The sequence below is a fragment of the Halichoerus grypus genome, chromosome 4 (genome assembly GCF_964656455.1).
Source record: "Halichoerus grypus chromosome 4, mHalGry1.hap1.1, whole genome shotgun sequence".
NCBI lineage: Eukaryota > Metazoa > Chordata > Mammalia > Carnivora > Phocidae > Halichoerus > Halichoerus grypus.
In genome coordinates, this window is record NC_135715.1 from 133,609,651 (window position 1) to 133,753,829 (window position 144,179).

At 42.2% G+C, this 144,179-nt stretch overlaps 2 protein-coding genes, 1 long non-coding RNA gene, 1 other non-coding gene and 1 pseudogene across 11 annotated transcripts; 3 read left to right on the forward strand and 2 right to left on the reverse strand.

Moving 5' to 3' along the window:
- Nucleotides 1–2,943: 2,943 nt before the first annotated feature.
- Nucleotides 2,944–61,985, reverse strand: LOC144381623 (uncharacterized). Its single transcript, XR_013447206.1, has 4 exons — nucleotides 61,753–61,985; nucleotides 25,188–25,374; nucleotides 4,585–4,732; nucleotides 2,944–3,282 (listed from the first exon to the last, which is right to left on the reverse strand). It is a non-coding gene; the product is annotated as an uncharacterized LOC144381623 (long non-coding RNA).
- ERICH2 (glutamate rich 2) lies at nucleotides 20,566–48,765 on the forward strand. Of its 7 annotated transcripts, XM_036067345.2 has the most exons (10): nucleotides 20,625–20,659; nucleotides 20,785–20,830; nucleotides 28,837–28,885; nucleotides 29,115–29,151; nucleotides 31,452–31,547; nucleotides 33,572–33,720; nucleotides 36,544–36,731; nucleotides 41,768–41,825; nucleotides 47,839–47,910; nucleotides 48,561–48,765. In XM_036067345.2, the coding sequence occupies exons 4-10, from the start codon at nucleotides 29,123–29,125 to the stop codon at nucleotides 48,680–48,682; spliced, it is 714 nt and encodes a 237-aa protein (XP_035923238.2). In that variant the 5' UTR covers nucleotides 20,625–20,659; nucleotides 20,785–20,830; nucleotides 28,837–28,885; nucleotides 29,115–29,122; the 3' UTR covers nucleotides 48,683–48,765. The 7 variants fall into 7 exon arrangements, with proteins under 7 accessions (XP_077927099.1, XP_077927101.1, XP_077927100.1 ...); XM_078070973.1 differs by lacking the exon at nucleotides 28,837–28,885 and having other exon boundaries at nucleotides 20,566–20,659; XM_078070976.1 differs by lacking the exon at nucleotides 31,452–31,547.
- Nucleotides 61,986–64,372: 2,387 nt separating the features above from the next.
- On the forward strand, nucleotides 64,373–106,230 carry GAD1 (glutamate decarboxylase 1). 2 transcript variants are annotated; one of them, XM_078070980.1, is made up of 18 exons: nucleotides 64,373–64,574; nucleotides 64,803–64,928; nucleotides 66,009–66,153; nucleotides 69,510–69,572; nucleotides 75,081–75,239; nucleotides 76,620–76,862; nucleotides 82,492–82,582; nucleotides 90,006–90,118; nucleotides 91,220–91,335; nucleotides 91,420–91,499; nucleotides 91,723–91,777; nucleotides 93,074–93,190; nucleotides 94,353–94,417; nucleotides 97,987–98,065; nucleotides 99,174–99,323; nucleotides 101,633–101,740; nucleotides 103,870–103,959; nucleotides 104,750–106,230. In XM_078070980.1, exons 3-18 carry the CDS (start codon nucleotides 66,072–66,074, stop codon nucleotides 104,921–104,923), a joined length of 1,785 nt encoding a protein of 594 aa, XP_077927106.1. In that variant the 5' UTR covers nucleotides 64,373–64,574; nucleotides 64,803–64,928; nucleotides 66,009–66,071; the 3' UTR covers nucleotides 104,924–106,230. The 2 variants fall into 2 exon arrangements, with proteins under 2 accessions (XP_077927106.1, XP_077927105.1); XM_078070979.1 differs by lacking the exon at nucleotides 64,803–64,928.
- A 5,167-nt stretch (nucleotides 106,231–111,397) lies between these two features.
- LOC118519705 (U1 small nuclear ribonucleoprotein C pseudogene) lies at nucleotides 111,398–112,107 on the reverse strand (annotated as a pseudogene).
- A 23,865-nt stretch (nucleotides 112,108–135,972) lies between these two features.
- Nucleotides 135,973–136,076, forward strand: LOC118519709 (U6 spliceosomal RNA). The gene has a single exon (XR_004909294.1). It is a non-coding gene; the product is annotated as a U6 spliceosomal RNA (small nuclear RNA).
- Nucleotides 136,077–144,179: the final 8,103 nt, after the last annotated feature.

The following is a 144,179-nucleotide window of genomic DNA, read 5'->3' on the forward strand; positions in this document are numbered from 1 at the left end:
GGCAAGTGTTGGGGCGGGGTGCGTCTGGGTGGCTCAGTCGGTTAAGCGTCCAACTCTTGATTTCGGCTCAGGTCAGGATCTCAGGGTTGTGAGATGGAGCCCCACATTGGACTCCATGCTGGGTGTGGAGTCTGCTTAAGATCCTCAATCTCCCTCTCCCTCTGCCCCCCGTTCCCCCCCACCCCCCACACAAAGACACACTCTCTCTAAAACAAAAGAAAACAAAACAAAAAACAGCATGGCAAGTGGGTTCCCAGAGGGAATGTCTTGAGCTTGAGCATCCCAATAGTGAACACTGCAAAACAGGCAGAAGCTACACGGTCTTTTCAGACCTAGCCATAGAAGTCACTTCGTGAAACTTCTACCATATTTTATTGGTTGCAAGCAAATCACTAAGGCTAGCCTAGATTCAAGGAAAGGGAAAGTAGACTCCAGATCTCTTGTTGGAGTTAACAAGTTCACACTGCAAAAGAGCCATCATTGCTACCATCTTTGGAAAACTACAGTCTCGCACAGTTTGCACTCTGGCATTAACAGTTCATCTCCCTCCTGCATACAAAATACCCCATCTCTCCCTCAAAATCCCCAGAGGTGGGGCACCTGGGTGGCTCAGTCATTAAGCGTCTGCCTTCGGCTCAGGTCATGATCCCGGGGTCCTGGGATCGAGTCTCACATCGGGCTCCCTGCTTGGAGGGAAGCCTGCTTCTCCCTCTCCCGCTCCCCTTGTTTGTGTTCCCTCTCTCACTGTGTCTCTCTCTGTCAAATAAATAAATAAAATCTTAAAAAAAACATCTCCAGAAGCTCGTCCTCAAGATCTTTATAGTCTGCATCAATCCAAAGTCGGAGATCTTGGATCTAGTCAAGACTTCATGCTGGTGAGGGCTCTCAGGTACAGCCCCTTCCATACAGTTCCTTGCCATCTGAAGACCTGAACCAAAGAGACAAGTGGTCTTACGATCCTTAAAAGGCCAGTTATCTGTCTGAAATGGTTCACGAGGCACTGTCTTAAATCTTTCTAAGATCTTAAGAAGGTAATTAAGTCACATCAGTGGCTTCATTTCAACCCTGGCACTGTGTCTTCCTGATAGCACCTCAGACCTTTGCACTGAAGATCTTACTCTGAGGATGCTTTACTGACTGGAAGACTGGATTGAGCCCCCTGTACTTCCTCTAAATTTTGCTGGAAAATTGAACGGTTCCTCTTTCTTCCACCATATTTTATCTTCAGTAACTAAAAGAAACCAGTTGACACTTTCAGCTTTCCGCCAGGAAATCTCCTTAGCTAGATCCACCAGTTCGTTCAGTATATTTTCTATTTTTCATGTTACTTCCGGTGTCAGTGTTGCTAAACCTTTTGCTGCAAGGTAGCAAGGTCACCTTTTTCCACCTTTCAACAATAGTTTCCTCCTTGTCCCTCTTGCCTTCACTGGCAGTCTTCTCAAGGTCCATCCACATTTCACTAACAAACTTCCCAAGGCCATTCGACCTTGAGAGATTGAATATACAGATAATGGCCAGATAATACATAGAAATGGAACTCTGACACACGATCTGTAGCGACCTGGCTAAGAAACCTACCCATAATCTACAGTAACCAGCCCAGGCAGCCAGCCTACTAGAAGTCAGACTGGCCGGAAGTCAGAATGCAAATCACTAGGAAAATTCCAGAAAAGCAGACAGTAGCCCTTATAACGATCAGCCTAAAGTGACCAGGACTTGATTAATAACTGATAGCTCCCCTAATTTTTGTCACTGCTTCCAACTTAGGACCAACCAGAAAAAGCTAGATGTGTACTCTAACCAATCACACAGGATGCCCTGCTTCTAGGTCGCCCACCTACAGCATCCCATGCCAACAGCCTCTAATCAGAACAAACTCAATGTTTTCCCTTTTCTCCACTAAGACTATCCCACTCCTCTGCCTGCCTTTGACTTTCTGCCAAAATGCAAATGATGGTGGGTGACTCCTTTGCTGTAGCAAGTTCTAAATAAGAGCTTTTACCTCTTCTCAAGTAAAGTTGGTCTTACTTTACTTCCACAAGCTTCTTTCTGCTGCTCAGTAAAAAGCCAATGGCTTCTGCTTTTGTTTTTGTTGTTGTTGTTATGGAATAACCCCACTTCCAGGTACCAAACTCTGTTCTGGTTATCTATTACTGCATAAAAACCACCCCTACCTGGTGACACAGTTGGTTAAGTGTCCAACTCCTGATCTCAACTCAGGTCTTGATCTCAGGGTCATAATTTCAAGCCCAGCATGGAGCTTACTTAAAAACAAAAACAAACAAACAAACAAACAAAAAAATTTAGTGGCATAAAATAACCATCCCAAAACTTAGTGGAATAAAACACGTCGCCTTATGCTCACAGATTCTGTGGGTCAGGAATTTATACAGGGCAAATAAGGATGGCTTATCTCTGCTCCACAATGTCTGGGCCCTCAGCTGGGAAAATTCCAGTGGCTGGGGGCAGGAATCACCTGGAGGCTGCCTCATTCACATGTCCAACGCTTGGGCTGGGGCAACTAGAAACCCGGGCTCCCCTAGGGCTGGCGACCACTGGCTTGAACACTTGTCAGTGTGGTGGCTGGGCTCCGCGAGGGGGTGTCCTGAGAGGTGCTACCAGACTGTGTTCTAAGAGAGAAAGGCAGAAGCTGCATAGCCTTTCCTGACTTAGTCTTGGAAGTCACCTTTGTTGGCTTTAGTGAAGCAAGTCACTAAAGCTAACGTAGATTCAAAAGGAGGGAATTAGACTCACTTCTTCATGGGAAAGTGACAAAGACCCTCTGCACAATTACACCTGGGATGGGAGATGCTATTGCAGCCATTTTTGGTAATTATGATTTGCCACTCCAGGTCACCCTCTTCCTGACATCTGTCTACTCATTCCTACATTACTTATTTTTATCCCGTTTCCTCTCAAAAAGAATTTGAGGACACTTGGTCATACTTAGAAAGACAGGCTGGTGGGCATGGAGACAAAACAGATAAAGTTGGTTGATCGCTGGTGAAAATCTCATACAGGTATTCATTTATTCATTCCATAAGTATTTTTTAAGCATTAACAGTAGGTTGCACACTGTGATCACCTCAGGAGATGTGAGATGAGCAAAAGTAACACAATTCCTGTTCTCATGACACGCAAGCCCCACTGGGGAGGCAGACATTTAAAAATCACCCTACAAATGTATAACTACAAGTTCTATAATCTCATGAGTGTTATGAAGCAATGGTAACAAGTGGGCAACACAAGAGGCTGGTCCAGTCCAAATAATGAGCGATTTCCCTGAAAAAAAAAAAAATGACATTTAGGCTAATAACTCAAAGATGAATCAAAAGGCAGGTAACTAAATTAAGACATTGCCAAGTGTGTCACATGAACCACCGGTAGCACAGAGATGTATTCTTACTGTCATTATTATACACTTATTTGACAGTTTTGTGCGATTTGCGACAAGTGATCTTGGTTTTCCATATTTGTTAGCAGGTAAGGTTTTCTTGTAAAGATAAATATTTTTAAGTCTAACAAAGTTGTCAATTTAAAGATAGATGGTAAGTTAAATACTAGGCTAGGCCTTACACAAGAAAGACAAACATCACATAGGTGACGTGTAGCTACCGGAAGCTTAGAATACACTGAACTTGATATGTTGGGGGATTGGGGTAGGAAGGGGAGTCATGGGCAGTTCAGGGAGCATCCCGGTGCCAAAGCCCTGAGGTAGAAGTTGGGGGGAGGGCAGTCTGAGAAACAGAAATGTAGCCAATATGGCTTGAGCAGAAATCAAGAGGGAATAGCTTCTCGTGAGTTAGGAGAGGCCAGCGGAGCCCTGGGGTTCAGGGACTTCAGTTCAGAATTGAAACCTCCAAAACTAAAAATGGGCAATTGTACTTTTTTCCCTTAAATATTGTCCCTGCAGCAGGTTAGCACAAAATCATGGGTATTTGAATAGTACCCTTATAACAACAAATTTAGACTATATAGATAGCAACAATATTGACATTTCAGAATCTGAGAGCTAATATTCAGTTGGAAATGGTGTTGTTTAACATGTTTTAATTATTCTAATAGCAACGGGACATCACTGAAGAATTTTGGAGAGTGATAAAATCTAGTTTGCAAGGTCTTAAAAAAAGAATTTTTATCAATATAATTCATGCATTTGAAAAAAATTGTACAGAAGAGTTAATAGTACAGGCAGCTGGGTGGCTCAGTCGGTTAAGCGTCTGCCTTCGGCTCAGGTCATAATTGCAGGGTTCTGGAATCGAGCCCCACATCGGGCTCCCTGCTCAGCGGGGAGTCTGCTTCTCCCTCTCCCTCTGTGCTCTCACCCTCTCGCTCTCTCTCAAATAAATAAATTTAAAAATATTTTTTTAAAAAGAAGAGCTAATAGTAATAATAATATTTTTGCTCTCCAACCTCTTTCCCACCCCCAGAAGCAACCACTCTAACTTCCACTTTTATTCTTCAGACAGTTTTCTTATCTCTATATTTGAATGTATATGCTTACATCTCTGTTTCTTGATTTATGGAGTTCGGACAGTGTACAAGACATATCATGTATGCTTGTTTAGATTTCTTCAGGCTCACCTTTCTCCCAGTCTCGCAACTTGCCTTGCCCAGGCCAGCCCAGCGGTGACAACTAAGTCTGAGCTTCTGGTTCTACTGCAGGAGGCCATCAGGCCACATGCCCAGATCTGGCTTCCCCAGTGGGACCAAAGGGGTCTTGTGATACAACCTGCAAGGGGGTGGGGGTGGTTAACTCTCCAGGCAGCACATTTTGACCAATGGAAGACAGAAAACAAAGGGAGATTACAGTTATGCTTTCTCTTCTCCCTCTGATGGATTGTTCCAGGCACAATATTTCCATACATTCTGTCCAGAGAGGTCCTTTGTGACTGAGTGGTCATCTGCTGAGGAACCAGCTACATTTGTTCGAGGCCCTTTATGAAGCAATGGCCAGCGCAGTAATTCAACACCTCTAATTTGCTGCCAGTACTTTCCTGATTCTCTTCCTGTTTCCTTAAGTCTTGCAGAGCTGGGAGGGCACATCCTAATAAAGCATTAGCCCTTAAACTTTGCCTCAGGCTATTTTCTAGGAAAATTAGGCTAAGACAGATATTGCCAATCTTATCTATTGATTTACAGCTATGACTTAACACTATCACTCATGTCTTTCTCCCATGTTCCTGTAGTTAACTCATTGTTCTTAGTTCTATGAGCTATGCTTGTAACTTTCAGCTTTGTGCTTATAACTTTACTTCTTTTTGCAACCACCAGAGATAGGATCTCTTGTCTCTGGTGTTTTGTAGGATGAAGACACTGGTATCCCTTTCCTTCCTTCACTTCCCACCCCTTTCATCCCACACTTCTGCATCATACACTCACGTGCTTAAACTCGACAGCATTTACATCCTGTTCTCTATCATGATTGTTGTCATGAGCACGCTATAAAGGCACACACTCTCGTTATGTCTTTCCACAATGTCAGCTTTATTCAATCATAAAGCAAAGTTAAATCACAATTATAAAGTAGGTTCAGGATTCCAAACTCAATGACAATTTGCTATGTGATTAAATTTGACTTCTTACACAGCACACAAAGCAGGACAGGAGACAAGCCACACAACAAACAAGATAACAGAAGGGTGCAGAAAGTGAACGAACCAAACGCAAAGTCAGTCTGTGGGAGAGCGGTTGAGATGAGGCCTTGGTCTGGTCCAGGTCGCTCTCCGCACTCACTGCTTCTGATGTCCAAGCAGTGGAGGATCTTGGCTCTGTTCGGAGATCCATCGGGCAGAGCCTTCGGGGCAGTTGCCTTTTTCAAGTGGTCAGACATAGAGGGGTTGTGTCTGAAAAGTCTGACAGTCTGTTGCCAAAATCCTTCCCTTTTTAGGGGCTCCTCGGTCAGTTAAGCATCTGCCTTCGGCTCAGGTCATGATCCCAGGGTCCTGGGATCAAGCCCCGCATTGGGCTCCCTGCTCACAGGGGAGTCCGCTTGTCCCTCTCCCTCTGTGATCTCTCTTGCTTTCACTCTCTCTCAAATAAATAAATAAATAAATAAATAAATAAAATCTTTAAAAAAATAAATTAATTCATTAAATTTTAAAAATCCTTCCCTTTTTAAAGGGATTTAATCAGTTTGGGGTCTCTGTGGACCTCCTCTGGTTCTGCTCGTTATCAGCTCTGGGGTGTCAACTGACGTTGGTCCTGGCGGTATCTCCTAGCTGCAATACCTTAACTGGTTATGTCATTGCTTGACACAGGCTCCTGCTTGCCATGAGAGACTCCATTTTGCTCTCTACAATTGTCTTCCGTTATTTTCCTAAGTGCTGCGTCTAAATCTGAAGCTCAACGTGCAGTGCATATACTATGATGACTATCCGTTGACCAATAAATGTTCGATGAGGGTTTGCTGTATTCCAGGCACTGTTCTCTAGGCTGTAGGGATAAAACCATGAACAAAACAGAAAGATCCTTGCCCTTGTGGAGCGCTCACTTCGGTGGAGAGACAAAGAATAAACAAGATAAATCTGTAAAGTATATAGTTAATGGGTAAGAACTAAGAAGAAAATAAGGCAAGGAAGGAGAACAGGAAGAGTCAGGCTAAAAGGCTGAAATTTTAGGTAGTCTGGGCAGGGAAAGCTGCACTCAGAAAGCAACCTTACAGAAGTGAGGGAGAAAGACAAATGGCCATCTGGGCATAGGGAACAGCATTCAAAGCAAAAGGAACAGCAAATACAAGACCCTAAGGCAGGAGTGTGCTTATCATGTTGGAATGACAGCAAGGAAGCTCATGTGGCTAGAGCAGATTGATCATGGGGGAGATGTAGAGGGGAATAAAGAAAAGAAATAGGGAACAGATTGTATAGGGCCAGTGAGGACGCTGGATTTTTCTGTAGGAGAGATGGGACACCTTGAGAGGGTTTTGAGCAGCAGAGTGACAGGATCTAATATACATTTTGCCAGGATCACTCTGGATATTGTGTTGAGAAGAGACTGAAGGGAAACAATGAGGAAGCAGGAAAACTGGTTAAGAAACATTAAAATAATTTAAGCAAGAGATGATGGTGGCTTGAAATACAGTGGTAGCAGTGGAAAAGATGAGAAGTGGTCAGAATCTGAATATACATTGAAGGTAGAACCAACATAATCGGTGAATGGTTGGATACGGGAGAAAAAAATGGAGTTAAGAATGACTGTATGGTTTTTGAGCCGAGCAACCGGAAGAGGGGAGGTGTCCCCTAATGAGATGAGGAAGATGGTGAGAGCAGGCCTCGAGGGAAAAGATGAGGGACCCAGCTGCCGGTGGATTGGGCTGTTGTTTTTTTATCTATTACTCATAACAAATCACCCCCAAACTTAGTGGCTGAAAACAACAATAATTAATCGCCATGGCTCATGGTTTCTGTGGGTCAGGATTCAGATAGGGTTCAGCTGAACAGTTCTTATTTAAGTTTTCTCATTGAAACTATCCTCATTTTAGCACTGAAAGTCCTGGTTCCTGGGGCACCCCACAAAATCGTGAGTTTCCGTGATGGGTGCCAAATTTGGGCGGGGGGAGTACAAAACCCATACATACAGTGGCCAAAGAAATAGGGATTGAAGGCAGCACTGTTTTTAGTGCCAAATGAATATTGTATAAACTCTCTGCCCCAAGTAGTCGCCACCACTGATTTTTCCCCTGACCACTGATGTTGGCAACCATGATTTTCAGTTCACAATAATGGATCACCTGTAGTTACCTCCTTTCAAGTGATACGAGTTAAGTTTACAACTCAAGTGCATTATGATCCTGTCATTAACAGTCTGTGTTTGACTTGGCCTGTGGATTAACTGTTGTGCCTCGTATTAAGATTATTGTGGCCACCTTGGATAATCAGGATAGATTCCCCACCCAGAAATTTGGTTCAGACGTTGAGATTGATGCACACACCAAGAGGCTATGGAAAAGTTCATTTATTTACATCATTGAAGTCTCTGGGGGAGAGCAGGGCAGCCATCTCCTTTAGGCCCGGGGGGTGGGGGGAGCGGGGAAAGGAGACAGACTGGCTTGGGGTTTCTGTGGTGAGGGGGTGGGCGTGGGATGAGGGTTCCCAGTGTGGGTATGGGTTGTGTGGTTTCAACCTCCCACCAGCACCAAAAGAGAGAACAGGCTTTCGTAGCAGCTTGCCCAGATGGAGGGTGGAGGGGGGGACAGGGAAGGGATGAGGCTTAAAGCCATTGGTAGCCCATTATAAAAAATGGAGTCAGCCTCCTATTACAGAGATAGCGCTAGGTTAATTTTTAACACTGTGAATATTGTGACAATGTTTTTTAAAAGTTCAGATCATGAAAATGGGAACACCTGCAATATCACAAGCATGATCCAGATAACACTGAAAAAAGGAGGCTAAATGTGTTGCTTTATGACAGAAGGAAAGACACATACAGCTGGGTCAGGGGAATAAGTAGCCCCACCAGAGCATGTGGTACAGTGTGCAGAAAATAATTGTAGGATGGGCATGGCAGACGAGACGGTGGAAACACATATGGAGAGTGAATCTCACGAGTCTGGTATTAGACAAGGAAGCACTAAGTTAATCAAACATTTGTCTCCCCAAGGTAGCAATGCTCAGTTGAAAATAGTGACCACAGAGTTGGTGTGGGAATACCACATGAATGAACACACATTATTTTATCATTCCTTTTATGGCTCAAGGAGCTGAGTAAAGTCACATTTATTGATTCACGGGCTGAAACTAAAATGTCCTGTGGGGAAATCTGAGAACAGATATGTTGGTCTATTAGGTTGCTAGGGCCACCGTAACGAAGTACCACACACCAGGTGGCTTCAAAAACAAAAAAAATGTTAGTCCCTCACGGTTCTGGAGACCAGAGGTCTGAAATCAAGGGGTCAGCAGGGCCGTGCTCCCTCTGCGGTTCTAGGGAAGAATCTGTTCCAGGCCTGTGTACCAGTTTCTGGTGGCTCCAGCAGTCCTCGGCATTCCTTGACTTATAGCTTCATCAGTCCAGTTCTGCCTTCATCTTCCCATGGCCATTTTCCTCCTGTGTCCAAATTTCCCTCTCCTTAAAGGACACCTATCATATTAGATTTAGGGCACGCTAATCCAGTATGACTTCATCTTAACTTGATTACATCTGCAAAGACCCTATTTTCAAATAAGGTCACATTCACAGGTTTCAGCTGGACATGACTTTTTTTGGGGGGGGGGACACTATTACAGTGTCCTTATAGTATAGAGCTCATTCTGTTGCATCTTACAAAGTGATTGCACTTTCTATAATATATTAAATAATGCATCGGATTACAGCAACAAAAAAATGTTCACCCCTTCTTAGGTGTTTTAATTTGAAAAGTGGAGTCTCAAATCATTTTCTTGGTTTCTCTGAAGATTTTAATAAAACTGTAGAAAACAGAAAACAAAAGATTGTTGATATCTTGCTCAAATAAAAACTAGACTTTGGGGGCGCCTGGGTGGCTCAGTCGTTAGGCGTCTGCCTTCGGCTCGGGTCGTGATCCCAGGGTCCTGGGATCGAGCCCCGCATCGGGCTCCCTGCTCCACGGGAAGCCTGCTTCTCCCTCTCCCACTCCCCCTGCTTGTGTTCCCTCTCTCGTTGTGTCTCTCTCTGTCAAATAAATAAATAAAATCTTAAAAAAAAAAAAAAACTAGACTTTGCTCATCTATCTACATATTCAGCAGAGAGTGCAAATGTAAATCTTGGCAAATTCTATTCAGTCTATAAACTTCTATAATGTAGGCTTGATAATAGCAGTCAATATGAATTTACATTTGACCATATTCAGTTTAACCACTACATAAAAGAAAAAAACGATGTCTTAAAGGCTGCAGGCAGTTCAGAGAAATATTATTGGGAAAGGAAACAAAGATTTAAAATAACCTACTTATAAGACAGAAAAAAGCATGTCATTGTTATTTTTTAATAAATATATTAAATATTAAATACCTGTTTAATTAATCCTACTGTATTTATGTTCTTTTAAAATATCTTTTGTCTACATATCTTAAGAATACATAACAACATGGCCTATAAAATTTAAATATCCAATACAAAGTTTAAAAAGGGGCACCTGGGTGGCTCAGTCGGTTAAGCGTCTGCCTTCAGCTCAGGTCATGATCCCAGGGTCCTGGGATCGAGTCCCATGTCGGGTTCCCTCCTCAGCGGGGAGTCTGCTTCTCTCTCTCTCTCCCCCTCTACCCTTCCACCCCTGCTCATTCTCTCTCTCTCAAATAAATAAGTAAAATCTTAAAAAAAAATAAAAAATAAAAATAAAATAAAAAGAGATAAAATAGGGGCACCTGGGTGGTTCAATCGTTAAGTGTCTGCCTTCAGCTCAGGTCATGATCCCAGAGTCCTGGAATCGAGCCCTGCATCGGGCTCCCTGCTCCGCGGGAAGCCTGCTTCTCCCTCTCCCGCTCCCCCTGCTTGTGTTCCCTCTCTCACTGTGTCTCTGTCAAATAAATAAATAAAATCTTAAAAAATAAAATAAAAAGAGATAAAATAAATTGCTATATCCAAGGACAACAAGGAAATTATTAAAATATTGTTGCTTTTCTCATACATATTACTTGTTTAATTAGTCCTACTATTAATTACTTCTAAATGCCATTGTTAACTAGTCCAGTTATTGTTTATTTATGTACTTACTGTAGCATTTATGTTTATGACCATATACTGATCTCTAGCCTTCTGCTTTTGAGCATAAGTTTTCAAATAAAAATTAGAAAGAACTCCATTAGTTTTAGACATCATAATCACATTTTTCTATTTATTTAATGAAATTTAAATCTATAGCCAGCTGGAAAAAAAAACTAATTTGAAGCTAGCAACCATTTTTTTTTAATAGGAGGTAGACAATATTTAACATTTATAAGGTAAGGATTAATTGTAACTGAAATAAATATTTCATAATATGATTTAATATAGTGGGTTCTAAGTATGTTATTTAATAATGTACACCCAATCTGAAAGAAATCACATGAAAGCTTTATCTGTGGCTTTTATCTAAAGTGTCTTTTAAAACTCAGTAGTCCCAGGAATCCTGCCATTCACACTGAAAAGAATCGTGTTATTAATTTACTGTGATTTGCTGTTCAAAATTCTTTCCTTCTAGCTAAAGACTTGGCCCTAAGGATGAATATTAAGAATAGCTAAAAAGATTTGCTAATGTTTAAATACTTTTAAAAAGCCACTTTGAGGGGCGCCTGGGTGGCTCAGTCGTTAAGCGGCTGCCTGCGGCTCAGGTCATGATCCCAGGGTCCTGGGATCGAGCCCCGCATCGGGCTCCCTGCTCGGCGGAGAGCCTGCTTCTCCCTCTCCCTCTGTCTGCTGCTCTGCCTACTTGTGCTCTCTCTGTGTTAAACAAATAAATAAAAATCTTAAAAAAAAAAAAAAAGCCACTTTGAGCATTCATTGTTTTTCACTAAGCTTCTGTGGACTCCCCCCAAGAGCGCCCTGTGTTCCTGACTGTAGCCTGGGGGTGGAGGAAGCCAGGTCTTTCCACAAAGACTGTCATCACTCCCACCACCCCACTCCACAATGCTTCACAGCTGAAAACGTTTCAACATTTCAAAATACCCTATACTGGTTCCACCTTAACTGAAATATATGTAGAATAGAGAAAGACAGGAAATCCAAAATGGTGATGGTGTCTCGATCCATCGTGAAAAGGAACTGCCCTTTGGCTTGGCCCAGGAGGTATTTGCACCGTGGGGCCATCTCAGAGCTTTGAGATGGGTGAGAGATATGCCCTTCTTTTGTAAAGTGAGAGGGGAAGCAGAAACATTTTAGGGAAGAGTCCATACAGATGTTGAGGATCCGGTAGGTGATTCCTTTAAACTCTTTTCTTCTTGGAAAGCAACCACAGTTTGAAGACCACTGGTGTAGGAGAGGGAGAGCAGATGGACTAAGGACATGTGGCCTGATGGTGGGGCAGCACTGAGGACCCCCTGGAGGTTAACGGTAATGAATTTAAAATGAAACTAGTCATGTGTTTTCCATTAGCCGCAGTCTGCTGAACTGATACAGGCACGAAGAAGGCAGAAAACTGGATTTAACCAGGGTTGTGGATTTAACCAAGCAAGTAGTTTTAAGAATCTAAAGATATGATACAGTGGCCAACAGGAAAAAAAAAAAAGAGAGAGAGAGAGAAAGAAAAGAAAGGAAATGTAATCACAGTGCACTATTAGATTCTGCAGTAATATATTTTTATATAGATTTTATCTCCTGACACAACATACTGTCTCAGACCAACCAGTCTGTCTAATGGTCATCTCTCCAGCCCATTCTCTTTGTTGTGGATCTAGACCTTTTTTATTTTTATATTATCTTGGTAAAGGTATTGAGGGAAAGAGGTAGGTGATAAACCTGAACATAGTTTGTCATTTTGAACAAAAAGTTCTCAAATTACATTTTAAAAGATCACTCTGGCTCTCATAGAATGTATTTGGTGGAAGAGACAAGACTGGATATAGTAACCTCAGGATAATCTTTGTAGTAATCCAAGTAAAGGGTGCTGGTAACTTGGTCTAAAGTGATAGAAGTGGAAATGAAAAAAAGGATATGGTGTGGAGTTGTTCAGGATGTAAAACTGACATGACTGGATCATGGAATGGAAATGGGGAATAAAAAAGAGGAATTTGCCCAGGCTTCTTGAGAATGGCTATACTCACTAAGATAGGGAACACTGGGAGAGGATGCATTTCTGGAAGAAGACTAGTTCTGTAGTAGAGCTATTGAGCTTGAAGTATCATTGACATATCCAAGTGAAGAGGTCAAGAAGGCACATGCTTTATGAGTTTAGAGGTGTGGTCTGAGGAGGAGACATATATTATGGAGTTATTGATGGTATATTGAAGGACAACAAGCCAAACGAATGGATGAAATCTACTAGGAAATGAACACAGAGTAAGAAGGGAAGGGGGTCGTATGTACTGTAAGAAATGGCCATATGCTCCTCTCATCCTGGTTTGCATTATTCTTTACAATGTGATTTTGTTTCCCATTTGCTTTGACCAATAGAAAATAGTGAAAACAATGTGGGGATCTGAGCCTAGGTATCAAGAGGCCTTGCAGCTTCTGCTCTTGCCTTTGAGACTACCATGTTAAGAAGCCCAGACTAGCCTTCTTGAGGATAACTGACAATGACAGGGAGGCCCAGCCAACAGCCATCACTAACTACCATACATGTGAGTAAGGTCATTTTAGATTATCCGGGCCTCAGCTCACCATCATGACCATAGCTGCATGAGTGACCATAGGTAAGAGCAGGAGAACGACAAGAAGGTCATGATCACTTACCCAAACCAACACCAACTTGCTGACCCATAGAATCATAAGCAAATAAAATATTTGCTGCTTTGTTTTGTTTTTTTAAAAAAAATAGATTCTATTTTTAAGCCAGTAAGTTTTGAGATGGTTTGCTGTGCAGCAATAGACCACCAATGCAGGAGCCCAGGAAAGAGTCTTGAGAAACTCCAATATTTAAATAATGGGCAAAGAAACAAAAGATCCCCCCCCCCAAAAGTGGTAGCCAAAGAGATGGGAAGAAAAATCAGAAACGTATAGTGCCACAGCAATAGGCAATAGACCCACAGAGACCAAGGAGTGTTTCATGAATGAGGGCATGCCAACAGTGTCAAATACGGCTGAAAGGGCAAGTAAGATGAGATGGAAAATGCCTATTGGATTTAATGACATGGAAGTCATGAAAACTCAGTGACATTTGGGGCAGAGGGAAAATTGATAATTTCAGTTTTAGACAGGTGCCTAAGTCTGAGGGATGTCTAAGTATGTAGTTAGATTATATGAGCTTGGAGCTCAGTGGAAGGTTTATGGTTAGTCAGCATATAGGTGAGAGTATGGATGAGATCCTCAGAGAGCCCGTGCAGCCTGGCTTGGGGAGGGGATTTTGGGGGCACACTAAAACTGTAGAGGGCAGGCACAGGCAGAAAACACCACAAAGCGGCCCATGAATTTAGGAGAACTGGGAGAAAGAGGTGTGTGAAAGCTAGAATAACAGTATTTCAAAAACGGGTGAGAAGTAACTTTGTCAGTCAGCTAGAGCAGAGAGCTCTAGTAAGACAAGCACCAGGAAAGCACCCCCATTGAATCTGACACCATTTGCCAGGGCAGGTTCCGTGGCAGCGGGCTGAGCAAAGACTAATGTGCAAAGAGAATCTGAGCAGAGAGAGAAAGAGGACACTTTTAAGTGCCAAGTGTTTGGGGTTTTGACTCATTTTGTTTTAGGCTATTTGACTTAAGCTTGTTTATTAACTGAGGGGGGAAAATGTAATTAAAAAAAAAAAAAGGAAGGTTATACTCTAAAGGGATTTTTTTCCAACATTTACTTTTCTAGCTTTCATGAAAAATCGTATTTGTATTTAGGTTTTACAATGTCAGTCTTCATTTCAGTATATATCGGTTAAAATTCACAGATTTGTTTGCTTTTTCCATTACAATTTTTAGGTTAGCTGATTCCTGATTAAATTCCAGAGGGATAAGGGGTGCCTGGCTGGCTCAGTTGGTAGAGCATGTGACTTGATCTCAGGGTTGTGAGTTCAAGCCTCATGTTTGGCACAGAGTTTACTTAGAAAAAAAAGTTGGGGAGGGACGGGATTTTTCTCACTTGGAGCTATCTTCAAATCACAGAGGAAGTATCTGGTGTTCCAAGAGTTCCCAAATGATGCTAAGAAGTGAAATTCCCCTGTACCTCTGAAACAAATAATGCAATATATGTTAAGAAAGAAAAAAAAGAAGAAGAAGAATGTAGCAGGAGGGGAAGAATGAAGGGGGGGAAATCGGAGGGGGAGAAGAACCATGAGAGACAATGGACTCTGAAAAACAAACTGAGGGTTCTAGAGGGGAGGGGGTTGGGAGGATGGGTTAGCCTGGTGATGGGTATTGAGGAGGGCACGTTCTGCATGGAGCACTGGGTGTTATGCACAAACAATGAATCATGGAACACTACATCTAAAACTAATGATGTAATGTATGGGGATTAACATAACAATAAAAAAATTAAAAAAAAAAAAAAGAAGTGAAATTCCCTAGTCAAGTAAATTTGAGAAAGGCTGCACATTTAAAATCTCCCTCTGAGAGACTGACAAAGTACATTAGCATATTAAAGCCCTGAGACATCCTATGTTAAGCAAAACAAACAAACAAAAAACCTGTTTAACGGTTTAACAAATTAATTTCCCCCAGGGAAATGCTTTTTATTTTGTATGTTATTAGCATGGCAGAAGAATTTCCCCTTAACACCAGTTTAGGAAACCCAGCCATAGCAAATTGATTCTACCTATGTTCTGTGGATGCCTGTTCGGTTTTAGAATACAGAAGTTCTTCTCCATCTTATTTCTATATTTAGGGATTCACATTACCTCAGGGACTTAGAGCCATCCCTAGACTTTCTATAGTGAAGAATAGTGGTGACACCACCAATTACCTTGGGGACCCCTTTATAATACCATGGTGAAGGGAATTAACAAAAGATTGGACAGAGAAGGGCCACCTGGGTGGCTCAGTCGGTTGAGCATCTGACTCTTGATTTTGGCTCAGGTCATGTTCTCAGGGTCCTGAGATCAGGCCCCACATCAAGCTCTGCACTCAGAGCAGAGTCTACTTGTCCCTCTCCCTCTGCTCCCCCCTACACATCCTCCCTTCATGTTCTCTCTCAAATAAATTTTAAAAATCTTAAAAAAAAAAAAAAGATTGGACAGAGGATAAAAGTGGTTGAGGAGAGGTCAGCAAGAGACAATATCTTTAATTAATGTTAATGAAATGTCCTGCTCTGTGAAAGGATTGGTAATTTGTTAGAAACTTTTCTAGAAGGATATGATTGAGGACAGGATCAAAGTGCCTCCTTACGTGTCTGGAGGAAGCGATCAACTAAACTACAATTACTTTAAATTAAGACATACAGCTGGAGATGGTAACATATTTTGAGGTTCCAATGAAATAATCATGATATAATCCTCCCAGAAATGGGTGATCTAATTATGGACTGAAAGGGGAAAATGGTGGAGCAGGTATGTGAGCGTGGCAGTGTGCAGGCTCCAGCATCACGCAGAGAAGAGCAGAAAACAATAGGATTCAGGGTGGTCCCAGTATGAACCCTGATGGGGCTAGCTTGAACTGGCAGCCAACCTTATCCTGCCCATCTTTTAAAGTGATTACTTAAGTACAACTAGTTAAGTACAACTTTTTTTTTTAATTTTTTTATTGTTATGTTAATCCCCATACATTACATCATTAGTTTTAGATATAGTGTTCCATGATTCATTGTTTGTGCATAACACCCAGTGCTCCATGCAGAACGTGCCCTCCTCAATACCCATCACCAGGCTAACCCATCCTCCCACCCCCCTCCCCTCTAGAACCCTCAGTTTGTTTTTCAGAGTCCATTGTCTCTCATGGTTCTTCTCCCCCTCCGATTTCCCCCCCTTCATTCTTCCCCTCCTGCTACATTCTTCTTCTTCTTTTTTTCTTTCTTAACATATATTGCATTATTTGTTTCAGAGGTACAGATCTGAGATTCAACAGTCTTGCACAATTCACAGCGCTTACCAGAACACATACCCTCCCCAGTGTCCATCACCCAGTCACCCCATCCCTCCCACCCCACCCCCCACTCCAGCAACCCTCAGTTTGTTTCCTGAGAAGGTACAACTTTTTTTTTAAGATTGCTATTTCACATATATACTAGTATTTAAATTCATCCACACATCAAGAATTGGAAGACAATCATCATTAACATGAGGCCTAAAATAATGTTTTGGCTCCAGGCTCCCTCTACTGTCTCTGCAATAATAGACAAACATTTTATGGCGCTCTCCTGACTAGATTCCAATATTTGTGGAAGTTGAATAAACACAATACTTGTGCAATGATAAAGGATATCCCCAGTATGATAATCAGTAAGTTCAATATTTGGAGAGAGTTGGAAAATTATAAACTAGTTAATGAAATATTTACATAGATGGAACCATATAAAGTTGTCATTATTTGACTGTGTTTAATCCACAATTGGCTATTTCATATGGTTCAACCTTATATATGAACATTTAATTGTCAAAGATTAGTAAGAGGTGTGTGTGTGTGTGTGTGTGTGTGTGTGTGTGTGTGTTGGGGAGTTGTTACTGCTTTTAATCTCTATTATGAAATTCCCTAAATACATTGGCTAATTTACATGATGCTTTTTTTTTTTTAAATTTACATGATGCCTCTTGACCAAAATTAACTACAGGATATGTTAAATCCTGTGTCTTATATACAATATAGTATATCCTATAACTTGGGTTTAGAAGAAAGAAATCTGCTTTCAGTTTAAAAAGTGTGAAGATACAAAATGTTTCACACGGGAAAGTAAATGAAACAGATGTAAAAAAGCCTTATGTTTACAAGAGGAAAGCTGGAAATAAAATAGTTAACATTTTAACTGTGAAAGGAGGAAGTAGGGCAATTTGCATATACTTCAAACAATCTCACACTATTGTGAAAACCTGCAAATCCTGGAAAGAATTAGAGGTAGAAGCCAAAGTCAATACACTTCAAATACCCTTGATGTTTCACAGTCACTAATGAGAAAGCATCTTCTGAGTAAGTTCACACTTGGCACAAAATAAATATTAATTCTGTTTTTGGTAATTTTCCAAAAAAGTTAATATTTTACAGTTCAGAGTTTTATTTCTTAAGTCTGCCTTTGAAGCTGGGAAAATGCTTTTTGAAGTTCTGTTTTCATCGTCCTAGGAATTTAGTCTAAGAAGGAAAGATGCTATCAAAGATTTATTTACAAAGATGTTAATCCAAACCTTATTTTTATAGTTACTGTCCTCTACTTCAGTTTTATGTCTAGCACAGTGTCTAATATATAGCAAACACTCAATAAATGCTCTTAAAGAATTACTGGAGAAAAGTTGGAAATTTCCACATTGGGGACTGATTAAATTATGAATAAATTGTGGCTTATACGTATTATATAACATCACATGGCCATTAAAAATGTTTTGAAGACTTTTTAAAGGCTTCGGGGAAATGTTAAGACATTGGAGAGAATGTCAAGCAAAGAGAGATGCTAACAATGTGTGCACTAATACAAACTTTATAAATATAGGCACATGAAAAGGCTAGAAGGAAAAAAAGAAATTACTGACTGACGTGGTTTTTATTTTTTTCTTTGTGCTTCTATGTTGCAAATTTTCTATCATGAACATGTATTACTTTTGTAATCAGAAAAACATCAAATGTTGAAAATTTTTTATGATGTTCTGATAACATTCGGATCTGTAATAAAAATTTATCCATTAAAAAACCTGGAGTGTAATAAGAGATAGTTGTTATGAGGTGATTCAGTATTTGGATGGGTGTTTGACTTTGTCCCTTCACTTTGTCAGAACAAATCCTCACTACATAGATACTTTGGGCCTGAATGCAGGAGCCAGAACTAAACTATGCTCTACTTTTGAGTATTACACCAGTGATAACTTCTGCACAAAGGTTATAGAGGGAGGTGAATTATTTCTAAAGTCATGCAAATATGAAATGTGATATTTTTTCATCAGAGAGAAATAAAATAACCATCATGGGTTCAAATAAGCATTTTACCTAAATGATCTTTAATCCTGGAAATAGGCACTTTTATTCATATACATAATATTACAGTATAAGTCATAATAGCGAAGTGTTGTTGATCAATTGTCATGTGCCATGCTCTATCAGAGGCTTATTTTCGCTCATTTCATATTCTAAGCTACCAGGGCAAGTAGTGTTATTATCCCCACTTAGCATTTGAAGACCCTGAGGCCCAAGGTGGAAGCCAGATCTGTCTAACCCCTTCTCCACGCAGAGACAATATTTTTATTCTCCAAGGTCATTAAACCATTTTTGCCCCTTCTTTCAGAAAAAATAAATGAACATTGAAAACACTGCATTCTACAAATGGACTTGAGCTCTTCTGTTGGGGGAAGAGGGGTAGGAAGAGGAAGTTTAATCAGTTAAATATGGGGTTTCTTTACATCTCTGTGGTGTAGGATAATGGGAATAGCCAGTCAGACATTACTCATTTATCAATACTAAGCAAATTCATCAAACTAATGTTTTAAGCCTATTGATAGAAAAATATAATGAATTTCCCTTTGTCTTGATTGAACAAAAAGTCTTCAAACTTAATACATCAGCGATGTAATGGTGTTCCTATAATAGTAGAGATACTGGTTTTCTATGTCCTTATCAAACTGGGTATGTATCTGTCAATAACTCATTGAGTTCTTTCAAAAACTTCCATTCTGGCTTTCTTCCTTTGGCTTCCTCCCTCCATCCAGGAGTCTAAGGAGATTGAGTGAACATGGACAGATGATTAAGATAATTTAAAGATAACTAAATCTCTATATACCCTTGGTTCCTGAAATGGTCCAAGCGGTTCAAATTTGATGAGGATGATGATAAAATTTACCATTTTTAAAGCATCTTCTACATGTCAGAGCTTTATATACTTTGTTATTTGAAGCACACAGTCATCTACCAAAGTACATATTCCCAAAAGGTACCTAACCCCAGAGGTTAAATAGCGATTATACCTCATATCATGTGGCTACTTAGTGAAATTCGAATCCAGATTTGATTCCAACAAATAGGCATCCTTCAAAACCTGTTGCCTAGCAACAAATCGATCCTAGAGACTTCCCAAGTGATGAAAAGCAAGCAATTCCTTCCTAGAAGCCAAGCGTGAGGGACTATTAGAATTTTCTAATAGAAGTGCTCCCCACCCCCTTTTGTGACCCAAAAGTTATTTAGGCCGTAAAACCTCCCATTGGCCGAGGTCAATTTCACATCCTAAGACTTTCCCCCCCGCTGGGGGAATAGGAGGGTCCAAGACTCCCAGGAAATTCATAATTTTCTTGGAGCGACCTCAAGTTAGGGACCAAGTCCTGCAGGCGACATTTGTTCATCCACATCTAGGGATAAACCTCTCTCCCAAACTCAAGACTTCTTTTACTTCACAATTTTAAAACAGGAACGAGGCCACCCCGCCCTTTTCCCTCTCCCTGCCAAGAAAAGGATCAGGTATGGACAACGACATTCCAATTCCCCTCCTTTCTTCATTTCTCAAAGTAACGGGTGCAGGTGCGGACGTGTGTCCGAGATTTTATACACCCAAAGCGCGGCGCGTCGGAGCAGCTGGGCTCTCCCGAACCCGGGTTTCTCGCCCCGCCCCCTTCGTGATTCCCCGAGCTTGCTCCGCCCCCGTCCCGCCCCCGCCCTGCCCCTCAGCCCCGCCCCAGGCTCGCCCCGCCCCGCCCCCTCAGCCCCGTCCTCGCCTTGCACCGCCGCCCCAGGCTTACCTCGCAGGCCAGCGGGAGGCTCGTCTCGCCCGGCCTCTTGCGTCTCGCGCCCTCCAGCGCTACCTGGGCGCGTCGCGCCTCCTCCCCGCCCCTCAGCCGCTCTCCCAGCTTGCCCCGCCCCCGCCCGAGCGTTCCTTCCGCCTCTGCCCTCCACTGCTCCCCGGGCTCCAGCGGCCCGCGGTCTCATCTCCATGGCGACGCTGTGTCTCCGGTTCCTCGCTCCGAACTCCGCGCGAACCGCGAGCTGGGCTGGCCTGCGGTGTCTGCCCTGCGGACCGGCGGTGTGAGAGGACCACGAGCGGGTAAGAGGCGCTGCGGCGACTGCGGGTCGCCCTCTCCCCACCCTCGCGTGCGGACAGACCCAGCCCTGGCCTCCGACTCCCCCGGGCCCCGCGCCTGAACACGCAAACTTCTCTGCCCCCTCCAGGTTCCGGCTCCGGAGCTTCACGGCTGCCGAGGCGGCGCGCGAGAAGGTAGGCTCCGCGCGGCTGCTGGTGCACCTCGGACTTGGCTTCCTCCTTTGGCTGTAGTCAGGCACTCAGGAAAGGATATAGTATTTGTGTCTACATGGGTGTGAGTGATAACTAGGCAGTTCTGACCACCATTCTCTGACCTGCCGATTCGCATGCGCAAACTGCTCCCCATCCCCCCAAACAGTGAACATAGCCTTGTTGCATCTCAGAGCTTCCAGCTACTTCGCTCCATCCTTGACCCCCACTCCCCTCCTTTTTTAAAAAACATTTTTTCTTTTATCTGTTTTTTTTTCTTACTTTTTTGGGGAAACAGCTTAATGACCAGTAGGAGCCAGCATTCACTGATTGTACTTAGGATGCCATTACTTGCTAGACATAACTTGCTCGGCCCCCCAAAAATTCTTGTGGAATTTGGACAAATCATTGAATCTCCCCGGGCCGTGTTTTCATCTTGTGTAAAATGAGGGGCTAACAGTGGATCACTTCTAAGGGCCGGTCTTCAGCCTTCTGTGAGGTGACAAAATTGACTTGAGATTTCCAAAATCAAGATGTGTGGCCTTTGATTACTACTACTACTCTGCTCGGCGCCGCTGTGGCACTTAAATTAACACAGGGCATAATTACAAATTTATCGTTTGACTTCCCAGAGGGCATAGGTGAGTTGGGCCAATTTGTTCTTACCTCAAGAGACCCCTGGAAGTGGCTTTTAAGAAATAAACCTGAAAAAGACACTGAAAATGTCTTTTGATTTGTTTCATTCTCCTAAAAACCAAATGGAATGACCCCCAAATCCACATTTATTTATTTATTTAATCAGTCAATCTCAGGAAAACAAAGTTAAGATTTTTCCAGAGGTGCATTCCCACACCTTTGTAGGGATTCCACTGCACTACTGCAGAATTCCAGAGCTTCCTATCCCTACCCCTCACCGCCACCGTTTGAGCTAAATGCTCAGTGTTTTCTCCCCCTTATTTGCTCTGTCCAGTCTCAAGTGTGCACTTAGAACTGGCTCTCTTAGAGTTCACCTTCAGCACCGTCCTTGCTAGGTGGTAGGTAATAATGTAATAGGAGAAGGAGGAGTTGTAGTAATTATAATTGTAGTAGGAGATAGGTGTTATTATTTGTTATAGCTATTTATATTAATCTTCCCAATAACTCTATGAGGTAGGTAGTATTTTTGTCCCCATTTTACAGTTAAGGAAAGTGAATCATAGGTTAAAGAACTGGCTGAGTTCACAACAATTTGCTGAGATTTGAACATAGACAATCTGACTCTGGAGTCTGAGCTCCTAGCTCTACATTGTACTGTAAAGGAAATATATAAAATTTATATGTTGTCACTTTTAAATATGAATGTAAATGATAGATGATCATTGAAACCATTTTTATACACATTTGAGACTATGCAATGAAGATTGCCCCTGAATCCTTTTGTGTCCACACAAGGCTCCCCAAGGTTGGAGGATGGTGCTTAATCAGCTCTGTCTCCTCATCAGTTGCAGGGCCTGAGCATGTAGCTATCTATTTCTTAATTCATTCTTTGCCTAGTAGAATTCTAGGTGGCTTATAAAAACAAATAGTACAAAAGGATAAATTGCACAAATGGGATGGAGGAACATGTATATATCTTCCAGTATTACAAGAGAAACCTAAAATGAGAATTTTGTGAAATCTGAATTTTGAATGCTGGTAACTCATTTTATGACAGTTTTTCGAAACCTATAGAATCCAAATAAAACCTATTTGGCCCTATTGGCTGCTGGTTAGTGAACATTTACCTAGAGGAGTAAGGGGATGAGATGTGTTATGTTCTTTTTTTAGTACTAAGTCCTTATAATCTGGTGTGCATATCTTAAATTGAACCAATCAGATATCAGGTGTTTAACAGACACATATGTCTAGTGGCTACCATATTGGATAGCAAAGATCCAGTTTAATACTTTATTTTTCTTTCTTGCTTTCTTTCTATTTAACAAATATTTATTGAGCACCAGTTTATGTGGTACTTGAGTTTTTCTGTTCTTTGTAGCCAAAAAAAACCCTAGCTGAACTAATTGGGCCTTTGACTGGGGTTTTTGTTGAGAGAGTCAATTTTTCCAAAAGGCTACAACTATATCACACAAAACTCATGTTTTGTACCATGTGTATAAAATCTGTCTGGAATGAGAGAGAAGAATGAGGCCCACCTGGAGGGAGAAGCTGAGATGAACAAGGGAGACGCCATGCCCCTCCTTGAACACAGCTATATCCACTGTTCTGACTTAACACAACTTGGCTATTTAACTCTTGATTCTTTGAGCCAACCCTTTCTTCTTTTGCCTAAGCTAACTTGAATATGGTTTCTGTAACTTAAAACCAAGAGTCCAGACTAATATAGCTAAGAAGTCAAGAACTAAGCCCTTTCTTTTAGAAATGAGCCCATAATTGGGGCACCTGGGTGGCTCAGTCGGTTAAACATCTGCCTTCAGCTTAGGTCACGAGCCCAGGGTTCTTGATCGAGCCTCACTTTGGGCTCCCTGCTCAGAGGGGAGTCTGCTTCTCCCTTTCTCCCTCTCCCTCTGCCCTTCTGCACACAACTCCTCCCCCCCCCCCACCGCTTGTGTTCTCTCTCTTGCTCTCTCTCAAATAAATAAATAAAATCTTTAAAAAAAAAATGAGCCCATAATGACCCCTACCCTGACCTCCAAAGTACATCTTAATTTACAAAATAAACAGAATATTTTCAAACACATATAATCACATAATTATGCCTTTGTAAATCACTTTGTCATATACAGTTTATATATTTAATGAGATACATTTATCTTCTGATTAATACTACCCATCTTTCTATATTAGTCATTCAGTATATTTTTCTTAATAAAAATAAATTTATATCTGCTTGTCCCCAAGTCTTTTCTCAGAATCATCCTTCCCAATTCTATGGGCCTTTCTTTTTAATTTTAAGAGTATTTTAAGCCAATTAAGTTACTTATATCATTCCAATGGTTTTATTCATTCAGTCAAAATCTGAGTGCCTTTAAAATGGTATGAGACCCACACTCATGAATAAGAACAAGTTTGTGCTCTCCAGAAACTTCTATGCTGGTGATATAATCATTCCACCACCCTGTAGTTATCTGTCTACATATTGCTTATGGGTGTTTCCTGGACTGATTCTTTTACTCCACCTGCTTCTTAATGTTGGTATTTCCCAGGATTCTCTCCTGGGCCTTGTCTCTTATTCTACATGGGCCATGCCATCCATCCATCCATCCATCCATCACAGCCATCCCACACGTGATCTTTTCTCTTGAGTTCTAACTCTCTCTGATAGAATTGAGCACCACTTAATTTCAGATGACCTACAGACATCTCCAACTCAGAATTTCCCCCAAACAAACTCATTATCCACCCCCCAAGAATGTTCCTCCCCTGGTACCCTCATCCTAGTCATCCACACTAGAACCATCAACTTCTTTTCTTCGCCCTCACTTCTATGTCTAGTGATCCTCAGTTTTACCTCTCTTTTGGTTCCAAGTGTACCTTCTTGGCTTTGTACATCATCTTTTTTCCCTGGACTAGGGTTTGGCAATTTTTTTCTGTAAAGGGCCAGATAATATGTATTTTAGGCTTTGTAGGTCATACAGTCTTCGTTGTAGCCATTTAACTCTGCCATTGTAGCCTGAAAGCTGCCATTGACAATGTACAAACAAACAAGCATGTCTGTGTTCCAATAAAATTTCATTTATAAAAGTAGGCAACAAGGGGCACCGGGGTGGCTCAGTCGGTTAAGCATCTGCCTTCGGCCTCAGGTCATGATCCCAGGATCCTGGAATGGAGCCCCACCTCTGGCTCCCTGCTCAGCTGGGGGCCTGCTTCTCCCTCTCCCTCTGCCTGACACTCCCCCTGCTTGTGCTCTCTCTGTCAAATAAATAAAATCTTAAAAAAAAAAAAAGTAGGCAGCGAGTCATATTTGGCTCATGGGCTTTCATTTTCCAGCCCCTGCTCTGGACTATTACAATGGCCTTGTAACTGGTTTCCCCACCTCCCATTCTCTCAGGTTTACCCTCCATAGCATTTCTTTTCTAAGATAGATCTAATCATATGATTGTTTTCAGAGCCTTGGTTTGCTTTCTATTGACTACTGGTTAAAACCCCACATCCTTTGCACATGGTAATTAATGACTTTTCAAGTTTGCTGCCACATACATATCCAACTCCATCTATTGCCATTTTCTAAGACATTGCTGTTCTTCCCCTTCTGTTGACTGTCTACTTGGCTAAATAAATGTCACCTTCATCGTGAATCCTGACTCTTGCTTCCCAAAGCAGGCAGAATAATATCATATTCTAGGGATACTTATAGAAATCATACCTGGAGGAATATAGCAAATGTGGAGGACAGTCCTCAGAACTGGACTCTGGAACTGGAAAGTTGTTCAGTGTCAGCTCTGTTGACTAGATTCTCTCTTCCTTTGTCTTTCCAATTCTGTCTTCACTGCCTGCTGACTCCCCTTGGGTATCCCTAGTCCATGAGCTCAAAAGAAGGGATTTGATTGACCCTGTTTGGGCAGTATGGAAAATTATATTAGAGGGAAGCATTTAGTACAGTACTTTGAAGCTTGGTCTGTCCTGTATATGGGAAGTTGATACTTGTTTCCCCTATAAAATTCTGAGCTTCTCTTATATCCCCAGAGCTTATCACAAACATATCTGTGCTAAGGTACATGGTAGGTGCTCATCAAATATTTGTTGTAAATAGACATTGAATAGTGGGACATGAAGTAGACATGGAAGTCGGGAACTATCATAACTGTGTTTTTCCCATTACCACTGGGACTGTTGAAATACATCAGAAGAGTCTGCCCATGTTCAAAATCCAGAGTCTAGAGACTCAAAGGCTGATTAAATGAACGTTGTGATGTTAACATTAACCATATGCAATGTAATGAATATACAAGATGTGCATCTCTATACCATTCTTTCTGGATACCATGACCCCAACTTGAATAGCGACCACTGGGTGGAGAAGAGAATTAAAGTAGCACAAGGCCAATATACAGCTTAGATACCTGTAAGAGATGGATAAACATAGGGATAAAAATAGTGTTGCAAATTTTAAATGGTATTTTTTTAATAGATAATATATTTATTTTGTTCAAAGATCAAGAGATACAAATGGACATAAAGTAAAAAACTCCCTCCCACCCCAGTCCTGCAGCCATCCCTTTTTCCCACTCAGTCAACCATTATTATGTTTCTTTTCTGAAAGCATTTCCTTTCAGAGATATTTTTTGCATACTGATAGTTATGTGAAAAATACATATTACTTATACAACGGCTGGACCTCGTTCTGCTCAGCTTATCAGTCACTGCTTTTATTCTACCTGTGTTCTCAAATTACTCTGTTTTTTCCCTGGAGTCAGTGATCTTTTTAAGCAAGTATCATTACTTTGGAGCTTATGTGATTTTTTAATTAATTAATTAAAAGTCTTCAGAGCTAGTCTGCTTGTCTCAATCACAGTAAAACCTTTTTGGCTCCCTAAGCAATCTTAACCAGCCCTATAGGACATCTTCCCAGTTTTTCCTTTAGATAAAACATCACATTGTTTCTACAGCATCCCTCCTGTGTGCCAGGTGCTATGCTAAACACTTTACCAGATCATCCTATTTAATTCTTACACTGATCCAATGAAGTTGGCACTATTGTGATTCCTGTTTTACAGATGGAAGAACTGAAACCTAAAGAAGTTAAGTAACCTACTGAAGCTTACTTGGGAAATGGTAGAACTGGGCCATGAATCCAGTCTCTTTCTCTGAAGAGCCCCAACTCTTGAGTATCACCCTGTACTGCCCCCCCCACCCCATAGAATTCAATTTTATGAAAGGAGATTAAATGGACATTTCCTAGGTAATGATAAATCCAGACCTAGCAGAGCCTGGGGTTCCATCAAGGGCTGGGATCTGCCCATCCTAGGTTTTTCTTTTACCAGGTGAAAATGGGAGAATTATATGCCCTGATGTTTCATCCAGGTAAAAGGTAGAATGTAGCAATTCATAAAGATCCTAGAGCTAGAAAGGAGAGAATATAAATATAAAGAGGATGTCTACTCAGACATATGGGCTGCGGAAATCTGTGGAAAGTACCTCTCAGGACAGGTCATCTTGGATTTCTTTTGTTAGGGCCTTATTTGGTTCATTATTGCATTGTTTCAGCCTTTGAGCTCTACTGCCCTAGAGAAGTAGGGCATTTATCCTAGAGTCTGGTCTTCTGCAACTTTTTTTTTTTTTTAAGATTTTATTTATGTATTTATTTAGAGGGAAAGAACGCTCATGTGAGTCGGGGGGCGGGGTGGGGGCAGAGCAGAGGGAGAGGGAGAGAGAATATTAAGCAGACTCTATGCTGAGTACTGAGCTGGACACCACTGGGCTCCACCTCAGGCGACCCTGAAATCCTGACCTGAGCCGAAATAAAGAGTTAGATGCTTCACTGACTGAGCCACCCAGGCACCCCTGGTCTTCTGTAGCTGTTTTTCCCGAAAAGATGCCTCGCTTTTTTGATGGACTTCAGCTCTCTCTGAATTTCTCAGAGGGATAATCAGATTAATAACATATATAATGTCTGGCTTGATCAGGATTTCCCGGAAAACAAAGCCTGGGACAAAAGTTTATGTACCAGTGCTTTATTCCAGAGTACAAATCAGTACAAGGGAGACAGATTTTAAAAGAGAAAAACTTAATACAAAATAGAAGCTTCTCTTTTATTGTCCACAGTTTTGGCCTTGAATTTTGTATTCCAGAAATCCCTAGTATGTACTTCTACTACTAATTTTTGAAGTCTTGCTTGGGATGTGGGGATAGCAAGTGTTGGGGAAGGAGAGGGAAAGTGAATTGTTATTTATGAAAAATTTAAGTGTGGCCTCTCTCATACTTAAAAACCGTTAAAAGTTGATTTTTGTCTTAACAATTAAAATTAAATTTGCCCAAATATGTGAAGAGCTAACTTACAGGAAAATCTGTTTAGGGTAACCTAAGAAAGGTAAACATTCACAAAGAAAACATTGTAATTTATAAGTATTAATAAATACATAGGGGAACTTATAAGGTAAGAATTGTATTTTAAAATGTATCTTTGGATAAAAATCAAAGGTTAACTTCTAAATGTATTTATTGAAATAAAAATATTTTATTTAAAATATCTCTTATCTTGAAATACCATGCAAAAATTTCTTGTTCTGGCTTAACTACGCTGTTTTTCATAACACAGATGAACTGGAATGTGGCACAGATGAACTGGAATGTGGTTTATGTTGTTTTATTTTGTTAAAGTAGGGGAGAAACATGGCTTTGGAAGGATGAGCCAAGCTGAATTTATGATTTCTAGGGTCAGCTCAGTAGGAAAGGGGAGTCCTTAACCTACTGTTGATTGTATTTGGATCTGGATCTAGAGTCCAAGTTATGTAAAACCAAAACAGAAGCAGAGAATTAGAGGCTTATTTAATACCTCACTTTTCTAACATGCAAAATTATTCCTATAGCTCTTTTTACATAAGCTCCAAGGTGAAGTGGGGAGAAGGGAAGGGCTACTTTCTCTAGACTTTTTTTTTTTAACCCAATTTCATAATACAAAAGAATGAGGTTTTTCAGTTAGGATGGCAGTGACACCACTAAATAAAAAAGCCAAAATATTTAATATCCTTCTGACAGAGTTCTGCATTGTTTTATTTATAGTCTAAATTTATACAGTGTTTAAAGACTCAGGAAGTCAATATTTTGGTTTTTGCAAGAATTATCTAGACAAGACAGATGCTGTAAAGACAAGACTATATAAATTGTTTTTAGGATGCTATAGATCTCTTTTACCACCAATTTACATAGTTTCTGAATAATTGGCTTTAGTATAAAATTATATTTTAGCATAAATAATAGAAATGTTTATATAAAGGCTATTTATAAATTATTTCAAGTACCTCAAACTAAAATAATAATGATAATGCTAGTTTTTATTTTTGCTTCTATTTTAGGTACCAAAATATAAACAGAATGGCAGATTGCTAGTGTTTGACCCAAAGGGTAAATGATTCATTACTTAAAAAGAATATGTTTCATCACCATTTTGTCCTAAATATTAAGAAGATAGTCTACTTGAGTGATTGAATGTGCTTGAAGTCTTAGCAGTTAAATCCTTTATTAGATTGCTTGTCATTCAAAAAATGCTGAAGTGTATTTGCCAATCAGGAATTTCTGTTAGGAACATCACTACAGAAAAAATACTGAGTTGATTTTTTTTCTTCTCTTTCAGAAAAAGTGATGATTGAACCAAATGAAGCAATGTCAGAGTAAGAAGATGTCTCTGGTTGTGCAGCTGATCTATCACATGCCTTTTGAGCAATTAGAACTAGATAATGCAGTCATTTGTCACCCAATTAAATTTGAAAGGCCAGAAATGCATGGATTAGCACTTGAGCTTTTGCTTCAGTCAAAGCAGTTGTTACTTAGACAAAAGAACATTTAAAATGAAAAATGAATTTTGATAAAAATTTAGAGGTATAGATAATAGTCATTTCTACTTTTTAAATGCTTAAATACCAAGTAGTCTGTATTTTACTTACATAACTTTCATTGTTCATTCCTATTTCCTTTTGATACTTGCTCATGTCTTTCAGAATATCCCTTTAAATGAATATTTACTTTAAAATTAAAGATTTAGGGGCGCCTGGGTGGCTCAGTCGTTAAGCGTCTGCCTTCGGCTCAGGTCATGATCCCAGGGTCCTGGGATCGAGCCCCGCATCGGGCTCCCTGCTCGGCGGGAGGCCTGCTTCTCCCTCTCCCTCTCCCCCTGCTTGTGTTCCCTCTCTTGCTGTGTCTCTCTCTGTCAAATAAATAAATAAAATCTTTAAAAAAAAAAAAAAATAAAATTAAATTAAAGATTTACTATGAGATGAATCATTATTACTAAATAAGGGAAACTGATCACCCCAATTAGTTGAAGGGACTAGTGTTAAAAAGAATCATGGTCCAGTTTCAGTATAGTAGCTAAATATTAAGTACCTGCTTTGTTCAAGGCACTGATTCTGATAATTCATCAAAACCTTTCCTGATCTGATCATCTCCTACCTCCTGAGAAAAAAATTATATTATTAATTCCATGAAAAATTATACTTTGAAAGTTGATCATAAAACACATTCATAGTGATCAATTATTGGCAGATTGGTAGAATGGTGCCAAACTGATATTACTTTGGTTTATTCTGAATAAAATTGGCTGGGAAATTTTTCACCTCATGCAACATATATTTTAATTTTCATACTGTCAAAGCTAAAAATTAAAATTAGAGTCCACCTTGGCTTTGGTTGTAAATTATATATTAAATACATACTTTTATATTAAAGAGAAAGAATGTATAACAGATCAAAGACAGAGAATCTATGTTTATTTCAGATTGTTACAGCTAATCAGAAAAAAATAAATGCCCCATTAAGTATATTAAGCTATATGTAAATATGTATCTATATCCAGTTACATGGTTTGAAACATATTTAAATTTTAAAAATGTAAGAAAATTTTTATAGTCTTTGAAGGAAGTATGATATAACTTTCAATAATAATAATAGTAGGTCATTAATGAAAATAAATTACTATTGTGTCTGAATACTGATGTTCACATAGATTGTGATAAGCAGTGTTGGAACTGAAGCAAAGGGTAATCCACATCCTGAGTTAAACGCCAGGGATAAATCAAATGCAGCCTGGGCCAAAATAAAAAAGCAGAGTGATTACTTGTTCTCTTGATCTCATTAATAATTGCATCTGCTTATCAAACTAATTTTTGCAAGGACAAAAAGATCATGTTCCCTTCAGTTCACTTGCAGAGAAGAATTTGGGTTTGGTTTGATTGTTGTTTGGAGTGAGGGAGGAGGAGGAATGGTTAGTGTAGCCAATAAGCTTCACAGGTGTGTGACTTTGTCACCTTGAACCTTACCCAGAGTTCAAGGTAAACAGGGCCAGTCCTGGAAAAAAAAAAATGATCAAGTAGGAAAATAGAAAATCAGAGGACCTTTGCTGGAGGAGCAGTGTGACCTGGAAAGTTGATGAATTTTCTCAGTATAGCTTTCATTCTACTCTCTACCTCCCTGCTGGCGGCACCTCCTCCCCCCCCCCCCCCCCCCGCCCCCAACTCCACTTCGTCCTTTGTCAGGTGAAGCAGTGGGAGTGCATTTGCCTTAGTCTTCTGATTGCTTCTTTAGTCTGAGGCATAAGGAGTGTATGGACTGAGAAACAAAGAGTTTCAAATTTTGGGGCATGCAAAGCCCACATTTATTATTTCCTCTTTTCCCCATGGATCCTATGTGTGAAAGATTTTGTCTACCCAACAAATTGCACTTAATTAACAATTTTCAGCAAAGAAGTACAATATATCTTTAATGCTAGATGAAGTTTTATAGATCTTGGACCTTTGATCTCTTGGGTTTGGGGTCAAGCTTTCAAGCATAAAAAGATGTTGAGGGGAATGGCTGAAGTAAATCCACAGCATTCAATTGAAAAAAATGTACCTATAGGTTTTCCATAATCATATGTTTTATCTCTTCTAAGATGAATGACAAGCTATTTTTTTAATTTTTATTTTTATACCTTAAGTAAATGCCTCTTTGGACGTAGAGCAAGATTGGCAAGCAAACTTTGTACCTTACCAACACAAGTCTCTCTAAATGTAGCTAGGACGTTCTCAGAAAAGTAAGTTTTAATCAATTTCAGTTTTAAGCCTATGTTTGACAAGTTTAAATGATTTTTTAAGCAAAGTTTAAAATCTAAACTTGCTGACAAAATTATTAATTCCAATAGAAATTTGGGGCCACTTCATAAATATGCCTAAAGCTCTTAATAGATTTTTAGGAACAGTCCTAAAATCTAGGATATCTGTGCTCTAACATAAATATGTTTCAGTAGGATATCTAACTTGACTGACTCTCTGACCTAAATTAAATATCTTCCATTTCCAAAGGATATTACATAAAGTAAAAATTTGAATCTTTCCTCAACTGTAACTATTTGAATTAAAGAAAACAAATCTTTTAGAGTATACTAGTTACCTATTTTTCTTAAATGGTTAGAGGCATTACCGTAAATAATGTCATTTTCTCAAATGGAAGTCAAAAGATTATAGTTGAAGAGGAGGTTGGACTTGGGACTTTGATTCTTTGAAACTATGTATGAGAAAGACTACAGAAAGTGAGCAGAAAAGGAATTCATATTTTACTGTTAAAATGATGATTTTGTCAATTCTCATATGTATTTTGACGGTATGTTCACTGCTTCCAAATAGTAATATCCCATTTAATATTGGGCATTGGCTTCCTCCATGTTGTGTCATTAAGGTTATTAGAGGCATTTCCCATTATCTAAGTACCCAGAACTATACCAGATAAATTCCCTCTCTTAGGGATATAATTAGTGAATATGTAAGTACCATATCTCATAGATTCTAAAGCACACATACTCTCTTACAATTGATGGCATCTTACACTTAAATTTGGCAGTGCTTTTTCTTTCTTAAATAACAGTATATCTTATAGTAAATACATGGTATCTGAGATTCAACAAAACACTAATTCGTTGTGGGGGGAAGACAGCAAAGTTCTTTAACTTAGATTAGATAGTAGAGCATATAAATTCTAGTAATCACTTGTGGCAAGCTTTGACATAACAGGAATCTCACTAGAAATTAAATACTTAACTGACTTCCCAACTTTTTAGATGTAGAGTTTCATCTTCGATGCTTTTTTTTTTTTTTCATAATTAGAAAATCAAGGAGGGCAGAGGCAGAACAAATGCAAATCAACTTTGCATTTTTCATTACTAGAGAGGGGTTTTGCTTTAGGAGCATATACTGAGGAAGTGAGATTCCGTTCCCTCCCATAATATTAAGAATATAACAAGCTATTCAGCCTGTTTGCTAAATCACTATACAAGATCACTGACTTAACTATACTCATGTTCTGGATTCATATGGCAGTGGGTAAAAGAGCCACCGTAACTGGGGAAAGAAAATACTTCACATCTTTTTATATCTTGACATGCAAAGTAGAAGTTGAATTTTTTTAATTTGGTAAAGGAGACATTTTTTTAAAAGAATCTTAAGACCACAGAAAAGAGACTTGGGATTATTTTTTCACCAGCATGAGTACCTGTCTTTGTAAACAGAGTGCACCACACATGAATCCTCTGTCTTAATGCATTATTATTGACATGAAGTTTCAGGGCTTAAAGGCTAAAAGAGAAAATTAACCCATTTTTATTTCAGCTACTTAATGAAAAAGCAGGCTACTTTATGTTATGACCAAGGTTTGATATTCGTCTTGGACTCTCTCCGTAAGTGTAGCATTTAGCAATGGTGAGAACTGGTCTATAAATCTAGAAAAAACCTCAAGGCTAGTGTTCCTAGTTTTATTCCAACATATTACAATGATATGGCAAAGACATTCATATAATTGATTGCTTGTATGCTCTATGTTAAAGAACCCTGAAAAGATTTTAAGGATCATTACACAATGACAAATGCCAAGTAGAAATAGAATTTTAATCATCAGTAAAAATGATTTTTAATGCTTTTCCACAAAAAAGATATACATTTTAGCTATTCAGTTTATTGTTGATATATTCTGTGTTTATATTAAGTGTGTGTGTATGAATGCATATGAAGCTTTAAAAAGAACTGTGACCTAGGAAAGTATTTTTTCACTATTTACTTTAACATTTAGGAAGGAAGTCTCTTCAAAAACTATTGAAAATACAGCTTCTTTAAGGAACACTGAAAATAGAGTATCTTCAAAGTGTATTGAAAATAAAGATACAGAAATGAATCTACAGTCTAAGCTGTGGTCATCTTCCTTCTTAAAGGAAAACACAGGTGATAACATTTGTTTTGTGCGAGTAAATGTAGCTTCTAAATGAGCCGTCCTGCGTGACCTTTGGGTTCCTGACAACTCTATAGGTCTGGAGCAGGTCATAGGAACCAGTAATTTTTGAAATTCATGTACCACATGATTCTGATATGCAGTCAGGTATGGCATCCATAGTATACATTATATAAAATGATAATGATGAGGTATTAAATTTTAAAATGAACTAAAATACCTATGAAAGCATTAAGTTCCATTCATTCAACAATGGTTTGTTGAGTGCCAGGACTGTTTTAGAAGCTGTGGATACAATAGTTGGCAAATAGACAAGAACCTTACTTTTATGAGGTTCACATTCTAGTGGGAGATAGTCAACTATTAAAAATAAATAATAAAAAATAAAGCAGTGACATGTTGTGGGGGGTGCTATTATAGAAATAAATGGCACCTAGGGGAGGACTGTCTTAGCTCTAGGGATCAGAAAATTTCCCTTGATGTTCAGTGTTTGTGAATTGAAGGAGACAGTTCCTGTGACATCACATGAAGTCCTTAATTCCTTATTATGACCTTCCCCTGATGACATCAGTGTGATGAGTCTGAGCAGGCTGGGTACCCACTGGAAGATCAATCAGGGTGCTGTGAGCTGAATGGAGACTGTAAATGAAACAGAAGCAGGTAGATGGCCTGAAGAGCCCAGCCATTCTAGGAAGGACCAGTATCCCTTTCCAGGGTAGCATTTTTTTTTTGTTTAGTCAGGAGTTTGCTTTAGAGTGGGGAGTTTTTATCAGCTTTTCCTTTTTTTCTTTTTTGGCCTGGGTTTTCTTAACATTGTCCTCTCTTGAGCTCTCCTGGATTTCCTCATTTTCTTTCTAACAAGTGTTTCTACATGATTTGGAGTAGCTAATGGCCAAACTCCCATGTCACAAGACTTCCCAACACTCAAAATCTTACACAAAAGCGAGGTGTCACGCAAGCTCAGTTTGAAACTGTTAAGATGTCGGTAGAGCCAGACCAGTTGACAAGCTCACTCAGTAGTCTTTCGCAAAGAGATAATTTTTGGAAACACACAGTAAACTTTAAAAAAAAAATTAGTTTAATGCTACTGTATTTCCATATGTGTCAGAAAAAAGTAAGACATGGTTACGAATATGGACTTGAGCCACACTGACTCCCAGATCTGCCGCTTAAATTAGTAGTGTGAAGTCGGGTAGGTTATTTAACCTCTCTGTCCCTCAGTTTCATCTATGAACAGGGTGACAACAGTATACACCTCATTGAGATGTTGAGAGAATTAAATGAGTTAACATATGTAATGTTCAGAAGAGTAATGGTATATAATGTTTGTTAAGATTATTGTATGTTACTTTTATTCATACATATATCAGTTTCATGGATAGTAATATTATGATCTGATAAAATCTATATGTTAAAGTAGATTCAAGGAAAAATACTGAGTAAATAGTATAGGTGATACTCATATATCGCAAAATGAATGAAGATAGTGTAAGAATTAAACTATTGGAAAATGTTCCAGTAGATTGTATCATGGAGATTTTACTTCTTAAATATTTCTCTAATCTGTCCTTCCTCTCTATCCCTGTTTTACCAGTGCCCTATCATTAATCATCTCTCTCACCTGGACTTTTTAAAGAGACCTATAGCCTCTCTCCTTGCTCTTTTTTTTTTTTTCAGTCTCCCCTCCGCTATACTGTCACCCTGCTAGCCAAGTGTTCCTTCAGAAATGCAGAATTGATCATACTTGTTTTCCTACTCAAAATCCTTTATTAGTAGCCCCTTTATTCTTAGAATATGGTCCTAACTCCAAGACTTCCGGTCCATAAGATCCAGACACATCTGTCACCATTGCAGTCTCAACCTTGACCCCCAAGCAGCGTCAGAGTGCTTTGTCGCGCCACACACATTCTTGTTTCTGCATTGGCTCATGTTGTCCTCTCTCCTTGGAAAAACTGATCCACTCAGACTGGACAATTCCTGACTACTTTCCAGAGTGGCAGGGGGCCCTCCTTTGTGCGCTCATTTACCTAGCACACGTCTGTCACCGTACTTCCATACTGTTTTATAGCTATCCATTATGTTTCTGACTCCCCACTTAGAGTGTGAATGAGTACCTGAGGACAAGAGCTGTTCATTTTTGTGTTCCTATGACTCCTCATAGTGCTGGGCACTGAATGGGGTAGTCATTAGTGCTTATTTTTACTTTTCAGTCATCTGCGTTTGGTCATAACTCCTGTGTCTTGACATTAAGAAGAATCATTAATAATGTTCTGTAGCCTCTGGTTATATCTAGAATACTTGACATGTCTCTTCCTAAGTTGTCTGTGTGTGTAGAAAAAGAAAGAACTTTATTCTCAAGTATCCAAGCAGTGACCTGACCTGCCTAAGAATTATTTACTGTTCAGCCTCTCCAGTCTTATTTTAGTCTCCAGGCTTTATTTCATATTTACTTTCCTATAAGAACAGTTTAGGAAATGTATTTCTGGAGATAGAATAGCATTAATTTCTTTTTTCTTGAAATCATTACTTTTTTTATAAACAAATTGTTTTCCATATATTAAAATTTTAAGCACCAAACAATTAACACTAACATTAATTCAGTGTTATTGGTTTGGATTTTTTCGTCATGGCAGTTTTATTACTTTTTTTGGAAATGGAAATCACATAAGTTCATTGTGGTGCTATTTAGTCATGAAAAAAATAAACTCTAGGAAACAATAGAGTAAACATGTCATTTGTTAAATTTTAATTTAGGAGTAACCATTTTTAATGTTTGAACTTTTCAATATTTATTGATTAAATTATGTATATTTTAGGTCAAGTGAGCAAAGATGCAGTCCTTGCAGAGCAGGAGAAAAATAACAAACATTGCCTTCAGGATTTTGATGATAAGTTGTCTGAATCAACGGATGATGATGGTGAAGATGATACCAATGATGAAGATAATGATGAAGATAGTAACCCTAATAAGGATACTCATGCCCCATTAGAATTAATGGCAGAAGTAAGTTTAACTTGCGCATTGTAATTTAAGAAACTTAAAAATATTAAAATTACTAAATAGTGTATAGCATTGAAGATTTAAAAAATAGTAAAGAGATCCTTGCCCATATACAGATGCTTACCTAGCTACTCATCTCTCTCACTACTTCATGAGGTTAGAGGTGAGAGAAGATTCTGGAAGTGACTTACAGTATTTTGGTAAAGGCAGAAGCAGGAATCAAAGAAGTCTTGGCATAAAACTCTGCAAGGACTGCTTTAAGGAATGCTTTCTACATAACTGGGCACCATGCTAGTTTTGGGGGATATTTAGAGGTAAATAAGAAAGATAGGTCCTTACCCTTGAGAACTAACAGTTACATATTATGTATATAGTACAATTTATAATAAGGTGAAATGTGTGCTAGCAGAAGGATTTATGAGGTTCTCCGGGAATAAGGATTAAGTGACTAATTGAGAATAGAAGTAGGAGAAACGGGATAAAGGAAGAATTTTTAGAGGAAGAGACATGGAGTCTTAGAATCTTGAAGGAAGAGGGAAGCTCAGGAATTCATCTGGTAAACAAGTGGAGAAGGCATTCCTGGCATAGGAAACAATATATACAAAGGCACTGAAGCCTGAAAGATCACACGCAAAAATTATACATAAACATTTACTGATAATTCTGTGGAGAGCAAAACAGTTTTACCCCACTTGTGTCACAGTTAACATTATACAACTTCACGTATATTGTAAGAACTTCATAACAGTACATTTTAACCTCCCCCTTCTTATCCTTTGTATTATTGTCATACATTTTACTTCCATATATACTGTAAGCCCAATGATATATTATTATTTTTATTTTTAATGGTCAATCTTTTAAAAAGTTTTTTTTAATTGGAAAATATCTTTTTTTGGAATACATTTCTTGTGTTCTCTGTAGCTTTGTGTAGATCCGAATTTTCACCTGATATTATTTCCTTTTACCTGAAAAACTTGCTATAACATTTTTTTTATAATGCAGTTCTGCCAGCAGTGAATACTCTCAGCTTTTGTCTATCTGAAAAAGTCCTAATTTTATCTTCATTTTTAAAGGATGCGTGAGCTAGAGATTTGTAGGTTGCCAGGTATTTTTCAGTACAGACGGTCCCTGACTTACATAGTTCAACTTAGAATTTTTTGACTTTACAGTTATGTGAAAATGATACGCATTCAGTAGAAACTGAATTTTGAATTTTTATTTCTTCCTTGGCTAGCGATGTGTGGTATGATTGCTCTCTCATGATGCTGGGCAGCTGTAACTCCCTGCCAGCCATGCCATCATGAGGATAAACAAGTGATACACTTACAACCATTATGTTTTTCACTTTTAGTACAGTATTCAATAAATTACATGAGATATTCAGTACTTTATTATAAAATAGATGATTTTGCCCTAATGTAAGTGTTCTGAGCATGTTTAAGGTAGGCTAGGCTAAGCTATGATGTTTTGTAGGTTAGGTGTATTAAATGCATATTTCAACTTACGATGTGTTTATTGGGATATAACCCCATCGTAAGTTGAGGAAGATCTGTACTTTGAAAGGTTGCTTCATTGTCAAATAGTTTGCGTAGTTTCAGACAAGATGTCTGCTGTTACTATTTTTGACCACCTGTATATGTCTTTTTCTGACTTTAAAGTTTTTTTCTTTTGTATTTTTATTTTTGGCAATTTGATTATGATATACCTTGATGTGGTATTCTTCATGTTGCTTCTGTTCATTGAGGTTCTTGGATCTATGAGTTTATAGTTTACACCAGATTTGGAAAGTGTTCAGTTATTAAGTCTTCAAATAATTTTTTTTGACCTCTGCTCTCCCTCTCTTCTTCTGGGCTACAAGTTACATGTATGTTAGACCACCCAATGTTGATCCAAAGGTCACTGATGTTCCTTTTTTGTTTGTTTTCTCTATATATTTCATTTTAGAAATTTCTATTGTTCTGTCTTCAAGTTCTGATCTTTTCTTTGTAGTTATAATCTGCTGTTAATCCCATCCTCCCGCCCTTCTTCTCTCCATCTTTTGCTCTCTCCATATGTGTGTATATATATAAAATTTCATATATTTTGTCATCTGTACAGATTTTATTTAAATATTTTTATATCCTCTCCTCATGTTCATATTTTACTTTTGAGCATATGACATATTTATAATAGCTATTTTAACATGCTTGTCTGCTGTGCTATCATTTTTGAAATTCTGGGTCAGTTTCTATTGATTAAGTTTTCTCCAGTGTATGGGTCATATTTTTCTGCATCTTTGCATGCCTGGTAACTTTTTACTGAATCCTAGACATTATAAATTTTATGTTCTTTGATACAAGTTTTGTTGTTTTCCTTTAAATATTTTTGGATTTTCATCTGGGATATAGTTGAGTTTCTTGGAAGCAGGTTTCCCTTTTGGAGTCTTGCTTTTTAAGCTTTGTTGAGAGGGTCCAGAGCAGCCTTTACATTGTAGGGAGACTACTAAGGCAATGCCCTAATGAGGACTCTTCCCAGTGCTCTGTGTATTAAGAGGACCTTCCACTCTGGCTGGAGAAAACATGAGCTCTGTTCAGACCCTGTGTGAGATCCAGTGATTGTTCTACCTGATCATTCCAACAATTCTTTCTCTAGCCTCAGTTAGTTTCTGCATCCTCATGCAGATGAATTCCAGCCAAAGACTCAAAAAGACACCTCTGCAGATTGCTGGAGCTCTCTTGAAAATATAACATTGGCCTCTCTGAACTTCAGACTGTCTTATTTCAACTCAGATCACTGGTCTCTGGATGCTCCCTCTCTGTGCTGGTACCTGGAGACAGCCCACAGCTGTAAACTGAGGCAATCATAGGACCCACCTGTTTCCCTTCTCTCAGATCATTCTCCTATGACACCTGCTGTCAATTACTGAAAACTTGTTTCATATATTTTGTACTTTTCTGGTTGTTTTAGGAAGGAGAGTAGATCTGGTCTCTGTTAACTTCATCATGGCTAGAAGCCTCAATTAGAGTTTTAGCATAAAGAAAATACTAATGTGCTTGCCTTTTTATATAATTTGACCCAAATGCTAGCCATGGAATCATATAAAGAAATCGGACACATTTCACTGTATTTTCCTCCTAGAATAAAGCATATATAGTTTTGAAACTATCTTAATATTATAAGTTGCTTTTACCAAGGGAGAAAAAAATTGATGCCAAGTATTGGAAAGATTTTACTTAACCACATTTCCTTTGACTGAACATCTAAATTATTCATGAATCATAGAGCATTCAAAGACCCTATTTGCCATAACCAAATTCTTTGGAGTTTGTTCATTTTATTTCTTTTCTATTTGTTTTTTGACATTTAATTATAAAAGTAATCCATGACTTCATTTTCAGATAAATATTCAGACAATATGAGATTGCTTATTTTCATATCTTAGCTCTACCTGTGCTTAAGCTCTTCTGTTTTCAGAATGCATCCCTTTTTAATTTCTCAACTTATAATTTTTTTATTTTTTTAAGATTTATTTATTTGAGGGGCCCCTGGGTGGCTTAGTTGTTAAGTGTCTGCCTTCGGCTCAGGTCATGATCCCAGGGTCCTGGGATCGAGCCCCACATCGGGCTCCCTGCTTGGCGGGAAGCCTGCTTCTGCCTCTCCCACCACCCCCGCCCCTGCTTGTGTTACCTCCCCCACTGTCTCGCTCTGTCAAATAAATAAATAAAATCTTAAAAAAAAAAGTTAAAAAAAAAAAGATCTATTTATTTGAGGGGGGTGCTGAGGGAGAGAGAGAGAGAATCTCAAGCAGACTCCCTGCTGATCTTGGAGCCTGGTGCAGGGCTTGATTTCATGACCCATAAGTTCATGACCTGAGCTGAAATCAAGAGATGGACCCTTAACTGACTCAGCCACGCAGGTGCCCCTCAACTTTTTATTTTGAAAATATAAGAATTCTATTTAATGAGTTTAATGTAGCATTTATTAATATGGCAATAAGTGGGGATTGTGGTGAAAGTAATGGCTTATAGAAAAATCTTCAGAAGAATTCTGTTTACTTTAGAAAAATTAAATAATCTAATACTCATGGAAGAAACCGAGAAAACTGGTAGAGAACTTCTTAAAATGGTACCTGGGTATGTATCACATGTCTGGAAACGTGTGGGAAGTGTCTTTTCTAATACTCCATGCCCCTGTCTCTTGCCCAGTAAGCCTAGTGTACCTGCCGTTCAGAATATATCTCACACAAGCAACAACAATCATCCAAGTGTAGGGTTATTTTTTAATGGAAGCAGTCTAAATAAGTTAGAATAGGAGATTAGTAAACTGTAGCCTAAGTAAAAAATACAAGAATATTTAATTCTACGGGGAGAAAAAGATCATGATATGTGGTTTATTTTTAAAAAGTTACTGAGTAATCCTAGTTTTTGGAAATATGTGTTCATTGATGGAAAAACACTAAAACAATACACATGAAGATGCTAAAAATAAACATCCCTGGATGGTAGAAATATAAATGCTTTTTAATTGGGGACAGAATGTGTTTATTTAGCTTTTAAATTTCCTACATACAAAAATATGTACTACTTTGTAACAACAAAAATAGAATAAAATAGTAAAACAAAAACTGGATGGTATAAGAGCTGGAAAATATTAAATATACATCATTGTAAATCTAAATTTTTTAAACTTAATATTGTCATGTAATCATGGATGAAGTTTACAAATAAAAGTGTCTGAACCAAAGGTATACTAAGGTGATTAATGTCTTTACTATCTCTGCCAGTTGAATCAACCTATTTATTCTCAAGTTGTTAAGTGGTAGGTACGTAGTCTGGCTGCAGCAACATGGAGGTGTCCTACTTGTTCTCTGTTGCCTTGCCATGGGAAGTCCTTAAATCATAGATCGATTGATTATAGACTCACTCCTGGAAAAACATGTAAATGTTAAAAGCCAAATAGTTCGACATTAATGGAATATTTTTTAGGGAGTTTATAATTGACATTTAAATTCTCTCTGGGGAAAGTACTTACCTGAAGAATTTCTTAATGTTTTCCAGTTCCTGAGAGCAGAAATGGGCCAAGACTACCATTTGGCAAAAAAATTATGTCAGATGAGTAAGTACAAAATACTTCCCTGTTTTCTAATTTTTTCTTTGTTTCTAAATGCATTCCATAGTATGTAAGATGGTCTGATGATTATAGCCTAGTGAATTCCCTGATACTATCTCAGTTATCAGTTATTCCTTATTAATAAGTTAAGTTGATTGGTATAAAGACTAATTTAGACTTCTAGAATAACTTTGAGTGGGATAAACTAACAAAAACTAATCATCACTGGAAAATAAGTCACAATCTTTACCTTATAGATAATGGGTTAGTAACTTTATGCCTTTAGTTTCAAAGAAGTGTGAGGGAGTGCAGCAAACCTTACTTAACATGCATTTATTTCACAACATTTGAGTGCCTACATGTGCCAGGCACTGTTAGGCACTGGAAATACAGCAGTCAGTAAGACAGATAATCCCACGTTTATATCTAGTATCCAGCAGATAACAAATTCATACATAATTAGCGTGTCATAAATGATAGGTGCTGTGGAGAAAAATAAAGTAGTGAAGAGGGAAGAGAAAGTACTAGAAAGAGGCAAAGCAGTTTTGAATAGGATGGTCCAGGAAGGCAGGGTTCATAGCAAATGTGCCAAGATGTGAGTGTGCCTGAGGAGGAACAGCAAGGAGGACAATGTAACCAGAGTAGAATATGCAAGGGGAAGTGTGACAGGGGATGAGGTCAGAGAGGTTATGGTTTGGGGGTTCTGTAGATTGCATAGTACCTTTTCACAATTTAAGGACTTTGGCTTTTTCTCTGAGCAAGGTGGGAAATCATTGGATGCTTTTGAGTAGAGGAATGATCTGATCTACCTTATTTTTCTTTTTCTTTGATTTTTAGTGATTTGGCTGATGTATCTTATACTCAGCTCTTGTTTTTCCATTTCTTTTTATTTCTATCCTTCATTTTGGAATTTTTCTATTGACCTACCTGTTTTTGAGTTAACCTATCCTATCTTCTGCTGTGTTCAATCTGCTGTTTAAACTATCTAGTGACAGTCGGTTAAGCGTCTGCCTTTGGCTCAGGTCATGAGCCCAGGGTCCTGGGATCGAGCCCCGGCTCAGGCTCCTTGCTCAGCGGAGAGCCTGCTTCTCCCTCTGCTGTTCCCCCTGCTTGTGTTCCCTCTTCCCCCGTCCAATAAATAAATAAAAATCTAATATATATATTACATTATATATGTATATATACATCATATATATATATATAATACATTAGTCATAATTATTTTGAAAGAGAAAATGGCAACTCTACAATTAAACTTTATTGATAATAGGACTCAAAATATTAGCTAGTGTTAGACCTAAGTCTTACAGTGCAAGTCCTTCAGTGAAAATGTAGTATAGGGCTCGTGAGGACCTACTCTCACTTGCCTCACACAGACTCTCCACTGTGGATACAGTACTTCTTAAATCGTTGGCTGATTTTTAAAAGGGGTTTCTTGAATGCTTTTACACTACTTATTTATTATCCAAAATAATTTGCCTTGTGTAATCCTTTCAAGCACTTTGACCTTTAGAGCCATCAAATAAATATTTGGATTAAAACTATTTGGGGGTGGTACACAAACATACAATTTCTGATCAGAAGGAATCCTTCCAGAGCACCGTGTGCAGTTGTCTATTTTTGTAAATAAGGAAGCAGAAGCAGAGAGAGGATAAGCCGCTTGCTCAGCACTCTTCGAGGGGCTAGCGGCACAGCCAGAACCCGGACTCAAGCTGCCGCCTCCCACAGCACCTTTCCTCTTTGCGGACTGCTGTGGAAGGGAGTGAGCCCGCAGCTTTCCCTCTCAGTTCTCAGAGTCTCTTGTGGAGCCTAGTGATGGGAAAATGTATATATTTTATTTCCATATGCATCGGTCATTTTAGAAAGCCTCTGGCTGAAGCTTACAAAATATATGCCCTGACATCACCACATCTGTCATTCAGTTTTGGCTGTTAGCCCTGCAGTATGCTACATAAACAGTAGGTGCTCAATAAAATGCTTATTGATCTGACTCAAACCAGTGAACACACATTAAGTGCCAGGTCAGTGGGGATGAAAAAGTTCAAGCTGATCTATCCTAATGGGGTTATGTCCCTGTAAAACATTTCCCTCCCTCCCTCCCTTCCTTCCTTCCTTCCTTCCTTCCTTCCTTCCTTCCTTCCTTCCAACAACTACATATCAAGCACCAGCTCTGTACCAGACATTATGCTGGGAGCTGGAGAGAAAGCAGGAATCCTAGCACACATGCTCTAAACCATTTTGGGTTTGACATTAACTATGGTTTGGTTTGGTTTTTACCCCTACTGGCTCATCCAGAAATACTAGTCACTCTTTTCTGTCAGTGTCAAATAGCAGTGCCTCAAACTCAGGATGAGACTACAGGAAAGGACGTGTGGAGAGCCCTAAGACAGGCTCCATGATCCAGGGAGCCAGTTGGGAAAGAACGCTGCTCCCGGGAGGAAGGGGAATGACTGGAAACTTGGGCAGAGAGGCTCAGAGATGGGAGTGCGGGCTGGGTGCATGCAAAATAGGATTGGCTACCCCTGAGGCAGATTCCAGCCAACCGTATGAAATTAGGGAGACCCAGGATTAGCAATGTCAAACAAGTTCAAGAAAGAACAGAGAGTTGGAGGCGCTCTGTCTCAGGGAGGAGAAAGTACTAGTTTGATGCTAATAGGAAACACTTGGCTGAGGATTGCCCAAAGTTCCTCTCTGTATTCAGAAGAACAGACAAAATGAATTTTTTTCATCTAGGATGGACCCCAAAATATTTTATATGTAAGTGCTTACAGTATATTGTTTTGTCTTTTTTTTTTCTATCTTCTAGCTCTTCTACAGAACACTTCCCCTTTTCTCTCTATATGTATTTGTATATTTATGTATGTAAACAGATTATTTACATGTTTATATATTTATATATATATGTATTGACCACCTACTAATAATGGGAGCATTCTTGAATACCTTGTTTAATTCTTAAAACAATTCTATGAGGCAGATATTATGAACCCCACTTTACAGATGAGGAAACTGAGTCTTAGCAAGGAATACTAATTCACCAAAGTCACACAACTACTAAGAGGTAGAGTTAGGATTAGATCCTAGGTCTGGCTTGAAAGCCTCTGATATCCTACAATATTTCCATTTCCTCATTTGATTCATAAACTTATATTTCTGGTCAAGGAGGCAGGGAATTGGAAAGGGGGTACTTTTATGGGTCAGTCAGGCTTAAAATGGCTCCTGTGGTCAACTAATATATTTTCTTTGTATCAAAGGCAATTAGTTTATATAAAATAATGCATCCTTGTCCCTTCTAAAATGTTTTATAAACTCATTTTCTGAATAAAGCTGCTGGTTGCTAGTATGTTTCCTTGCTGTCCAATCACAGTAAAGTCATTTATATCTCCATTGGGCTTCAGGGCTTCCCGCCTGGCAGTCCACGTGCCTATGGTTTCTTTTCTCTTTGTCCTGACTTAAAAAAAAATTTGTATTGGGTTCCCCCAAGAAATTTTATTTGTCAGTGAAGGCTTGAATTTTATGTCTTCCACACACAATTTCTGTATGTGCCCAGTATTTCCTCAGCGGTTTTCCTGCTATGTTGTGCAGAACTGAGGTCTCAGCTGTATGCCATTTCTTGCCAGGCATTGGAAGCATCCTGGAAAAGTGGTTTTTATATTAGACAGAGTCAAGAGTTCCGAGTACTTTTCTTAGTTCAGCTCATAATTGACTATGACATTTTATGCCAATCTTTCTGTTTATTGGTCTCTTTACCTGTAAGAAGGGAACCTGCAGCTCACTCTCCTCAGAGCACAGCAGTGCTGCTCACAGGCAGCCCAACATTTTACACCAAAGAAACATTTAGGCCTGGAAGACCTACTTCATCAACTATAATTTTAAGTGTTTAAAAATAATGGTCGCAAAACCAAAATGTTTCTCATCACTTTGGTCTAACAAAATACAGATGGATATATCTTCAGAAAGGATAGTTACAATGAAGTTTCCTTCCTTCCTTCTTTTTTTTTTTTTTTTTAAGATTTTATTTGTTTATTTGTCAGAAAGCGCACAAGCAGAGGGAGTGGCAGGCGGAGGGAGAAGCAGGCTCCCCTCTGAGCAAGGAGCCCGATGTGGGAACCGATCCCAGGACTCTGGGATCATGACCTGAGCTGAAGGCAGACGCTTAACCGACTGAGCCACCCAGGCATCCCATCTTTCTTTTTTTGGGTAAAATAAATCACTTTTTCCTATTAACCTACAGTATAATTTTATCTAGGCATAAAAGGACTGCTTTCTACTATTCACTTATTCCATTTTTTAATGTTTTGAGGGCTCCAGCTCTGTGTCAGGCACTCTCCTAGGCATGCAACAGTGAAAAAGACCAATGTTCTGTCTACCCTAGACTAGCCTCCAGTATGAGGGACTGAGAGCCCTATGGGCAGCAGAATCCCCTGGCTCCTGCCCCAGCTCTTTAGCCAGAAGGAAACATCCACTGAATGTTTGGGAAGGAGCCAAGTCTTTCTCTAGGTCCAAAACTATTTCCGGAAAACTCACCTTGCACCAAGGACTGGATTAAGTGCTTTATCTACATGATCTCATTGATTCATCAGAACAGCCTAATGTGGCCAATAGTTTTATTACAGATAAGGAAACTGAGATACAGAGATATTAAATATTTTCCCCAAGGAGACCCAACTAGATAGTAGCAGAACCAGGATTCACATCTGAGTCTTTCTTCAGGGCCCATACTGGGATCTGCTTATGGGCTCAGGTTGGGAACAACTCCCAGACCCTAACTGAGTGTGCTAGAGACTTTTCTTACCCTTTTACAAACCCTACTAGCCTGTGAAAGAGTAAGGAGAATTTTGTATTCACCTAGAATACATATTTCTGGGCTAAGTTTCAAAGCAGATACCTTTCCCTCACTTTGAAAATTGACATTTGCCAGTGGTTTTTGTTAAACCATAAGAGTAGCGGATTCTATACTCCAGTCCCATGGAATAATCCTAATTCCAACATGAAATTTTCTAAACTGTACTTAAGATTTCTTATTGAGTGTTACATCAAAAAGGATTCCATGGGAATAATAAGTTGGGGAAACCACATTCTCCACTCTATAAGATTCATAATAGTTATGAGCATATTAGTGGTTCTGTAAAATCCTGCAGTTGCTCCTATTGTAAACTTTCCCTGATTAACCTCATTTGACCTAGTTTCCCAAATATGTATTAACATCTTAAGAACCTAGTATCTCAAGGGGCGAGTTAGAGAAACTGCTCTAAGAAGAGGCTTGGAGAAAGATTTAGACTGCTAATGATAAGCATATTTGAGTCCCACTTAAAATGAATTAAAAGATACTTTTATTAGAAACCTTAAAAGGTGTCTAAATACCTATAGGATCCTTAAAAGCAGCTTCTGAGCAGGTGCACAGTCATGCTAACCCAGATCGATAGTAAATTGTTATGTAGGTAGATTAGGAAAGAGAGACACTGGTTTGGTGTGTCAGGAGGAAAGCCATATGGGATGATGTCCTATAAGCCCCAGAGCCTAGTTGAACCATCCACAATTATTTGTCTTACTCTTAGTCAGGTGAACGGCACACTTGATGTTTCAGTGCCCCCTGGGGGCCATCAAGATATTACATGGGAGTCACAACATTAAACGGATAAAGCAGAATTATGAATACTCCTCAAGGTGCACAGTCTTCTCATTAGCGAAGCCTCCACATTTTGCAGGATATGTCCCTTGTTTGGTTTTAGTCAAAAAACACTTTGGCTACAAGGCCTGTGGGGAAAGCCTCATAGTGATGGAGATTGCATTCTTTAGACAGGATGTAGAAAATATAATGAGAATTATTTCTCTTACAGTGCACCTATGATAAGTAGAACATTTTCTCTATTTGCACTTAGGTATTCCTGTGGAATAATTGTTGGTATTTATTGCTTTGTGCATTTTCACTTACTCTGACAACTCCAGTGTCTCATTCTGAGGAACCTGTTTGCTGAAACACTTTGTTAGTAACAAACCTTCTGTTGTCTATTTTCAGTCCTAATCTATGAACCAGAAAATCCTGAAGCCAAGGAGTTTTTCTTACTTATTGAAGAAATGTTGCTGATGGGTAAATTTAAAAATTGAAATTCCTTCTTTCTCATAGAACTATGAGCAGTCACTATTTAAAAACCCATTATCCCAGGAGACTGGTGAAGTACACCCTCAGGAAGTGGTTAAGAAAAGGCTAACTGGTTGTCTTTGGATGGTTTAATGAAACCAGCTTGGGCTTTGTGGGTGGTCAAGGTGACTCCCTTTTCTCCGTGGGGTTGTGGAACTGCCCAAGTGAAGCAGGTTCCTGGACACCAGGCATCGGGCACTGACAGAGTCTTCACAGGGCACAGAACATGCTCATTGCCACACATGTTAGAGGAGCTATCCCACAATTCCAAGGAAAAGCAGTACCCTCTAAATTACCCTGCATCTCACTCCTATTTAACTAAGAATTATGGTAACAATAGTAAAAAATATATATATATATTTTTATAGACCTATGTTTTAAATTTACTCTAAATCCATAAACATCTTTATACCAGTAAGAATATAGTCTTCTTTGTACTACTACTTTGAATCCTACATACAGTTAGCAAAGTTTGGCTCAGTCCTCATGTTCCAAAGATGGGTATTTCTTAGTGGAGGGGGAAGCAAGGAGAGTTACGATTTTTCAAAGAGTAGAAATATCAAGAACATTTTAAGCAATTCTCTTCCTTTCCATGGCAGAGAAATCCCAAAATTTTGAGGAAGATGATGAAGATAGTGAAGAAGATAGTAGCGGTGAGAGTGAAGGAGAAAGCAGTGAGGAGCTAAGTGAAGAAAGCTCTGATGAATGTGAAGACGGGTGATGAAAGTTGCTGCTATGGTTCAATCTTCATGTATTTTCATTACTGTATACCATGGAAATATAAAGAACAACGCTGCATTTTAATCTGATTGTTCTTTATTTGTCACACAGTTCTTATAGTTTATCCATATTGGTTTGAGCTCCTTCTTAAGATTTAGGTCTTACCTCTATGTGAGTTACTCAGAGAGGAAATTAATAATGGAAAATACTTACATAGCACCAACCGTGTGCCAGGTCCTGTTCTGCACATATTAGTTTATTTAATCCAACAAACCCATGAGGTTCAGCTTAAAACAACACAAATTTATTATCTTATAGTTCTGGAGGTCAGAAGACCAAAATGAGTGTCACTCAGCCAAAATCAGGGTGTCAGCAAGGCTGCACTCTTTCTGGAGGCTCTAGGAGAAAATCTCTTTCCTTGCTTTTTCCAACTTCTAGAGCTTATGCCCAGTCCTTGGCTCATGGCCCCTTCCTGCGTCTTCAAAACCAGCAACATCTGGCTGAGACATTCTCATGTTGCCATCTCTCTAATCCTCTCTCCCCTGTGTTGTGATGTTTGTTAAATTAACATTTGTTAAGGAGACCCCTGGTGTGTCAGATGGTAAGTGATGCTTCCACAAATACCACAAGGGAAAGTAAAATAGGGAAGTTTATTACAGGTCCTGGGGGAGGTACATGGCATGCATCAGAGGGGCCATATAGGGAGGTCAAGGCGCAGACAGAAAGTGGAAAGCAGGACCTGGGGCATGCCTTTATTAGGGCCATGAGTGGGTGCTTTTGGGGTTCCCAGGCTAAGGCTGGATTGGCCAATTCAAACCAAAAAGTTCAGGGTTTTGGTAAGCTCAGTGGGGGTCTTATCTAAGGGGTGCACAGGGGAAGCAGTTGGGAGGCAGAAGAGATTGTTTATCACCAGGGGTATTGGGGAAGTTATATCAGTTTACACTTGTGATTCTGTAGGCTATTATCTATGGGTGGTTATCTCATGAGCTTGAGAGAGAGGCTAGTGTGCTTAGGCACACAAAATGGATGCCAAGGCAGCAATAATATGGAATAGTTTAGCTAAACTCTCAACACCCTATCTCCTCCTTCCACTTTTAAAGATTTATTTGGGGGCCCCTGGGTGGCTCGGTTGGTTAGGCATCTGCCTTCAGCTCAGGTCATGGTCTCAGGGTCCTGGGATCGAGCCCCACATCTGGCTCCACACTCAGTGGGGAGACTGCTTGTCCCTCTCCCTCTGCCCTCCTGCTCGTGCTCTCTGTTTCTCTCTCAAATAAATAAATAAAATCTTTAAAAAAAAAAGATTTATGGGGGAGTGGCAGAGGGAGAGAAGCAGACTCACTGCTAAGTGGAAAGCCAGACTAGGGGCTCAACATGGGGCTCGATCTCATGACCCTGAAATCATGACCCTGAGATCATTACCTGAGCTGAAATCATGAGTGAGATGCTAGGCCAACTGAGCCACCCAGGCACCCCATCTTCTTCCATTTTTATTTTGTTTTTTATTTTTTTAAAGATTTTATTTATTTGACAGAGAGCGAGAGAGGGAACACAAGCAGGGGAGTGGGAGAAGGAGAAGCAGGCTTCCCGCAGAGCACGGTAGCCCAATGCGGGGCTCGATCCCAGGACCCTGGGATCATGACCTGAACCGAAGGCAGATGCTTAATGACTGAGCCACCCAGGTGCCCCATCTTCTTCCGTTTTTAAAGACACTTATGTCTGAATAATCCAGGATAATCTATAATCTTCCCTATTTTAGAGTCAGCTGATTAGCAACTTTAATTGAATCTGTAATCTTAATTGCTCTTTGCCATGTAACCTCACACACTTATGGGTTCTGGGGATTAGGACATACATACACATCATTGAGAGTGGGGGGAAATCATTCTTCCTACCATAGGAAGTATTGGGTAAGTATTCATATTTTCGAATTCATGGTATGGAGCTTGGAAGAAACACTTTGGTTGGAAATAGATGCCTTAATTAGGACTCATCAGTTTAGACTCAATTAGATAACACATAACAGAAGTATCTCTTTGATTAGAGATAGTAATCAAAGATAAGGAAGTGATGGCTCACAGAGAAAGTATAGTCTGTATAGAAGAGGACTGAAAATAAAATTATCTTAAATGATAAACATTTAAGTGGTAGTCTAAGAAAGAGAAGTGCACAAAGAGAAGAACAGCCAGCAGGAAAATCAAGGAAGTGAATATAGTGGGTGCTATTGGTTGCCCACTCAGCATCTATCCCTCCCTGCATCTTTGCTAAGAGAGCTCTGATTCTGTTAGGTTATTCACTCCGCACACACATAGCCATGGGACTCAAGAAAGGTACCCTCAGCCAATCAGTACATGGCATTTCTTTGGTGACTGTTACTGTTCCAAAGGAGGTCATGTGACCTACATTGGCCCAACCAGACCAAGGACTTTATTTCATGATTGGAAGGAGAGATTCCTCCATCCTTCTGGTTAAGAACCAGGAAGGATGCTGCCCTTCTTACTGCTGGCAGCCATTTTATGATGATGAGGGGACTGAATCTTAGGATGAAGCTAATGCTGTGGATGGCAGAGCAAAAAGAACCTAGATTTCTGGTGATGTTCAGCCACGCAGTTAACTGCTCTGGAAGCCAGCCCTCTGTTTGTGCTTATTGTTATGTGAGATAGCATTCTTATTATTTAAAATGGTTTGGATTGAGGGTTTTTTTTTTTTATTTGCTGCCAAAAACATCCTACCTAATAATGAATACTACCACAGAAATGCAGGAGAGCTTCTAGGCCCGGAAAGATCTGCTTGGCCAAACATTGTAAAGAGGATAAGTAAGATAAAAACGAAAAAGGTGTTGGGTAGCAACAAAGAGGTGGTTGGAGACATTAGGGAGAGCAGGGTCAGTCGAGTGGGGTGGGGGAGAGCCATATTTCAGTGAGTTTGAGTGCACTGGAGTTGAAAAGGAAAGCAAGGAGTTTGATATAAAGGAGAAGATGAAGTATTGTTGGAAGACATAGGGAAAAGGAATATTTTTTTAAATGTTTAAGGTGAGCAGGTTTAGTAGGAAGGATGATGATTATATGTACTGATTAGCTGTTACGCATTGTGCATATTGTGGGATGTACTAAGCATTCCGTATGTTAATGTTTTTCATCTTTATAACACCTGTACAGGGTGGGCATTATTATCTCCCATTTACATTTGAAGTAACTGAGGCCTAGAGAAATTGAGAGTATCTTTCTAAAGATCACATACCTGGGAATTAGCAGATTCAAATCTAGGTCTCTTTTTTTGGTGTGTGTGTGGTGGTTTCATAACTATTTGACCATCTGGTCATTTCTCATCCACACTGACTGACTAGGTTTTTGAAAGTGGGATAGGTACCTAAGTATCTAACGTATACAGAGTTTATTTGGCAAATCTTCATCCTCATTCCATTTTCTGGATGACTGCACGTAAACACTGTATACTCCTTTATGGGGCATTCCCTATTTTCTTTGGCCCAGACAGCTTTGTTGAGCCTGGTGTCAATGAGCACATCTGGAGTTCCCATCTCCTTTATGGCAAATTTTCAGATCTCTGTGAGTGCCTGAGGAGCATACCTCTTAAAGCCTATTCCATGGATGATGCACTTGTGAATGTTGATGGTGTGTTCTCTGGTCTGGTCACTAGCTCACTGGTGACAGAGTGGCCCTACTCACTGCTCTTCTTTGTGAGAGAGCCATTCTGCTGGGCCCAGGTTGGAAAGGGAGAGTGCCAGGTATTCCAAATCCAGGTTATTTTAATCTAATGCTGCCCTACCCTTCACCCCTGTGCTTTCCTCCCTAAAAGGTCAGTAGAGAGAAACAGATTGAAGAAAGGGAGATGATTTGTCAAGTAAAGCCTATCTAATACCTCAGAAAATGCATGTAACATAACCTTGGTTTGTGGTGGTTGGTTCTGTTTGGACCACTGCCCCAGCAGTCCCAAGCGTGGAATCAGAGATGCCTCTCCTTTGTTCCCCAGTATTGGTCTTTATAAAGCCTTCAGTTATCCTACAGTTCTTTATATATTAAACAAGGTGACAACCTGCATTCCCTTTCATTGCAGTGTGGTTTTTCCCTTTAACTTTACCCTGGTTGACCTGTAAGATATATGTAATTTTGATATTTGCCTAAAATACTGATGTTCAATAAGAGTGAATGCTTGATCATAACTCATAGTGCCAGATGTGAAGGAAAGCCTAGATCTATTGGAAATGTTTTGGGGTTCTGGGCAAGTGTCCACTGTCATGAGGTACTGAGAGTTCACAGTAGGGGTAGGATAAGGCTGCCAAGGCCAGACTAAGAAGGGAAAGGTCTCTCTGATTGGCTTTCCTAATAAACTCACCAGCTGCCATGGGTTAGGAGTTATAATGGGGCTAACTCTGGTTTAATACCTGCCCTATCTCTGAATATCCTATGTAAGACAATATATTTTCTTACCATTCAAGCCTATTTGTTTCAGATTTTCTATTACTTATAGTCAAGAGAGCCCTTCCTAATGTCCATGTCACAGCATAGCAAACATGATGACCGATAACATCCTCTTAAGACTGTAAGCCAAACTGGGCTCTTAAGGTTACCCTCAGGTCTCCAAGGGGTCATGGCCACTCAAAGCCAAGGAAGGGGAATTGGTGGACCCTTGTGCCAGTTCACAGTATGTGTAAAATAGAAATATAGGCATAACTCATTTTATTGTGCTTTGCTTTATTGCACTCTGCAGATACTGCATTTTTTTTACAAATTGTAGGTTTGTGGCAACCCTGCATTGAATAAGTCTCTTGGTGCCATTTTGGTAATTCTCACAATATTAAAACTTTTTCATTATTATTATATTTGTTATGGTGATCTGTTATGGTGATCTGCATGTGATTTGGTGTCACTATTGTAATTATTTTCTGGTGCCATGAACTATGCCCATAGAAGACAGCAAACATAATTGATAAATGTGTGTGTGCTGACTCCTCTACCGACCTACCCTTCTCTCTCTCTCTCTCTCTCTCTCTCTCCCTGTCCTCAGGCCCCCCTATTCCCTGAAACACAATAATGTTGAAACGAAACCAATTAATAACCCTACAGTGGCCTCTAAGTGTTCAAATGAAAAGAAGAGTCACATATCTCTCACTTTAAATCAAAAGCTAGAAATGATTAAGCTTACTGAGGGAGGCATGTTGAAAGCTGAGATAGCCTGAAAGCTAAGCCTCATGCACCAGTTAGGCCAAGTTGTGAATACAAAGGAAAAGTTCTTAAGGAAATTGAAAGTGCTACTCCAGTGAACATAAAAATGATAAGAAAGCGCAACAGCCTTACTGCTGATATGGAGAAGGTTTTAGTGGTCTGGATAGAAAATCAAACCAGCCACAACATTCCCCTGAGTCAAAGCCTCATCCAGAGCAAGGCCCTAACTTTCTTCAATTCTCTGAAGGCTGAGAGAGGTGAGGAGGCTTCAGAAGAAAAGTTGGAAGCTAGCAGAAGTTTGTTCCTGAGGTTTAAGGAAAGAAGCCTTCTCCACAGCATAGAAGTGCAAAATGAAGCAGCAAGTACTGATGTAGAAGCTGCGGTAAGTTAACCGGAAGATCTGGCTAAGGTAATGAATGAAGATGGCTACCCTAAACAATAGATTTTCAATAGACAAAACAGCCTTCTTTAAGAAGAAGATGCCATCTAGGACTTTCATAGCCAGAGAGAAGTCAATGCCTGGCTTCAAAGCTTCAAATAACAGGCTGACTCATTTGTCAGGGGCTAATGAAGCTGGTGGCTTGAAGTTAAAGCCAATGCTCATTTGCCATTCTGAAAACCTAAGGGCCCTCAGTTGGCGAGGATGCAGATAAAGGGGAGCCCTCTTACACTGTTGGTGGGAATGCAAACTGATGTAGCCATTTCTGGAAAACAGTATGGACTTGCCTCAGAAAGTTAAAAATAGAACTACCCTACAACCCAGCAATTACACTATAAATATTTACCAAAGGATACAAAAATAATAACTCAAAGGGATACATGCACACCTATGTTTATAGCAGCATTATCAACAATAGTCAAATTATGGAAAGAATACAAATGTCCATGGCTGATGAGTGGATAAAGATGTATACACACACACACACACACACACACACACACACACACACACACACACACAGGAATATTACTCAGCCATCAAAAAGAATGAAATCTTGCCATTTGCAATGATGTGGGTGGAGCTAGAGAGTATTATGCTATGCAAAATAAGTCAGAGAAAGACAAACACCATATAATTTCACTCATATGTGGAACTTAAGAAACAAAACAAATGAACATAGGGGGAAATAACGAGAGGAAAACCAAGAACAGACTCTTAATGACAGAGAACAAACCGATGGTTATCAAAAGGAAGGTAGGTGGGGGGATGGGTCAAATAGGTGATGGGGATTAAGGAGTGTACTTGTGATGAGCACTGGTGATGTATGTAAGTGTTGAATCACTAATATTACACTGTATGTTAATTAACAGGAATTTAAATAAAAACTTGGAAAAAAAATAAGGGCCTTTAAGAACTATACTAATCTACTCTGCCTATATGCTCTATAAATGGAACAACAAAGCCTGAATGACAGCACGTCTGCTTACAATATGGCATACTGAATATTTTAAGCCTACTGTTGAGACCCACTGCTCAGAAAAAAATCCTTTCAAAATATTACTGTTCATTGACAATGCACCTGGTTACCCAAGAGCTCTGATGGAGCTGTATAATGAGATTAATGTTGTTTTCATGCCTACTAACACATCCATTTTGCAGCCCAAGGATCAAAGAGGAACTTTAACTTTCAAGTCTTTATTGTATAAGAAATACATTTTGTAGACTATAGTTGCCAGTGATAGTGATTCCTCTGATAGATCTAGGCAAAGTAAATTGAAAACCTTCTGGAAAGTATTCACCATTGTAGATGTCATTAAGAATATGGGTGATTCATGAAAAGAAGTAAAAATATCAACATTAACAGGAGTTTGAAAGAAGTTGATTCCAAGCCTCATGGATGACTTTAAGGGTTTCGAGACTCAGTGGAGGAAGTAATTGCAGATGTGGTGGAAATAGCAAGAGGACTAGGAGTGAAGCCTAAAAATGTGACTGTATTGCTGCAATTTCATGATAAAACTTGAACTGATAAGGAGTTGCTTCTTTTTTTTTTTTTTTAAGATTATTTATGTATTTATTTGAGAGAAAAAGATTGAGAGCACAAGCAGGGAGGAAGGCCAGAGGAAGAGGGAGAAGCAGACTGACCACTGAGCAGGAAGCCTGACATGGGGCTTGATCCCAGGACCCTGGGATCATGACCTGAGCGAAAGGCAGACGCTTAACCGACTGAGCCACCCAGGCGCCTCTGAGAAGTTGCTTCTTATGGATGAGCAACGAAAGTGGACTCTTGAGATGGTATCTATTCCTGGTGAAGATGATGTGAAGATTGTTCAAATGACAAACAAGGATTTAGAATATTACATAAACTTAGTTGATAAAGCAGTGGCCGGGCTTGATAGATTGACTCCAATTTTGAAAGAAGTTCTGCTTTGGGTAAAATGCTATTGAACAACATTGCATGCTACAGAGAAGTCGTTCATGAAAGGAAGAGTCAATCAATAAGGCAAACTTCCTTGTTGTTTTATTTTAAGAAATTTATTTTAAGGGCGCCTGGTTGGCTCAGTCGTTGGGTGTCTGCCTTCGTCTTGGGTCATGATCCCAGGGTCCTGGTTTCGCATCAGGCTCCCTGCTCAGCGGGAGGCCTGCTTCTCCCTCTCTCACCCCCCGGCTTGTGTTCCTTCTCTCACTTTGTCTCTCTCTTTCAAATAAATAAATAAAATCTTTAAAAAAAATAAAAAAGAAATAAAAATAAAAATAAATTTATTTTAAGAAATTACAAACCTTCACCAACCACAGCCCTTATTAGTTAGCAGCCATCAACATCTAGGCAGGAAGCTCCACCAGCAAAAAGATCATGACTCACTGAAAGTTCAGATGATGGTTAGTGTTTTTTAACAAAGTATTTTTAAGTTAAAGTATGTACATTAGATTTTTTAGACATAATGCTAACACTTAATAGACTACAGTATAATGTAAACTTAACTTTTATATGTACTGGGAAGCCAAAAAATTCATTTGACTTGCTTTATTGTGACATTTGCTAAATTGCAGTGGTCTGGAACTGAACCCTCAATATCTCCAAGGTATGCCTGCATGAAACTGGTTTGAATGGTTATCCCTGGGTTGTGCAATTGAGGAGGGGAGGTAGGTAAGAAGAGTTTATTTTTTAATTTATAGTTTTTATTTGTTCTCTCTTTTTTTTTTTTTTTGTCATGGGCATGCATCACTTTTATTGTGGTAAAATATTCATAACATACATTTTACCATTTTAATCATTTTTAAGTGTATAGTTGAGTAGCATTTAGTATTTTCATATTGTTGTGATAATATCACCACTATGCATCTTAAGAACTTCATTTTCTCAGACTGAAACTCTATACCCAGTAAACAATAACTTCTATTCCCCCTCCCTCCAGCCCCAGGCAACCATTGTTCTACTTTCTATCGGTATGAATTTGACCATTCTAGGTACCACATATAAGTGGAATCTTAAAATATTTATCCTTTTTTGACTGGTTTATTTCACTTAGCATAATGTCTTCAAGATTCATCAGCATCATAGTATGTATCAATACTTCATTCCTTGTTATAGCTAAATAATATTCCACTGTGTATATATCACATTTTGTTTATCCTTTCATCCATTGTTAAGACACTTGGGTTGGGTCCACATTTTGGCTATTATGAATAATGTTGCTCTGAACATGGGTGTACAAATATCTGTCCAATACGAAAAACTTTTTAATTAAGCCTATACATGAAGTGGGGTGGGGGGGTGGAAATCTGGGAAAAAAATAAAATAAACGTTTAACTATGGTTGAGTTTGGGTGATGAGGTTATTTCAATTCATTATAGAGTCTTATACTTTCTTCAACAATTACATATTATCTTAAAGTAAAAATTATGTATTTTTTAAAATAAACTTTTAAAAAGAGTTAAGGTAAAATTGACCTGAGGTACAGAAAAGTTAACACAAGGCAAAGCAGAAACGAGAGATCAATATTTGTGGAGTGCCTATTATATGTGAGCCATTTTAGCAGGCCTGAGTATTCTTTTTGGTATGCTAGAAGCTTCTAATGAGGATAAATACTGATAAGTAAATAAATAGGCCATTATGTTCAGAAAAGAAATGTCATCTGATATAGAAACTTGCTGATCTTCATAGAACAGTTAATATACTCACAAACTTGCTTACCCTTACATTTAATTGGATAATTTAAGTAGCAAAAATTGCAATCCAACATCAATAGCACCCCCCAAAGTCCCTATTTTCTTAGAACTTATTATTGCTCCTATTGCTGAATAACTGTACAAATATATTTTTAATTATAGGGGTCAAGGGCAGGCCACCCCAAGAGGCCACTTTGGCAGAAAGATTCTTTTGAGTTAGAAAGAAATAATAACAATAAATTTTAAAAACCCCAGCAGATTCAGAAAAAGCTCTTTACCTCCCCATCAACTGCCTAAAAAGAATTTAGATAGAGGACCCAATCTAAGAAGAGAGCTATCACCATACATAACTACAGTATAATATGAACTAGGTGTGGTAGACAAGGAGGAACCTAACAAAGTCTATTTGATCAAATCCTCTATGTCCCATTGTTCCTGAGTGGCTCAGCAAACATTTGTTGGGTTAAACAGTGTTTACTCTTTTTCATCTTCCTGTGAATTGCATTCCTTCCCTTTGAGGTCCCAGACCCCTAATCTCTTCTCCTTAGTTCAGGATGATATATTCCTCATTTTGCCTGCCTAGCTTTGGAATTTCATGTCTGTGTGGATTTCCTATGTACAAAATGAAATTTGATTTTCTCCTGTTAATCTGTCTCATATCAATTTGATTCTTTGTCCAGCTAGGAAGACCTTGAAGAGCAGAGAAAATTATTTCTCCCCGACAAATAGTTGGTTAACTTTCATGAGCTCCTTTCCTCCTTTATTAATACTGTAACTTGCCTCCTCTCCACTCTGAAATGCAGTTTTTTCTGCTTCATGCTCTCAGGTCCTAAGTTTATCTTCACCTCTAATAAAAATTATTTTAAACGCCTTTCCATAAAAAGGATTACTTGAAAATGATCACTCTGTAAAGATGATAAATTTCACAGTACCCTGTCTACCACTGGACAGTGTATTAGGAGGAAAATCTCTTCCTCATCATAACAGGCACCAAGTTCAGTTTCTTCCTACTGGCGTCAAAAGAACTCATCTAAAGGTGAGGCAGAATACACAAATCAGCAGGCAGCAGCATCATCCCAAAGCCTCCTTCTCTTAGTTTGTAACTCACCAATGAAAGAAAATAAGAAGAAAAATATTAAAAATCATGTACTAAACAGAATTAAAAGAATACTTTGAGAAAGTTGTCTCAAAATAAAACTTGCTAAATTGAGCTCTTTTACAACCTGTTAAAGCGATGGCTTAAATACTAATGTAACTGGTGGCTCCTTCGTAGGCTAGTTGAGGTCCTGTAGATGGTTCTGACTTTTTGAGACTTACTTCTTCCTTCTCTACATTTTCTTTTCAACTCATCTGAATCCAGATATAACAAGAAAAAACAACTGGTGCAAAATGACTCTGCACACTCATTCCTCAGTTGCTAGGTGCCTTCCAGATGGCCACCTGAAGATTTTTAGGAATATATTGTCTATTCAGCCGCTTGTCTGTGGCTTGTCCCTGGCTTTGAAGTTGAGATAATGTGCCTATAGCCCCAGTGAGAAGATATTATCATTTAACCCACATATTTAGGCATTGCTTGAGGGGTCCCAGACTTACCCAAAGGCAAAGAAAACAGGACCTCAGTCTTGGAACTGAGGGTAAGATAGAAAGAATGAGCTCCAGGTGACTAAGTGCTTTGGGGAAACCCATGGTACTGTTTGCAGATGATACAGGTGAGAAATTTGGCTGTGAATACATTCCAGTGAGCTCTCACATGTAAGTTCTTGACATAAAAGGGACTGAGCTACAACAGCTCAGATGAATCCCTCCCATTAAATTTCCAGTTTTCTTCCCTGAGTAACTGGCCAGGATTCGGAAAGGAACCCAATCTGAAACAGAAATTTAAATTCTCAGATATTCCATGACTGAGTCAGAACCTTCCAGAGGCTTCTCATAAACAATAGTCCAAGTCACCTACATCTAAAAACAAAGGCTAACTTCCTGTTATTTTAAACAGTAAGAGCTTTTACACTGAAATAAATAGATAAAATATTATTGTAGCCACTCTCCCATTCCATACCATTTCACCAAAGCATCTCATGTGGGAAATCAACTTTGTTGCATCCACTCTTTTGGGAAAAGACTGATTTTGCCTTAGTTTTTGTTGAAAGAAGAGTAGAAAATATAGATACATCTTAAAAGCTCTCAGTCAGAATTGCAGTCCAGATCTGTTATTTCCTTGGTCTCCACTTTTGCAGTGAAATACCTTGCCTCTATCAAAGAGTTCCTTTCCTAAGGCTACCTTTGGGGTAAAGCTCTGTGGGGAAAGAAATGGATATTCACATTCCCGTCTCTTTCACCAAAGGGACAGAGACCCTGGGTGTTTCAGCCCACTTCCGGCAGCATCTCTCAGCATTTTAAACCGCCCTGCTTTGTGAAATATGGCAGGGTATGAATGTGAACGGGGACGGGCCTGCAGTTTTCGTTGAAGAACTGCTCCCTTGTGGGGCTGTTGTTTCCTCTCAGAAATTGTAATCTATCGCCACCTGCTGGTCCCTCGTCTGCGTGTTTGGAATAGCAGGAATTGGGTTTAAGATTTACGCAAGATTTGCCCAAATACAAATCACTGTGTCCTCCTTGATTAATTTCTTTAATATTAGAATATTTTCATCTTTTGAATACCAAGGAGGAAGGACCATTTGACGATTATCTGAGGAACTCAGCTCTCTTCATTAGCAGAAAAGATTGTAATTTCCGGAGTCCTTTCCCTCGTTCTGGCTGAAATTCTGCCTTCCTCACAACCCTTTTAACCCTTTCCTGCCTTTCAGGAGTGACTATGGTGTGATCTGTTGAAGTAGGGGTGTCGATTTAGCGATGGTCCCCAAAGAAAGTCCAGAATAATTTGGGAACTATCTTTAAAGTACTCAAACACACCGAATAGGCTTTAGCCTCGACTTAAGAAAAGCCGAGTGTAAGGTTAACAACGCTTCCCACAGTTCTCGTCTCAGGAGACAGACGTTTAAACGGTGAGCACTGCCATTTTTCCCCCCTCTTTTTTGGTCATAAATTAGATACTTAAAATAGATCTTAAAGAGCCAGCGGAAATGAACCAACACCGTGGCTCCAAATTACCTTTCCTGGAGGCTAAAAATGCTAAATGCGTTTAAAAGAAAAAAAAAAAAAGAGTGACATTTCTCATTTACTCACCTTGACGTGGACCATATTTTACGCATAAAAATCTCTCCCGCAGCCTGTTTGGGGCCCCTTCCACGCCTTACTCTCCTCCCACCCATTCCCTTTTTTCTTTTGCTGAAAGGCTCGGCTCCAAATCCGATTGGAATATCTTTAAACATCCCTGGGAAAGGGCATTGTGGGCGGAGGGTCGTGTTCCCAAGTCCCAGCCGTCGCTGACCTAAAGGAAGGTTGTCCTGGGTGGACAGGATCGAGTAGCCAGGGCTGCAGGCTCGGAAACCCCTAACACCCAGGAGAGACCGGAGGGCTCGCGCTCGCCCACTCCTTCCGCCTCTGGGCTCCGCGTTCCCATTTCTTCAAAGCTCTAAACCTTACATCAAATGCAAACGAAACAGCTGGGCGGACACCACTCCTTTCCGGACCACCCCTCACCACCGGTTCGAGTCCCTGTAGAGGATATCTATTTTCCACCCCCATTGTCCACAGCATCTCCTCCCCACCACCCCGGGAGTAATAAAAGATAAAAAGAATAGTGAAAAACAAACAAAAATAGGGATTCCAAATGTTCTAAAGAGCCAAAAGACAAGCACAACAACCCTCACTACAAATTCTTACCGAGAAGGAGAGGACGAAATACTCTAATCCCCCAGCCCCCACTCCAACAGGGGGAAAACACCGCAGTTACAGCCGGGAGGGGAGGCGGGCAGGGTCTGTGGGGCCGGTTGGCCGAGAGCTGGTGACTGAAGCCGACTAAAGGGAGGCCTAAGGGACAGAACGGCGGGCGCTGTCCGTGGTCCTGAAACAGCCACGCCCTGTCTCCCAATTCACTGGCTGTAATTCCAGGCCCTTGGCTCCTTAACATCTCGCTGAGTCCAAGAGTCTAGGTTGGAAGGGGAGATAATTGGAAATTAAACCAAAACCATAAGTCCCCAAGTCTGTTACTTTCCCTGCCTAACTGGAATGTCAACTCCATGAGTGCAGAGATAATATAAGTTGCTGGAACAGTGTAAAACTCCCTGAGAACAGCGCCTGTCGCATAGTAAGTGATTAATAAATATTCGCTTAATTACCTAATTTTTAAATATTTAGTTAAACATTTTTAAATTAAGGACGAGACTTCATTCCCTCCCCCTCCATAAAGGAGAAAGGGAGGGATGTCCTTGCAGTTGGACGGACTCAACTTTAATTTGTGATACCTGCTTTTTGTAGATTTTTTTTTTGCCAACGGGATCATTTTCTTGGCTAAAACGTTAGGGGTGAACGTTTTGGACACTGGGGTCAGAAGAGGGAGTGGCTGGAAATTTCTCAGTCTCAAGCCACAGGTGAAAGTAAATGAATCTTCCTTTCAGGGGAATCTCGGGTCTTGGGAGAGGGTTGAGAAGCCAGGGCGAGCAGGCATCTTTCTGGGACAACGGCCCCTGAGGGGCATCGGGATTTGTTGCCTCCTCCCGCCGGTCTCCTTGCTCCTTGCGTCTTCCATGATTTAGCACGGGCACTGGGCTCTCTGATTGGTGCAACCATCTCATTTAGGGAGGCCTGAGGAGGGGGCGTGGGTGGAATTCCGAGCCTCATTTCGGAGTCAACCGCACATTTCAAGCGTAGCGGTGCAAGGTTTTGAAGGGACCTTTCCTTCGCTGAGTGGGCACGCCCACCTTGCCCAGCCTGGAGCTTCTGCGCCCAGAGCTGCGGTGACTGCCCTCCCGCCGCCGTTCAGGATGCTTTTGTGTCCTTAAAAAGTGCCCGAGCTTTTATTGTGAGGTAGAGAGAGGACAACAGTATTTTCTTCACTATCAAGGGCAACGCGGTTATTTCAAACCTCAGAGCGCTATCCCTCTTACTAATGGGACTATATCTTCTCAGGGCGGAATCTTCGATCTTATTAGGGAATTTTCGGTTATTAGTAAGATTTTCTGTCGTTCAGAGAGAAGGTACGGGCTTCGGTTGGACCAGCAAGGCCGCAGACGTGTCCATAAATAACCCCTGCCTGCTGCACAGTAACAGGGGGAAAAAAATCACTGTGAAACGAGTAAAGGAATCACTGGTTACACGGTATCACCCAGCCACACACAAAGATCAACTTTTTTTTTTTTTTTTTGCCCTAAAGGAAAAGACACTGAGGTAGACGAAGGAGGAGAACATACATTAGCGACGAGGCTGGCTGAGGGATGGCTTGAAGAGGCGGGAGAGTAATAGAGCCCAGACAGCACTTCCAGGGGTTAGTTAGCTCCCGCGGGGAGGAAAGACCCCGCCCGCACAGGGCCTCGCGGTCTCTGGGCGCCTGGCGCCCCCTGGTGGAAAATTTTCGGCGAACGCCTTCTTATTGTGAGGTGCTTTTCCGAAAGCGGCAATTCATTAAATATGCTTAAATAATGCAAAGGGAGAATCCTTAAAGAGCGCAAAATCGTAGGGGGTGGGGTGAGGGGATGGGCAGAGCAGGGAGCCCACCCCCACCCCGCCCCCTGGGGCCACCTCTGTGCTCGGGTTTCCGTTTGTGTGAAGCCGCGCTCGTGCGTGTTATTAACCTTCAGATGTGATCAATCAGGAGGACTTCTTTCCCCATTACCAAGAGGACCAAAACTAGCAGGGAGTGCACAGTGGGTGGGAAACGGGACCTTTTCTCTGCGGGTGGCCGTGGGTAGCGGTACTCAGGTAAAGTACTTTGGGGAGGCTCTGAGCTGGATGAAGAAACTGAAGTGAAAGGAGACGGGGTCTCCTCCGGGGTCTGTGTGTTCCCCTCCAATCTCTGCCTCCTTTGCTTTTACAACAGTCCTGGCTCAGTAGAGAGCCAGCGAGGACACAACGCCAGAGCTCGCTTTTACTCAGGTAAGAGTCGCGGGGTCGTAGATCTGGGGGAACCGCGAGGAAAGAAATTGAGGCAAAGCCACTGTTCTAGTCTTCCCGAAAATATGGGAGGGGAAGGGAAAGGGGGAGAAGGATGAAGAAGAAGCACTCAACGAGGCAGAACTCTTCATAGGAATTATCTTTTCCCTCGTCTTACCCGACACCCTCTTTCAAAAAATAGAGCATGTTGAGTACGTTCTGGATTACTCATAGGGCCTTTTTTTTTCCGAGCCCCAAACCGTGATCTGGATTTATAATCGCCCTTTAGAGCTCCAGAGGCGATCAGGCACCTGCAAAGGAGCCCCACCGCTCTGCCGACGAGCTGCCCCCGCGAGCAGCGGCCTCGTGATTCCCCCGCCGAGCCGTCCCCGCCTCCCCACTCCGCCCCCGCCTCCCCCGAAGCCTACCAGCTGCCTCTCCCGACCGCTCTCTTCTCCTTCCGGAGCTCGCGTGCGGGACGGTGCTGGCGGGAGCCCGGCGGCAGCTGGAGGTGACGCCGGGAAGATTACGCCTGTGGCAGGGCCGGGGCCGAGCGGATCGCTGCGCGCTGCGCAGAGGAGCGGCAGGAGCGCCCTGCTTGCTGTCGCCTAGCCCAGGTGGGTAAGCGCGCGGCCGCCCGGACTTTCCAGTGCCCGGCTTCAGCTGTTCAGCTGGGTCCTCTTGACCCGCGGTTTCTTGGCCAACCCGCACTCCCAGCGACAGCCATCTACCCTCCCTAGCAGAGCGCGTCCCGCCTGCCCTACTCCCGGCTCTCCCTTGGTGCGCGGCGCAGCGACCCCCGACCTCGCGCTCATCCTACCCCCACCGGCGAAATTCACGCCTAGGGATGCCCAGAGGCTGACACCCGCGCTGAAGTGGAGAGAGGATTTTCCCCATCGCTTCCCGGCGGTGAGCGCCCGTCTCACCAAAGGGCTCCTGAGCAGCAGCTGCCAAAGGCACGACTCCGAGCGGTAACCTGTTACTTCCCCAGAAGCTGCGGTCTACCGTGGCCGGCGTTACAGTATGAATGCGCACGCAGGGCTAGGTGTGGGATCCCAGGGTGCGTGTGAAGGCGGTGGCGAGCAGGTGCTACTCTGCGGGGTCTTAGATCTACCCAGATTGGCCGGCACCTCTGTCCCGGGGCCTTCGGTAGCCATCGCGCCAGCGCCGAGCACAGTACAGGGGCGTCGCGCACCGATCCTGGTCTGCCGCCTTCCGAGCGCAGAGGGCAAGTTCGTTTCCCCAGTAATGTTCCCCTTTCTTGCCACACTCAACCTCTTCGGCTTTGTACAGCGAAAAATCCGGGGACCTCAGAGAGTTGGGTGGAGAGGGAACACAGAAACCCGGACCAAGCCTCGTCCTAGGCTTCCACATGGCTCAAAACGGGGTGGGACAAGAGGGAGACAAGGTTCCGACCCGCTGCTTTCTGGCTGTCTAGAGTGCAAGGTGACTGTAGTTCTTCCCCGCCAAGTCCGAGAGAGAACGTAAAGATATGGACCCTTTTTTTCCTCTCACCGTGTCTCACCAAAGTCCCCGGTCCTCGGAGCAGTTAGCCTCCTTCTTTCCAGGGAATTAACCAGACACAACAACGGGAACCAGACACCGAAGCAGACGTGCCCGCCCCGTGCGCACTCCCCCCCGCCTGCCCGCCCTCCGGCTGCTGAGAGCCCAATGGGGCTTGTCGTGGCTCGGCTGGAAAATCGCGCACTGAGGCTCCCTTGCCCTCCTAGCCCTATCCCCCCCACCCCTGCGTCCTGAACTGGCCTTGGGCTCCCCTAGTCTCTGCGCTGCACTCCAGGTCACCCCGCTCCGCCGCCAGACTGGAGAGCAGCCCTGGGCTACGTTGCCGGCGCCGGAGTCCCAGAGCTCGCGCGCACGTCTCCTCCTCCCCTCGGCGCACCCCGACTCAGCCTGTTAGGTGCCCTTTCTCCCGCCTCTCTGTCCCAAGCCCTGACTTCTGGGGGGGGAGCGTCCGCGCCCCCGACCGCTCAGTCGCCTCCCGCGCAGGACCCCGGAAGCCCTCCCCGCACTGCTCTCGCATCTCTTTGCAGCCTGTTCCTGCGCCCGACTGGCCGAGGACCTCGGACAGCAGAGGCCCCGGGACGACCAAGCTGATGGCGTCTTCGACCCCTTCTTCGTCCGCAACCTCCTCGAATGCGGGAGCGGACCCCAATACTACCAACCTGCGCCCCACAAGTAGGTTCTGCCCCAGTTTCCTATCGAATGGACTGCGGGGAAGATGGGGGCGCTGGGACGTGAGGAGGCTGCGCTGGTGGAAAGGGAAGGGGGAGCGTGGAGACGATGGAGGCTGGAAAGAAATGGGGCTCTGACCTGGGTCTCGGCCAGAGGTCGTTTGACTGCCAGAAATGCTAGGCGATTCTGGGGCGCTGGAAAGTGGGAACCACGCAAGTTTCGAGTAGCGGCGATCGTTGGGGGCTTCGCTTCGAGGGAGGGACGGGCGGCGAGAGTGTTGTTTTTGTTGTGTGCGGTTTCTTTGGCTTGGTGGGACGACGGGGGGTCGGGGCAGAGGGCGGTGTGAGGAGACTCTAGTCTCGGCGGGAATAGAGAGTTTTCTGTCTCCAGCTCTCGTTGAGCTGAGATCTGACCCCCTCCTCCTTTCCCCCTGCGCTGTGCTCAAAGTCTATAATCAGCAGAAATTTCGACGTTAATTGCAGCTTTTAGAAAACTCGGGGTCCCTAATTGCTCCAAATTTTCGTCGAGCTATTGACGAGTGAGGGAGAAGCCAGGGGCGAGAAAGGTGCATAAAACGGTTTGAGACTGAGCCTCGACATTTTAGACAATTAATTACATCTCAGACCAAAAAAAAACAAAAAACAAAAAAACAGCAGCGGGCAGCAACCTGAGTGGAGAGAGGTGGAGAGCCAGGAAGCGGCAAGAAGCTTTACCAGGGCGGGAGGAGAGAGCACCCTTCTCTTTTCTCCAGGGCAGGAGATCTGTCAGCAATTGACAGGTCGGCAAAAGAGAAGAAAAGGGGAACCAGATAAAAGGGGGGACGTGAGTTCTATGCTTTCCCACCTCTAGCTCAGTGTGCTCTTCAGCCCATTTCCAGAATTTGTCTTTAATTCAGATTTATTTCCTACCTTTCTGTAGAAGTCTGGCGATGGAAGAGTTGTTTTTCTTTTTTTGCAGTTTGGGTTGAAATGAGTCCCCCTCCCCCAATCTATCAGCTCCAGTAGTAACAGCCCCAGATTTTCTATATAAGAGCGGTTTAGAAATGGCAGTGTGGTTAGGAGGGCTTATTGCTATGCTTTTATGGCACTTTCTATAGGCTTGAGAAAATGTCGATCGTTCCCATCAACGAAGATGGGGGAATGTTATCCCGGGAGCCCCCTCTCCAATCCCTTGGCGCAGCCACTGGCTCCCGGGCCCGGAGGCCTTGTCCTAAGTCCTGAGGTTGCGTTTCAGTTCCCTTTGCAGCTCCCTCTCCCCGCCCCCCAGGCGAGCTACAATTACCCACACAACAAAGAGGGGCTCGGGAGAGCCGCCAGCCCTGGTGGCACGTGAGCCGGGCACTGGCGGCCGCTGGCCGGATCAGGCCGGGAGGAACGCGAGGCCTGCCCGCCTTTGTCTGTTGCTCTGGCCTTGATGGATTTTTTTTCCAGACCTCTCCACATTTCCCGCCCCTTTTTTGCTGCCTGACAGGGCAGGGCGACCGCAGTGTTCACCCACCTCAGAGTCCTGCCCCATCCCACCTCACCCGGGTTAACGTTACCTCCCGGCGGCAGCCCGCGGTGGAGCGCGTACGCCCAACCTCAGGGCCGAGAACCAGTGGAGGCGCTGACCTGAGTTCGCACATGGCCTGGCGCGCCCGGAAGGCACCGAGGCAGAGGGAAGATAGTCGAGGACCCTGCCTGGGAAGAGCGTGCAGCACCTGTCCTGAGAACGTCGTCGCCCGCCCCCCCGCCCCCCTCCCCCCGGCAGCCCAGCTGCGGGTTGGGCACCCTAGGCTGCGGGCGCACGCCGGGCTCTCTGCCCGCTCTCATCCTCCCTTGCAGACACACCCTCGCCCGCCCAGCGGGCTCCGCTTCTCTCTCTCTTCAAGGCCTCCTGGGAGGTGGCCTTGCTCAATCCGCACAACCTTACTCAGCCTCTTCGCTACACCAAAGGGGATCTCTCACTTCCTCTCCCCCATCCCTCTGTCCCTTTATTACTGTAACCCCCAGCTCTGACAGACAGTGCATTGGGTCTGAACACCAGTGCCCCAGCTGAGTAACCTTGGAAAAATCGCTTAACCTCTCTGAATCCCTATTTTTTATTTGTAAAATGAATCTTAGATAAACACTCTTCTTGTTTCATAGAGTTGTTCTGAGGATTAGCTGAGATGGTGTTTAAAGCGAAAGCACTTTTTGAGTGGAAATAGCTCTTTACCCGCCAGGTATTATTTATTGTAAGGGTTTTGCTTTCGCACCGATTTCCTGTCTGTGGCAGGAACTCCATCTGTGACACGCTGTCTCACTGACGTCGGTCTATTTCTTCTCCCCGCTGGGGCTCTGTTGTGCCTCGGGTTTAATGGATGTCACTCTCCTTATCGCCGCCGACATTCGCGCGGAGCTGAAAGCTCGGACCAGGGTGGGGTGGGGGATGGGAGTGATTGGAAGCGCCTTGCTTTGAGAGATACGAAGGGAATTTCACGCTGGGCCCACCGCACCAGCGCGCGCGGGCTCCACAGGCACCCCCGTGCTCCTTCCTGCTAGCTGAACCCCGAGGGCAGGAGAGACCCTGAGGAGTTTGAGAACAGCCTGGTAAAGAAGGAAAACACAACGGCTCCTAGGTCGGCCATTCGGACCCGGAGGAAAGGCGCCTGATTCCCTTTGCCTTCGCCTGCTCCAGACCTGAGACGTCTGAGGGAAGGGTTAACGAGGGGCAGGTTGGGAAGAGGGGATCCGCGATGAGGACCGGAGGCACACTATTGTTTCCCGACTCTGGGTCCGACTGAAGAGCAGTCATGCGAGCCCGATCATCTAGTCAAATACTATTTTTCACCCAATTAATTCCTGAACTCTTCCGCGACCCCATTTCATGCCAGTTTATTTTAAGCTGCCACTCGGCTGGAGACCCGCCAAGAAATTATGAGACGTTTTGGTCCCAGATGCCTCTGTGTTCCCTTTCCGGGCTGCTGTGGTCGCCCTTCGAGTCTGCAGGGCGGAGACCAAGGGACAGGGCCTGGCGGGTGGGTGCTGGGTAACACGTGCGGCTTAGCCCGCTCTTTTGTACGTGGTCCACTCGGGTCTCGCCTCCCCACCCCCCCGCCGGCGTTGCTTGGAGGCCTGGCGGGCCGCATGGGTGCTCGGCCTCTCAGAGACACCATTCTATACCTGAAAGTGGGAGCAGGAAGGGAGTGTCATGGGCACTCGAAGGGCACGAGTCTGCCCTTCGGCCCACGTATCTGGCCTCTTGCTCCTTTCAGGAAGGAGTTTTTATTGAGGAGCACTGGCGAAAGACCTGCCTTCTCCTCCCCAGAATACCTTTGCCCTCGACCCGGTCCCCCACATGCTCCGAACCTCACTGATCGCACCTCTTTTGCTTTCTAGCGTATGACACCTGGTGCGGCGTGGCCCATGGATGCACCAGAAAACTGGGGCTCAAGATCTGCGGTGAGTGGAAGGGCCCGCTGGGGCCCAGCAGGGCGGCGCAGCTCTCGGGCTTTGAGGGTTTGGGAGAGTGGGGCGCAAGAGGAAGGAGATCCCGGCTCTTGGGTTTGGTTTTCTAAAGTACCTACAGCCCCGACGCCTGGCGAGAAGCCCCTCTACAAGTCTTAAACCTCCTCCGCCTTCCCTTGACCCGGCTGGGGGGTACGTTTTCGGCTGGAGTCCGGGACTCCCAAGAGACAGCGGGGCTTCCCGGGTCTAGGACACAGCGCCCCCGCGCGGCAGCCCCGCTCTTCTTGCCGGCGTCAGGGCCGATCCTAAGCGTGCGCTCTACCTGCGTGGGGAAGGTCTGGTTGAAGAGGTGAACTGGTCTGGTTTTCCCGGAGAGCAGGCCTAGGGCATGGTTTCCGCCTGAGGCGGAGGCTGGCACGTCGTCCCCCCCCCCCCAAGTCCCCGCCAGCGTACGTTGAAAGTGGCCTCCCCAGCTTGAGAATGTGTCCCGAGATGTCATAACGGATTCAGATTTCGTTCTTTCATTCTTTGCCTGCAGCCCTCGGTGGCCTGCCTGGGGGAGGTGCGGACGGCTCGGGCCAGAGGGTTTGCGGAGCTTGCCCTTGAAGGAGAAGGAAGGAAAAGGGGGCAGGCGGGGGCGTGGGGCCTCAAGAGGAGAAAGAGGGTGTCGGGCACGATTTGCCAGAGAGGAAGACAAATAGATCTGGGAGCTGGAGAGGAGAAAGAACCGTTCTCCGGAGACGTGAGGGTCTGAAATGAAAACGCCCAAGGGACGTCATTTTTTTTTTTTAAGGAAAAAAGGAGACTTATTCGAAGGGACACAGCTGAGTGGCTCCGGCTGAACAATGAGGACTTGCTTTCCTTGCTACATTTCACCGTCTAAAATCTCTAGCCTTATCGGGCCAGAAAATACGGACGTTCCCGGGCAGGGGGTGGAGGGGCGGGGGAAGATTAACGAGGGGCTTATTAAAGAGCCATCCGTCAGCGGCTGCGCGCGGGAGATAGCGGCGGAGCGGGCGCGGGGCACGCCCGCCCCAGCCCCGAGCGCCCCAGCGCGAGCCGGCCACTGAGTGTTCCCTGGGCCTGCTCTTCCAGCTTCTCTGCGTCCGGGGGCCCGAGGAAGGCGGCGGCGGGGCCCGGAGAGGACAGGGGCTACTTAGCGGCTCCTGGGAACCACCCTCCCTTCCCCGCTTCGCCGCGAGACGCCCTCCCTACGCTTCTGGGGCTCTGTCCCCTCGATCCACGGTGAGGAAGCGTTGCTCAACGCCTAGACGCGGCCATCTCCCAGGGAAAGCCCAGCCCTGCCGCGGGGCGGCCCCGGGTTTGGCCCTCTCTCCGGCCCGCGAGGCCCGCGGGGCTAGGCCCGGGCGGCGTCGGCGGGCGGGGGAGGCTGGCGGCAGCAGAGCTTTGTTCTATAAATAGCCCCCTCCCCCAGCCGCCATTCCCGGCTTAATGGCCCGTTTCGCGCCCGGTCCCTTCGGCGGCCACGGCGCTCAGCTTCTGCAGCCGTCATTGTCATGCAGGCGGGCAAGCAGAACTGAGCAAGCCCAAGGCGCCCGCCGCGGTCGCCGGCAGGGTGGGGGAGACTTGGGGTGAGGGCTGCCTTCCCCACGGTCCTGGGCCTGCCTGGCCGGCAACCTTCGTCCCTCCTGCACTCCCTGAGCCAGGCGTCGCGCCGCAGGCCGTGTCCCCTGGGGCCCCCTTCCGGAGACACGCCCTGAGTGCCCCTAAAGGGTAAACGGGCAAGAAAGAGTTGAGCTTCGTTGGGTCCGCGAATAGGGGTCCCCGAGTTTGCATCAACTTACTATGAGGGAGAGCTCTTGAGCATTTGGGGGCTACCATCCGCGGAGAGTTTCTTCCCTGTTTTAAACACACACACACACCCCAACACTAATTTCAGGAAAGTTGCAACCCGTTTGACAGGAGGAAAGGGCTGGTAGTCTGTTGAGCGGGAACTTGCCTTCTGCTAAAAAGCAAGCTTTGGGGGCCACAGGTTAGGAGGCTTCACATTAGGCTTGATTCTGAAAGGAAACAAAACACCAGGGGGATTTATTTCCCATACCTTGGACCAACTCTGGCTTTCTGAAGTGCAGTCTTTGGTTTGGACCTGAATCCACAGCCTCCCACCTCCACTCAGGGACACCCCAACTCCCTTCATCCCAGACATTCGTGAGCCTGGAGGATGCCTTCTTCACACTCTCCAGGTTGGTCTGACCTTTCACATTAAGACAGCAGTAGAATTAATTTTCCTCTTCCCACCTCCAAATCCATTGCCCTAGGTGACCCCCATAAACATCTTCAGTGCCTTGCCAAGATTCAACTCCCACCCCCTCTCCTACCTCCCTTCCCTGGAAGCCAGGGAGGAAAGCTGCAAAAAGGCTCTGGGTCTCACCAGTGGTACCCTCTGCTTCAGAGGCAGAATCCCCTGGGAAAATAATCAGGTAGAAGAAACCCAGGGTTTGCCAAGAGGTAGAATGGGGTAGCTACAAGCATGGTGGCATGACTTAAATAGAAGGAGATGCAGGGGCTCTGGGTTCTACTAACTTCCCAATGTGTCCTTGGCCCTCCATCACTTATATATGGAGAGGTCCCAAACTGGCTGCCAGCTACAGCCTATGAGCTCTTTTATTTAGCCCATGCAGTGTGTGTATGTGTGTGTTTGATTTTGTGTCAGTTGCCATACAACTTTCAAACAGAGAAAGACTTCAGATATTATGTATTTCTGGCTTCTGTTGAAGTAAGAAGTTGGGGCGGGGGAGATCTGGCAAGGTATTTTGAGCCCATAAAAATCAGGAAAAAAGTTCCTTCCTCCAGGTAGATGCAATTCCACTCTACAGCTTGCTGAGCAAGAGCAGGGGTTGCGGGGGGTGGAATGGGCTTTAGCCCTCCTTACCCCCTTGGCCCTGTGCCCTTCTGCCATGCACAGCTCATAGACTTGCTCAAACCAAGTGCTCTCTAGTTCCCTACACTCCTCCCCACTCAATGGGCCCCCTAGGCCTTTGAGTTTGGGGGCAGGAGTGAGGAACCAGCCTCAGGATCTCCCCTCTGCCCAAAGGAGGAGTCATGACAGGGTTTGCCTCCTGTTCTCCCCTTAAAGCTAGCAACAAGCTGACCAAAGTCAAGTGCAGCTTTGGTTTGCCTCTGCTTTTCTTTTTTGCCTCTTGGGAATGTTGAGCTGGGTTACCAGTCACTCACTGCTTAAACTAGGTCCTCACAGGTGGTATGCGGAGCAAGAGAGAATCCAATCTGCTTCAGTCTCAGGGACCCCTGCTTCCAGGACCCCTTGCTAGCCAGGGAAGTAGTCAAAGCACTGACTTCAATGTCATCCACCACCTGGTCATCCTTGGAGAAGCATACATTTCTTTCCAGAGCCTCTCAGGGCCTTGAGAGAACTCGGTCATTTATCTTTTTTGAGGCTTCCAATATTTTAAAAAACAGATACCTTCCAAGACATTGTTATTCTGATAACAATATGCATTAAGTGTTTATATTAGCAAATTAATGGGTTTAAACACAATTTATAATGCAATGTAAGTATGCTATTCAAAAGATAAACATAGGATTTATAGGAAATACTGATTCCTAGTGCACTCCAGGGATGAGATGCAGATTTAAAGTTGTGTCATAATTGTCATCTCTCCATCCTATCAGGACACCTCTGGAACTGCCTGTGTCAGATTTGGAGATAATATCCAAAGCCTAAATTGAAGTCGTAGGTCCTGCCGCTGCCCAGAGGAAAGGCATTCCTAAGGGGTTTCGAGGTAGAGACTTAAGGCTTTCCCAAGGAGTGAGTCAGAGCCAACCAGAGGTCAGAGACCTAAAGAGTAGGAGTTCAGAGGGCAGGACCTTACCTCCATTAGGCCACATGGATTTGGTCTTTTCAGGCTGGCAAATTCCATAGCTCACTTTTCCAGGACTAGGGGAGCAGTCTTGGAATTCAGGAACCAGGTGCCTCTGGCAAATGAGTGCTGGCTCCTGGTTTTGGACTCTGGGGTTTGTATGGGAAATGAAGAAAGTAGGAGGAAGGGTGAGGGAAAGGATACAAACCCCCACCTTTACACCCAAGTGTGGAGCTCTATTATGGTGTCTTACCCCCTCCTGATGTCCTTTGGGGCTTTAGTGATAAGTTAACAAGGTGCTGGGAACAATGAAAGGCCTGGGGCCTCTACCTTCCTATTCTTCCCTCCAAAAATAGACCCTGCTCCTGTGTGTGGGAGGATTCCAATCCCTGCAGCCTTTCCCCTGCATCCCTCCTTCCTCCACCCCTTGCCACTGAATTGCAGTCCTGGGGAAGTAAAGCCTAATTCCCCAGATTAACTTGCCTCTCTTTGAACCTCCTGGGACTTTCCTCCAAGCCTGTCTTGTGATGTGCATGACTCCCCAAGGATCTTGGTATCTACAAAGACAGCTTTGGGGTCACTGAGAAGCTTAGAACTTTCTTCTTCTTTTCAGTGTGTTGCATTTTGGGCTAAGATCGAGACATAATGGGAGGAGATGCTGAGAGAAGGAGTGGGTCAGCAGGTCCTGAGCCCCAGAAGGAATGGGTGTGGGTACGAAGGGAAGGAGTGTGCTCCTAGCTGGCAGAGTCCCCAGGCCTTCTGCCTCAGCCTGCTTCTCTGTTTGCCACTGGTGGTGTTTGTGCTGCTCACCGCAGGTACGAGAGATTTCTACTCCTTCTGAGGGGCAGATGTGAGGTGCTTTGTATCTCACCCCAGGCTCGCGAGTTCAGCTCTGTGGGGTTCTGGGGTGGCTTTCTGGCTTTATTACAACATGGGTTCCCATCTGCCAAACTGTCAGTTCCTGGAGGGTAGGAGATCTGTCTCATTTATCTTTATCTGTCCCCTGTCCTAGATGTTTAGCAAAGTGCTTTTCCACAACAGATGCTCAGTCAGTATTTACAGGAAGAAATGTCACCACACATAAGGTTTTATGCTTCCTTGTCTCTTTCCCCAATACCTTTGTTCAAGGAGAGGGGGTGGTATGGAGGCAGCTGCACTTCAGGTTTGGGTCAGAAAAATTGCACCTACTTTCAGTCCTGTGAGCGTTACCTGGTGCCCAAGGAAAGCACCTTCCCTAACCCCCAGTGCTGGTCCTCACCCCCTCCTTCCTCAGGCTGCACAGCCCATAAACCTGGTGCCAGCAGCATCCTCCCCGATAGTGTCCTTCCCCTTAAAGCCCCATCCTGGGGCTGGTTACTGGAGTGGAAGCTGTCCAATTGACTTAATTCTGAGTTCAGAGTCATGTTCAGAGAGGAGAATGGGCTTTGCTTACTGTTTTCCTCTCTTGCATGACCGGGTCTGTACCAGTGATGACACTTGGCACCGTCCCTTCCCCGCCGGAAGGCGAGCCGTGCCACAACCCTTATACATAAGATGCAGTTACTCAGCTTCTTCTCAGGAGAAGCAGGAACCCCGCACGGACAGTGGACCTGGCCTGGAAGCTGACGCTCCGAGGCTGGGAATTTCGTGCATTCCCTCTGACCCAGCGTCTTGTGCTACACAGGCTTCTTGCAGAGGACCAACAGCCTGGAAGAGAAGAGCCGGCTGGTGAGCGCCTTCAAGGAGAGACAGTCCTCCAAGAACCTGCTTTCCTGTGAAAACAGCGACAGGGATGGCCGTTTCCGGCGCACAGAGACCGACTTCTCCAACCTGTTTGCTCGAGGTAGTCCCCGCCCCCCTACCCTCCCCACACCCCCCAACCCTCCCCAGCCCTGTCCAGTACTATCCAGTAGGTTTCTTGTTTAGGTTTCTTAACCTTTTCCTAAAATTTTACTTCTTTGACCAAATTGATCATTACTCCTTCTGAACTGTCATGAAATGATTTTTCCAGTATTTAAATATAATATACTCCCTTCTTCCCTATGGCCTAGGACTTCATCATTTTGGAAGCTGGATGAGGGCAGTCAGTAAAAACAGTCAACTGCAAAGACACTTGCAGGGACAAATACAGTTTCATAGACTCTCAGAATCCAAAGGAATCTTACATATAAGAAAATCCAGTGATTCCCGTAATAGCATTCATCCTCCAAGGTCGGCAACAACGACAAAATCACTCTGTGGGAAGCTGTGTGGTTGGGCCTAATGACCAAGTACTGTCCTGAAACTCATTTTCCTTTTGGAGATCTTTCATTATTACTTCTGTCCCCACAACTCTGGTCTCAGGAGGAGCTTTCCCCATCTCTCCTGAACAGCTTGAAGGTAAACTCCCCTGTCCCCCCTTCCATTAGCTTCCCACAGGCCATAGAGGCCAGACCCAAACAGTCGATAAGACTTCACTAAACCTCAGAGATAATCTTGGGAATCTACACAGAGCATTATGTAAAGCCAATCTGCTCTTGAGCTATGGCTCACCACTTCAGTTGGGGCCCCCCATAGTTTTCCTCCCAGGTTAACCCAGCCTGACTCTGCCTACCAGAGGCTGGAACCCAAAATCACCCCCCAGGCATCCCAAAGCCCAAGCCCAAAGGACGAGGTCGAGAGGGAGAGATGTGGGAGTTTCCTTTCCCACCTTTCTGAGCCCCACCTTCGAGCTCTTGTTTTCTAAGGACACTACAGAGACCGCTCTACTCTGCAGGGGGGACCTCAGCCTCTACCCACAGAACCCTCACCCTCTGCCATCAACGATCAAGTGTATCATAATGGCCAACCAGAAGGCCAGTGTCTGAACCAGATGTAGAGAGACACACACCTGGTCTCAGGGGAGCAGGGCAGAGGCCTCCTCCATCACGTTCCTGACAGGTGCCCAGTCAGCCTACAAGTGGACAACAACAGTGACCAGCTGCTCATGGCTTCTCAGAGCTCTCCATTTATGAGCAGCCTAACTATCGGAAAGTCTGCCAACCTTCAGAAAGTATGCAAAACCTCTGTGTGTAGGCATATGTGCATTTTTCTGGGGAGACGGTACATCAGATTCTCCATGTGTATACATAACCTGGAGTAAATTAGGTCTGTAAAGATATCATGGCTGGTATTTGGGATTTCTGGGCTGAGGAAACCTAGACATGGGCCAGGCGATAATCCTTTGTTGGCTTTCCCCCATCAGATCTGCTTCCGGCAAAGAATGGGGAGGAGCAAACTGTGCAGTTCCTACTGGAAGTGGTAGACATACTGCTCAACTATGTCCGCAAGACGTTTGATCGCTCCACCAAGGTGCTGGACTTCCATCACCCACACCAGCTGCTGGAAGGCATGGAGGGCTTCAACTTGGAGCTGTCAGACCACCCCGAGTCCCTGGAGCAGATCTTGGTTGACTGCAGAGACACCCTGAAGTATGGGGTCCGTACAGGTAAGGGTGAGAGCCAGATGGACATGCAGCAGGAACCTTGCCCTCTCTCACACCCCTGCCAGTTGAGGATGGCAAACCCGTGTGGAAGGTGGTGAGGGAAGGCAGCAGTGTGTTCAGTGACCACAGAACAACCTTGGGCAGTGCCGGGGCTGGAAGGCCCAACCTGGGCAAAAGCTCATCATTTATTGTAAACATAAATTTAAAAATACAAACACACGGTGCTGTGTTAAGTTCTGTATAAAGAGTTTTCATTCTTTGGATTTATTCACAAGCTAAAAAGAGCAGAATGACCTGCTTCCTACTTCTTTTCTCTCCTCCGTTTCATGCCTATTTCATTCTGATAAATCCTACCCTTGCCTGTCCCTAAAACTGGGGAGAATTGGGCCCATTTCCCTCCCTTTCTGTATTAGTTTTCTAGGGCTGCCATAACAAATTACCACAGACTGGGTGACTCAAAACAACAGAAATGTATTCTCTCACAGTTCTGGAGGCTGGAAGTTTGAAATTTCAGTGTGCAGGGCCATGCTGTCTCTGAAGACTCTTGGGGAGGATCTGTCTTTGCCTCTTCCAGCTGCTGCTGGTCGAGGGCTTTCCTTGGCTTGTAGATGCATCGCTCTAATCCCTGCCTTCACCTTCCCTTGGCCTTCTCCCTGTGAATGTGTCCAAAGTTTTCTCTTCTTATAAGGACACCAGTCTTTGGATTAGGCCTACTCCAATCAGTTATGGCCTCATCCTAACTTGATTACATCTGCAAAGGCCCTCTTTCCAAATAAGGTCACACTCACAGTAATCAGGAGTTAGGACTTGATCATATCTTTTTGACAGACACAATTCAACCCACAACACCTTCTGTTGGCAAGGCAAAAACGTCACATACATACACACCATTTGCATCCTACTTCAACTTCTGGAGTTTAGATGCTCTGAGTCACTAAATCCTATCTCTAACAGGGGGCCCTTGAGGAAGCCCTCTTGCCTCCTTTTCATGTTGCAGGAACCCTCTCTAATCAGTGGTCCTGGCCAAAGTCGTTACTTCCCAGGTGCCTCAGGTTCAAGGATTTTTTGGGTTTCTATCTGGCTGTTTCTAAGCCTGGGAGTAAAGCAATTGTTTCTTCTCACTGCTTCTTTCCCCACAGCAGTCTGGCTTGCCTGAGCTCTTGGGCACACAGTTGTGCAGGAACTGGCAATCCGTGGCATAGTTGCCACCACAGGGCAGCCCCTGATAGCCCCTTGTTCTTTTTTCTTCTTTCTCTCTCCCTCTCCTTTATTATCCCTCTCACTCTTCCTAGTCACCTGAAGAGAGATTTAAGGCCAAGACTAGGGAGCTTGGGTGATAGAGCTGAGTAAGACTACTGGGTGTCAAAAACAAAGTGTTATAATGGAATAATGAGGCCGGTCAGAGAGGCATTTTTATTTTTTATTTTTTATTTTTATTTTTTAAAGATTTTATTTATTTATTTGAGAGAGAGAGAGAGAATGAGAGAGAGTGCATGAGGGGGGGAGGGTCAGAGGGAGAAGCAGACTCCCCACCGAGCAGGGAGCCCGATGCGGGACTCGATCCCGGGACTCCAGGATCATGACCTGAGCCGAAGGCAGTCGCCTAACCAACTGAGCCACCCAGGCGCCCTGAGAGAGACATTTTTAAATAAGGAATCCCAAACAGCTTTTGAGGTCTGCCAATGCCACTGAAATAAGTGTAGCTTCCTTGAATAACTGCAGGATGGACAAAGCCTAATTATGTCATAAAGTCTGTGTTTGATTTTTAAAGAAAAGCACACTCATCAATTTAGTTACCGCTCACCTTGGCCTGATGGCTAACCTATTCCTGATGGAGATCAAGTAGTGTTATATAGCTAGATAAAAAAGAGTCTGGATTCTCCATGTATGTCTTAGCTGGACTTGGTTTAGGCCACTGTTGGTCATTTTGTTGGGCCTCTCTGTATGCACTTTCTCAGAGAGATGAAACCATGTACTTCTGTCATTAAAGCTCAGAATAGTGTTGTCCTTCAAAGAAAAATACATGGGTTCCTCCTAACTAGCAGCTTATACTGCCTACAAAACGGAAGCATCACATGGTCATAGGAGCATGGACTCTTCTGAGTGCAGTGTATGACTCCACTTAGTTAGCCCGCAGCCGTTCATCCCTGTTCGTCCGCGTAGCATCTGGGAGCAGGTATTTACATTTACAGAGTTCATGCTCTCTCGGGCCATGTGAAACCTTCAGCTGCCTCTCAGGGTGTTGACCCTGGGAAAGTAAACTGGTGCTGCCATATGAAAACACAGCTCCTGGTTGCTGAGCTGTAATCAGATGTAGATCAGAGCCAGAGGGTAAACCCCACAGGTAGCCACACACAGTGGAAGGTAGTTGTTTTGGTTTTTTTAAGGGTATTAATACTCAGCCAAAATAATGAATTGGGCTTTAATAGTGAAAACATTGTCTCTTATCTCTGACTGAGCTGGCTGCAGTTTGTGAAGAGATGATGGTATTTGGAAATTTCTTTACAAAGTAATAAAATATTTCTGAAAAAAAAAAAGGAACAAGTGCGTGTAGATTCCTCATGAGCCGGTACGGACACTGTTAGTCCGCAACCACAGTAGCTATGCCAACTCCCGCACTTCTTCTTTTTTTAACTCTGTATTAGGGAAAAGTTTAAACTTACACAGAAGTAGAATAGTGTAATGAACCCTACGTAACCAACACTCAGCTTCAACTCTTACCAATTCCTGACAACTTTGTTTCACTTTGTCCGCTCCCCCTTCTCTATTATATGGAAGCAAATCTCAGATATACTATTTCATCCATAAATATTCTTTTGGGGGGGCACGAGGAAGCCACCTTCCCTGTTTATTTATTTTTTTAAAGTTTTATTTATTTATTTGACAGAGAGAGAGAGCACAAGCACAAGCAGGAGGAGCGACAGGCAGAGGGAGAAGCAGGCTCCCCGCTGAGCAGGGAGCCCAATGCGGGGTTCGATCCCAGGACTCCGGGATCATGACCTGAGCTGAAGGCAGACGCTTAACCAACTGAGCCACCCAGACATCCCCATAAATATTCTTCATTCTCAATAACTCCTTTCTTTTAAGAGGGGGGCAGGGGCAGAGGCAGAGGGAGAGAGAATCTCAAGCAGACTCCCTGCTCACTGAGATCATGATCTAAGTTGAAATCAAGAGTCGGCCACTTAACCAACTGAGCCACCCCAATGCCCCCTCAAGAACTCTTTAAAAAATAAATAACCACTCGGGGTGCCTGGGTAGCTCAGTCAGTTAAGCGGCTGACTCTTGATTTCAGCTCAGATCATGATCTCAGGGTCATGAGATCGAGACTGCGGCAGGCTCCACACTCATTGGGCAGTCTGCTTGAGATTCTCTCTCTCCCTCTGCCCCTCCCCCTCCCCCCACATTGGTGCATGTGTGTGCTCTCTCGGTCTCTCTCTAAAGTAAAAAATAAATCTTTAAAATAAATAAAGAACCACAATATCATTGTTAGATCAAAAAAATCCAAAATTCACAGTTCCTTGATATCAAGCATTCAGTCAGTGTTCAAATTCCCAGTGGTCTCATGAATGTTATAATTCATTTGAGTCAGGATCCAAGCAAGTCCTCCACATTGTAATTGTTTAGTATATCTCTTAATAGATTTCCCCCTCCATTTTTTTCCCTTGAAGTTTATTTATTGAAAAAGTTAACTTTGAAAAAATAACTCTTTCTCCCACTACCTGACTTGGTACCACATCTATCATCTGTTATTTCATTGAATAAAGAGATTTGAAATTGACATTTAAAAGAGGTCATTTTGTTACTTGATAGAAATTCTGGTATAAGATTTTGGGGACATAATGTTGTAGTCATAAGATAAAAGTAAGGTTTTAGACAACTTCGTTTCCTTTATATATCCGAAGAACAAAGAGATACTGTTTCATGTTTATTTGAGGGCATTTGTGTCAGTCTGTCTATCTTTGTTCATCTTTTGTCTCTGCCATATTGAGTGGCTTTGATACATGGTCCAATAGTGTAATTCCGTTTATTATATATATATATATATATATATATATATGGTCTTGTCTTGAAATGTTTATTGTTATGGGGTGCCTGGGTGGCTCAGTCGGCTGAGCGTCTGTCTTTGGCTCAGGTCAGGATCCCAGGGTACTGGGATCGAGCCCTATATCGGGCTCCCTGCTCAGCGGGGAGCCTGCTCTCCCTCTCCTCCCCGCTTATGCTCTCTCTTGCTCTCTCATTGCTATCTCTGTCTCTCTCAAATAAATAAATAATATCTTTAAAAAAACATTTATTGTTAAAAGTTTTCAAATGGATATTGCGTATTTTTTTAATGGATAGCAACAAAATTTGTTAGGTTGCAGGAGATCTCGTAGATTCTGTTGGCAGTGAGCAAAGTAGAATAAAGTGGACTGGCTTAAGCTATTTAGAGTAATCTACATGAATGTCTGGAATCTGGCCCCATAATTACACTAAGCTTACTGTCTATGAATCTTTCATTTTTTCCCCTGAGGAGCAGGAATATTTTTTGAGGACTCTGGAGATATGGTGATTAGTATACTCTAAGAAGTCATAGTCTGGATGTTCTAAATGAGTCTCCATTACATCCAAGGAGGAATAGACATTTTCAGAGAGGGGGCTCAGACCAGGAACATTCAAACACCAGCTCTCTGACAGTTATTTCAGAGGCAAAAGCAATTTCTACTGGAAACACAGCAGTCAGCGTATCTCCCTAGCACCAGTCCTCTGTCACACACCCCTAGATAATCTATTGCATTGACACCTTCGCGACAGCCTAGCCAAGCCTGCTGATGTGGGATCGAGATTTCCTGTGCACGCCAAGTTGGCCAAAACTTGGCAACAATCCTGAGTTTGCTGAGAACAAAGCTTGTTAAAGCATCCTCTGTGTTGCAAAGGGTTTCAGAGTTATAAAGTAATAACAGTTATTTTACCAACAACTTGATGAGTAAAGGAGGCTATATTTGCCTCAGTTTCACAGAGGAGATGCCAGGTCATCTATCTCAGCAATAAATTTAGTTTAATGGTCACCTGACTATATATGGGCAAAAGACACCAATGCTTGACATCATATTTGAGTGACACAGAGATCCAGAGACGGCATGCCCTCAACATCAGCCTCAGAGCTGGCACTTTCCCCGGGCTTGGTTTGGTCCACAGAGCCACAGACCCTTTCTGAGGCCTGCAGGCTCTCCTCCATCAGTAAATGTTGATCTACTTGATCTTGAACCCTTGAGATGTTAAATTAAAAGTTAAAATATTTATAAATAAAACTAGGACCACCACATCCTGATTTGTAATTTAAAAAATTATTATGACAGAGAAGTTCATCTGAAAATCAACAAATTAGATACCGGAAAGATTATTAGTGTCATGACATAGGATTTTTTTTTAACTTTAAAAGCATTCTGCTTCAGAAGCATAAGTTTGGGGAACATCACTAATGCTAAAGGTTAGTAGAGCATGGGTCAACCCGCCCTTCCTTCCCCAATATCCTTGGGCAGTCCTGTTAGACTGCTGGGATGGAGGCACCATCAATATGGCCAGCCTTTTGCTTTGGAGACAGCTTAAAAAATTTGGGTTTGCCTTGATGCTTGCCTGTTACTCATCTTCCCAGGTCATCCTCGATTTTTCAACCAGCTCTCTACTGGATTGGATATCATTGGTTTAGCTGGAGAATGGCTGACATCAACTGCCAATACCAATATGTAAGTTCCACATATTATTTTCATATAAGCAACCATGATATGTGATTATGGCTTGTTGCTTTAAAAGTCCACTTCCAATGGTTCTATGATAATTTGTTACAGTTTTCCTAGTTATCTTTTCTCTTAAAATCTTTTAGCTTTATCACAGTTCTGATTTAATAGTAAATATTCGGGCGCCTCGGTGGCTCAGTCGTTAAGCATCTGCCTTCAGCTCAGGTCATGGTCCCCGGGTCCTGGGATCGAGCCCCACATCCAGCTCCCTGCTCGGCGGGAAGCCTGCTTCTACCTCTCCCACTCCCTCTGCTTGTATTCCCTCTCTTGCTGTGTCTCTCTGTCAAATAAATAAATAAAATCTTTTTAAAAAAATAATAGTAAATACTCAATAAGCTATTTTTAATGAATAATGCAATTTAATAAGAACATGGTCGTGAGAAAGAATAATTCTAGCTTTCAGAATTTAGTGTGAAATTTCATGTTAAAAGACTCCATGTCCCTTAATGATGTATCTAAAGTGGTCCATTCCATATTTTGGAATATGATCTTGGTCCGTTTTCCTATCTAAGTAGATTGGTCCTCATCGTTTAGGGCTATATTTCCTTCACAGTTAAAGCTGCCAGAGAGCCACAAACCAGTTTGATCAACCTATTGCTTACCTAAAAATTCTAAAACAAAATTCAACTGATAGTGATATATATTCCTTTCAAAGTAACTCATTGTTTTTCTAAATTTGACATTTTTTTCCATACTTGTTTGGGTCGACAAAGCCTTCATTCATTTCCAATTTCTTATACATTTATATGAAAGTGACTCTAAGGTCCTGGGGTGCAAGTACTTCCTGGGTAGTCTTGCAGTCACCCCAGAATTTCCTCTACATACACATGCCCTCTTTGGAGACAAGACGGGTTACAAGTTGATGGAGGGTCATTATAGCCTACTGAGTACTGTCTTTTCTCTCAACACTGTGATAATATTTTAGGATTATCTATACACCCAGCCCATGGAACCACATTCTACTAAAGTATCCAGGGGAAAATAATAAAACAAGTTTCTAACAATAATTCTTTAAATAGCTACATAAGAATTATATAAGTTTTAGTTACTGTGGAAATACTTAGAAAATAACCATCTACTTTTTAAGTTCATGGTAAAGTAGATTTGAAAAACAAATTTAGGTGAAAGGGACATATTGTTTAAAATGAGAAATTCCATTTGATATCAAGATAAAATGTAAGTTATTGAAGTTCCAGGTATTCTATTTTTCTTAAACAAGCTACTACCAGCCACAAAATCTGAAAAGTCACTTTAAATTATACATTGGGGTGCCTGGGTAACACAGTTGGTTAAGCATCCGACTCTTGGTTTCGGCTCAGGTTGTGATCTCAGGGTTGTGAGATCAAGCCTCAAGTAGGATTCCACACTCAACACAGAGTCTCCTTAAGACTCTCCCTCTCCCTCTACCCTACACCTGCCCCTCCCATGCGCTCTCATTCTCTCTCTCTCTCTCAAATAAATAAATAAATCTTTTTTTAAAATTATACATTGATACATGTGTGTGCCAAAGCTATTTAATGCTGTGACTCAAAATATCTAACTACATTCAGAAAAGTTTCTACTGGGGCACCTGGGTGGCTCAGTTGGTTAAGCATCTGCCTTTGGCTCAGGTCATGATCCCAGGGTCCTGGGATCGAGCCCGCATCTGGCTCCCTGCTCAGTGGGGAGCTTGCCTCTCCCTCTCCCTCTGTTCCCCAGCTTGTGCTCTCTCTCTCTATCTCAAATAAATAAAGAAAATCTTTAAAAAAAAAAAAAAGAAAGAAAAGTTTCTATTAATTAAGGATTCCTGCTTTGTTTGCTAACTTAAAACAACAGTGACAAATTTTTTAAAAGCAAATGTGACAAGTGAAGCCTTTAGTGCTAAAAGGCACAAAAGACTAAATTAATTGGAAACAAAAATGATTTTCATGCTCCCTGTTTGCAAGTCATGGTTAACTTCATGGAGTGTCTGTGTTGGAGCACTGAGGCTATGAAGAGCCAAGAGGAATTGGGGTCAAAGATACAAGTGCTTATATGGCCTCCTCTAACAAAAAACTTGCCTTTGCAACCTTTACTGTGGTATGATTTGTGAGATAAAATATATCAGCAAGCCCAGACATCATAATGTACTAATTATAACTTGAAAAAAGACACTAATGCTTAATTGGAGCATCTCACACTAAGGAACTTTGAAAAAAGACACTAATGCTTAATTGGAGCATCTCACACTGTTTAATAAATTACTACTAGGATGAGTAGTAATTTGATGAATTCCCATCTGAAAGACCCACTAAGTCTTTCAGAAATTGGGAAGTACAACTTTTTAATGAGAAAAATAGAGTGAAAGGTATATATCCATTAAAGCCCAAGTACTCATATTAACATAGGCTCTGAATTCACCCAGCATCTTTAAGTGCATATATCCCAATCTCAAGGTAAATAAAAGGAACTCACTCTTTTGAACCGTTCATGACCAGATATTCTCCTAACAGGCTTTTCTTCAATCAGAGAGATCTCACAAATTCTCCTTTTTGTGTGTGTTCATAAAATCAAGACCCTTACTCTTTCCTTACCTCAGCTCAGCCATGAAACACTAAAATATGTCCCAGCCATCTGAGGTCAAGGCCAGTCCAACTAAATGGCACATAGTAATTGCAGCTGTACTGAACACAGTGGATATTTATAAAATATGACCCAATTCCAGCAGATCGATAGAGAAGGTTATTTAAAATAGTGAAATAGTTTCTGTCAGTTCTAGAGACAAGGCATTGTCTGAAGAAGTAATAACTATTATCTAGAAATTGTTCTAAGTCCGTTCCCCTGGAAGATCATGAAATGTGGCAGCACTGTCAGAAGCTGATGCAGAAATTTGCTCCCTCGGGACAGTTTCTTCTCCAACTGCGGACAGTGTTCAGAATAAACCTGGGAAAGAATGACAAAAGGATTTGTCTTTGGCAGAGTAGGATTTAATTAGTGACATACTCATGTTGATGACCTGCACTATCATTGCATTTGGGTGGCACTGGAAATAGTAACAACTATATTCCTCAGTATAGTCTTTCAGAAAGAACTATCCAGTCTCCCAATTCAAGTAGCAAAGTTTAAGGGATCTGACTGCTCACAGAAAGTAGAAAGAATGTTGATGTTCATGCTTTTACACCTGCCTGTGCATATAGCTTTGAGATCTATTCTTCCAAGCAAGGACCCAGTGAAGACCCAAAGAAGACTTCACAAATATGTAGTTGTTCATGGCATGTCGAGCTCTTTTCTTCCAAAACAGGGCTCCTGAGCACAACTGTGCAGGCTGAGCAGTGCCCAAGTGCAAACAACAGCCTTCCCTCAAGCACCTAATGACAATACATGATCTCAGTGGCAAGATCTATCACAGCCCTTTGTTATGAGGTTATGGTTTCAAGTATCCCGTGCTTTATTTTCATAGAAATTACACAGGAGAAATTTTCTGTGGGAGTTATCAGTCATTTTGTACTGCTAGGCAGGTTGTTAGAGAGGAACCTGCAGTAAGCAGATCTCGTTTGTCATAGGAAAGCAGCTGGGAGGTAAAAAGCCTGGGAATTCTGACTCTGAAACATACTGAGATCTTAAAGCAAATCACTGGATTTCTTTGAGCCTCAGTTCCTCCTTCAGAAAATGAGAGATAATAATATCCATCCTATAGAGCGGCTCTGAAGCCTGGAGAAGGCGCCAGTCTTAAGTGCCCAGTGTATGCAAGGTGCAATGAACACACCTAGGAGGGGCAGCCACTACACAGGTCACTGTCGCCATTTGAGATGCCTCCCAGCTCTTTTGTTTCTGTATGTCATTATCTCTGGAAACCAGAGAGCCTCACTAAGTTTCCCCTCAGACATGTTATCTTTTAAGGTGAAGATGGGCCACCTGCCACATCTGTAAGAAGGAGAAATCTAAGAGGAGTGTATAGTTAGAGAGTCCACATAGAAAACTATTTCTTTTTCTGATTAAAGAAGTTCCCAGTTTGACAGTCACCAGGGATCCAGGTTCCTTGTGACTTTCCAATCCATACTGTAGCACGTGGCTCTCATACTCAGAGTCACCTCATGGTGCAGGCTGGCTGCTGGAGCTCTAGCCATCACTTATGTGTTCCAGAATTAGGAGGGAGGGAGGGAAGGAGGGAGAGAGGGAGGAAGGAAGGAAGGGAGGGAGGGAGGGAGGGAGGGAGGGAGGGAGGGAGGGAGATGGAGGAAAGAAAGGAGAGGAGGGAGGGAGGGCAAGCGCTCAAAAAGGGAATACACTCTTTCCTTCTAAGAAACCTTTTCAGAAGTTCCACACAACAGTTCCCATAGCATCTCTTTAGCCAGAACTTAGTCCCATGGCCACACCTAGGGAGGCTAGAAAATGTAGCCTTTGATCTAGGTGAATTGCAACCGTGAATGAAGCAAGGGGAAATTGACACTGGTTAGCAACCAGCAAACTTTGCCACAAGAGAAATACAGCTTCTTAACGATTTGCCTTAGTTTGGAGTGAATCCCACTAAGAAGTTGAGTTGAACCACTAAAAAGGGCAGACCCACTACCCTACTCAGAACATAGAAAGTCTCTGAACTCTCCTTTAGAGTGTCACTCATGATCGTCACCATCCTGTTTTGAGCCCTTACTTCCAATCCCATGTTCTTAACTTCACCCCACAGCCTTTTGCAGTTTTAACTTCTTGTTCTCTGATTCTGAAATGTCATCTTGTACTCTGGCTTTAGCATCTAACCAGCTTCTTTTGAATCCATATTTGACCTTTGATCTCTTGGCTTTATTTACTTTTATCTGTCATTTAGGGAAAGGGTACCTAACTTGGAGTCCAGGTTGCAAGAAAAGAATCTCCTATAATACAAAAATGATGTCCATATCCTCATTTTCTTCCTGGAGAGAGGGACCATAGCTTTCCTAGGATTCCCAGAGGCTTCCATGACCCCAATTAAAAACCACTGCTCTAGGGTGAACTTCAAGGCCTTCTATAAGGCTTTGGGTATAGGCAGACTCCCAGTTGTTAACATGGTCCAGGATGGGAAGGAAGGATAAGAAAAGTGTCAGAAACAGAGAACGCTATGTTAGCCCATTTGTCAGGCTTGGCTGAGGATCAACAGCCATGGACCAATCTATCAGCTTCCAGAAGAGGATGTCAGGACTAAAGCCGTGGATCAGAATAAGCTTGGTGTTAGCTATGGGATAACTGGTCCTTCAGACCCCAGCAGGGACTGTCAAACAGGATGCTGCAAGGCCAAGAAGCAGATGCTGGACTCATCCTAGTAAGTTTCCTCCTCAAGGCTGGGAATGGTGTCATAACATCTTTGTCTCCTCAGTACATAAGATGCCACCTCACAGAGAATAGTCACTCAATATGTATTTATTGAACAAAACTGAGAGACAAATTTAGGAACCGGGTACCTGGTACAGATAAGAAAACTGAAACAGATGAGATCAAATAGTCTCATGATCAAACTCTCTAGACTCTTCCGCCTAATCCTGAGAGTAATGGCCATGTTCCTGGTCCTTACATAGAATCACTAATTCATACAAACCTAGGATCTAAATTGATTTAAATCATGAAGTGGACCAACCCCCTGGCCTTCAGTGCCATCCCTTCTCCCTTCCCCATGTGGTTCCTGCCTGGCCATCTAACACTGACTTGACTCCCACTCAGCTTTCATCTAATCCTTGATAAGGTTCTGATATTATGGTGTGTGATTCCATTTGTTCCTTGCCTTTTCCCAGAGAAATTCCAGCACACACACTGCCACCAGTACCTCTCCACCATGCAAACATTTTTGCCATTCCAACATTTCCAAAACTCAGTGGCACTATTGATACCACGTTTGTTCAAGAATGGTTGGAAGCACATCATGAGTTTGCCTCTTGGGTGCACTCAGCAGCACAGGCTAAACCAGGAATCCTTTTCTTCTTCTTCCTTTATCAGGCCATCAGACATGAGGGAGTGTTGGTTGCTACGGTGATGGGGCTCAGAGCAGAACCAAAGCATGATTGTGACCTCCAGAGGTGATGGTAACTGAACACATGATTTCCAAGGGTCTTCCTCCTAAATTTCAAGGGTCCTCCCAAGGAAAATGGACATATTCTTTTTGGAAACAAAATTCTTCTACCAACAGATATATCCTGAGTGTCCTCCAGGATCTCTTTGTCCTCTTTTACCACCAAGTGATTAATTTGATTGCTTCCCCCCAACTCCATGATTAAAACTTAGTAGCTTCACCTGTGTCTTATTGTACAATTGTTACCTCATCCTTGCAAATTGCTTTTCTAAATCATTAAGCCAGCAAGAACTCCCATTAGTCCTCAGCATTGATGTTCAGCCCAAACACCCTAATCAATCCCCATATCACTTGGCTGAGTCAATCTAGGAATCTCTCTTCAGCAAGCATGGTCTGAGCCGAGCCCACTGGCTTTAATGCTTAAGAAGACCAAACAAAAAGCAGAAAGACAAAGAGCCTCAGAGTCAGTAAATATCTTTTTGTTTTCTGGCTTAATTTTCTATGGATGGGCCTTCTTTGAATTCTCTTAAGCCCTATCCTTGGTAACACAATCTTGTTTCAATGACTAGTCTATTTGACTGTGCTTCTGTTCTCAATTGCTTTGAGAAGAGTATGGCTTGCTACTTCTAAATCGGTTTGTTAGAAGACAAAGCTAGCCTACCAGGATATCTGATAGCCTGCAGTTAGCTGTGTATGCCAGTTGACTATCTTCTTATTATTTATAATTGGTAATTAGAAAATCATCACTTATAATTATTCTTGACGGATATTGACTTCAGAAATTATAGAAACATAGCTGTCCTTGGGGATTATCAGTAGAAAAACCATGTAGATAATTATATTGAGATCTTTAAAACCTGGGTCAATATTTCCAATTAGATTCACAGTTAGCATTCAGATGTTTACATTGTTTTTAAAAGATAGATTTTGGCTCTGGGTTTTATAGATTCTACAAGTATGAAACTGGCAGTCGGTTTCGGTCAGTTGCAAACCAATTTTATGTAGATCTTAGAATACATTTTTTCAATTAACATTTGCATCATCTTAGATCTTAGAGGTGAAGGAGACCCAGGAAAGTCATTTTCTTTCCTTCTATTTTTCTGGGTGGACCACATCTAAGACATTCCATTCAGATAAAAATCTATTTTGTTGATGAGAAAGCACAGAGCAGGCACTTCCACCACCTCTCTAGGTAACCCAGGCTGGTTTCTGATATTTTATGATTGGTGACTTACTGCATTTCCAGGAAATAAATGTTTTAGGGGTTTTGAATACACCTTTTTTTAGAACCCAAGTACAAGTACTAAACCTATCATCTGTGTTCCCCAAACAAGTGGTATGACTTCTGTATGTTCATTTTTTTTCTCACCACCTTTTCAGGTTTACATACGAAATTGCACCAGTATTTGTCCTCATGGAGCAAATAACACTTAAGAAGATGAGAGAGATAGTTGGATGGTCAAGTAAAGACGGTGATGGGATATTTTCTCCTGGTATGTTTCTCTTCTCTTTCCCTGACTCTCCTCAAGATTTGTAGAACACTAAACATAAAGTGAGTTTGTGAAAGAATAACGACCTTAAAAGATATTTTTTTCAATACTCCTGCCCTGTCTTTGTCAGGGCGAAGGCTAGCAAGAATGCTGCGTACTACGTGCACTAACAGAGCCTGTGCCTCAGCTGTAAAAGCTGACAAAGGTTGTGTTCAAATCATGCTAAACAACTAGTCCATCAAGAACAATTTGCTTAGTCTGGGAATCAGTGAATCAACATTATCAACTGACTAACCAATTTCAGCCAAAATAGTGTATCTACTTTGACTCTTTAGTTTGATGTAAATACAATAAGAATCTTCAAAACAAGGACAGATATTCTTGAAGGTAAGAAGCACTGTGGGGTGGTGTCAGAGCAGCATGATTGTGTACAAGGGGAAGAAAAGAAATAAGAATTACAATTGTCCAGGCAATTCAAGTTGGCCGTGAATTTGCCTGTTTAATTGTCAAGGAATTGCCAGACATATCTAGATAGTTACTTCCATTCTCCTTGTGATCTTTATTTAAGTAAACACAAGTTTAGTTTTATTTTAATAAACTTAGAGCTCTCCTAAATGACTCAATAACTCAGTTGAGCTATTCTTTGAGGAGAGTATCCAGGCAATGTCACTGTTTCCTTCTGTAGGCTCCATTACTCTCTCTTTTTCTGTCTTTCTGACTCAGAGAATAGATTCATCTTTGTTCAGTAAATAGATGGAGCAGAATGTCAAAGCAGGAAAGTTGTAACTCACCTGTCTCTTTGCAGCCACTGCCATTGCCACCTCTTACATCTCTGTCTAGGCTTCAGGTGGAATGGGCCTTGGAGTACATGAATCACCTCCAGCCAAATTGCCTAGATGGCTTTGGTAATGAGTGTGACTACTCGTATTCCCAAGGCAAAAGGACCAGAGGGAAGCCTGGCAATAGGGAAGCCAGCAAAACCTATCAGGATATTGTCCCTCCCCTTTCTGCCTCCCTTGTCTCTTAAGACACCAGCTCAGTCTTCGTTATTAGAAACAATAATGATGGAGCTTCATATCTCCCAATGTATCCGCTTGCTCATAGGGGGAGCCATCTCCAACATGTACAGCATCATGGCCGCTCGCTACAAGTTCTTCCCGGAAGTTAAGACAAAGGGCATGGCGGCCGTTCCCAAACTGGTCCTCTTCACCTCAGAACACGTGAGTTGGGTGCTCTTGCTTGTGGATTATGGTGTTTTACAAGGGACTGTCTAATTTCTAACCTCAATCCTCTGTTTGTTGCAGAGTCACTATTCCATAAAGAAGGCTGGAGCTGCACTTGGCTTTGGAACTGACAATGTGATTTTGATAAAGTGCAATGAAAGGTAGGCAGGGGAGAGTGAATATTAGGTTCTTGATGTATTAAATGTGTTCATCTGTTAAATTTGTTTTATTGTGCTTAAGCACTGACTCAGTACAGTGTGCCAAGCTGCTAATGGTCTGTTGAAAATATCCGATTAAATTACTTTTTGCTGCTGCTGAAGTTTTTTTCATGTGCAATCTCATTGATTCTTCATTTTAATTTCTCTTCCTTTTAAATAATTATAGAGGGAAGATAATTCCAGCTGATTTAGAGGCAAAAATTCTTGATGCCAAGCAAAAGGTATGTACTCTGTGTTGCACCTAAACTCTGGTGAATACAAATTTTTAAAAATATCTTCTTTCTGCCCTAGACAATAAAAGTCTTTGATAATATAAGAGGTAATTTTATTGTGTTTCTAAAATTATAATGTCAGGTATTTGCTTATTTCCAATTTGAGATGATTCCACTTTAAACCTGTGTCTATACAATGTCATTTTTTTTAAAATGAGAAACTCAGTCTTAATTAAGCCACTTGTCCTATCTTTATTATGCCAAGTGATTAGTTTGATGTACTTCAATAAATCCACTACCCAATCATCATGAAGATACAGCCTAATTGAGCTTTTTACTTGCTACTTGTTAGGTATAATCTCATTTTAACAAATACCATTTTAGCTTAGGCTTCTGTTGAGCAGAGTGCTTCCATGCCTTGGCAGATGGCCCATGGTACTTGGTGAATCTAGCCTCAATAAATTCTATTAAACAACAACAACAAAAACCTGACAACAGATGTATCCACAAGGCACTGCCAGGTAGCTATCAGGCATTTACCAACTCGTTGTTTTGGTTACATCCTTGTACCTCATTCTCTAGCCTTAGCTGTTTGCTGGGCAGTAGAGGAGATGGATGGAAATGTCACTAGGACTGAGCAACGGGCATGGGTGGAGCTGAGCTTGAAAAAAACCTAGGACTCCTAGATTCTCCCAAGCCTGTCTTAGCCCTATTACTCCACTCACTCATGTATTTCTTGTTCACGTGAAAATTTTACTGTGTCGACTGTTCGTGAATGTTTCAGCTTCCACTGTGTTTTAAATAACCAAACAATGCCTCAGTATAATTATTACATCAATACCCTTAGAGCAACACAGCTTCTAAAATGCATAATACCCAGATGATGTTCAGAGCTACCCGCCCATCACTTCAAACACTTATTATTACTCTTTCCTGCTTTCCTCTTTGCCATAGAGCTTATCGCTGTTGAACATACTGTGTATTTTGCTGCTTTAATTTTGTTTGTTGTCTGTCACTCCCCACTAGAATGTTAGCTCCATGAGGACAGAAATCTCCATCTGTTGTGCTCACTGCCGTAGTCCTCTACAGCTCAGCAAACAGGGCCTGGCGCATAAATGTTGCTCAAAAGCTATTTGTTGAACGAATGAGTAAATGGACCAACAAAGAATTCTCCCAGATACCGTATCTGACAGCACATCGGCTTAGCTGATCTCTGTTAGAAAGAAAGGCTATTGCCGCTCTTCTACTTCATGTGGAAAGGAGAGGGTTAAAAAGACTCATCAGCCTGTCTTTCTTCCCTTGTAGGGATTTGTTCCTCTCTATGTCAATGCAACTGCTGGTACGACGGTGTATGGAGCTTTTGATCCAATACAGGAGATTGCAGATATATGTGAGAAATATAACCTATGGCTACATGTCGATGTAAGTGCTATCACTCACAGTGTAGCCAGTCCGTTAGGGGGTGGAAACCGCTCTGCCTTACGATTTGCTGCAAGCTTCTCCCCATGCCCCAGCCAGCCCTCCCTCTACGTCCCATCAGCTCGCCCTCCTGTGGCCTCCAGCCGGCCATTCATGATGGGGACATACTACAGGCCTGTACCTCATCTAGGACTCATCCGGCTCCCCCCTGGCCCACCGCTGTCTTCTGCGGTCCTTGTGAGAATACAGTCCCCCTCACCTTTCCAGGAAGCTTGTGTCTAGACAAATGGCTACAGAGTGGAATATAGCTGGTTTCGGAGGGAAAAAAAGTATAAGCTACAACGTACAGAAAGTAGCCGTGAATCCAGACACTCAGCTGCCTGCCTTCAGTCTAACCATCTATGACCCTTTAAAAAAAAAAACCCATGTATCTGCATGTAGGAAAAATATGGCCCTATAGGAAGGTGTTATCAACAAAGAGATTTAGTCCCAAATTTTCCTAGGAACATAAAAGGTACATTTTCCACACGTGAGACTGGGTGTATTTTTTCCTTTTTCTCTCTCCATTCTCTTACGGATATAACTTCTCACAACTGGACAGTTGGGTAATTTGCCCGACTGTTGAGCACATGACCAACAAAGGCTGTTGTTGTGGCATGTGGTGTCCCAAGCCGTTCAGTAAACATGCATCAGCGTACCCACAAAAATGTCTCCGTGTTGTGGGACCTCCGAGCCCGGCAGAGTTGCTGCTTTCTGACTTTTTTTCAGGAGCCCTTAGAATTCTACCCTAGGGAGAATCGGATGGCAGGCTCCAGTCCTTTGGGTCACTTCCAGAGCCATGGTGGGGCTCACTGAGTGTCCTCGGCTTTCCACAGGATGCTGGGCCTTTGGGTCTTGGCACCCCAGGCTCAGACCCGATTTATCTGTATCATTTGCACAGCCCCTCTGCGGTTAACCTGGAGGAACTTTTGACGAAGAAGTGACAGATGATAAATAATTACAACTGCCACTGGTTGAACAATCAGTGTGGGTTCCTTTTGTCAAACAAACTCATGCTTTTCACCATTTACGTTCTCTTTCATATTTTACTAGAGGTGTGGAGTGATTGGTTTGTGAGTCTTAAATGTCACTGCTCCCCCTCCCTCCCCTGTCTCTGTCCTCACAGGCTGCCTGGGGCGGCGGGCTGCTCATGTCCAGGAAGCACCGCCACAAACTCAGTGGCATAGAAAGGTAAGGGCCTGAACTCAGGGCCGCCTTTCATCCAGGCCGTCAGACATGCTGGGCCGCCCCGTCCGCTGATGTTCCCCACCCTGATTCCCAATGTCTTACTTCCATCGGACTAGGTCCACCTTAGTTCAGTAGGCATTTACTGAGCAATTATTGTATGCTAGGCCCTGGGAAATCAAAAATGATTCCCAGTCAAACGAGTCCTCAGTGAGTTCACCATTTAGAAAGAGAGAAAGATAAGTAAACAGTGACAACACAATGTGGTAAGCACGACAGACGTGATTGCTAGGTGGCCAGCTGGTAGAGAAGAGAAAGTAAGCAGTGCAGGGATCTAGAGGCTAAGGGAGAGTTTGCCAAGGGCACAGAAAGGGGCCCGGATTCAGTCCACTCTTCTCTCTCATTAAATTTACTGCTGAGAGTGGGGTAGTTCTAACTAATGTAGTTGATCTAACTCAGTTGATCAGTTGATCTAACTAATTTATTTTCTTGCTCACCATTTAAGTTCAGTGGGTGGTTCTAAGCTAAATATGACTTTTTTTCCCTAACCCATTCTACTTTTTATTTTTTCTGGCCCAGTATAGGAGCCATTTCTGCACAAGCTCCCAAACTGAAGCCCCCCCTTTGTTCCCTGTTCTTCTCAATCACTGAGTTTATTTGGTTGGCGGTCAAAGCCTTTGGCATATTTGGATCTTGCACCCATTGCAAATGGCAGTCCCCTCTCCTGTCACCTACAGGGGCTGAAGAGGCAAAGAAGATTACCCAGAGGAGCACTGAGGCATCGAAACCCATCTGGGCTTTTCCCAAGTCATTCACTGCTGCCAGGACACCCCTACCTTGACCTAGGAGAACCAGGTCCCTACCCCACTAGCTAGAATTAGAACCATTTCTTGTGTTCACTTGCTAACCTGGCACATTTCGTGTCAGGAACAGAAGCTTCTGATCAGAGAGAATGTAGTCATAAACCAAACATGATTTTAACCTGACTCCAAAGATTTGATCCAAAACGAGCTCACTTCGATTCATTTATTCATTAAGCAAATATTACTGAGCACCTGTCATGAGCCAGGCAGGCATGGATGTGAATACTCAGTTACCTGCCTTCAGTCTAGCCATCTATGGCACTTTTCTAAAAAAAATGTGTATCTGGTACATGTAGGAAAAATAAGGCAGTATCTAGAAGGTGTTATCAACTAAGAGATTTACCTTCCTGAAGCTTACCATCCAGTGAGCTAGCTGTTCATAAACAAGGAGATATTCAGTCTGCCTCATAGTAAAGAAAAATAAAGGAGGGTAGTAAGGACAAAGGCATGCCATTTGAGAGAGGGTAGTCAGAGGCCTTCCTGAGGATGTGACACTGCAGTGGATACTGGGATAAAGGGAGACAGGAAGCAAGGATACATAAAAGAGTATTCCAGGTGGTGGAAGGGCAAGTATGAAGGCCCTGGGGTAGGACTGTTCTTGGCAAATTGGAGGACCATCAAAGAGGCCAGTGTGGCTGGAGAAAGTAGAAGAGGTGAGAGCAGAGTGAAGTGGAGAGGTGGGCTGGGAGCAGGGAAAACCCACCAGTGGCTTCTCTCACAGCAAGGACTCTGGCTTGAGTTTCAGTTACCTCTACTGTGCCTCTTCCCTTCAGTTTTGGAAGGCCAGGGTCAAGGTGAGTAGGACGGACTCTTTGAAGCATAATTATATGACCCTATGACTTGGAGGATAATATACTAAATGTAGATGAGCCAGTCCAACTGAACTTTAGATTTCTCAGGCAATTTCCATTTTCCATCTTTGAGTCCAGGAAAACTGAAACATTTTGCACAGATCTTTCTAACATTTTAAAGCACATACGTCTTCTAAAAGAAATTGAATCCATATCATGTCTTGTTACTTTATACTTGGAACAGCAAAGAACCATTTACTTCCGACCTCTAAGACATTCAAAAAACCATTTAAGACATTTTATGAGATCTAAATAAAAAATTTTAGGGCACCTGGGTGGCTCAGTTGGTTAAGCAACTGCCTTCGGCTCAAGTCATGATCCTGGAGTCCCGGGATCGAGTTCCGCATTGGGCTCCCTGCTCAGCGGGGAGTCTGCTTCTCCCTCTCCCGCTCCCCACTCTTGTGCGCGCGCGCTCTCTCTCATTCTCTCTCTCAAATAAATAAATGAAATCTTTAAAAAAATATTTAAAAAAAATTTTTAATGACTCAGTGAATGATAGCTATGAGAAAATTGATTAAATCCACTACCTTTTAAATATGGCCCGACACTGATGATTTTTACTGTGATAAACATTTAGTCACCTTTTTAAAGAATTCTTCACAGGTCTCTTTCACAAGGTTACCGTACTATGTGCAAAGGCGAAAAGTACTTCAGGTTTATTTCTCCATCTAGAGGACCTCACCAAGATGAAGAGGTTAAAAATTCACAGCAAGGATTTAGCTCTAGGGAGAACAGAGGCAGTATAATTCAGAGCTGTATCTGGGGAAAATATCCTTCACAGGTATGAAAGTGGGGCCAGGCTGTGGGCCAGGCCATTGGGAAGGAGTCTGTAAACCACTGAAGCAAGTTACCCCGTTTTAGTCATCAGGCACTCGACTTAGTTGTCTCTGGAATGGCTTAGCCAGTGTGCTCCTTAACCGTTTTATTGTGTCTGAACGACTGATGTGGTTGCTAGGAAACCCTGCTTGTTCAGCCATCATTGCAACCTACACTGGCAAGATCCTGTTCATTTGGCACTTCAACAATGCTGCTAAGGAGTCAAAATCTAGAGTTATCCAAGTGATCCCTGCTTTTAGGTGTCACTCTTCATGCTTCCTCATCGCCAGCCCATTTGATAAATAAGGACAGGAAGGCAGAGGGAAGCCAGGGTCCGCTGCCAAGAGGGAGGCAGGCTGGTGGAAGGGTTATGAGCGCTGGCTCTGCAGTCCGACTCCCTGGACTTGAATCTTGGCTCTGGCACTGCCCGGCTGTTTGACTTTGGGTGATGCATTTAACCCTTTCATGCCTCGGTTTCTCCATGTAAAAGAGAGGGGATGAGAATCCCTACATCATAGGGTTGTTGTGAGAATTAGATATTCCAGGAGTGGTTATTAGCGTTTTGTATGTGTCTACTCATTTATCCTTTATTAACTTCTGGGAGGGAGACACTATTCCCCCCTCCCATTTTACTGATGGGAACACTGAGGCACAGAGGAGTTAGGTTACTTGCCCAAACTCGCCAATGTCAAAGCCAGGATTCAGGTTTGGACAGTCCGGCTCCAAAGCCTGAGTTCCCAACCACCATACCATACTGATATAATGCCTGTAAAGCTCTCAGAACAATAGGACACATAATAAACGCTCTTCGTGAATGTTAGCTATTATTAATAGCAGTTATTTAGAAGAGGCAGTCTGCAACGTAGGACCCTGAGACTGCCTGCAAAATATTTGTTTACTGTTTGATTAGCCAATCTGGGGGAGTAGGCATCGAAAACGTATATACCGACTCCAGTTGCAACGGGTGGCGTTTTCCTCAAGAGGACAGTTGCCTCTCGCTGACTCCTGCACCTTCTCCTCAGAGTGTGTCATGTGCTTCTTTCAGGGCCAACTCAGTCACCTGGAACCCTCACAAGATGATGGGCGTGCTGTTGCAGTGCTCTGCGATTCTCGTCAAGGAAAAGGTCTGTACCTCCTCCACAGATGAGCCGGCAGCCTGAGTGTCCTTTACGAGGCGCAAGAGGAGAAAAGCGTGTTTTCGTTCTGTTTTGGATTTGGTTTCCTGTACTTGACAAACACGCAAGATTGACAGCCCCATTGAAACTACCATTGCAGTTCTCTCCTGCCCTTGTCTCTGAGCCTACAGCCAGCTCGTGCCTCCTCTTGGCTCTTGCCCTCTACTGCCCTTCCTACTGTTCGGCGCTCAGGGCCTTTTAAGTGACGGAGACTGTAAGGACGTTATTTCATTGCTCATTCCTTCCTGTTTGTACAAGCAAAAGTGAGCGCCATTGGGTGAGCCACCAACCCTCACCTCAGTGAACACAAAAAGTGCTCCCTAAACATACTACAAATTCTTAGCATGCGTGTGTGGTCCCAAGAGCTGAAGTAAATTAGGCAGAACAACAACTGCAAATGTCAACTTAGGACAATAAGGAATGTTGACTAAAAAGCTTCTGTAAATAAGTTAGTTCTTTAAGTGTCTAATAATAGGACCCTGCTTTCAAAAGCATTGTTGCTCCAATAAAATGTGTGTACACTGAGGCATTCCAAAAATCTGTCTCCAGCTTGTAGGAGCCAGAACCTGCCCAAGCCCTTTACTACTTTCCTAATAGAGTGTCTGTTAACATTACAGGAGATCCTGGAAAAGTCTAGAAGACTTGGGGAGGGGGGCACTTTGGGGGAGGGAAATTCTTCACAGCATGAGACTGTTCCACCCGCTGCAGGGAGTTTATATCCCCAACCCTTGTCCACTGAATGCCATAGAACTTCCCAGTCTTGGAAACAACCCGAAACACCCCAAATGCTCCCTAGAGGGGACGGTGGGTCCCTTCTTGTAAGCATTTGAGACTAAAAAATCATTTTCTAGTCAGAGTGACAGAGAGAAAGGGGCAGAAGTTTTTCCAAGGGTGGTTTTTGAGAAAGATATCAGAACAAATGCAAGGTCTTATGAAGACATTAGAAGAAAGGTTGCATGTGATCCCAAGTCCCTCCTTCCCACCAGCCCTGTTCCAAAGCCATTCACATCTCTGACCGACGAATACAGATGCAAGCTTGTCTTGCTTTTCCTGATAGGGTATCCTCCAAGGATGCAACCAGATGTGTGCTGGATACCTTTTCCAGCCGGACAAGCAGTATGATGTCTCCTACGACACTGGGGACAAGGCGATCCAGTGTGGCCGCCACGTGGACATTTTCAAGTTCTGGCTGATGTGGAAAGCAAAGGTACAAAGGAGAGAATTCAGGACATAGAGCAGAAATGCAATTTGCAGAGGCTGGCTGGCAAAAGAGAGGCAAAGATATATCACAGATAATTTAATGTGTGTGTAATCAATATCTAGATAATTGAGTTAACTGTATTTTCTTTGTTTGCAAATGAGATCACTTTATCCCTTATGTCAGAATCTCCCTCCTTCCATTCAGTCTCCTCAATTTGAATTAACATGGAGTTCTCTTGTAACTTTCTCTTGTAACAACTAAAAATTTTGCCAAGATAAGGACTTTCTCCATAATCCTTAGGGATGCTGAAATTATTTAGTGCAGAGGTAGAGAAAGAGAGATAAAATTACTGCATTATTCTATGCAGAACCCTGAATTTCTTTATGAGGCTTCAAATCATGGGAGATATGTGACAGTTTTTAGTTCTATTAAATAATGGCTTTCCCATTATTTGTACTTTATATGCTATTCTGGAAAACTGCATACTTTATTCTGAGAAATCCTACTGCTAGACTAAGGCATGCTGCATCTACATTCATCAACCTTTCGGATTGCATTTCTGTGTCTAAAAAAAAAAAAAGCAAACTATTGGAATCTCCCCCTAAATATGGGTGAGGGAGAGGATTGCCATTTCGACTATTTGTTTCAAAAGTATGCAATCAACTAAGGCAATTTTGATTTCACAGCTTTATATTGCAACCATTGTTTTTATTTACCTACTGTAGAGTAATTTTAATAATTTCCACATTTAAGATTGTATCTACTAATACCAAAATAACAAAGTTTTCCAGCAAAACATCTAATCAAATGTTTTTTCTGTAGGAAGGATTTGATGGATTATTGGTTTTTTTCCTCATTAAGTCATTTTGTCTTAATATAGAAATAGTCTGATTTCTACCACAAAGTAATCATAGGTATTTTAAGCATATAAATAGCCATGAATTGCAACAAGAGAAAGAGCCCTATCATTTAGAAATATAATGACCATGTGGCCTACATCAGTAATTTATGTCTTCATTTTGCCTAACAATAACCTCTTGAACCATCTGCCAGGAGTTTGGCGCACAGTGAATTGGTTGCTGAGGTGGGACCCCAGTGCGGGCTTCTTTCTCAAGTGGAAAGTGGACTGGCCAAGGGACGCCTGCGTGGCTCAGTTGGTTGAGCATCTGCCTTCAGCTTAGGTCATGATCCCAGGGTCCTGGGGTCCTTGCTCAGCGGGGAGTCTGCTTCTCCCTCTGCCTGCCACTCCCCCTGCTTGTATACGTGTGCTCTCTTCTCTCTCTCTCTCTCTCTCTCTGTCTGACAAATAAATAAATAAAATCTTTCAAAAAGAAAAAAATAAAATAAGAAAGTGGACTGGCCAAGGTATCACACTCAGCAGTGACTACTTGGGGAGGCTCATGCTTTGCCTGTGTTGGATTCTGCCCAGGTCCATTAACAATCCACAAGCCAGCCTTGTGCATCTGCTCACCTTGCTAACACCGACCCACTCAACAACCCCCATGCCGCTGTTATTAATCAGCCATGCTGGCTGTTGAAACTTGAGCTCAGCCAGTTTGTCAATAGCTAGAGCTACTACTGCAATCTCAGGGCATGTACTAAAACCAATGGCTTCCCCACCTGCCTGCCTGCCTGGCACCGAAAAGAGATGATACTGTGTTATGTGCAAGGTAGCCTGCCAGGGAGTATGGGGACATGCTTGGCTAGGACTTACGGCTGGGAAGGTGGGTTCTAAAGTAGCATTTCACAAACTCTGTGGTGAAGAACCAGTTGTTGTTGTTGTTTAACCTATCATGGACCAATACAATAAATGATGATGAATTGCTGGAAAAATGAAAAAACTATATAAAGTTTAAACATCAATTTTTAAAACTAGAGTCAGTAGACATAAAATTACTCTGTCAAAATGCTATTAAAATTTCTTACTGCTTAATCTCATTTCTGTTCTCATATTTGCATGCGCCAGTTACGTACGGTTTGTGGACAGCTACACTTTGAGTAGCACTATTCTAAAGCAAACTAACAATAGGCTTCAGGTCCGGGCTGTGAGTAACTAGAAGGAAGCTAAAAGTCCTATTGAGACTAACTGCCCAGAGCTAGAGTACCTTCCAAAGAGAGTAGATGTGCTTCCTTTTATTGTTTTCGGTGCTGTGAAGAAACTGTACTCATTTAATTAGGTAGCTCTTCTTAACCATCTCCAAGAATACTCTTATGTGTAACTCCAATAGACAAGGTCAGCATAGCTTTCTCAATTGCTCATTGCAGGAAAATGCAACCCATCACCAACCAACATGACTTTTCTTTTTCTAAACCAGGGCACAGTGGGATTTGAAAATCAGATCAACAAATGCTTGGAACTGGCTGAATACCTCTATGCCAAGATTAAAAACAGAGAAGAATTTGAGATGGTTTTTGATGGGGAGGTAAGTTGTCATCATGGACTAGATACACAGCATTTCCAGAAAATCTAATGAGGGATGTTCCTGAAGCCATATTTTCCCACATTGCCAGAAGCTGCTTCTGAATTTTTATTTTTATGTACTCTTCATTTATTTCCCTCTGTGTCTATGAACTTCTCTTTTGATAGCATTGGGATGACTTTTGCCCTTGCCTTTTCTAAAATGGTACAGCTCTTGACCAGCCCTTTGCAGAGAAGAACTCTTTACTTGGCATGTTTGAATCCTTTATCTTTCCTACATATGTCTTATTATTGTGTCGAACCTCCATGATAAAGTATTTCTCAGTTCCAAGAAGTTTATAGGGTGGGTATAACGTTGTCTCCCAAGACTGGTTCTAAAATGAAGTTCTACTTTACATAGATTCATTATGAGGAGAGCAAGATAAAATTGTTTCTGCTCTGAGGCACCCGGGTGGCTTTGTTGGTTAAGCATCCTACTCTTGATTTCAGCTCAGGTCATGATCTCAGGATTGTGAGTGTAAGCCGTGCATCGGGCTCACGCACTGGGCGTGGAGCCTGCTTAAGATTCTCTCTCTCCCTCTCCCTCTGCCCTTCCCCTCCCCCACACCCCCTCTCTCTTAAAAAAGTTTTTTTTGTTTCTGCCCTGAGTTCATATCCACATTGCCCACGATAAGGTACTTGTCATACTAGTATTGACTAAATGCTTGCTGGGTGCTAGATCCCATGCCATGAACTAGGTTATATAGTAGTAACCAAAACAGACACTGTGGCTGACTTAATGGAGTTCACAGCTGGATAAAGAAAGTTAGAATGGGAGCCAGTATAAACCAGTATAACACCACCTACATTCAACTTAGTCTATTTAACAGGCAATCTAAACTATTAGGAACGTGCTGGAGAGTCACCCAATGAGGAAGAAAAAGCCCTGAGCTGTTCAACTTAATGACACAGTGCTCATGCATTTCACGTATGGGACCGCGCTTGGAGTATTCACACTATTTTGAATATTCTAGCAGTTTAGAGACAAATGTGATATCTCAAGCCAGGTAGAGGCAGGCAGAATGATAAACAGCAGTGTGGAAGGAAATTGAAAAATTATGGTAAGAATGCAGAAGAACTGGAAAAGGATAGGAGGTTTTAGAGCAGAGACACTAAAGAGTTCTAGGCACCTCAGTGAGACCTATCTTATGGTTTAGACATGGTATTAGTGTCCATTATAATAATCCTGAGTCATCAAGAGAAGATTCAGTATCAATATAATAAATTCATAACATATTCAGTATTCAGATAAACTGTGCTGAGCCTCTTCTATATATGAGGTACTACAAAATGGCAAGACAGATAATACTCTTTTTAAAAACTGCCCAAATGTAATAATTTTTTAACATTTCAATGTTTAAAGGTGGTAACTTTGAGATCATGAATGGGGTGCCTGGGTGGCTCAGTCAGTTAGGCAGCTAACTCTTGATTTCGGTTCAGGTCATGGTCTTGTGGTTGTGAGATCAGGTCATGGTCTCAGGGTTGTGAGAGTGAGTCCTGCATCTGGCTCTGCACTCAGCGCAGAGTCTGCTTGTCCTTCTTCCTCCCCCTCTGCCCCTATCCCCACTCGTCCACGCACACACACACACTCTAAGATAGATAAATAAATCAAATCAAAAAAAAAAAAAAAAGGTGGTGGGGCGCCTGGGTGGCTCAGTCGGTTGAGCGTCTGCCTTCGGCTCAGGTCATGATCCCAGGGTCCTGGGATCGAGCCCCACGTCGGGCTCCCTGCTCAGCGGGAAGCCTGCTTCTCCCTCTCCCACTCCCCCTGCTTGTGTTCCCTCTCCCGCTGTCTCTCTCTCTGTCAAAAAATAAATAAAATCTTTTTTTAAAAAAAAAAGGTAGTAACCTTTGGTCATCTAGAAAATTGGTTATAGGAAGCAGCTCTCTTGCTAGATATGACTAGATAAATGAGGCATTGTTCTTCCTAGTATAGAAGTAACATTGCCTTCAAGATGGACTTGAAGACCTTTATGAAAAAAAATTTTTTTTTGGTCTGAGAGCCTTCCACCAAGGGCACATAGGGGTTTGGGAATAACTTTCTTTCAAGTTCTCATAATTTTCTGGTTTGTTTGTTTGTGAAAATCTCTGCAGCCTGAGCATACAAATGTCTGTTTCTGGTATATTCCACAAAGCCTCAGGGGCATTCCGGATAGCCCTGAACGACGGGAAAAACTACACAGGGTATGGAATCTCTCCTTGTCTCATCTAACCCTATGCAATTTCTCTAACCGGTCAGAACATCCACCCTTTAATGTGTCCTTCTAATGGAGGAAAAATAAAAAATAAAGACTTGGGGTGGTAGGCAGCCATCTTGTTATATTCTTTTTGAATCTGGGTTGTCCCTTTGCTGTGATTCAGATACAGGGGGACCCTCTAAAGGACACATCCCTGTTTTAGGTTGGTGTTGCTGTATGCAGGACAGTTGAATGATATACATATTCCTAGGAACGTCCATATTAAACTCTGTCTATTAAAATGTCTTTTACTAAGTTCAAGTCCACTCTAACGCTGATTCGTTCTAGTTGTTGATTTCTATATCCAGTTTATTATTTGTAGTTGTTGGTATTAGCATTGAATTTATATAATATTTCATTCATCTAACAAATATTCATTGAGCACAGCTCTATGTGCCAGACAAGATCCTGGGTTCTGGATTATTCAGAAGCCTTAATTTGTGTTGCAGCCTATAAGAGTTTTTTGTTTTTGTTTTTTATTTTATCACTGTTCTATGACTGACTTTCAAAATTCAGTCGCACAGTAGTTTCTGAGGGAATTTATGATTGGCTAGTCTCAGTCATTGGACATTAACCCCCGAAGAAACTCAGGTATAAAGTATTTGCCTTCGTGCCAGTATGGATACAGATGGTAAAAAGCAAATGGCTCTTTTTTCCAACTAAGAAATGGGTTGCATTGTTCAGAAGAGAGTGGTGTTAATGTTGGTCTTGAGTTTTGTTTTGTTTTCCATCACAAGGTGGCCCCCAAAATCAAAGCGCTGATGATGGAGTCTGGCACGACCATGGTTGGCTACCAGCCTCAGGGGGACAAGGCCAACTTTTTCCGGATGGTCATCTCGAACCCAGCCGCCACGCAGTCTGATATTGACTTCCTCATTGAGGAGATAGAAAGACTGGGCCAGGATCTGTAATTGCCCTCCACAGACCATGAGTTTATGGGAATTCCTTTTCCTTCTGGCACTCTAGAACAACCTCTATAAATGGCTAAACCACATAGGCTATTTCATTGAGGGGAAATATAATATCTCAAAGAATACTGTTTAAACCTTACTTAAGCTCGTTATAGTTAGTAGGAAATAATGTTCTTTTTAAAAAGTTGCCCATTAGGAACCCAGTATATATGTACAGTTATATATACGTCTCTCTCTCTATGTATATGTATGTATCATCGTGAGTATGGCTTGGTGATAGATCACAGCATGTCTCTCACTCCAAGAGAACTAACTTTACCTTCAGCGGTTACTGAGGGGCCAAACATGCTGCAAACCAGCTTGCCCAACAATCCCAGGAAAGATGTTTTTCAAGATGTTGTGTCATAGGGACCAAGGGACATACTGTTGGCGAGAGTTGACCTCGTTGTCAGTGTTTCTCCTACCTGAGGTGATGACAGATGAAACAAAGTACCACTAGGTGACAAGAGTCACACCCTCTCCATTAGTATCCTGTTAGGGGAAAATCATAGCAGAGTCATTGTTATAGGTGTGCTGTTGTTGTATTTGGGGGACTAATTTGTGTAGATTGTGTATATTTCTGTTGTCTGACCTTTGGGGGATAGGGGAAGAACACATGTAATGATTTCAACGACTGTTTAAATTATAGGTAAACGACAACTGTTTAAATTGTAGGTAAATGAAATAATTGCTTATTTATATTCAGAGATTTACCATGCTAAAGAGGCGTCTTGTATTTTCTTCCCATTTGTAATGTATCTTATTTATATATTAATGCAGTAAGTTCGGGAAACTGTTTATGGTATTTTCGTGCATTTGTGAGCCAAAGAAAAAAGATTAAAATTAGTGAGACTTGTATTTATATTAGAGTGCCCTTAAAATAATGATCAAAGCATAAGTTTACTGTCTGTAAGAGAATTCTGATACTGTACATAGAATCATCTGTATGGAAATCCCATGACTTAAATAGCATCTGCTCTTCTATTACCCTCTCCGTCTGGCTATATGTCTGGTGTTCTCAATGCTTTTCTAGTAACTGTTGGATAATAACTAGATCTCCTGTAATTTTGTAGTAGTTCATGACCAATCTCTGTGACTCGCTTAGCTCAAACCTAAGGCAACGTTTCCGAAGACCTTCTGAAGAGCTCCCATAAATTGACCAGGCTCACAACTGTTTTTGAGGAAAGGAAATTCACACTGTGCGTTTTAGAGTATGCAAGAAGAATATAAATAAATAAAAATATTCTCCATGGAGAATTTGAACAAAATTTTCTTCTAGTTTGTGTTTCATACACAGAGCTTTCCAGTGATGGTTACAGATCAGAGCCCAGCCCAGCCCCTTTCCACCAGCTGCCTTTAGGTGATGCTCACTACCCTTCTTAAGTTGGGACTCAACGCACTGTCATAGGTGCCCAAACCCGATCTGTAAAATCATTCTGATTGCAATTAAATAAAATTTGCAATTCAAGCCCAGAGAAAGAAAAGCCATCCCTGTTTCTCATTTTCCTACTTGCATCTTGGAGTTCCACGGCACGCAGGCACGGCACTGTTCTAGGCACCGGGATTACAGTGCTGTGCGTGGCAGACAAATTTTCCTTCTAATGGGGATCTTACAGCATTTGGCGTCTGTGGTATCTGACTACCTCTACGATCACGGAATCATGCCTTGCTGCTGCTCATGCTTGTACAGTGGGCCTGACTCACTTTTTCAGGAAATATGTCTTGGTGCTGGATCATCAGGAAATAGGTCCCGCTTTCTACATTCTGTTAAGCTATAATAATACTATTTCACTCATTTGGAATACAAGGAGCTCTCTATTCAGCATGTGGAGGGATTGGATAAGAGTCCTTTGTAATTAGCATACTGACCGCATGATTAACTGTTGAAGTAAGACCAGGTTCCACAGGGAGATGATCATAAAGTCACTTTATTCTTTCTGCCACTGTTCCTTCCAATCCCCTCCGTGGTATGATTCTTTCCCCATGCCCCTGTTTGAATTCAGGTCAATCCCATAGCTTTTCTGGCCTCTCAGTTACAAGAACAGTTTTATTTTAGCAATCAAATGTCCAGCTCAATGTAACAAGGGAAGACTTCAAGTTTTTATACAACAGAGAGTTTCTCCCCTCCCTTGGTCCGGCACTGTTTTAGGCTGCCATCCTACAGTGGTAGGGGGAGACAGGCTGGTGGTGGGACAAGGTCAGCTTCTTTTTTTTTTTTTACTCTTTTAGCTCATCTCTGCTCCCTAGCTACTGCATTTCCCCTAGGGGCAGAGGGGTTAAAGTAAAAAAAGCACAATTTTAGGTAGCTGATAAATTCTCATCTAGCATCAGGGCCTCTGGTCCATGAGATTTTTTTTCTCATGGTACCATTTGGGCGTAGGGGTTGGTGGGGATTTTTCTTTTATCAAGGTAAAATCTAAGATACAATAAAATTCATTCTTTATAGTATATTGTGTATAGTATTCTGTGAGTTCTAATGAACCCATTCAGTCCTGTAACCACCACCACAATCAAGATCTAGAACAGTGCATCACACCAATAAATGTCCCCCTGTCCCCTTATATGTAGCACCTCTCCCAGTCTCTAATTCCTGGCAACTTCTGGTTTGTTTTCTGTCCCTAGAGTTTTGCCTTTCCCATCATGTAAATGAAATCATATAACATGCAGCCTTTTGAGTCTGGTTTGTTTCACTTAACACAATGCATTTGAAATTCATCCTTGCTGTTGTCTGCATCAGTTGTTAGTTCCTTTTATTACTGCATAGTGTTCCATTTGTATGGATGTACCAGCGTGTTTATCCATTTCCTCACAGAGGGAAATGTGGCTTGTTTGCACTTTGAAGCAATTAAAATTAAGTCGCTATAAATGTTGGTATGCAGACTTGTGTGAACATAGGTTTTCATTTAACCTGGGTAAATACCTAGGTATAGAATTGCTAGATCATACGGTATAGAGTGTGTTTAACTTTACAAGAAACTGCTATACTGTTTTCCAAGATGGCTGTACCATTTTGCAGTCTCACCAGCAATGTACAAATTTTCCAATTTCTCTGTATTCTCACTGATAGTTGGTATTACCAATTTTTTAAAAACTTAGCCTTTCTTTTTTTTAGTTATAGTTTTATTGAGATATAATTTACATGACCATATAATTCACCCATTTAAAGTGTACAACTCCCTGGTTTGTGGTATATTCACAGAGATGTATATCCATTTCCACAATCAATTTTAGAACATTTTTATCATCCTAAAAAGAAACCTTATACCTATTAGCAGTCTCTCTTCATTCTCACACAAACACTCCCTCTAGCCCCTGGAAACCACTCATTTACTTTCTGTCTACAGATCTGCCTTTTCTAGACACTTCATATAAATGAAATCACACAATCTGTGGTCTTTTGTGACTGGCTTCTTTCACTGAGCATGTTTTCAAGGTTCATCCATGTTATAGCATTTATCAATACCTCATTCCCTTTATTGCTGAATAATATTCCACTTGGAGATATACTACATTTTATTTACCCATTCATCAGTTAATGGACATTGGGGTTGTTTCCATTTTTGGGTTATTGTAAATACTACTACTATGAACCTTTGTATACAAGTGTGTACAAGTTTTTATATGGACATACGTTTTCATTCTAATAGTCATATCTTGCTGTGTGTTTTTTTTTAAAGATTTATTTATTTGACAGAGAGAGACAGCAAGAGAGGGAACACAAATGGGGGGAGTGGGAGAGGGAGAAGCAGCCTTCCCACGGGGCAGGGAGCCTGATGCGGGGCTCGATCCCAGGACCCTGGGATCATGACCTGAGCTGAAGGCAGACGCCCAACGACTGAGCCACCCAGGTGCCCCATCTTGCTGTGGTTTTGCTTTTTCATGAAGCACTTTTGATGCATCCCATTGAGGTCCTCCCGCCTCATTGCACATGAGGCAGTCAGCGTCTCCCCTCCTGTGGCTACTTAGGACTCAGACCCTCAGCTCTGCGCCCCTTGGCAAGCTACCCTGTCCAAACCTTTTGTTGGGAGCCCTTCTCCTCAGGCAGTACTCTTGGGTGGAGTGCCTTTTATTTAAAATCATTACGTGGAATATATAAGGAGGTTTTTAAAAAAAAAAAACAGGCATGTAAAGGATAAAGAATGACAACATGATACTCGAGTACCCACTACTGAGCCAAAGAAATAGAGTATTATCTATCTTAGAGCTGTCTAACCCATCATGAACCCTTCCTAACTGGATACTTCCCCTTTCCCAAGAAATAATCAACTAGTCTGAATTTTGTGTTAATCACTCTCTTGTTTTTCTATATAGTTTTACCACATATATATGAATCATTATTGTTTAGTTTTACCTGGCTTCACACTTTATAGAAATACAATAATACAGAATATATGTACTTCTCTGATTTGTCTTTCTATTCAAAATCTTATGATTTTGTGGGACCAGAGCTAACCTATAGAGGGTCTTTGTGCAGTTAAAAAAAAATTAAAAAGACACCGTTCCCTTCAGGGGCGGGCATCCGTGTGCCAGTGTGTACAGCTTGGCACATGAGCGTAGAATAGACTGCAGTGCTTACTGAACCCATTGCCACAGCCTGCAGTCACAGCCTTATGTGGTGGCCTCATGTTTTTGAGATTTACCTTTGATGATGGTTCCAGCCAGAACTCATTCATTTTTTACAGCTCTTCCATCGCATGAACATACTTCAGTTGGTTTATCCATTTATAGGGGGTGGATATATTAATTTTTTTCCAGTTTCCTGCCTTTAAGGCCAGTGTTGCTATGAGCATTCTTGTACTTGCTGGCTGGTGCACGTGTAAAAAACATATTTTTCTAAGGTTTATATCTAGAAGTGAAATCGCTGGGTCATGTTGTTGAACTTCACTGAGTAAAGCAGAGCGGTCATACCAAGTTGCACATTAACCAACAGCACGTTGTTCCATGACCTCACCATCACTTGGCTTAATAATTTTGCCAGTCTAGTGAGTATGAAATAACATCTCATTGTGGTTTTAATTTGTCTTACCCTGATTGAAAATGAGGCATCTTTTCATATTTTTATGAATCATGTGTGTTCTCTCTTCTATGAAATGCCTAAATCATGCCCTTTGTCCAACTTTCAATTGAGTTGTTTGTCTTTTTCTTATGATATTTAGAAGTTCTTTATACATTCCAAGTACTAATTCTTTTTGATTATACGTTTGGCAAATCTTCTCCTAATTTGGAGGTTAAATTTTCATCTGATTAATGGTCTTTTTTGAAAACATAAGTTCTTAAATTTAATGTAGTGGAATTCATCAGTTATTTATCTTTACATTTTCTGCTTTTTTGTGTGTCTTAAGAAATTCTTCCCTACCCTAAAGTCATAAAGATATTTTCATATATATATTGGCTTCTAAGTTTTATGGTTTTATTCCTTTCACATTTAAGTCTCTATTTGTCTTGAATTGATTTTTTTGGTATTTGGTTCTTCTTCAAGAGTGAGAGCTATTATTAGCCCTTACTCTTCCATATAAATTTCCATATAATTTTAGAATCAATTCATCAACTTCCACAAAAAAATCCTATTGGAATTTTATTGAATCTGTGGATCAGTTTGAAGAGCATCAGCATATTTTCAATATTGAATATAGTAATCATAATCATAGTACATATCTCCACTTAACTAGGTCATCTTCAATGTCTTTCAATAAGGTTTTACAATAGATATGCACAATTTTTGATAGATCTATTCCTAGGTGTCCTATATTGTTGTTATTTTAAATGGCATTTTTTTATTGAAGTATAATTAACAATTAATTATAACAATATAATATACAATATTATATTAGCTTATATTAGCTTCAGGTGTACTATATATGATTCAATAATTCTATGTTACTCAGTCCTCACCATGATAAGTGTATTCTTAATCCTCTTGATCTATTTCACCCCAAAATGGCATCTTCTAAAAATTACATTTTCCAGGGGCACCTGGGTAGCTCAGTTGGGCATCCAACTCTTGATTTCGGCTCACGTAATGATCTCAGGGTTGTGAGACTGAGCCCCACGTCGGGCTCCACGCCCAGCACAGAGTCTGCTTTAGATTCTCTCTCTACCTCATCTGCTCTCTCTCCTGCTCACGCGTGCTCTCTTTCTCTCTAAAATAAATAAATAAATCTTTTTAAAATATTATATTTTCTAATTGTTGCTGAGGTATGCAAATGTAATTGTCTTTAGGGTAATGATTCTGTATCCAGAAAGCTTGCTAAAACTCAAAAAATTTTGGTTCTTTAGTGTTTTCCAAATAGAGAAATACACCATCTACAGATAATGACAGCTTTATTTATTCATTTTTGATTCTGATACCTTCCCCCACCCCTTTTCCTTGATATGCTGCACTGGTCAAGATATGCAGTACGATGCAGAAAAGGTGTTGGTAGCAGGCACCCTGGCTTAATCCTGATATTAGAGGGAATGCTTTCACCCATAACCATTCAGTTTTATGTTTCCTTTAGGTTTTTTCATAGATCCCCTTTACTGGGATAAAGAAATTTCTTTTTATTCCTAGTTTGCTAAGTTTCTGCAATAAATAAATGTTTAATTAATATAGTATTACTCATAAACAATTTGTGTTCCATGTCTTTTCTTTTTTTTTAACTAAATGAGTTGACAATTTTATTTTCATATTTCACAAATTGCTTTTTTTTTTTTTTTTTTTGGTCCCACTACCAAAGTGGGCACCATCATGGTACGGGTGGGAGGTCTCATCATTGGCATGTGACCTCCCATAGGCAGCCTCATTCCAGGAGCAGGTCCCACTGGCATCATCCCAGAAGGAGGAGGGCCCATCATTGGCATCATGGGAGGGCCCCCACATGGGGTGCTGGCATCCTACCAGGGAGAGGAGGACCCGGGAGACTGGGGGGAGGTGGGATCATTGCCCCTGCAGGAGGAGGAGCAGAGAATGGAGTAGGAGGTATCTTTCCTTGTTGAAATGCTGCGGTTGTTTTGTTGATCAGGCTCTGAGCCTGCTCTTCCATCCATTTCTGATAGTAGTCTTTCACATTCTCTTTCTGTTTCCTACCACTGCAGTGTGTCTTCCTCACAGATGGAGAGTCATGGGTGAGGAATGTGTCACAGCAGTCACATTAAAACTTAGACATGTTGCTCCGAAGGCCATTGGCCACTCTGTCCTGCACCGCCTGGAAATGACCTCCCTGTCTTTTTGAGTCCGTTTTTGCAAGTTACATTCTCTAGGAATTTTTACATATTTTTAAGTTTTCAGATTTATTGGCATAAAGGTGTCCATAATAACCTCTTCTTTTTTTTTATTATGTTATGTTAATCACCATACATTACATCATTAGTTTTTGATGTAGTGTTCCATGATTCATTGTTTGCGTGTAACACCCAGTGCTCCATGCAGTACATGCCCTCTTTAATACCCATCACCAGGCTAACCCATCCCCCCACCCCCCTCCCCTCTAGAACCCTCAGTTTGTTTCTCAGAGTCCATAGTCTCTCATGGTTCATCTCCCCCTCTGATTCCCCCCCTTCATTTTTCCCTTCCTGCTATCTTCTTTTTTCAATCTGTTGCAACCATAGTTACAGTCTTCACTTTTTTCCTTATAATGGTAATTGTGTTTGCTTTCTTTTTTTTAAGATTTTATTTATAAGTAATCTCTACATCCAACATGAGGCTTGAACTCACAACCCCGAGATCAAGAGTCACATGCTTTTCCAACTGAGCCAGCCAGGCACCCCTGCTTTCCTTTTTTATTGATTAATCTCAGCAGAGGCTTGTCAGTTTCATTAAACTGTTCAGAGAACGTCTTGGTAAATGCTCTCTACTGTATGATTGCTTTTACCTCATTAATTTCTGCTTCTGTGTTTATGATTTCCTTTCTACCTTTTTTTAAAAGTCTTATCTGCTGTAAATTTTCTAACTTCTCAAGTTTTATGCTTAGGTCATTAATTCTGAGCATTTCTTCTTTTCTAATGGAAGTATCTAAGGATAGATATTTCCCTCAAGCATCTATCCCTTTAGCTATATACCACGAGTTTTGACACACAATTATTTTGTTGTCACTCAATTCTAAATGTGATGGATTTGTCAATTTTCCTTGTAGTTTAATTTTTGCTCTGTTATTGGGTATAAACAAATTTATAATTGTCATATTTTTCTGATGATTCATAACTTTTATCATTATATGCTGACCCACTTTTTTGCCTTCTTTTCTATTTTGTCTGATATTAATACAGCTATACCACATTTCTTTAGTCTTTGCCTAATAGAAGCTTTTTCCTCTTTGGACTATATTTATGTATCCTTATGTTTTAGGTGTGTCTCATATAGCTAAATTTTATTATCTTTTCCATCTTTGTCATTTAACTGAAGGATTTCATTTATTGTGATTACTGTTATATTTGGATTAATTTTACTATGTTATTTTGTGCTATTTGTCCTATCCTTTTATGTTTTTCCCCTTTCTTGTAAAAGATTTTAATTAATTAAGGTTTGTCTTTTGTTTCTGTTGTTCTTCTAACTTATGAGAATATAACTGCTCATAAGTTACAGTCTTAATGTCTGTTTTTCATTGCTTACCCTAAATATATTAGCATGAATACTTTACCATTTCATTACTTTACAATTTCAAAAGTTAATAATTTTACTTTCCTCATAAATTATATAAGAACCTTAGACCACTTTGACTCTGATCATCGTCCTCCCAATATACATGCCGTTGTTATCCAGTATCTTAGGTCTCTCTTTTTTAACCGTATCATCTGTTTATTATTAATAGTTTTATTCAATAGATTTTTGCTTAGTTATACCCACAAATTTACCACTCTATTTATGCATGATATGTTCTTACATCTCAGACCTTCCATTTGGGTAATTTTCTTTTTCCTTGATCTGCATGCATTTGAACTTTTCTTTACTGAAGCCTTTTAATAGCCCCTCTCTGAGAATGAGCTCTCTAACTTTAATTCCTGGGCATCATTTGTGAGGCTGGTTTGAAAGCACAATGATCCAGGTGATTTGCTGCCTTGAAGCTGGAAAGGGTAACTATTAGATAAGGTGACTTTGTTAAACAGGAAATGTTTCAGTCACATCAAGGGGCCCTGCTCCTAGGCATTATGGGGATTCTGTTGTCTCTTACAGATAAAGGAAACCAGATACATGCATCAAATTTACCTGCAAGAATCTTAAAATCCTTTAATCTGACCAAATGATGTAAAGCAATTTAATGAAAGGGATCTTACTATATTTGGGGCTGAAGACTGGAATTTTTTATAATACAAGTTTGCTTTAATATTCTAATAAAACCACTTCCAAAGCTTCTTCTTATTCCCTCAGCCTCCATAATAAACATCTGTGTTTTATGCCTGCCTGGCATCTAGTCTTCCTTTTTCTGATCACATTACTCTAATTTTCCTTTAACAGAATAGCCCAGTGTAATTTGAAGGGATGAGCCCACTCCCTGAGTCTAGAGATCACCTGACTCAAGTGTGGCAAATCAGGACATTCCATCCCCTGGACCATAGGGCTGGACACTTGACCCTAGACAGGCTGAGGATATTCCTGAAGTGAGGTCATAAAGCCATAGACAATAAGGATTCCATGAGTAAAGCAACATGTGAGAAGCCTAAGCAATCTTGGCCTTGACATAACAGATGGAACAGGGGCCCCACCTTGGAAGCCTACACTATGTTCACCCTAAGATTCTTTAATAAGGGCTCAGCTTGTCCAAAGGGCTATGTTAGTTTCCTATTGCTGCTGTAACTACCACAAATTTAGTGGCTTAAAACAACATAAATTTATGTTCTTAGAGTCCTGGAGATAGAGTTGAATTCCTTCTGGAAGCTCTACGAGAGACTCTATTTCCTTGACTTTTCCAGTTGCTAGAGGCTGTCTGAATTCCTTGGCTCATAGCCCCACTTGGCATCCTCACCTTGGACAGTCCTGTCCCCTTCTTTCCATTATAAGGACCCTTGTGATTACATTGGGCTTACTTAAATAACCCAGCATAATCTCCCCATCTCAAGATCCATAATCTGATCACATCAGCAAACTCCCTCTTATCATGTAAGGTAACATATTCATCGGTTCGGGGATAAGGCACAAGAACATCTTGGGAGGGTGGCAATGGGTAGGATCCACCATGAGTTAAATTCGCACTGGGGGCCAAGGTACCTCCTGACAAAAACTTCATCGGAGGAAAAGAGACAGTTAAGGGTCTAAGGACAATGATTTGGTATGAACAGGAATCCATTAAGTTCAGCAGGAAATGTCTGGTTGAGATTTTAATTTTTGAAGCGGCAGCCCTTGGATTATTCCTAAGAACTAGTGTCAGAAATCTGAAGAAGAGGTGGTAAGAAGAGAAGTTGTTTCACTACAAACTGTGAGACACACAGAACACAACGGCTTTGTAGCCACATAACAGAGTGGAATCCACATGGGAATTTTTTGGGGAAAGGGCCATGCCTTATGTCTAGATCTCAATTATTGGATCAAGTTTGGCTTGAAAAAAGACTCGAATGATGATGGCTTCCAAGTGGTTAACTTTCGAGTGTATTTTTTTTCCCAGCCATAAATACATTTCAAGGACTCAAGGGAAGAGAGAAGGGTGAAAAGGACAAAGCCAGCCCGCTGCCAGGGCTGCAGATGCTTCTGCTCCAAGGCCAGGACGACTTGGCCATCAGGGTGCTCCTCGGGTCACTCCAGCGGGCGCGAATGGAGGAACAACAGGCAGACCAAATGGCAGGAGGATGTAGCTTGGTGAGCTGTTCCAGACTTTGCCTGTGCTCCTGGTCCTCAAAGCGTGTGTGTACGAGGGCATGAGGGCATGAGGGATGGTTCTGTACTCTGTAGTAGGCTTCTGAGTGAGGCTTTTCTGTTTGTCCCCAAATTGGTGCTTAGATCCAATTAGAGTCAAAAAGCAGTAAGACCACATCCTAAAGAGAACTGACCACCATTAAGCCGCTCGCCCGGCTCACAGCTTACTGCGAGGTGCTAGAACTGGCCATCCCAACACTAGTCATGGCCTCGAACCAGACTTCCAACCCCACCTCCTCCCCAGAGAGGACAGAAGCGTTTGGTCAGGACTGTGAGCTGCCGCCCAACACCCCCCAGCCGCTGGAGCCTGGCAGTCAAAGGGGAGGAGGCATCCCAGAGCACCTAGCGCCCCCTCCACTAGAGGAGCGCCCCAGTTCACGGCCCGCTCCTCCCGCCTCAGGTCCCTGGAGGCACAGCTGCGGGCGAGATGGAGAAACGGACTGGAGAGCTGGAGCTGGGGACCTCGGGGCGTGCGTCCCAAGCCTGGGAGGTGAGGGAATCCGGGCATGAGGAGTGTGAGGGGACCGGGCTTCCCTGACCACCGCAGGCCTGGCCTCGGGGGCTGGGGACACGGGAGGGCCGCTGTTGTGCAGTCACCTGAAGGGTGCCGGCAGCAAGCCCGCGTGGAAGGTTCTGGAAGCCGCCACGGAGTGTGCGCGGATGGCAGGATGGCGCGATGGCGCGTAGGGCGGGCCAAACCTGGCGTCAGGACATGCGCGTCCCCGCGGCGTCTCGCTCTCGGGAGCAACTCTGGATGTCGGTGCGAGTGTGTGGTGTGTAGGGAAGGTGGGGAGGTTGCTGAGGTCGTGACGCCTGCTGCGGATTAAATAAGGGTTTTAAAACGGCCCTTGCGTCTCAGTGGTGAACCCTAGTTGAAAATACACGACCGTGTAAAATAAATTCTCTGGGAAAAAATATGCCAACTTGTAAACAGTGGTTATTTTTAGATGACATTTAAAAGTGACCTTTTTAGTGCTTAAAAAATAAATGCTTAAAAAATAAATAAATAGGGGCGCCTGAGTGGCTCAGTCTTTAAGCATCTGCCTTCAGCTCAGGTCATGGTCCCAGGATCCTGGGATCGAGCCCCGCATCATCGGTCTCCCTGCTCAGCAGGAAGCCTGCTTCTCCCTCTCACACTCCCCTGCTTGTGTTCACTCTCTCGCTGTCTCTCTCTGTCAAATAAGTAAATAAAATCTTTAAATAGATAAATAAATCAAGCAAGCAAGCTGGACTGTTATGGAATGTAAGCTGCCCCTAAAGGGTTCACTGCATAGTGAGAAAAAGAGGTTCAACAATTGAGACCAGAGACTGGAAGACAAAACAGTTTCATGTTTTACTCCACAGAATTAGGATTGTTCAAAAATGCTTACAATGAATTTATAGTAACAGATTAGGCACCAAAGATCTTATGTTCTGCTAATAGGAGGCAAGCTGCCCTACCCTTTCGTAGAAGCGAGAAGCCACCTGGAGAGATGACTTTTTCCCCAAATGACTTTGGGGAACCAAAACAAAGGAAAGGGCATGAAGCTGGCTCAACCAATTTGTGAGCAGATGAAGTCAGAGAACTTCAGTAGATTTCTTAAGTACTTACACATTGGAAGGAAGGAACAAAAGGAATCCCCATGCGGCCCAATCAAGGAAATGGCTCCATGTGCCTGGGTGATTTAGTGAAGTGGGGATGGCCTGCAGATGTAGGAGAGCATATCCCACGCCCCGGCTTGCTGGGGCGGCCCCTACCTGGGCCTTTGGTACGTCCGGGCAAGAGCTGCAGCAGGAAGGAGGCAGTGGAGAGGGCATCCCAGCTCGGCTGGAGGAAATGGTGAGCTCCCCCTGGTACCTGAAGGACAGCACTGCCACCTGCACTCCTGGGGCTTTCTGAACTAACTAGGGAGAATTTGAGCAGGCCTGGAGTTCCCTCTGACAGCAGATGGGGTTAGCCCCAAAGATACAAGGATTTGCTCCTAATGCTATGACCTTATTTTTACTTCCATGCACATGTGGCCTGGGAAAATGGGTTATAGACAATCAGCTGCTATAAAGAGCTCAGAGGCACAACTCCGACCTCGAGATAGCAATGTCTTTTATCAGCATAGCTTCAGTTTTTACTTTGTGGGAGCAAACTCACAGGCTGAACCCCAGTGTACGTGTGCCTGCGCCGATACTCATGTCCCCCAAAGTCCCTGTAGTTAAGTCCTGCTGAATTGATAGTAGACATTTTCTTCTGCCGCTGCGCTGCCTTCCAAAGTAAATTTAAAACGGAACAAAGGTAAAAGAGAGAGAAAGGGGGAAAGAAGAAAAGAGAAGAAAATGAAACCCCGGGCTAAGCTTGGTTGTGGGCTTTGGAGAAAATCAGCGGAAAGGAAGGAATGGGATGAGGTAAGGTTACTGGCACTCAGCTGGCTCCAATTACGACCCATTGGCAAACTAGTTTGGCAATCATGGTGGACTTAAGGTAAAAGCACCGCCTTCTTGCCTTACTCAGGTCAGGGGAGTCTGAGAGAAGCCGGAATCCTCCAGGGAGGAAGAAGTAGAAAGGTGCCTTGTTTTAATGTTACCTCTAGGGTTGGAGGTAGTGGGGGTGGTGATGGTGGTGAGTGGAATAAATAGAAAGGAAGAAGAGAAGCAAAAGAACACTTCCTTTGTGCTTTTAACAGGAAAGCTTTCTCTCTTCAGGCTCGGTAGACGCCACCTAGTGGGCAAACAGTCGGCTCCACTAAGCCGCAATGGTGGCCCGCCCAAGTTTGACATTTCATACTTACTTCGCTTCACCTGCCAAATGCAGGGGTGTGAATGGTGTTTTAGTCCCTCAAAGGAAGCCGTCACATCGAGGCAGAGGCAGCAGCTGATTTACGCTGGTGGAAAGTGGCCAGGAGTGCCAGGGACCCCTGAGAGCCGGGATAGACCAGGGGAACTCAGCAGCTGCTGAGCCTTAGGAGTCTGGAACCAAAGAGGCAGAAGACTGGGGGGTGGCCTACAGCGATCGGTGGTTAGCAAGAAGCTGAGGGCCTGGAACCGGCGGCATCTGATAAGGTTGGAACTCTTTGGTCCTTAAGACCGAAGTCTGACATTTAGAAGGTCATTATTCAAGACACCGGCTAGCAGAAATGCAGTGGTGAGATTCATTCTAGGCAGAGACCATCTGTCCTCTGATCATTCTGTTTTTTATTACACTGTGGGTGCATTCTGGGCCTGGAGAAGATTTGGGGGGACCACAGGAGTGTGGGTATAAGGAATATTTCAGTCTGAATTTTTTTTAAGTTGAGGTATAATTGACATATAACATTATATTAGTTCCCGATGTAGCACATGATTTGGTATTTGTATATATTGCAAACAACCACCACAGTAAGTCTAGTTAACATGTTATCTTACATAGTTACAATTTTTTTCTTGTGATGAGAACTTTTACGATTTATTCTCTTAGCAATCTTCAAATATGCAATACTGTATTATTAACTATAGTCACCATACTGTACCTTACATTCCAAGACTAATTTATTTTATAACTGGAAGCTCATACCTTATGATCACCTTTACCCATTTTTCCGCCCCCTGACCCCCTGCCACTGACAGCCACCAATCTGTTCTCTGTATTTATGAGCTTGGATCTTATTTTTGTTTTGAGTCCACATATAACTGAGATCATACAGTATCTTTGTCTGACTTATTTCACTTAGCATAATGACCTCAAGGTCCATCCATGTCATTGCAAATGGCAAGATTACCTCTTTTTTATGGCTGAATAAAATTCCATTGTGTATATACACTACATTTTCTTTATCCATTCAATTTTTTTTTTTTTTGAGGAAGCTCCATACTGTTTTCATGGTGGCTGTACCAATCTGCATTTCCACCAACAGTGCACGAGGTTTCCCTTTTCTCATATCCTTGCCAATACTTGTTATTTCTTGTCTTTTTGATAACAGCCATGCTGATAGGTGTGATGTGATCTCTCATTGTGGTTTTGGTTTGCATTTCCCTCATGATGAGTGATGTTGAGCATCTTTTCATACACCTGTTGGCCACCTGTATGTCGTCTTTGGGAAAACATCTCTTCAGGTCTTCTGCCTATTTTAATTTTATTTTTTATTATTTCTTTAGATTTATTTATTTCCTTAAGAGAGCGCATGTGAGTGGTGGGGAGGGGCAGAGGGAGAGAGAGAGAGGGTGAGAAGCAGACTCCCCACTGGGTGGGGAGCCCAATGCAGGGCTCGAGATCATGACCTGAGCTGAAATCAAAAGAGTCAGACGCTCAACTGACTGAGCCACCCAGGTGCCCCTCTTCTGCATAGTTTTAAATCCGATTGCGTTTTTTTGCTATTGTGTTGTATGAGTTATTTATACATTTTGTATATTAACCCCTTATCAAATATATGATTTGCAAATATTTTCTCCCATTTGGTAGGTTGCCTTTTTGTTTTGTTGATGGTTCCCTTTGTGGAGCAGCAGCTTTTTAGTTTGATACAGTCCCGCTTTGTTTTTGCTTTTGTCACCTTTGCTTTTGATGTCAAATCTAAAAACTCTTTGCCAAGACTTATGTCAAAGAGCTTACTGCGTATATTTTTTTCTAGGAGTTTTGTGATTTCAGGTTTCACATTCAAACCTTCAGTTCTTTTTAAGTTAATTTTTGTGTATGGTGTAAGAGAGTGGGCCAGTGTTATTTGAATTGAGTTTGACATTTACAATCAAAAGAATCCTAAATAATACAGTTGCTCAATCCTATTGCAAAGGACTATGGAGAGTGCCAGTGGTCAGAAATAAAGTGGCAGTAAACATGATCACTCTACCTACCTGCCCATAGCCCCTTCTAAGGGACTGTCCTGCCTAGAATATCCTGATGAAGGTATGGATCTAAGCATGTTATTCCAACCTAAAACTTGGCCAAGAGCAGATACTTGACCCCAGGATAGTCAAGATAGGTTAGGTTATGTTGCCTTAACAAGTAACACCCACAGTATTAATGGCTTAGAAGAATATGGTGGGGAGAGGGGTGATGATCATACCCATGTCCATGATATGCCAGGTCGGGTTCCTCTCCAAACTGTTTTCAATTCCAGATAGGTTGAAGGGGCACCACCTACTGGGGCATTGCTGGTCACACAGCAGAGGAACAAAATGGCCAAGATGATACAAAAGGTTGAATTGTCAAATCAGACTCACAGGGCTCATAGATCTTACCAGGTACTAAAATGTATTAATAATTCAAAAGATACAGGCAATCCCAAGATACAAATGAAACATGGAGAAACTTGGGACCACCAGTGTGGTTCTCCCTTTCTGCATTAGAACACGTTCTTGTTCAGATTTAAAATTTTAAGGAAGGCTTCACTTAGAAAAAGGGAGACTTTCGGTTATGAAATATCTAATTTATACTCTAATCATTACATAGCTGACAGTTTTCCAGTGGGTCATGCCCCATAAATGCATAAATTTCAAATTTGTTTACCTTAAGCCACATAGATAAGCGTCCGGCTGAAAGCATTTCCTAGGTGATGATTCCCTATTATCTGTCACCAGGAGGTGTACTTAGCACATTTACAAAGAACAATTCCTTTCTTTTAATCCCACCTACTACCTGTTGGTATACCACGGAGAAGGAGAACTGGTTGCTGGCCAGTTGCTAACCTCTTCTTTTCTAGTGATGAATCATCCTTTGGCTTTTAAAGGCTTCTATATGGAAATTAAGCATATCACTTCTACTCACATTCCACTGGCTAAAGCAAGTCACATGACCAAGCCTGGGATCAAGATGACAGGGAAGTATAATCCTTCCTCAAGGAGGGGAACCAGATATAATTGTTGAGCAGTTCAACATCTACCACAGGCAGCCAATCCACAGTCAGAAAGGGGGACCCTGGCATACAGATTTGCCTTGTATTAGGGTAATGCTAATTCCTGAAACAGAGAAATCTCTCAATTTCAGGTGTTTACACAAAGAATGCTTATTTCTTTTTCACCTTATAATTCAACATGATATTTGGCAGGTAGCTTTCTACATGGTAATTCAGGATCCCAGTCTCCTTCCATAGAATTACTCCACTACCCCTTATGGCCTTAGAGTTCTCTTCCAGCTGGCTAACGGGGAAAGAGAGGATGGAGAAGTGAGAATAGGTGCTTCTTAAGAGCTTTGGTTCATAAGTGAGACACACAGTTTCACCTACACGCGAGGTTGACTGTATTCCTAGACTGTACAACTACTTCCCAAGCACGACTCTACACAGTAGAAAGGGAACAAAATCTCTGGTGGAAGCCAGCCATCTCTGCTGTAAGCATTTAAAAAATGAGGCTAGAAAGATCTTTCTCTTGGAAGATTTCAGCTAGCAAACACTAAAGGAATTTTCCAATTTGTGATGGAGCTGTAAAAGCTGAAGGAATATATGTTAGAATTGGGTTGAGTTGTGAATGGGGGAGGGGGTAGCAGCTTTAAAAAGAAGGGTTTTTTTGTTTTTGTTTTTTTTATGTAGAAGTCCAAAAATGAGCATCCCAGGGCTAGTACTGTGGCTTGCTCCATAAAGATCTCAGGGATCCAGGCTCCTTCTATCTTATTTTAGATAGCATGGCCTCCATTCCCAAGGAATGGCTTCTTCCTAAGCCCCAGTGATGATTCTATGTCCAGCTATCTGTCTATAACCAACAAGACAGAACAAAGAAGAGGATAAAGGGTTCATACCTCCTGTCATTTTCCTTGAAAGGTTCCTGGAAATCACCCTAAGATACTTATGTTTATATTCCACTGGCCAGAACATAGTCATATGGCCAAATCTAGATGCAAGAGAGCTGGAAAATGTGGTCTTTATTCTGGTAGGCCAGACAGTTAACAAGTTAACTGGTAGGGAAAGAACTGTGTGCTCTCTCTCTCTCTCTTTTTTTTTTTTTAAGAAAGCCTAATGAATGGGATTGGTCATGAACAGCTAGGCTCCTTGAAGATTAACCTCGATGAGAAAGAGTTAAAGAGCATTCAGTTGCTTTTCACAATAAAATCACAGAAAATTTGAATCTTTCCCTGTTATGCAAAAGAGCATGATAGTGGGAATACAGGAGAGAAAGAGAAAGGTCTTGGTGGCATGGGGATCTGGGTACAATGGGGTATTGGTTTCCTAGGACTGCTGTAACAAAGTACAACAAACTGAGTGGCTTGAAGAACAAAAATGTGTTGTCTCACAGTTCTAGAGGCTAGAAGTCCAAGATCAAGGTGTAGGCAGGGTTGGTTCCTCCCCAGGGCTCTGAGGGAAGGATCTGTTCCAGACCTATCTCTCTGGCTTGCAGATGGCTGTCTTCTGCCTGTGTCTCTTCTTATCATCTTCCCTCCACACACGTCTGTCTCTGTGTCCAAATGTCCCCTTTTTTATAAGGATCTTGTCACATTAGATTAGGGCTTATCCTGGTGACCTCATTTTAACTTGATTTCTTCTGTGTAGAATTATCTTTAAATTAGATTACATTCTGAGGTACTGGGAATTAGGATTCCAACATATCTTTTTAGGGGGGACACAGTTCAACCCGTAACAAACGGTGAGGGGAGGGATGGCAAGGACCTTTACAAATAGCAATGTTCACTATTCAGTTTAAAAGTTCATTTAGAATGAATTTTTTCATTTAGATGTAAATCCCCTCTGTTACCCCAAATCTTCAGTTAATAGTCTGCCACATGTGTTAGGGGCGCTTTGGAGAATGTGACTCTGTCTGAGGAAGCACACTTGGCCGCTTATCCACTCTGCCCACTCTCAAAGCAAGCCTGAAGAGTAAATGCCCCTAAAGCATCCCTCAGCCATTTCCAGATGATGACATGTGGGTGGGTAAATACAACTTCCTCAGCCCCTGGTTGGGACAATTCTGAGGTGTGTCCCTCGTGTCATCTCCAGATTCCCCAGCAGCATTGACCACCAGTTGCCCACAGTGGTAATGCATGCCTTATTGGCTTCCTTCCCCTTCTGACCTCACATCCTCACTCCCTCATTGGTGTTTCTGGGGGTTACCTCCCAAGTAAACTACTTGTGATCAAGCCCTAGCTTGAGGATTTGCTGCTAGATGATCCTCAACTTAGACAATGACCTCAAATCTGACACCAGACTGAAATCCAAGAGCTTTCTTAGTATGCTTAGGAATATATTCTTAATTAATGTCTATTAATGTCTTTGATAACCCCTTGCGGTGGAGAATAATCTGTATTAAAGTCTCTTGTTTCACTCATGGGCTTTCAGCATTAAATTTGAAAAGGTGGAAACAACAAATAATTGTATTTTCAAAGTTCTTTTTTTTTTCTTTGCTCCCTACTAGCACCTGAGAACAGATGGTATCCATTCAAATGAAAATGAGGTATAAAAGTGATTTTTATTAAAATTAACATTCAATTTAAGTTTTGCTTTATTATGCATACCACAAATAACTGTGTGAGTTCCCTGTAAATAGATTGTATACATGACATAATTCATAGTTATTTGTGCTCTACCAATTACATTGAAATTATGACTGGAGTTACCACAGAACCTCAATAATCATTACTATGTAATTTGCAGTTTTCCGGATTGGGGAGCTCTTTGGAAGCTACAAGTAACTAGCCAATTGTTTTTAGAGAGTACAGTAATGACTGTTATTACTGAGGAGTTGAATGAAGCTCCTTTTTATGCCCTGAAGATTACTTGATAATTACACTTGATGCTATCATTAAAAAAAAAAGTTAGCAACAGATAAACAGCAAACTAACTCTAATAACAGTCCAATAATGTGGGCCAATATTGTTGGCTGTGAAAATTAGCACAATCTGCCATTGATTTTTATTTCTCTAATGGGAACACCTGCATATACAAGTACACTTAATTAGATGGATTGCCTTGCCTCATGAATGGCATTAGAAGAACAATAAGTGAAATTAAAGGGAAGATTTCTGAGATTTTCGTTTATTATGTGAAAGTACAATAGCCCACAAAGATGACTCAAAAGAAGGCAGCCCCCCTAGTCTCACCCACAACAAACCTAGCTCCATCTTCCCTTCAAAGTCTTCCTTGAATATGGTGCTCTGATCATCCCAACATCTCCTTTCAGTAACCTGAAACTAGACCCTGGACTAGAATGTATTACTGTGGCCCACTTCTCAGAAAATCTTTATTTTCTATAGATGAAGCCCATTAAAAGATTTCTTACATGTAAGTACTTGAAAACAGTATCTTTCCTCTACTTTTTTCCCTTTTAAATTAGGCCATAGTAAGCTTTTCCCAGACATTTTTTATGCAGGGAAACACTTCTCCTAAGAACTGACCCCAGGCTAAAGTGTCAGGGATTCAAAGTTTGCTTTCAGTCCCATTAACCTCCTTTTCCCTTTCTCCTCCTCTCATCTTTAGACATTCAGAGCATGTCTGAGCAAAGCTTATTTTTATGATAGGATCTTGTGCCATCCCTATGTTACCTTTCCCAGTGATAATTGCTCTGTAAATTACCTTTAGGGAGTGAATGAAAGGTTTTCTCCCCATCTTAAATACTTCAGGGCAAAGGCCCAGTGGCTTCTGAAATCTGAAGTCGTAGGCTGCACCTTGTCAAGTCACCCTCTTGCAGCTGTGGGTATAGCCAGAGAAGGTGCCCGCCGCCCTGAATTCTCTGCTGGACCAATGGAAGTCCCTGCCTGAAAACGGGCACAGTGACAGCTTCAAGACCGCCTTTGACACACTCATTTTCTGCATCAGCTCGTCCAGAGTAACAGCTCCTGCTTTTCACTGGTAGGTTGCCCTGGGAACCACCTTATGGAAGTCTAGTAAGATCTTTGTTCATGTTTTTTCTCGCTGCTAGTATTGGCTCCTATTGCTCATTTTAATAAGACTTCTACCAGCCGGCTCATGGAAATGGCCCTCTTATATTTTTATTCAACTGATAAACTCCCAACTGCTTTATGACAAAACCATTTTATTTAATGGTCTCCAAAAGCACCCCATAAAATGCTTCACGAGTCCTTTCTTGGGCCAGTATAGCAAGACCTACTAGACTTTCAAAATTCCTGTGGCCAAAGTCTCATGTACTTCTAGTGGCCTCCAGGTGATGGAAATACTACCTGTAGAAACTCTATGGGCTGTATGGATGAAATGACAGACTGATAAGATGGATAGAAGGGTTCAAGTAGACACACGGGGGTACTGCCCAGCTGTCCCTCTCTCAGGAAACTTCCTTCCTCACCCTTTTCCACAGAGTTAGGCCACTGACAGCTGGATCAGTTCTAGCACACCGTCCGGCTGGCCTCAGTGGTTGGTGCAGAAGTGGATATGTGACCCCCAGAGTACTCTCTAGAGTCTTTTCTATGATAGCTAGATCTTTTTAAACTAGCAAGCCTTCTTCCCATCACATGACAAGGCCTGCAGGTGGCCTGAAGAACGGGAGGTCCTGCAGAACAGAGAGAGGGAGAAAGAGAGAGTACCTTGATAATTTAGTTTGACCTCCCGGCTTTAACTGTGCCCAAAGAAGCCAATGCATGTCTTTCTTTTTTTTTTTCTTAAACTAATTTGAGTGAGTTTCCTGTCACATGCCGTGAACAGAATTCGAGCTAAGAATCCCATTTGTTTTACAGATGAGTCCACTCATCTAGTTAGTAGTGTGGACTCAGGGAGTCCAAGAGGTTACCTGATTTACCTGAGTCCACTCATCTAGTTAGTAATGCAGTCAGTTGGAAAGCAGGCTTTAAAAGAATGTGACATGAACCATCTCTTCTTGCTGGGTCAGAGAAGAAGGCCCTGTTGAGAGCTATTTGGATGCTGATTCTGTCGTCAGCTCTTCCAGTTTCATGTCAACCAGCTCTCCTTATGTCCTTTGAAAATTGGATAAGCAGCTAGGAAATGTCTAAGCCACTATTAATATTCTTAAAACTATATCCCAACTGCAGAAACCTTCCTCCAGAATGACAGTCACCCATTGACCAATCTTCTTTTTATTTAGATTTATTTATTTAAGAGAGAGAGAGCTTGAGAGTGCACAAGTGGGGGGAGGAGCAGAAGGAGAGAAACCCAAGTGGATTTATCACTGGGTGTGAAGCACGATACCGGAGCTCGATCCCACAACCCTGAGACCATGACCTGAACTGAAACCAAGAGTTGGATGCTCAACCAACTGAGCCACCCAGGTGCCCCAATCTTCTTTTGATATAGCTATTCAGTTGCTTACTAATCTACCTAACTACTGTCATGCAGTCTACACTCTTGCTACTCAAAGTGTGGCATGTGGGCTAGTGCAACACTGTGGAGCTCAGTAAAAGGCAGATTCTCAGGCCCCACTCTAGACCTACAGAATCAGAATCTGCATTTTAACAAGATGCTCAGGGGATTCACTGCACAATAAAATTTGAGAAGCATGGATCTTGGTTCCTTAACACACACACACACACACACACACACACACAATTTTGCCACATATAGTAGTCCCCACTTACCTGAAGATTTGCTTTTTGTAGTTTCAGTTACTGGCAGTCAACTACGGTCCAGAAGCAGATGACCCTCCTTCTGACATATTGTCAGGTCAATAGCAACCTAAGACTGTGTCGCAATGCCTACATCATTCACTTCACTTCATCTCATCACATGGGCATTTTATCAGCTCACATCACAAGGGTAAGTACAGTACAAGAAGATATTTTGAGAGGGAGAGGGACCACATGCACATAACTTTTATTACAATGTATTGTTATAATTGTTCTGTTTTATTATTAGATATGTTAACCTTCTATAGTACCTAATTTATAAATTACTTTTTATCATAGGTGTGTATGGGAAAAAAACATAGCCTATATAGGGTTCAGTACCACCCACAGTTTTGGGCATCCCCTCGGGGCCTTGGAATATTGCCCTGTGGATAAGGGGGACTACTGTACCTTTAGTGAATTTATACATTACATGCCCCTTATCCAGAAGTCAGGTACTTTTGTTGAAATAAGGAATACAGTTAGTTTGATGTGTCTCTTGTTGAACCTGTGCAAGCTCGTATTGATTGCTATTGATAAACTATATTGTAATAAAAAGAAATGTTGCCTGGGCTTAATGCCAAGTTGCTAGAACTACAGATTAGAGTACATTTTTTTTTTTTGGACTTTTTTGAAAATTGGGATCATATTTGCCCATCTCGAGTCTTTCCAAAGCCACCCCAAATATTCTTCTAACACATTCTTCACAGTTCCTTAAAGATGGTCAAAGGGGTTCAGCGATTTCATTTGCAAGTGTTTTCAATACTCTGAAACTTATCCAGGTTAGGTCACTCAAGCTAATTTAGAACATCTAGGTCACTGGATTTCAACCCTGGCTACACATTAGAATCACCTGAATCATTAGACGCACAACCTTAAAACTACTAGTGTTTGGGTCCCTTCACAGGCCAATGGAATCAGCGTCTCTGGGGTGGGGCACCAGCAGGGTATTGCTTCCTTAAGCACCCCAGGTGATTCTAGTGTGCCAGCAGAGTTAAGAGCCATTGAAGAGTGAGTGGAGGTTTTTTAAAATCTAATTCCCAGTGCCCACAGAATCAGAAGCTCTGTGGTTGAGGCTCAAGCATCAATAATTACAAGCCCCTCAGATGATACTCAGGTGCAGCCGGGACGGAGAACCACTGAGCTGGGTGAGCCCGTAAGCTCTTCTCCCCTATTTGAGCTCATTTCCTTATGTCAGAACTTGCCCCATTCTTCTTTTTCCTGTCTGAAGGGAATTCGCCCTGACAAAGAAATTCAAAACAAAAATAGAAGTTCCTGATGCCTTTCACAGAATTTGTTTTACAGTTTTATCTTGGCTTTTCTTTCTTTCCCCCTCAGTACAGTTTGAAATCTTTTTTTTGTTGAGAAAGAAAGAGCACACACGCGTACCTGTGCCAGTGGGGGGAGGGGCAGAAGGAGGGAATCTCAAGTAGACTCCCTGCTGAGCTCGGAGCCCTGAGCCCTACTGGTGCAGTGCTGAGGCTCGATGTAGGGCTCCATCTCATGACCCATGAGATCATGACCTGAGCTGAAACCAAGAGTCGGAAGCTCAACTAACTGAGCCACCCAGGTGCCCAATGACTGAAATCTTGATTTGACCAGCTTGTCCCTAAAAAAGACACTGTCCAATCCTCATGAAGCCTACCATGTCCCTAGTTTTCAAATCTAGAAACGTTTATGGAGTAAACAATTTACAGTCTACCAGCTTAGTGCAATATACCTCCCAAACTTTTGCCCCCGACCTGCAGGACAGGTATGATTGATACCATTAGGCAGATGAAAAAACCAAGGCTCAGAAAAACTAAGTGACTTCAGAACTATATAGCCATTAAGTGACAGAACTAGGATTTGAATCCAAGTCTCTTTGGCTCTATAGATCATACTCTTTTTCAATATGGCATGGTTCCTCTCAAGTTTTTTTTGTTCCTCAGAATTTTATTTTTAATTAAAATCTTAGATTTACAAAGGGTTAATTCAGGTATTGAGAAATTTTCTGGTATACTAAATTCTTATCCCAGATAAACAAGACCAGGCATGGAATATCTGTCACTGATTCCTAGATGAGTTATATTAGCATGACCTTGAAGCAGGCAGTCTAGCCCTTTCTACAAGTCATAGCCACAAGATTGGACCTTGATATCTTCAAATGTTTGCATGAGTTTTTGAGCCATGGAAGTACAGTGCTTATAGTCACTATATTTCCAACGTATTTTCTAGCTTGTTAAATAGTATTTTTAAAATGCTACAATTCCTGGGGCACCTGGGTGGCTCAGTTGGTTAAGTGTCTGTCTTTGGCTCAGGTCATGATCTCAGGGTCCTGGGATCAAGTCCAGCATCAGGCTCCCTGCTCAGCGGGAAGTCTGCTTCTCCCTCTCACTCTCCCTCTGTGCGCTCTCTCTCAAATAAATAAAATCTTTAAAAAAAAATACTACAATTCCCTGCAATCCTCTCCCCCCAAATAGAAATCTAAATAAATCCACCATATCTCACCTGTTAACTAAAGTCTTATCTTATTTCTAAGATTTAGATATAATACAAACCACTGAAAGTATAGTCTTAGATTTAGGTCTAATAGAGCTAATTGGTCTCCATTTCCAAAGAAGGTAAAACATAAAATGGGTTTGAGTTATATTTGAAGCACTTAGATTAAATATAAGGAAGTTCTTTATAATGTTAAGTATGGGGAAAAGTCTCTAAGAGACTTGATCAGTAAAATCAGGACTTAAAAGTGAAGAGAGGAGGAATAACAGGCTACTTCTTTAGGGATAGAGTATTTTGCACTGGCAGATCTGGGCTGTTTGAGATGCATTAGGACAAGTTGGAGGAATCCTGCCCTGGAACTTAGAGAGAGGTAAAAGGAGATCATTTACTCTAAGATAATCCTGGTTATAATAGTTTAGGACTACAGTAAGGTGTCAGAAATGGGAAGTGAGGGAAATGCCTGCCTCTTAAAAGTTAAAATGCCAGAGAAATACATTCTGGATCAGAGTATGTAGGATCAAAGTCACCTTAAGAAGACAATGCCTCCCAGGCTAACAAGGCTCCACTGGAACTTGTTTTCATGTAATTTCTGCTCTTCATCCTTTCTGCTGCCTGGAATGGGTCGAAATGGCTGGAACTCTCAGTATCATGAGATGGCATTGGGAATAGAAGCCACTTTGATCAATATAGCAAATAAAAAAAATAGCAGGCTGAGTCTCTGAGGACACAGAAAGCTGCTATAACACCACACCTAGGGGGTCTACTTCCAGACCAGAAACTGTTCTTCATGTTAGCCAGATGTTATGCATTCTTCCGTGATACACAGCCCAACCCAATCCATGCCAATGGAAGTACGGTTCACATTTTGATAAGCTCTTGAGCCGTCCTAGCCCAGGACCCCCTGGAAAGCAAGGAGAAAAGATCGATTCAAGGAAAAGGTACCTAAGACCAGTTTAGGAAAAATATATAGCTACCAGATCAACTTAGCAGCTAAGGGTGTTACCGAACTGAAAATACTCTGCTGACCAGCTCAGAGATGCTAATATGGCCCTTGGCCTGACCAGAAGAAAATGATTTTAAATCTGACTGGATTTTGATCCAAGTCTAAAGGAGGCTGGGTGAAGGGACCAAGGGAGCGAGCACTGTTGAAGAGCTCCATTGCACGAGGGCTAACTGCCTCCTAGATAGATGTAAAGATGCAGGAATCAATCCAGAGTGTTACCCAGATCCCAAAACTGAAGAAGCGAGGCCTCTCAATGTCACCTCAAGAACTAACCTTGTGGCAAGGGCAGCACACATGAGTAAGAATCTCTAATTACTTTTTTTAATTGATCTCAGCTGATCTATTCATCTGGTACGACCTACACTGAATGGAGGCTCTGCATTAGTCCTCTCCTGGCTGTGGGGCTTGCTTAATTATTCCTGGCATCCAATTGATCACCTCAGAGCCTTCCTCATGAAAGATGTCACTCACACCTCAGAGAAAGGCGCTCTTTATAGTGTAGCATTTTCTGTAGAGGATTTCACCTACCAAATGGGAAAATACAGCTTGTCAGGCAGACTGGTGGAACATTTTTCATGCTCTGAAAGTTTTCTTTCAGCTGTTCAGCCGGCCATGCTCTGGGCCATTTTCAAGACCTACTGAGAGCCAGCGACTGGCTGTGCCCACAGACCGGGCTGCCATTCAGCCCTCCTGGTAACACTTCTGTGCTGGAGCCCCCTTCAGAAGGACCGTGTTGCTTGAGAAAGCGCAATGAACTGCCGTTCTGGGTTCAGATTGTGACTCTGTGCCTCACTCTGAAGTGGCCTGGGGTGACATCTTCGGGCAACTTAGTTAATCTCCCAGGGCTTCAGTCCACTTATTTGTAAAATAAAGGGTTAAATTAGTCTTTAAGAACACTTTCAACTTAAAATGTTATAATTTTTGTGGGTTTTCTTATTGGGAATAGAAAAATGAAAACCTCTCTTTGTTTTCTTACTGCACATGAGCAATTATTTTTTATTGCTGAAATGACACACTTACTTTGCCAAAAAGCACAAATGTATATTGGAAGAAAGATTAAAATGTAGATCGTCCGTATTCTTACCACTGTTACTGTTTTGTATATATCCCTACAGACTTCAAGCATAAGCATGCGAGAAATCTTTTTGCAAAAATATCACATCCAGTCACCTGTCCTGTGGTCTGCTTTTTCACTGAACACAATATTCAAAAATTCCTGTGTCAAATATCTATATCTATATAGCTGTATCTTTCTATATATATATATACACACACATACACACAAACACACACATCATGTTAATGATCACACAGAATTCTGAGAATGGAGTACAATTTATTTTACCAAACTCCTGCTTCTGCTATTATAAATATTGCTATATTGAACGTCCCCATATATACAGCTGATCCTGACCAATGCAGGAGTTAGGGGCACCAACTCCTTGCTCAGTCAAAAATCCACATATATAGTTTCTGGTTCCCCAAAAACTTAATTACTAATAGTCTCCTGTTGACTGGAAACCTTATTGATAATGTAAACAGTCAGTTAACACATTTATATTATACGTATTAGACACTGTATTCTTATAATAAAGTAAGCTAGAGGAAAGAAAATGTTATTAGGAAAACCATTAGGAAGAGAAAGTACATTTACAGCACTGTACTGTATTTATAAAAAAAAAAAAATACACATGTAAGTGGATCCACGCATTTCAACCCTGTGTTATTCAAGGGTCAACTATACATCTTACCTAATTTCTTTTTCCTTCGGAAAATTCCTAGAAGTGAAATTCCTGAATTTGACACTATCCTTCTTTTAAGGATTTTATACGTATTCCGAATTGTCCTCCAGTAAGTTGTATGGATTTACTTTCCCCAAACAGTAAGTGTGCCTTTCCCCATCCTCTCTCCAATTCCTTTTACTTTTTGTCGTTCTGCTAGGTATACCCTAATCCTTTTCATTTTGTATTCTTTGGCAACAAGTGGGATTTGTTCTTTTTGTTTCTTTTTCTTGGAGCTTCGTGTATTTTCCCTAGAAAACTGTCTATGTCCCGTGTCCATTTTCTCTGTTGGGACTGTCTCTGGGCTCTCTTGTACAGGCGTAACTGCTGCCACCTGAATGTAATGGATGGGTGACACATGACAGGTGAAGGGGCAAAGAGAGAGGGGTCCCCTAGGAAGGCCTCTAGGAGTCCCGGGAGCTGGCGGACAAGCCCACGTGCTCCCACATGCCCACCCCGCACCCCCAGCCCCTAGGTAACATGCTGCAGACGCGGAGAGGAGGGAGATCTAGATCATGTGCCCCTAAGAATGTGGAGGGAACTGAAGCAGCCCTCGGGTGACTACTTGCACCTTGGCTGTCACAGTAGGGTCAGGATATGGGGAGATCTAGAACAGTCCAGGAGCCAAGACGTAGAAAAAGTGACCGGAAGACAGTGAGTGATAGCATGAGGTGGGGGAGGTATACAAAATGTCCAGCTGCATTCAATATCCACCACATATTTATGCTTCAGTTATTTGATAAATATTTATTGAGTATTTACTATGAGCCAGGAACTGCGCTTGCCAAAATAAATAAATATACTACAATAATATCGTTATTTCTATCGTGATTTGGTTTTTGTTTCTTCAAAGGGACTCCATTTTTCAGCATTCAGCAGACTAGGGGGTATTTCATTTCAAATAGTTAGCACGTATAGTCAGAACACTGAACGGGGTAGGATCCGAATGGATGAGTTAGAATACTCTCCAAGTGATATGTTGTCTTTATGGAACCACGTGACTAAACAGGACCTGGGGTTGACAAGGGGATTTGCAACAATGCCTTAAATGGTTTCCTTGGCGCTGGAGAGAGTGATGTAACGCTATGGCCAGCCAACTTACCTCACGGGAATGTGTTTTCACAAAAGGCAAGCTATCAAGAGATTGTTTTGAGTAGTGATAGAAGTGGTAGGACCAGAAATGGTAGTGGAACATCTATCAGTTTTTACAGTAATGTGTATTAAAGCATTTTTATGTGAAAATCTCCAGACCATTGACACGAGAGAAGTGGAAATTTCTGAATATGATGACCCTGTGGCAGCTGGTCAGTCATTCACTACAGCTGACTCAGAGAAGACTTCAGACTCCGTAGAATCCAGCTGCTCGACCTTGCCTGTCCCCAAATACCACTTTCTGGTGCCATCAAAAATCAGTAATTCGGTCATGTGGATTATCTCAAAGGTAAGAAGTAGCACAATAAATAAGTCCCTCCTCCTTTATTACTTGCTCAACATTATGCCTGTCTTCACTTTTCACCTTGGGCATATCACCTACTTGCCCAGCCAGTTTTTCCTTTCTGTGAGTTTTGTTCCATAGGACCTGGGGCTAAATACCACAACTCGCAGCTTCCAGGCAAGGGGGTTGGGGAAAGGAGCAGATTTTGCAGTATCTCTAGCAATTTTCCAAACAATAGCCATTCAGGAACATAGACCTTTGTTTCAGCGGTTCAGGAGAGTTCATTCTGAGGAGAGAAAACTCATTTGCTGGTGGCAGTGATTCAAGCTGCTAACTTCACAGAGAATATCGCCAGAGCCAAATTCTTTCCCAGTTATGGAGGTCAGAGGTGAGCAACTGTGCTTACAGGGCAAAGCTCTTTTATGGATCCCCTTGGCTTTCTGCTTTCTTCTTTACAGCGGATTAACACCCAATGGCCATTTCTTTAAAAAAGAAAAAATTTAATTCCTTGGTTTAATTAGCTTTCCTAACACAATACTCACCACAGCCTGCCGGGATCCAGACCAGACAATGACGAGACTTCGTGATACTTGATTTCAGTTCAAGGTAATTCATTGTTGTAGCTCACTTAATTCCAAATGTTGTCTCAGGGTTGTGTGGTCAAAATAAGGCCTGAATTTAACCCTTGACCGGCACACGTGAGGACTTTTACACGCTGAGTTAATGTATCCTCTGTAGGGGCTCTTTGGAGAGCCTGAAACTTCTTGCTTTGGTTTGACATTTTGCCTCAACTTCACGGTCACTGTCTTAAGATCAGTCCTCCCTCCCCCTCTTCAGAGCATTTGCTGATTGTGTGGGTTTTGCTACTGTTAATTTTAACATACCGTGGAGTACTTCTTTCTGCCTCATTCTTTGAACAACCAATAAACAAATGTTTATTGAAAATCCAGAGAGCATGGTTTATTTATACATTTACTACATATCTGCAGATTTAGATAATCATATTTATTTTTATTCTTTTAGGACAACTTTTCAGTATTATATGGTAGAGACAATAATGTTAAGTGCATGAATGCTAAGCCAAATTGCCTGAGTTCAAATCTGGCTCTGACATTTCACAACTGTGTGATCCTGGGCAAGTTAAGTGACGACGCCATGCCTCAGCATCCTCATATGTAAGGTCAGGATAATAACAGTATCTACTTTGGGGCTTGTTAAGTAGTAAATTAATTAAGAGAATAAAGCAGTTAGAACAGTGCTTGGCTGATAGCAAGTCCTCATAATGTCATTCATAAGCAGCATTTATTAGCAGATATCACTACTGAGAGATCAGTATTATTTCACTGAGGAATGAGATTGTAAATTATCTACAATTCGCTGTCCTGTCAACTGTCTTTCATCTATAACCTGGTTTGTGCAAGGCATGATGGGTAATGAAGCCACGGGGGGCAATCCTACATAAACTCTACTCTTGACTTGATTGGGACTGTTGCACATAGATCACAATTGTGTGATGATTTGCTGCGTGAAGAAGTCGCCTCGTTGCACTGGCCTGGCTAGTGACTGAGTTAGGACCCCGTACAGCACAGGATAGTGTGAAATCTCACAGCATTCTGATATCCAATGCCTTCTTTCCTCTAAGGCTTTCGAAATGACCTCACCTTTGTTGGTGATCTCTGCTCCTGGAAGAAGCCCAGGACACAAGAAAGGAAACAATCCCTGGTGACATTTAAGAAGACCCTTGAAGGTGGTGTTATTGTATGTTACTGATTCTAAGATGCACAGTTTTTCCCACCTTTTTATTCTTCTGAAATCAGAGGCAGCAAAAAAGTATTGTGGGCGCCCTTGCCTCTACATGCGAAAACGTGGTCATAGGTGCTTGGCTGCCACTTCATTTGAGTTATGCGCAATGTCACTACCACAGGACTTGAGCTTTATTGTTGTTAAAATATCTTCAAAATGATTCCACTGTGCTATGAATTGAGATGCAAACTTATTATACGTGCAGGAAGGCACAGAAACAGAGCACTGTAATATGTGATTAAAAAAAAAAAAATGATGACTGTGCTCACTTTGTACTAAAATTGGAACGATACGGAGAAGATTAGCATGGCCCCAGAGCAAGGATGACCGGCAAATTTGTGAAGCGTTCCATATTAAAAAAAAAAAAAAAAATTATGACTGGTAAGTCTAAAAGAGCACTTTCATTAAACATAAAATAAAATTCTAAGTGCTAAGAAAGCATGGGCCATAGTTCAGTTGGCAGCATTTTGTTTCTTCGTGGTACATAAAATAATGCTTCATTTTATAATTAAAATTTTCTTAGATTTGATGAAATGTACCTCCTAAACCTCAAGAAGGAAGATTATAAAATAGCTACCTTGAAATTTTCCACAACATTCCAAGTTTTCAATTTTTGGCAGAACCAAATTCTACCTACATTCATATTTAATTTTTAAACTCCTCTCATTTTTTAAACTTAAATACATTTCTTTTGAAAGAGAAAGTATAGTCTTGTGAAACGAAGGTTTTACTGTGCTAGTTGAGTGGTTTAAATATGAATTATAATTAATCCCTAACTATTAAGCTGAAAAAAACATGTTTGACCACTTACCATCTAAAGTCATCTTATTGGGGCACCTGCCTGGCTCAGTCAGTGAAGCACGCAACTCTTGATCTCAGGGTTGTGAGTTCAAGCCAAAAGTTGGGTGTGAAGATTACTTAAAAATAAAATCTTTAGAAATAAATACATAAATACAACCATCTTACAATAGAATGCAGGCATATGCAGAATCCTGTGGGGAAACCCCACATTTAGGTGAGATCCCCCTGCTCAGATCGGTCACTTCCTTCCAGCCACTAAGCCATTTCCACCATTTCCAGACTCTTTATTTGTACTCACTTTCAAGAAAGAAATTCACACTGAAAAATCCTTCCCAAACTGAAATCAGAGAGCTACCATCAATTTATGTGTTTGACTTCTCAGCACCCATTAATTCCCATGTTTGTTTTTGTTACTCAGGGCTGTAAAGTTCGATGCCCTGTTTCAGCCATGATGCCTGACTCTCTAAGGTTGCTGGACACTTTGTCATGAGTTCTTACCAACATTTTGATACAATGACTGTGGAACTTTGGGAGAGGGGTTTGATTTTAGCCTAGGGAGATCATTTTCAAGATCGGTACTTGTCCTTCATTTACTTTCAGTTTATAAACCCAGTCGTAGGTCATCTTTGACTCAATAGAGCATCACTTTCACAGATGGACAGGACTCTTGTATCAACAAGATGAGGAAATTCTGTTTATCAGCAAGTGACACTTTCCCCACTTTCCACTTCCTACTAATTATCGCTGTTAAGTTTTCAGGGTCCTATCACAAAGAGCAGTTCATTAATTTTAATTATTTTTGAAATTCATTGGCTCCAATACAGAGTGAGGCTGGCAGATGCCAGAGGGTTAGAGTTGCAGAAATTAATTAACAAAGAGTGGAAGCTCTTATTAGCCGATGTTTTTTGCTATCTTCCTTTTTTTTTTTTTTTTAACCACTTGAGAGTGCGTCTCAGACCCTTCAGACCAGAGGCAGGAGAAAGGTTAGAGCTGAACATTCAAGACATAAGAAATTGAAGTCGCAGGCCCTGGCCAGGAGCAGAGTGCTTAGCTTGTTTTGCATTATATTCCAGCTGTATCACTATCGGGTCTGGATTTAGAAAACCCACAGATCAGTTGGTGCCCAAATCACGTCCAACTGGTGTCCATGTTTAGTTGATTCCAGATAGAAGTTGACACTTAGAAGCTTGACTGGAATCCCTCTGCATGGCAACCTGTTACAATTCGATTTCAGTGGCCCACAGAAGTGCTCTGCTCTGTGAAGGTATGGCACTTCGCTGGTGGTCTTTAAACATCAAACCAGTTAGAATCTGTTGCTGTATATTCCACTATTAAGTCCATATCTGTTCCAGTTTCTCTTGTAAAAAGTAGCCTCCTGGGGCGCCTGGGTGGCTCAGTCGTTAAGCGTCTGCCTTCGGCTCAGGTCATGATCCCAGGGTCCTGGGATCAAGCCCCGCGTCGGGCTCCCTGCTCTGCAGGAAGCCTGCTTCTCCCTCTCACACTCCCCCTGCTTGTGTTCCCTCTCTTGCTATGTCTCTGTCTGTCAAATAAATAAATAAAATCTTTAAAAAAAAAAAAAAGTACCCTCCTGATGTGGAAGAGTAGTGCTCTCTAGCATTGCTAGAGGCAGTATAAATTGGTACAATCTTTCTGTCTGTCTGTCTTTCTTGCCTTTCTTATCTTTCTTATCTTTCTTGTCTTTCTGGAAAGCAAAATAGCCATAGCCATAAGGTGTCATCAAATGCACATACCATCTGACCAAAATTTCCACAACCGTTTTGTTCAAGGAAATAGTAAGAAACGTGGGCAAAGACTTCTCAACGGGGAAGTTCATTGCACCATTAATTATAGTAGTGAAATATTAGAAAAACCTAAACATCCCAACTGCTTGAATAATATACAGCCAGCAGAAGTGACGCCATAGAACATTTGATACTGAAAACTGTTTATCTTATATTGTGAAGTTAAAGAACCATGTCCCAGAACTATATAGTGTTATTCTAATTTTAATATTTTTATATAGTTACAGCAGTTTATGGGGGCAGAATTGCAGTGTACCTTTTATTTTCATCCCTATATGCTTCTGTATTTTTCAAATTTTCTCCATTGACCCACCACCACTCTTATAATCAGAGAAGGAACATGAAAGGCTTTAAAAAACAAGAAAGAAAGCACCTCCTTGAGACATAGCATAATTGTTGGAATTAAAAGTTTATCAAAATCAAGGCCTTATTCTTCCTGAAAGTTCAGGAAAAGGAAACTGTGATTTGCTAAGGGCTTGTCACATATTAAGCACTGAGCTAGGACCTTTTTACATATATATTTTTTTAATTTTATTTATTTATTTGAAAGAGAGCACGCACGAGCAGGGGGAGGGGCAGAGGCAGAGGGAGAAAACAGAGTCCCCACTGAGCAGAGTCCACGGGGCTCGCGGGGCTGGATCCCAGGACCCTGGATCATGACCTGAGCTGAAGGCAGATGCTTAACTGACTGAGCCACCCAGGCGCCCCCCTTTTCACATATATTATTCCACTTAATCATCACAATAGTCTCTAAGGCATGTACTATTATCTTTAGGATAGCTAAATAGTTCTGGCATATGCAAAATAGAGAATAATATAACAAGCATAGAGAATAACATTAAAAATATCCATATTTTCAGCTTCCAACTTAAGAAATTAAATATTTCTGACACAGGCTGCTGCCTGTGTACTTATCCCCAGGGCCATTCTGCTTTCTTCCATTGAGAAGTAACCATTATCTTGAATATGGAGTTTATTATTCCTCTGCAAGTTGTTGTTCCTTTGCTGCATATGTTGGTATCCATAAACTAGACCGAATCAGTTACTGTCCAATCAGGAAAATGGGAATCACTCTATGTATTACACACAAAGGGAGATTTAATACTGAGAATTACAGAAGTAGAGAAGGGGCTGGAGAAGCAAATGGGCTAATGTTTAGTTTCATCCATTTGCCTCCCAGATCAATTCTCTATCCTTCTTTGGGCCCAGGAAACCGAGCCGTACAGACTGCCTCATTGTACTCTCTCGACTTCTGACGTCTGGCTGGTTTTGGCCCGTAGGAGCTACTGGCAAGGGGTTGAGGGGAAGAGGAGAATGGGACCAGAGGAGCTATTCCCTTGGCTTCCTTCTTGCTGGGTTGCTAGCACACTGGCCCTGCGGCTGCTAAAATAGCCACAGATAATACGGAAATGCTCATTTCCAGTCACCCCTTCCTCTTGCTGCTGCTGCTGCCGTTGCTGGAAGCACAACCGGAACAGAGAGGGAAATGGCTTCTCCCTTTCTTCCGTTTCCTAATCTCCTGTGACGTCCAACCAGGGCCTGTGACATGGCGTTCACAGGTTGCCAAGTCCTTGCAACACAGAGAGTGCGCAGAAAGGCTGGAGTGGGGCTGAGCGCCCACAGCACATAACCCGCACGAGGGCACGGTCTTGTTTGCATGTTTAAAACCGTATAGACGGTGTCATGCTGTACGTATCCTTGCTCTCTCGCTTAACCTTGTCCTTTTGAGATCTGTCCATGTTGACACATGTGGCTGTAGTTTATTCATTTTAACTGCAATGTTGTATTCAGCAATGGTATTTCCATAAGGGAACTAGTGAAGATAGAAACGTGGACATTACTGGCATTAGAATAAAAGAGATATAAAGATAATATATGGCAAATTATAAACAGCAGGTAAAGTTAGATTAAAGGGAAACATTTCTAAAAACTTTTCATTCCTTCATTCAGCACAGATGCATTGAGCTTCTACCTTGTCCTAGGCATTGTGCTTGACACAAAGCAGAAAATTGAACATGACCTCGTCCCCTGCTCTCGGTTGCTGATGCATAGACAATTAGATACACGATTTTCATCAAGGTCGTAAGTACTATGATAGGGTTATGATTATGGTGCTATAGAGACACAGAGCTTGATAAATAGAAAAACTACAGAGCAATTTCAGTTATATAGATCTAAAATTTCTAAATAAGTAAAATACTGTATTGTAAATGAAATTCAGCCGTATAGTGAAGAAATGATACCATGACGAAAAGAATGCAAACAGCTTCAACGTTTTAAAAAACCTATAAGTGAGAAAAATCATGGATTAAATGGAAATATGTCAAAGACTCATTTGAAAAAATTCTGCAGCTTCTCCTAATAAAAAGTTGAAATAAGATTAGCAGGATTCCATCTCAACGTAATAAAGATTAGTTAACAAAAACTAAAAACAAACATCATATTAAATAAATTATTTACTACATTTCCATGTAAAGCAGGAGTAAGATACCACTAGCAATCATCTTGTTTTGGAAGCCTTAGATAATACAGCACATTTAAAATAAAATTGGGCATTGTAACAAGTATCAAATTGTGAATTATGATATTGCTATTAAAATAGAAATATCATATATAAGATTTATTTATTTGAGAGAGAGCACACGCACGTGCACGCACATGAGGGGGAGGGGCAGAGAAGGAGGGAGAGAATCCTCAAGCAAACTCCCAACTGAGTGCGCAGCCTAATACAGGGCTCGATCTCAGGACCCCGAGGACCCTGAGATCATGACCTAAGCAGAAACCAAGAGTCAGACGCTCAAACAACTGAGCCACCCAGGCACCCCTGTCCGTGATATATTATTAAACAAAAGGAGAAGGGAAAGCAAATTGCAAAGACCTGGGTATGTGACCTTGTGGTGGGGAGGGGAAGAACAGGCAACGTGTTTGTACCTAGGTGTGTATCAGTTTATATTTGTTGAGGGAAAGAATGGAACTATACATACCAAACTCAACATTGATTATCTCAGAGTAGAGAGTAAGAGTTAGTGGACTTTTTATTGTTTTAATTATATATCTTTGTATTATTTTAAGATCAGTCCCTTTTATCATCTAAAACAGAATTTTTAATTTTTAATCAAATGGTTAAGGAAACCTTTCTGTAGTGATGCTTGAGCTCAGTTTGAAAGATGAGCAGTGTTCACTGAAGAAAGAATCAGTAAAGGGAGCTCTTCTCTGCAGGGGACAGCAAGAGCAAAGATGGTGCATGTGAGTCATCTCCATCATCACCAGACTCTGACATTTATGGGTTTACATGTGGGATGGTTGGTCCTAACAAAAGAGCAGTGACCAAATTCAGCAAATTCTCCTCTCCTTTAGTGTCATAGTTGGAAGGAAGGCACTAAAGGTACCCTCCCCAAAGAAGCTGATGGCCTGACAACATTCCTTTATGATCAAACATTCTCTTTATGATCAAAGAGAAGCCCTAAGCACTTCTACTGAGACTGCAGCTTCCTGATCAGTCTCCAGGAGGGAAGGGCTGAGTCAAGCTGTGTGTATGCGTGTGTGTAAGGGGGTGTTCGCGATTAGAGATGATGGGAGCATTTCCATTCTTTCCCACCAGCTAGATCATTCTTTCCTTTCTTGCATTTATTATTTTTCTTCCTTTACCCCTCACTCTATCCCCAGCTTTTCCCTCACTTTCACCCGGATGCTGTGTGGCTGCACCATGAATATTTCCACCATAAGTGGTCGAGCAGTCCCTTTGCTCTACAGTCATGGCATCAAGCCATGTACCAGGAAGAGCCTCCTTGGGGAGGGGCTTCCCCTCCTCAAGATACACGCCTGGTGGGGAGACCTCATTCTGGAATTCAAAGTTCAGTTCCCAGACAGATTCACAGCAAAGACACAGTAGGTCCTTCAGCAGCTCTTACCCTATTCTGTGACCCTGCTCTGGCTAACCCAGGGTCCACCACATCAGTACCTCCATATATATGTAACTGGGGTGCAGGGGTGCAAGAGCACCGGGCTTTAGGGGTCCCAAACAGATGGGGTTTGACCACTTGCCCCTGACAAAATCCAAAGACAGATGAGCGGTGGTGAAACAAGAAAGGAATTTATCTCAGTAAGGCCAACATCGGGAAGACAGCAGACTAATGTCTCAAAGACTGTCTCCAAAGTGCTGAAAAAACTTCTAGGTTTATATAAGGAAAACGTGGGACAAAGGTCAGAGGGTAGTGCAGGTGGGCAGTAAAGGTCAGTTGATCATTGTCTTGGGGTCAATCACATGGGGTCTTGCTGATATCAGGTCAGGCGTTATTGCTTGAAGGGGTAGTTTCAGTCCCACCTGGGATGCTTTGCCCACAGGGTCGCTAGGCTGAGTTAAGAGCTGGAAAGAACTTAATCACGTAGAAAGTACAGACTGAGGAAACAATGGAGGTAGTTGAAGTCCTCTCTCAGATATACCCTTCGCCCAATATCTACCTGCTCTGACTCCACTGAACACTAGCAACTCTTCTTAAAAGGCAAGCACCACTGGCTTTAGGAAAATGTTCCCATCCATACCTGTCAAAGAGCCAGGGACTAGGGTAGACTCTTTATTGTTTTTTTCTCATTTTGAGAAGCCCTCGAATGCTTTTATAGTAGTTTTGTTTTGGTCTTGCTTTGCTTTTGTATATTTTTGTAAATGTATTATGAAAACAAAGTATTTTTTATAATTTTTTTTTTTGGAGATAGGGTGTGTGCCAACTGGGGGGGAGGGGCAGAGGGAGAGAGAGTCTTTTTTTTTTTTTTTTAAGATTTTTATTTATTTATTTGACACACAGAGAGAGAGCACAAGCAGGGGGAGTGGGAGAGGGAGAAGCAGGCTTCCCGCTGAGCAAGGAGCCCAATGCGGGACTCGATCCCAGGACCCTGAGATCATGACCTGAGCTGAAGGCAGTCGCTTAACCGACTGAGCCACCCAGGTGCCCTGGGAGAGAGAGAATCTTAAGCAGGCTCCACGCCCAGCACAGAGCCTGACACAGGGCTGGATCTCACAACCCTGAGATCATGACCTGAGCCTAAATCAAGAGTTGGACACTTAACTGACTGAGCCACCCAGGTGCCCCAACACAAAGTATTTTTCAAATAAGACATCTGAGCAGGTGCAAATGAAGGCCCCAGGATGGGGATGGGTGTGCAATACCACTGTCAATCTTCCTCCATACCCCTTGTCACCTTTTAGAAGGCAAAGAAGGAATTCACAGCTTAAGCTAACCCATTCCTTTCTCTAAGCCCAAACTCCTAGAATATACTAACTGTATACTCAAACACAGCACAGATGGAAGACCACACTCTTCCATTAGAAGAATCAGGTATATTTGGAAAGAATACATGTCCTTGGTTATAAAAGGAAGAGCATCCTCTTCAAAGAATATACTAGCGTGAGAACTCATCGATTTTCTCTAACTGAACCGAACTTTCTTATTGAAAGAAATTTTCCTCCAAAATAGGGCTGGGGAAGCACTTCTGGCTGACTAACAGAGACACATCCCCAAAGACAGGGTCTAGGGCAATGGTGGGAGTGTCCTAAGCATCATGACATCCTTGGCTCATGATGGAAGGTATTGGCTGGGGACACAAACTCCCTGGGGGTGTGGACCCTCCTGTCCCTGCTTGGACAATGCTAGCCCTCAAAGCCTACTTGATTGGTTGCACAAGGTGGCACTTGTAGTCAGAGGGAGACCCTTTATAGGGTGCTCTGCCCTGAGGGCTCTCAATTCTTTCTGCTCCACCCATGTACATGCCCCCATGCTAGTGTTGCTCTCTTTTCTCTTCCTGCTCCCCACCCTTCCCCAACATTCTAATCCTTCATCTCATTATACAGAAAAATTCACGTC

Coding starts and splice junctions, on each gene's coding strand:
- GAD1 (XM_078070980.1), top strand. CDS start 66,072: ATGGCGTCTTCGACCCCTTCTTCGTCCGCAACCTCCTCGAATGCGGGA. Junction 69,573..75,080: donor ACTGGGGCTCAAGATCTGCG/GTGAGTGGAAGG, acceptor TGTGCTACACAG/GCTTCTTGCAGAGGACCAAC. Junction 76,863..82,491: donor GAAGTATGGGGTCCGTACAG/GTAAGGGTGAGA, acceptor TCATCTTCCCAG/GTCATCCTCGATTTTTCAAC.
- ERICH2 (XM_078070973.1), top strand. CDS start 29,123: ATGATTGAACCAAATGAAGCAATGTCAGA. Junction 29,152..31,451: donor CCAAATGAAGCAATGTCAGA/GTAAGAAGATGT, acceptor TTATACCTTAAG/TAAATGCCTCTTTGGACGTA. Junction 47,911..48,560: donor TGAAGAAATGTTGCTGATGG/GTAAATTTAAAA, acceptor TTTCCATGGCAG/AGAAATCCCAAAATTTTGAG.